This window comes from Amblyomma maculatum, chromosome 2, assembly GCF_055883805.1.
Source record: "Amblyomma maculatum isolate TAMU_Amacu chromosome 2, ASM5588380v1, whole genome shotgun sequence".
Lineage (NCBI taxonomy): Eukaryota > Metazoa > Arthropoda > Arachnida > Ixodida > Ixodidae > Amblyomma > Amblyomma maculatum.
Window position 1 is genome coordinate 135,769,987 of NC_139345.1, and position 144,179 is coordinate 135,914,165.

At 45.8% G+C, this 144,179-nt stretch overlaps 1 protein-coding gene across 1 annotated transcript; it reads right to left on the bottom strand.

Moving 5' to 3' along the window:
- Nucleotides 1-5,952: 5,952 nt before the first annotated feature.
- On the bottom strand, nucleotides 5,953-99,848 carry LOC146199951 (arylsulfatase B-like). Its single transcript, XM_084592833.1, has 10 exons — nucleotides 99,673-99,848; nucleotides 77,774-77,933; nucleotides 70,098-70,210; nucleotides 69,105-69,222; nucleotides 68,059-68,183; nucleotides 48,159-48,285; nucleotides 29,450-29,749; nucleotides 27,721-27,995; nucleotides 17,575-17,757; nucleotides 5,953-6,756 (listed from the first exon to the last, which is right to left on the bottom strand). Exons 1-10 carry the CDS (start codon nucleotides 99,787-99,789, stop codon nucleotides 6,616-6,618), a joined length of 1,659 nt encoding a protein of 552 aa, XP_084448959.1. The 5' UTR covers nucleotides 99,790-99,848; the 3' UTR covers nucleotides 5,953-6,615.
- Nucleotides 99,849-144,179: the final 44,331 nt, after the last annotated feature.

Here is a 144,179-nt window from a genome sequence, read left to right on the forward strand (position 1 = left end):
TGATTGGACTTTGACAAAATAGAAAATTCCCCAACTAGGTACTTGGGGACAAAAAAGTTGTTAAAAACGAGAGCACGAGTGCTCTCCGGTGTGTACCTTCTCAGATTCACCATGTAAATAAACCTTCGTTAAGTTCTCTCTAACTCTCGGCCAATCTCTGCTTGGGTGACCACCGCCCAATATTCAAGTGCCTGCAGCCCGACGTCTGACTCGGCTTTTCGCTACCCGTTGGTCCGCTACTGGAGCAGTACCAACGCAACACGGCAAAGCCATAAACACAGACAACCTCCGCCCCATCTCCCTCACGTCTTGTGCGGGAAAGCTGACGGAGACTATGGTGCGGGACAGGCTGTCTGGGCTTCTGGAAAATCAACATACATTCGCAGACACCATGTTCGGTTTCCGCCCGCAAAGGTCCGCTCAGGATGTTCTGCTTCAACTCGACTGAGAAATTATCAACCCTGCCGAATATCCCTTCAACGATAAGGGATCTTTCGACAATGTCACACATGGAATCATCCTGCAAAATCTCTCCCTGACGAACTGTGGACATAACACATTTCAGTACATCAAGCAATTTCTCCCGGATCGACAATCTTTCATCCCAATACAAGGCGAAGAACACGGCCCGTATAAACTGGGAACGGGAGGAACCCCACAGGGCGCGGTCCTCTCGCCATTAGTTTTCAATATGGCCATGATGAAACTCCCAGCTCAGCTGGCGAAGGTCGAAGGCATCCAGCACGCGCTGTACGCCAACAACATAACCATCTGGGCCAAACACGTATAGGTCGGAGACATTAAGGCCAACCTGCAGCAAGCGGCGCAGATCGTAGACGCTTACGCCCGCCGCTGCGATCTTCAATGCTCCCCATCCAAATCCGAATTTGTGCACACGCGCCCGTCGCCTAAGTGCACCACCAAAATGGAATTATCCCTGGCCAGCGGTTCGATACCCGAACACGATGAGATTATTTATTTATTTATTTATTTATTTATTTATTTATTTATTTGAAAATACTGCAGCCCCTCAAGGGGCTATAGCAGGAGTGGGTATAAAAATGTGGAACAATTCCACGCATACAAAAGTACATACAAGCATTACAAATATAAACGCTAGAAAAACAACATACAATGCTACGACTCAATTGCCGACGCAAAATCAGAGATTGATAGTGCACGAATGTTGCCATCCAAAGAATTCCAACACTCCACAGTGCGCGGAAAAAAACTGTATTTGAAAACGTTAGTGCGGGCAAAAAAATGTTGGATATTAAGATCGTGATGGCTCCTGGTCCACCGAGATTAGAGTACTTGGTATCCTTATTCATAAACATCGATGGGCTGATGCGACACTAGCAAAAATGCGCAAGGTGGGGGACCAGGTGGGCCGGATGGTGCGCCGGGTTTCCAACAAACGCGGGGGGTTACGGTGCACAGACGCCTTGCGGCTGACGCATGCATTCGTGACCAGTCGAGTACTCTGCTCGACTCCTTACCTCCACCTGCGCAGGTTTAATGAGAACGCCCTCGAAGTGATTCTCAGAAAGATGTACAAGCGTGCCCTCGATCTCCTGATCAACACATCCAACCAGCGTTTCGAGTACTCTGCTCGACTCCTTACCTCCACCTGCGCAGGTTTAATGAGAACGCTCTCGAAGTGATTCTCAGAACGATGTACAAGCGTGCCCTCGATCTCCTGATCAACACATCCAACCAGAGTTTTATGGGCCTGAAAATGATAAACACATTCGCGGAGCTCCGGGAGGCGCACTTGACCAATCAATACACAAGGCTTTCAAAAACGCCGTCAGGGCGCCGCCTATTAGCCCGACTACACATCCACCACCCAACACATACGAAAGAGCGCGTACGCATTCCTGAAATCTGGAGAGACGCCCTGCACGTACGCCCTCTTCTGGCCAACATGACACGTGACGACCACAGTGGCAGGCGCCTTGCGCACGTGGAGGCACTGGCCCATCACTATGGGAACAAACACGGAATGTTCTTCGTGGACGCCCCCGGCCCTCACCATGGGAGGTGGTACACAGCCGCAATCATCCATCAAAGAATCACGGTGAATGGCCTAACATTCGGAGCTCAAGACGTAACACATGCGGAAGAAGTTGCCATCACGTTAGCCGCCGCAGACAAGGACTCTCGAGTCATCATCACCGACTCGAGAGGGGCCTGCAGAAATACTGAACAGGGGTACATTGCTCTCTTTACGCACCGTATCCTTCAAAACAGTGAATACGTCGGGCCCCTGCGTCTGGAGCGATTGCATGGGCTCCAGCTCACATGGGCCTCGAAGGCAATGAAACGGCAGATGCCGCCGCCCGCGCGCTCACTCTCCGGGCAACGCCTTCAAACCCTTATGATACGGATCCCGAACCCAATCCGGCTCTCACTTTTCGAGAAATTACTGAATTATTTCAATTCGGCCATGCAATTTATCCTAAGCCTTGTAAGGGCCTTACAAAGGTGGAGGAATGCACACTTCTCTGCATTTACAACATAACGCTGCTGTGCCCAGCGGTGTTAAAACACTGCGATCCTGCCTGTACAGGAAAATGCCCGCACTGTGCGGAGAAGTCTTCGGCCATCTTCCACATGGTGTGGGCATCCCAGTCAATCCAGAAACTCGCCTCCAAACCCAACCCCACCCGGGAAGACTGGGAGGTAGCCCAGCTCGGCTGCACCGACCTGGCAAGCCAGACGGCCCTGGTCCACCGAGCCCGAGCCGCGGCGGTCGCAAATGGGCTCCTGTAATGAGGAGCCCACCTAGTGTTTGCGTGAGGGTGCCCCTGATACCTCAAGCTTCCTCCAAATGTTTTTCACACACACACACACACACACACACACACACACACACACACACACACACACACACACACACACACACACACACACACACACACACACACACACACACACACACACACACACACACACACACACACACACACACACACACACACACACACACACACACACACACACACACACACACACACACACACACACACACACACACACACACACACACACACACACACACACACACACACACACACACACACACACACACACGCACGCACACACACACACACACACACACACACACACACACACACACACACACACACACACAATAGTATACCTTTGATTTTATATTTTGGGGTGGAAAAATTAGTGATTTTTCAATGATTTGCACTATGAAGGAACTGTAATCACTACCTTCCACGTAAGAACTACCTTGAAGCTATGGTGCTAAAACGTACTTGATAGGCCCATTTGACAGGCCTTTCGGCAATTTCGGAGATATATATAAGGAGTGTTTACTGTAAGCTAAACAAAGCCTCGTGATTGGGGGGGGGGGGGATGACAAAGTGAATTTGCATGAGTGCATATGTGGGCTCTCGCACATTTAACAGATGATTAAACTCATTAAAAAGATTTTTTCCTAGTTAAATAACCCGCCTTTGCATTGACATTAGCTAATCTAATTTATTAAACAAATTTCTTTAATTTATTTTGTACCAGTTGCAATTTGTTGAAATGGTTTATTATTTTCTATAAAATATATATTGTTATTTTTTGTATACTTAAATAATATATATTATATTATATTTCATCTGCATAGTAATTCATAATAACAAATACGTTCAACTTTTAACAATATTTCAATTGCTTAGTCATAATAAAGGCTACTGAATGCTTATAATGGAGTTTTAATTTTCTGAAAAAGGTTGGTATGAATATGAGTTTTAAAGCAGTTACCATTATTGCTGCGTTGTAAGGAAGAAAGGCATTATTGTACTATTCTGTTACAATACCTAATGTGTTTTGCATTTATTTATGAATAAAGCGCTTGATGGCACCGTTCGACCGATAATGTTGCTGGTAAAGGAATCAAATAATATTAACCCAAGTAGCACACATTACGTGGCCCACCTGGGGCCCGTATGGGCAAGTTGGGCTTGGGTAACCACAATAGCACCCATGAGGGCCCCCTTTAGGGATCAAGCGGGCAAGCCCAAGTTGGGCTGGCCCCTGCTTTTTCTATCTGGGCATCATATAGGCGCGGAAAGAGCTAACTGATTACATATTACCACATCTGGCCCTCAAGGGTCCCGCTTGGGAAATTTTAGGGCCGATGCAAATAAAATTTGGGCTCTGTGTAGGAAAAGCCTGGGCTAATTCAATTGGGGCTTCCCACTCAAAAGTCGAATAGGTCCCGCATGGGCCGAGGCGGGGCTAAATACGGGTATGCCCGCACATTGCCTACCTGGGACCTTTGAGGGGTACTTGAGGGAAGGTCAGACGAAAATGTGGAATTCATGCAGAAAATTCCTGGGCTGCCCCAAATAGGGCTGCCCACCAAAAATATAGATAATTTCCCGTTAGTGGGGCAGGCAAGTATTCCTTCCCGCTTCTGCCCGCATCGGTCTCTTGTGGGGACATTTAGGGCAGATGCGATGCAAATGTGGGCCTAAAGCGAATAGATGACGGGCTAGTCCGATTGGGGCTGCCCACGCAAAACCCGAATAGGTCCCACATGGTTTGCGGCCGGGCTGAAAAGCGAGCACATCACCATGCTGCCCTCACCGGGTATTCCTTGGGGTACTTGCGGGAAAATGCAACATATATTCGTAGTCCATGTGGTAAAAATAAGGTCAGCCAATTTGGGGCGGCCCATGAAAGGCCGCAGTGGGCCCCAAATTGGCCGTAGGCGGGCATACTGCTCTGAAACGTCTCCACTCTATCTATAAGGCACCATTTTATTTATGTAAATCATGTTATACCGGCCACTAATTACCTCTTCTGGAGGTTTCACATAACTGTCCTATGCAGTGAATAAAGACTATCTATGTTTACTCTACAAACTACGTTAATTATGCAGTATCGACAGAAAATATGCAACAGTAAGTGTTCCGCTTTACGAGTATGTACTGAACGACCTCCAAATGTTTCCTACGGCATTACTATTCTGCACGCAGCACCGAAACAAATATTCAGACCAACATGTTGGGGTGATGTGGGCCAGCCCAGATTATTGTAGTGTTGGGAATAAATTTTTCTCATGCTACTGAGTGTAGCATACAAGAAAAAAATAGTGCTTAATGTTTCACACTTCATTATTGGAACTTGGGCAGCCCTGAAAATTCCCGATTCAACCCATGAGGGCAGCACGTGGGTCAGCCCGAAACGGGCTGGCATTCGCAAATCCCGCGCCTGTACAATTCAGGTATTGAAGGGATTAATCGACTTTAATATTAAAACCTTGATCAATGGGATGTCACTGCCTGCACAAACGTGGGACCCATTAATGGTTCTGGTGTGCTGCCCACATTCGTCTACCTGGGCTGAATACGGGCAGCCCTATTGGGGCTGAATGCGGGCAGCCCCATTTGGGCTGCCAACACGGATACAGTTTGGGACCGATCACGGCGAAATTGGGCAGCCCACGCGGGACCCTTCTGGGTACGTGTTGCAAATCCCGCATTGGGGCCCGCATGAGCTGCCCTCACGGGCCCAACGCGGGCCCCCCCGTCATAGCCCACTTTGTGCTACTTGGGAATTAGCCGGCAGAGGTTCTTCAAGGTTTTCATCAAAGCAGTTTAGAACTAAACGTGCAGAGTTTCCGTCATTGTAGGAAAGAATCTCTTTCAGATATATAAAACCAATGTACTAAAGGCTAGCGGTGGCCACTGCCTCGAAAATTTATTTGCAGCAGGCACAAGCGTTTGAGTACTTTGTACTCTATTCGAAGTAGCGTGTATCTTCTATTTTTGTTTAATCGAAATCAACATAAAGGTGCGTGTACTGGCGCCTAGAAACCGCGTCTCGCCGTCAGTTTATGTCCAGACAAATACTTAGGATACACACAAAGAGAAGTTTATTGACTTCCATACAATGTACATATATACATATGGTCTACTCTCATGAGACAACAAATGTGGCTGAAGGCTGGCTCAATAACAACTTTTGACTCCAATCTAGAAATATCATTTTTTTTACCATATCATCAAAAGAGTGATATTACTATCGAAAAGTCCAGTAAATGAACAAAGAAATCTTGGCTGTTTTTATTCGCTAGCACTGTCGAAAGCGCTTCAGTTCGCTACAGAGTGAACATAAGCGCGTCGCACACAAGACAGACCTCAAATATATTACGTTTTGGCCCTCTAACTTCCGATCCGAGAATCACGTGCTACTTTTTTGCCAAACTGCTAAGATTTTTACGAGTCAAAGCAGAAAATTGTAACCCCAAGAGTCTGTAATATTACAATGTTCGAGACGCTTCTTTTACGGCAAGCCCGTGATTTTAAAACAAACACTGAGTTTTTCATTGCAGGGTTTTTATTTTTCATCTCGGCAAGCGTGATTGTACTTACTAAAGACAAGCATACTTGCATGCATGATTCGTAGCGTTACCTGCAGGAACCCCAGGGTTCATGAAAAAGGCGGCAGCGGCTTCGGAATCAGCATTAGCAATTACATGTGGCACGATTAGAATCCAACTTCAACCTATAGTGACGTCGCAGGTCATGGAGCGCTGTTTTATTCCAAACGTCGGTTGAGTTGCCCAATTTTACACTGCTCTCTTCATGAGGGAACAGCGTCCTTCCAGGAGACCCATACACCTCCATGACGAGAGGGGTATGCCTCTGGGTCTGGCGGGAGGTTTCTGGGCTCGGTAGATTTCTTCTTAAGTGCTTCAATACGATCCTGCAGCCGCTTTACCACCTGCGCAAGAGGCGAATTTCAAAGGGTAAGAACGATATTACGTGGCATGTATTTAGGCTTCGGACAAGTCACGTGATAACCCTCCGATGGTAGGCAAAATATTAGCTTCGAAGTTCCTTCGAATACACGGAAGGAACAATCTAGACGATGGGCATAAATGAGGTCCTCAACTGGCTTAGACGAAGACGAGTCAAGGCTGTTTCACAAAGTGTGATTCTCACTGTACCAGAGTGCGGTTTCAGCTGCACAGCAACAGATGGGCAGGACGCTCTAGTTGCAGAGCGGCAGCGGCAGACTTCCAACGAGTTGGTCGCACGCCGCACTGTCTCAGTGACGGTTGCCACCTAAGCGGCCGCCAGCCAATAGAATTCCGAGATTTGATATAGCAGGAAACGCGTTAGCGGAACCCGTTGAAGCTGCACCACAGGTGCGGTTTGGAGGCGTTGCTGCCATTTTCGGTACGCTCGTCACCGGCTAAAACTCTGATTCTTGTTTTCGGTTGAGCTGAATCGGCCTCATCACACAGTGCCTCGAAGTGGACGAATTCATACGGCATTTCCGTTCTTTAGTAGGTAACATTGCTCCAAGAACAGAAGGCGCCGCCGCTCATAACCAACTAGCGTTTGAAGACAAGCGTCCGCTTCACTGTTCTCCTCATCGAATCCGCGAATTCTTGTTTCCAGCAACTGCTTCTCTTTGTTTTCTCAAGAAGTTCAAGGAGCAAGCGTCTATTTGTGTATATTCTACTGCGAGCGAGCTGAAGCACTGTCGAATAGCGCGCTAAAACGACGCTGAACCACAACAAAACTTTGTGTGTAGTTGCGTAAAAAGGAAAAACTTGCACTTTTGTTTTCATACAGTGCTTCATGTTTTATAAAAAAAGACATAAATAATAAGCGTGTTTTGAATTTGTCATTGGTAAATTATGCTAAAGCCGCTCCAGTCGCACCGACGGAAATTGCAAGCGCGGCAATTATCTGAAAGGGCTGCTGCGATTGGCACCGCAACAAGACTCCGACTGGACCGAAATTTTTTGTGCGCATCGCATCATGTCAAACGGCCTTCAGGCATACATACGCACTTTCGTAGGTCTTTGAGACCTTTGTATTAATTGTCCCACATCTTGCAACGATGTGGTACAAGGCGCGGCGCAGAAAGTCTTAAATCTCCCTTGTTCGAGGAAGTGAACTTACGAATCATTTGTGCACAGAGAATCTATTGTAGTCTGATCTACCACCATACCAAGTAAAGAAACCACTCCTTGCAAGCAAATGAAGATAAAAATCCTTAACATAAGACTCACAGCTAATCCTCCACTCCCTCTAATAATTTTCATCACCGCGGCGTTGAGTTGAGACTATAATGTGTGTGTGTGTGTGTGTGTGTGTGTGTGTGTGTGTGTGTGTGTGTGTGTGTGTGTGTGTGTGTGTGTGTGTGTGTGTGTGTGTGTGTGTGTGTGTGTGTGTGTGTGTGTGTGTGTGTGTGTGTGTGTGTGTGTGTGTGTGTGTGTGTGTGTGTGTGTGTGTGTGTGTTTGTGTGTGTGTGTGCTACGAAGACGACGAACCGGGCAGTGGCGCGGAGGGGAGTGCTCACGCTAGGACTCCTGGCCTTTAAAAGGACACTAAAGACACCCAAATATGCTATCAAAATCTAATAAACGGCATTTGGTGACACTCTCGCCGCAAATCCGGTAGCAAAAAATAGAATTATTGTTCAGATTATAAGGTAAGAAGTTTAGTTTTTTTTTTGGTCCCGCTGGTCGATTTCAAACTGTTTTCTCCTACTACGCAGAAGGGTAGAATGACATACACTATGACGCTGAAGGAAACTCCTTGATTGCTGGCGCGCGGGGAGCGGAGTATACTTCGCAGGTGCTTGCGGAGTCATAATCTTCATTCGATACGCACTTACGGTAGGTGCATCTGCTGCTTCAAGCTCGTATTTCAGGCGCCGCAGGCCGAAACCAAACTATCCGAGCACGCATGAAGTGCCTGAGCCGGAACATAGCTAGCTGAGAGACTAGCGGCATCTACCTGCAACTGGACGAAATTAGCATATTTTTATGTTGGCCTTGCAAAATTTACGTTGTCTTTTCGTCTTTTCGTCGTTGTTTACGTGTAATAAAAGCATGTTACCATATTCGACACAAAACCAACTACCGCATTCAAACGGTCAATGTATTTTACATTTGTCAGCTTCCGGGATCCCTAGCGCGTCACGTGATTTGTAGTTGCGCGCCTCGAACGTTTCGGCTGTGGCGGCGATACCTGTATTCATGTTCTTCCTATTTACTACCTTATAACAGCTCTGTTTTCAGTAAGGGTGGCTTTTTTGTAACCAGGAACTGCCATTCTATCGATGCAAGCCCACTTTATTTTTCTCTTTAGTGTCCCTTTAAAAACTTATTTCATCGTCATGTCATCACGTCGTTCTGTTTCTGTTGTGTCGCCATGTTCCATCGCTTCTCATGCCGCCACGTAACTTTTGGTTGGAGGTGCCGATAATCCCCATCATCGCATTGGAGCATCGACACCATCTGCAAGACGGGACCGTCAGCCGAAAACCCGTGGAGATCACCGCACAGCTCCGCCCCAGCACTTTCTGTTCAGACCAGACCATCCGCTATCTCTAGTCCCGCCCCCAGCCCTGACCACCACACACGATGACCAGGAAGAGCCCACAGCCGACCCCACCGACTCCACAACGAAGCGACCTCCCTACCACTCGAGCGAAAGCACTCCCTCCCGCCCAAGCCGTCCGGCGTGTCCAGGGGATTTGGCCTTCGGCAAACGGTGAACATTGGACCTGATTCTCCGAGGGAAGCATTCATCCTATCTCGTATTCATTGTGGCGGCAAGCCTTTCATCTCCAAGTCCTCCGTCTGCGTTCATTTGTCACATTATGCATTGCATTACACGTAATCAATCGGGATGATCGCTCGGTGGCCCCGGGTCATGCTACAATGACCACTAAGAGGGCAGTGGCGTGGAGAGGAGTGCTCGCGCTAGGCCCGCTGGCCATTAAAAGCATATTTCATCGTCATGTCATCATGTCGTACTGTTTTTGTTGGGTAGCAGTGTTCAATCGCTCCGCATGCCACCACGTAACAATATTTTATATATATATATATATATATATATATATATATATATATATATATATATATATATATATATATATATATATATATATATATATATATATATATATATATATATAATAGAGATAGAGAGAGAGAGATTTGAGAATAAATTAATCCCTTAAGAAGGACGATCAACCATCCGGAAGTGTCGGTAAAATAATGAAGTGATCAGTAATGTTGTGATACATCCCTCATACAGCTTTGAGTTTCTATGGCCTATTATTCAAAACAAAACTTTATATACATATTGTAAGGAAGAAGATGATACAGCGCCGAAGCTAACGACGATGAAGAAGCCGATCAGCTGGCGCGCGCACTGAGAGCTCGGACCGTTTTGTTCGGACGACATTGTGCCTCGCTCTACGATCGCCTTGTGTCACCGGTCGCCGTCTCCAGTCCTCCGAATAACTCCAAATAAACCCCTCTTCATTTGGTGGAGGTGCTGGGTGGACCCTTAAACTATCACCGTGGAGCTCCGCAGCCATACGATACCTATGGCGACAAACGAGGTAGGCCAACAGCCAGTGGCAGCCCCTTCGCAGTCCATCTCATGCTTCGGTACCATTCGGCAGCGAGATCCCGCAGTTTTCAGCGGGCAGGGCGACCAGGACGTTGAAGATTGGTTGGCCTCGTACGAGCGGGTGAGTCGTCATAACAACTGGGATGACCCGCATGAAGCTCAACAACGTTATCTTCTACCTGAGTGATGTTGCTAACCTCTGGTATCGAAACCATGAGACAGACATGCCAACTTGGGCCAACTTCAAGGCAAAGTTCACTGACGTTTTCGGTCGACCCGCAGTGCGGAAACTACGCGCTGAAGAAGCCTTGCGGGTACGAGTTCAGCATGAAGGGGAAACATTCACGAGGTACATTGAAGAGTGGTGGATTTATGTAAGCGTGTCGACCCGTCTATGGATGAGGCTACCAAGATAAAGTACATAATGAAGGGCGTTGATGTAGATGCATTTCACATGCTGTGGGAAAAGAGCCCAACCACCGTGGCTTCAGTTTACAACCTTTGCCAGAGTTTCGATGAAATGCTCAAGCAACGCCTGCACTCGTCGCTCTCCCGCACCTGCTGCGTCCATCTCTGGCCTGGCTGTGAGCAGTGACCTTTTGGCTCACATCAAAGATTTTGTTCGAGATGAGGTCTCCCGACAGCTTGGGCTTTTGTCTGGTCCACGCCCGTCGTCTACAGCCCAGCTACTTACCCCTGCGATCCGACACACCATCACGCAGTAGGTTGCCGATGCACTTCTCAGTTTTGGCCAGCCAGTGCCTGTCACACCACATGTCGACCCTGTTCCACTGCAGCCCACACCTCTTGCTGCACCATTAAATTACAACCCCCTGTGGTTATGCCGGCTCTACCTGTATTAGTACAAATGCCTCCCAAATATGCAGAAGTGACCGCCCGCCCTCCGCTGCCACATTCTTTTGCGTACGTGCCGACTATGGCGCCACCGACTGTCGCTCTACGGTACCTATCAACGATGCCTCCCTACAATCCTTGGCGCACGAATGACAACCGACCTATCTGCTATGACTCCGGTATTCCAGGCCACGTCGCCCGCCTGTGCCGTCGTACTCTGCGTTCTGCCCCTGCACGCACCATGGCTGACAGCAATTACCAGTACGACACTTTACGCCCACCTTCGGAGGCATCTCCAGGGCAGCCGCACAGCTCACCGGGCCGCCATAACATTCCATCGCACCGCTCGCCGTCCCCTCGCCGTCGGTCCTTGTCGCCAATGCGGCGTCGCGGCGTGACACAAGACTCGGAAAACTAGCAGCCGCAGTTCCTGGGGCACGAACTGCGCACATTTCGCCTACCACAAGTCCTCGTCTGTCTCCGCCGAGCATTCTCGAATTTTTTTTCGGCGGTATTCGTGCCCTTGCACTCGTCGATACCGGGGCCACTCTGTCAGTCATTAGCGAAAGTTTTTGCCGCTCGTTTCCTAAAGTCACCACCCCGCCTTTTGGACTTTCTCTTCGCACCGCCAGCGCCGATTCCGTTCGTCCGTCTGCTGCTTGCACAGGGCGTGTAGTTATCGCGGACGTCTTATACGTCGTCCAGTTTTTAGTGCTTGCGACATGCTCGCATAACTTAATTCTTGGCTGGGATTTCCTTTCCCGCCACAATGCTGTTATTGACTTAGCCCGCGCCCACGTCGCCTTCTCTTCGCTGCGGTTCTTGACCATTCGCCATCTTTTTCTTGCGCCAAACTAGTTGTCGCCGACGACACCGACATTCCGCTCAACTGTGCTGTGATTGTTCCCGTGTGTGTACCGTTTTCTTTCGATGCGACTGTTCTTTTTGCGCCTTCTCCCATGTTCGCCTCTCGCCGTCACCTCCTTCTTCCCTTTGCTATCAATGATATTAACTACGGTGCCGCTGACATAGTAGTTGTGAATGCCTTCCCGCTGTGGTCCAGCTACTTTGTGGAGGATGTCTTGGTCATGTTGAAGTTGCTGACCTCACCTCGCCGTTTGAGGTTGATGGGCATCTACCACAGAGTGCCCACGTAGCCTCCGTAACGCCGATTACTGAGTCGTCCGATATACCAAGTTGGGACCTTTTTCAATCGTCTGTGGCCAGTGACCTCAACCCGACTCACCGTGAACAACTGTTTGCTTTCCTCAACCAGTTCCGTTCTTCGTTTGATGCTCAGACGACTTCCTTGGGCCGTGCGACTGAGGTTGTTCACCACATCGACACCGGCAGTCATGCCCCTCTTCTGCAGCACCCTTACCGTGTTTCGCCTACGGAGCGCCGTGTTATTGCTGACCAAGTCAACGACATGCTACAACGCGGTGTAATTCAGCTTTCATCTAATCCGTGGTCGTCTCCAGTGGTACTTGTGAAAAAAAAGGATGGCTCCATAAGATTTTGCTTTGACTACCGCCGTCTTAACAAAATTACTCGTAAAGACGCATACCCACTACCCCGCATTGACGACGCCATCGATTGTTTACAAGGAGCCCAGTTCTTTTCGTCCCTGGACCTGCGTTCTGGCTATTGACAAGTTCCTATGGCTGAGTCTGACCGACCCAAGACCGCCTTTGTTACCCCTGATGGACTATATGAGTTCACTGTGATGCCGTTTGGTCTTTGCAACGGTCCTGCTATGTTTGAGCGAATGATTGACAACATATTACGCGGCCTCAAGTGGAACATTTGTCTTTTTTATTTGGATGACATCGTCGTTTTCTCTCCCGATTTTCCGACGCACCTCGTGCGCTTGCACCAAATCCTGAGCTGTCTCACTGGTGCCGGTCTCCGACATAACCTGAAGAAATGTCGTTTTAGCGCCCGCAAGCTGACAATACTGGGTCATGTCGTGTTCAAAGATGGCGTCCTGCCCGATCCTGACAAACTAAGTGCGGTCACTGAATTCCCGAAACCGACGTCTGTTAAAAAGCTGCGCAGCTTCGTCGGCCTATGCTCATATTTTCGCCGTTTTGTCCGCAAGTTCGCTACCATCATTGCACTGCTTACAAAATTGCTGAATGGTCCCGCCGACTTGTCTACATGGACCCCCCTCTGTGACGATGCTTTCACTACGCTCCGACGTCTACTAACTTCACCGCCCATTCTCCGCCATTACGACCGATCCTCTTCTACAGAGGCGCACACTGACGCCAGCGGCATCGGCCTCGGTGCTGTCCTCGCTCAACGCAAGCAAGGCTTTTCCGGATATGTGGTTGCTCACGCTAGCCGAGCGCTAACGAAAGCTGAATCTAACTACACCGTCACAGAAAAGGAGTGTCTTGCAATTGTGTGGGCCTTAGCGAAGTTTCGCTCTTACTTATATGGCCGCCGCTTCAACGTCATCACCGACCACCATGCCCTCTGCTGGTTGGTTTCCCTGAAAGACCCTTCTGGGCGCCTTGGCCGCTGGGCTGTTCGCCTTCAAGACTTTGACTTTAAAGTGATATATCGATCGGGACGCAATCACTCCGACGCTGACGCCTTGTCGCGCTCGCCGCTGCCTTCTCCTGCACCCTCGCAATCGATATCCGAACCCTCCGTTGCAGTCTCACCTCGACGACCTGCCTTTTCAACATCGCCAGGATCCCTCGATATCTTCGCTTCTAGACGTCCTCACCGCGTCCTCAACGTCTTCATTCCCGTGAGCCCTTCGTCGCCAAGCTTCCCATTTTACGATCCGGGGTGGTCTTCTGTATCGCAAAAGCTATCGCCCGGATGGTCGCAAATGGCTCTTGGTCATTCCCCGCCATCTTCGCACAGAAATTTGTGCCCATCACCATGCCGACCCGCAAAGCGCACATGCTGGCCTGTTGAAGACATACGAGCGTATTCGCCAGCGGTACTACTGGCGGGGGATGTACGACTTTGTCCGCCGCTATACTCGGTCCTGTACTGCTTGTCAGCAGCGGAAGTCGACTCCGCGCCCCTCCGCGGGCCCATTGCAGCCTTTGCCTTGTCCAGCGCGACCTTTTGATCGTGTCAGCATCGACCTCTATGGTCCCCTTCCATCTTCGACATCAGGCAACCGCTGGATAATAGTCGCCATGGATCACCTCACTCGCTATGCGGAGACAGCAGCCCTGCCTACGGCTAGTGCTCGTGACATCGCCTCCTTCATCCTGCGTCACTTCGTTCTACGTCACGAGGCTCCTCGTGAACGTTTTAGTGACCGCGGCCGCGTCTTCCTATCTCAAGTGGTCAGCGAGCTGTCGGAAGCTTGCCAAACAATACATCGAACCACCACAGCTTACCATCCTCAAACCAACGACCTTACAGAAAGGTTTAACCGAACGCTTGATGACATGCTCGCCATGTACCTTTCTTGTGACGCGTCTAATTGGGATCAGGTGCTTCCATGCATCACCTATGCCTATAACAGAGCGTCTCAGGCAACGACTGGATTTTGCCCATTCTTTCTCCTCTATGGTCGTGAGCCTTCCGTCTACCGGACACCATACTTCCTTACCACCCCTGGCAGTTCAGAGTACACTTCTCTTTCTGCTGTTGCCCGTAATGCTGAGCAGTGCCGTCAGCTGGCGCACTCATTCACGTCGGACATTCAAGGTCTTCGCCGACATGAGAGCGATCACGGCAAGCCCGCTGCTGACTTTCCTACCAACACCCTCGTTTGGCTCTGTGTTCCGGCTGATTCAAAATTATCTGCAAAGTATAATGGCCCTTATCGTGTATTAGAGCGTACATCACCAGTTAGCTATGTCGTGGCGCCGGCAACGCCTTCTTCAGACCACCGTCGCCGCGGGCGAGAAGTTGTTCACGTCAGTCGACTTAAGCCATACTATGAACCCCTTGTCATACCCTCGCCCTAAGTCGCCAGGATGGCTCCCTCTTTCCGCCGGGGCAATTGTAAGGAAGAAGATGATACAGCGCCGAAACTAACGACGATGAAGAAGCCGATCAGCTGGCGCGCACTGAGAGCTCGGACCGTTTTGTTCGGATGATATTGTGCCTCGCTCTACGATCGCCTTGTGTCACCGGTCGCCGTCTCCAGTCCTCCGAATAACTCCCAATAAACCCCTCTTCAATATATATATATATATATATATATATATATATATATATATATATATATATATATATATATATATATATATATATATATATATATATATATATATATATATATACTAGGTTCTTGCCTATCACTCTCATGCGAGACGCAACTCTTATATTGCATTTATTTATTGAATGTAATATTAGAAAACAGTTCTCAAGCTGACTGTATTTTTCTTGCTTGGCATTGCTAAACCACGAACCCTAAACTCCTCATGCTTGAACTTTCTGCACTAAAACGGGATTCGGACACAGTAGCATGGATTGAATGTTTTTCTGACTAGTCGTTATCAGTACATTAATTGTATCACCCACGACTGCCACAGAAACAAATTGATGTAGCGCCAGAACTGCGTCACAGCTCTATTCTGGGTTATTTGCTCTGCTTAATACGTATTGGTATATATATATATATATATATATATATATATATATATATATATATATATATATATATATATATATGTATGTATGTATATATACATACACGAGCTGCCTAGTTGGGTCTCATCAAGCCTATAATTATACGCCGACGACTTTGATGTATATTGTTAAAATAACAGTGATGGTGACAGACCGTCCTATGCAACTAGATCTGAATAGTATCCTTCTCTGCTGCACAAGTCGTGAATAAAATTACACCCTGGGAATACAAACTGATGAGTATTTAAGAAGTGCGGGTTGTACTTCCAACTACACATTAAACAGCTTCAAACTTGAGTCTGTTCCATTTTATTGATATATTGGATATCATTCACTTTGAATTAGAATCGCAATATTGACCACATAATTGCTAATGCTTATCCCACTTTAGGCTACATGCTACGTAACTTCAGTAAAACTATGATTACAATGAAGTAGCTGGTTTACAATCTGTCGTACGCTCAAGACTAGAATACTGGGTATCAATCTTGAATGCTAACAATGACAACTTGAATAACGGTCTTGAAATGGTTCAGAATAACGGTTTGCTTCAATCGTTCAAACTGTAACTGTCATGCAAGCATTACTAATATAAATGCAGCCTGTCCCTGTCCTGTCTTTAACTTCGACGGAAATCGTTTCGCCTTTGTCTCTTTCACAAGGTTTATCATCAGCTCTACTTTCACCGCCATTTCACATGAGCGCAAATTGACGTATCCTTCTTCACGAGTTGATCCCCAGCGCAAATGGCATGCCAGTTACTGCCCCAGGAATATATTTTATTACCCCTTCATTTCACGTCCATGAAGTGATTAGAACCGCCATCATGCAGATAATATGCTGATAGGAGATTGTAATCTTTATCTCCAGTCACTGTCTAGATTTTTGTTTCGTGATCTGAGTTAGTTTTCTTTGCAGGTAACCCGATTACTTGTCTTTTTTGACCGGTTTTTCTTAATTTTTTTTAAGCTTTCCTCAATCTTTATGGTGTCCATGTTTAGTGCTCATATGGAAATATATGTATGTTTCAACAAAAATCCCATCATTATCAGGGCATTACTGTTTGTAGTGTGTAGCAGAAAAGATGTTAATAATGTTGGGTCCAGAACTGAAATTCAGTCATCTGGTATTTAATAGCATTTCGTATTCCTGATGTCAATATGCTTTCACTAAAAGCTCGCAATACGAGAAAGCTGCCATTTCGCATTCCCAACTTATTATACCATATAGCACTGGTATTTACACATCAGACAAATAAAAACTGGCTGCATATTGCACGATATGCGGAATTGCTTCTGTTGCACCTACATGCCAGCATAATAAGAGTTTGAACTCTATATTATGTGGCATTTGTTGTTGGTGACATTGGTGGATGTTTCTTGCTTCGAAATTATACTCGAGACAAAGACAGAACATGAAAATGCAATTTACCCGTTACCAGACCCTTCACGTTATTCAATCTACAAGTTTCAAAAATCTCGCAATCGTGTCCTTTGGAATATATGTGCTTATTTATTATAAATTTGTAGAATTCACCCTTAGGCGTTTTTTTATGACAGCTGCTATAATTACCTTATTACGCGCCTATTCTATTGCCTACACAAGACAAACGAGCTTTATTCCTGTCATCAAGTCGCCATTCCGCTTTTTAATGAATATGCAATCGATATCTGGGTTTTCTCCTCACCTCAGGATGTTCGCTTGCAATGTCATTGTACTCGCACGGGTCCAAAATTATGTCATAAAGGCAGGGCCCTGTCACAGCATCACAGGGCTTCTTGGTCGAGTCTTTCTTTCCGCAGTTTACCGGCACCGAGTAGACATCATCTCCTACGCCACATCTGGGATGCGCACCACGGCTGAGTAGAACCTATTTTTGAAAAAAAAAAGAGAATGTCCAACACGAGTTTCTTTTTTTTCATTTAGCAAGACATATTCACAAGCATCTACCTTCGCCTTGAAGTAGACGCCGTGCAATGCAAATTTTGTTTATTTTACCGTTCATCCCCAGAGCTATGCAATACGTAAACAAACGATAGTTAATTCCCAAAGCGACATCTTATTTATCATCGCAGTGCCTAAGTGCTATTTATGCCGACAGCACTTACAACCGCATATTATGACACCTTGTTCACCTATGCAGCAATGAAAAGTTAGAGAACCTTTTTTCACAGCATTACCTTTATGACGTGAAATCAGATGTGTCCAAATTTTACCCCTTTTATTGCACCTTGGAGACCTATTTCTACCAATAAATAATAACGAAGAGAGACCACAAGGATTAAGTTGCATATGAAGATAGGAATCTTCTGTAGGATGTTTTTTTTCTACCTTTTACTAACTTGTATTTTTCAAGCTGGGAGATACACATCTCTGTGGTCCTGAAAAGTAAGTTTGCTATACAAGGACGACATCCGCGACAATAGACAGTAATGAACTTTTAATTTTAAGTACATTATTCCATTCGAGAATTGGAATACCTCGAACAGCAAACACGAGTTCCTTTTGTTTAATTTGTATCATTATTGTAAGGTCGTCAACAGTGTATGTTTTCTCGAGTTTTCTTTTTGTGTGTGTTTGTGTTTCCTGCCGTTTCGGGCAGCCGGCCCGCGAGGCGCGCGGGCGGAGCGGCGCCGTACCCAAGGAGGAGGGACCTTTTTCTTGTTTTTGGGTTACAGTGTGAAGTGTCCCTGCTTGTGTGCGGTGTCTGTTTTGTGTCTTTCTTGACGGGCGAGGGGTCTCGCGCATTGAAGGGCACTCCGCCGTTCTGTGTTCGGCCTGGTGGTTAGCGCGCGAGGCTCCGAACGCCGTCGGCGGACCCCGTCGGGCGTCCGTTTGGTGTTGTTTTTCTTATTTTGTATGTGTAAAGCGCGGTCGTAAATCTCGTGTGCGTCCTCGAGAGTGGAATGCCAGTGGTGGAGGGGCCGGGGTTGGGACGCTTCGGCGAACTGGACCTCGGCTACGATTTTCCACGAATCTGTGTGAACGGGGGGGCACCAAGGGCGTTTCGCGGAAATGGAAAGCGCGCGGAAACCCAGGAGGTGCGATGGGCGGCCCAGGGAGTTGCGGCCCGAGCGAGGGAGAAGACGGACGTTCTCCTGTACGCTCGCTTGGGACGACGGACTGTCCTAAGCCGGAGGGCGACCCAACTCAGTGTCTTATTTGTTCTTTCTTTCTACGGTGCTGTGTTTGTTCATTCATCCAACCTAGTATTTTAATTAAATGAGTTTGTTAATTTAATTCGGCCCATTGAAATTCTTTCGGCGAAGCAAGGAGACGGGACCACCAACAACAACAAGAAGAAAAAAAAAAGGAACTTCAAGAAACATCAAAAAGAAGTTTACTGGCGCAGCCGAATACAGGATCACCGTCTCCCGTCAGGCTTCGGCGATCACAAAAAAAAAAAAAAAAACTTGCTCAGCAGGAAGACTTCCGGGCCGATGGACAGCGCCTGAGGAGGAGGAGGAGCACGAGAAGACAGCAACATTGTGGCCGACGGACCGAGCCATCACTTCAGCTCGACGGACCAACACTGAAGCTAAGGAGTTAGCGGCGCAGCATCGAAAGACGCCCAGCTGGTGGCCAACGGATTGAGCCTTCACTGCGCGTAAAGTGCGAGCCGCGCGCGGGCCAGCGAAAGACGCCACGCATCACGGCCAACGGACCGAGCCAACGGTGCTCAGCGTATCAAGGAACTGATTCCAGTTCACCAGCCAAGGGATCAGGCAGCGAAAGTGGTATCAGCCGCTAATGGACTAGCGGTGAACTGTTGTGTATTTTCCAAGTATTACTTCGCGCATTGGCAGCAGAGAGGAGCAAAGCCCGGGCGCAGGAACGGCAGACAACGCGGTGGTCGGGGAAGGCAGGGTGGCTACTCCAGCGGAAAGGTGGGTGGCCCTTATGCTGGTCCTCGGAACCCACTGGTGCCGTGCGTTTTGTAGCGAGTGACAGGAACTGTGCATGTTACTGCGTAGCGGTGCAGTGGTCACGAAAATGAGTGCGGAGGAGAGCGGAAGTGATAGCGGAGTTGCGGCCCGAGCGAGGAAGAAGACGGACGTTCTCCCGTACGCTCGCTTGGGACGACGGACTGTCCTAAGCCGGAGGGCGACCCAACTCTGTGTTTTATTTGTTCTTCCTCTCAACTGTGCTGTGTTTGTTCATCCATTCAACCTATTAGTTTAATTAAATCAGTTAATTTAATTCGGCCCATTGAAATTTTTTCGACGAAGCAAGGAGACGGGACCATTACCAAGAAGAAGAAGAAGAAGAAAAATCGGGCAGCCGGCCCGCGAGGCGCGCGGGCGGAGCGGCGCCGTACCCAAGGAGGAGGGACCTTTTTCTTGTTTTTGGGTTACAGTGTGAAGTGTCCCTGCTTGTGTGCGGTGTCTGTTTTGTGTCTTTCTTGACGGGCGAGGGGTCTCGCGCATTGAAGGGCACTCCGCCGTTCTGTGTTCGGCCTGGTGGTTAGCGCGCGAGGCTCCGAACGCCGTCGGCGGACCCCGTCGGGCGTCCGTTTGGTGTTGTTTTTCTTATTTTGTATGTGTAAAGCGCGGTCGTAAATCTCGTGTGCGTCCTCGAGAGTGGAATGCCAGTGGTGGAGGGGCCGGGGTTGGGACGCTTCGGCGAACTGGACCTCGGCTACGATTTTCCACGAATCTGTGTGAACGGGGGGGGCACCAAGGGCGTTTCGCGGAAATGGAAAGCGCGCGGAAACCAGGAGGTGCGATGGGTGGCCCAGGGAGTTGCGGCCCGAGCGAGGGAGAAGACGGACGTTCTCCTGTACGCTCGTTTGGGACGACGGACTGTCCTAAGCCGGAGGGCGACCCAACTCAGTGTCTTATTTGTTCTTTCTTTCTACGGTGCTGTGTTTGTTCATTCATCCAACCTAGTATTTTAATTAAATGAGTTTGTTAATTTAATTCGGCCCATTGAAATTCTTTCCGCGAAGCAAGGAGACGGGACCACCAACAACAACAAGAATGAAAAAAAAGGAACTTCAAGAAACATCAAAAAGAAGTTTACTGGCGCAGCCGAATACAGGATCACCGTCTCCCGTCAGGCTTCGGCGATCACAAAAAAAAAAAAAAAAAACTTGCTCAGCAGGAAGACTTCCGGGCCGATGGACAGCGCCTGAGGAGGAGGAGGAGCACGAGAAGACAGCAACATTGTGGCCGACGGACCGAGCCATCACTTCAGATCGACGGACCAACACTGAAGCTAAGGAGTTAGCGGCGCAGCATCGAAAGACGCCCAGCTGGTGGCCAACGGATTGAGCCTTCACTGCGCGTAAAGTGCGAGCCGCGCGCGGGCCAGCGAAAGACGCCACGCATCACGGCCAACGGACCGAGCCAACGGTGCTCAGCGTATCAAGGAACTGATTCCAGTTCACCAGCCAAGGGATCAGGCAGCGAAAGTGGTATCAGCCGCTAATGGACTAGCGGTGAACTGTTGTGTATTTTCCAAGTATTACTTCGCGCATTGGCAGCAGAGAGGAGCAAAGCCCGGGCGCAGGAACGGCAGACAACGCGGTGGTCGGGGAAGGCAGGGTGGCTACTCCAGCGGAAAGGTGAGTGGCCCTTATGCTGGTCCTCGGAACCCACTGGTGCCGTGCGTTTTGTAGCGAGTGACAGGAACTGTGCATGTTACTGCGTAGCGGTGCAGTGGTCACGAAAATGAGTGCGGAGGAGAGCGGAAGTGATAGCGGAGTTGCGGCCCGAGCGAGGAAGAAGACGGACGTTCTCCCGTACGCTCGCTTGGGACGACGGACTGTCCTAAGCCGAAGGGCGACCCAACTCTGTGTTTTATTTGTTCTTCCTCTCAACTGTGCTGTGTTTGTTCATCCATTCAACCTATTAGTTTAATTAAATCAGTTAATTTAATTCGGCCCATTGAAATTTTTTCGACGAAGCAAGGAGACGGGACCATTACCAAGAAGAAGAAGAAGAAGAAAAATCGGGCAGCCGGCCCGCGAGGCGCGCGGGTGGAGCGGCGCCGTAACCAGGGAGGGGGGACCTTTTTCTTGTTTTTGGGTTACAGTGTGAAGTGTCCCTGCTTGTGCGCGGTGTCTGTTTTGTGTCTCTTGACGGGCGAGGGGTCTCGCGCAATGAAGGGCACTCTGCCGTTCTGTGTTCGGCCTGGTGGTTAGCGCGCGAGGCTCCGAACGCCGTCGGCGGACCCCGTCGGGCGTCCGTTTGGTGTTTTTCTTATTTTGTATGTGTAAAGCGCGGTCGTAAATCTCGTGTGCGTCCTCGAGAGTGGAATGCCAGTGGTGGAGGGGCCGGGGTTGGGACGCTTCGGCGAACTGGACCTCGGCTACGATTTTCCACGAATCTGTGTGAACAGGGGGGCACCAAGGACGTTTCGCGGAAATGGAAAGCGCGCGGAAACCAGGAGGTGCGATGGGTGGCCCAGGGAGTTGCGGCCCGAGCGAGGGAGAAGACGGACGTTCTCCTGTACGCTCGCTTGGGACGACGGACTGTCCTAAGCCGGAGGGCGACCCAACTCAGTGTCTTATTTGTTCTTTCTTTCTACGGTGCTGTGTTTGTTCATTCATCCAACCTAGTATTTTAATTTAATGAGTTTGTTAATTTAATTCGGCCCATTGAAATTCTTTCGGCGAAGCAAGGAGACGGGACCACCAACAACAACAAGAAGAAAAAAAAAAGGAACTTCAAGAAACATCAAAAAGAAGTTTACTATTATCTTCCAAATGGCCCAAATTATCGGGCGGTGATCAAGTCATCCGAAGATGTCAATCATGACGCGCTACAGGTGATTGCGCAATACCCTGCAAGCAAGGCAAACATAAGAGGTGAAGAAGGCAGAGATATACAGCGGCGGCACCGGTTCCCAGCGCCCGGACTACTCCAGCAAAAAGGCGTCGTTCATCGCGCACCCCAGCGGTAACCAGAACAATCACAGTTGGTCAAATATTGTCGCCTCCCATTAATGCGCTTCCTCGCTCCCCTCTAGCACCTTCATTAAGGTGAACTTAAACGTGAGCTTGCTCTGCTCTAGAAATGGAATGAGAAACTCGAAGCCAGACTTCACGCTCTGTTCACTGAAAACGCATCGTATAAACCATCGCTTACGGACGAGGATGATAACATAACTTGACGGGACCCCTCCCCTTGGGTTGATGTGCACCCTCCCCTCATGACCTGCCGGCCCGAGTGGCTCTTATCGAATATATTGCCTCAAACCTTGCTCAAATTATAAACGCTGTCATTGCTGCCCAGATGGAAAGCATAACTGCACGCGTCACGCTTTAGGTAACAAGTGTACCCCAAAGTGGATTATCGAACAACCACATCTCTCTAAACGCGCGTGAACCCGTAAGGTTCTCGCATGCCTGCAATTCTCTCGTCACATCGTGAATTGTGATAACGAGAAACGTGTCATCGGTGGGGTTTTGGGCGCCAGCGGATCGAGCCTATTTTAACCAAGTAGCATCGTTCATCCCCTCAACCTCTGATCATAGCCCGCAATCCTAGATCGCGAACATCCATAAAATTACACCCCTTCACACCAATTCAGTGGAACTACATAGGTTTCAAAGACTGGCAGAAGCGAGCGCACCTTCACCTTTACCTTGAATCTTTTGAGTACCTAGTTTTTCTGGTCACCGATCAGCAGCGCGGAGTAAACGCCAAATTCACTATCAGACTTTCCAGAGGGACATTGTAACCTGCCGCCCGGTCCAGTAAGGCTACACAGCACTAGAGCTCACCCTTTCATCGATCTCCGAATACTCCTATATCATGGTATCGGCATTACCTTTACGGTACGAAAACCTCCCGCTTAAATTAGAGTCGTGAAAACTCAATGATTTCACTCTTACAAGGAATATTCAGAACGCCGACTAGCTTTATACCCAAAACATCTTGGGCAGTGGCAGCTGTATTATTAACACCACTATTTACCCACGGCTCCTTAAACTCCTTGAGCTACAAGCGCATATTCCCAATTTGAAGAAGTTTCGCTCGAAACTTCCCTCTGTGGACATTTTTCGCTCGGGATATCACGAGTGGGTGATATCTCTAATGACAACGCTCCGTACGATAACAATAAGTCCAGATTATCGACTCCACCCCAGAAATAGACAATCAACTTCTTCATCTTTGGAAGGTCAACTGCGGTTTACCAAACTACACAAAAACAAACACAACATAAAACTCAGACAACGCATTCTGAAACTCATATAAAACGCTGGGTATGACGCCCAGTTAGCCCAAACTAAATGAGTGCATCGACGTAAAATATTGTGTGCGTCTGCTCGTAATACCTGGCGTCTGTTTCATGCACTTTAGACCTCTTTCAAACACGTGCTTGAATGACGCAGCACCTCTAATGTGCTTTCCTGGTAGGTACTATAACACCGTTGGCCCGAACACTGCGTGACTGATATTTCTGTACCCAGTAGACCCTCTCCTTTCCAAATGCTCACAAGCAGGTGAAAATATCCCGAGTTGGACGTCCCATTCCACCTGTATGATTTGAAGCAAACCCTGTCCACTGCGCCGCAGTGGCGCAGTGAATAAGACGCCCGACTACTGTGCCGGACTACCCTGGTTTGAACCCGAATGACGGCAGCCTCGTTTCAACGAAGGCGAAACGGACAGTCATGTCTGAAAAGTGCGATGTCAGCGCACGTTATGAATGCCAGGTGGTCGAGATTTCCAGAGTCCCCCATTACGACGCCTCCCCTAGACTGCGTCGCATCGTGAAGTTCAACCCAATAATCAAATCGTACCACAACGAGCCAATCGGTCATATTGTGGCTATATATATTGACCACGGTACCACTTATGGTACACTACCACTTAAGTTTTGATGGTACATGTAGCATCACGTGTTCCCTCGTATGTGCATGTCGTCCTCGACTCCCCTGTTCGGCCAATTTAATTACTGCAAAATCATGTTTGGCCGTGTCTAAATCTGCGCCTAACCAAAGCAAAGTCGAGCAGAACGACGATTTCGCTTCGCCTAACCAGGCTAATTAGGTTAAACCTCAGTGAAGCTTTTCCTTCACAAGGCAGACAGCACATTTTCTGGAGAACAGAGTACTTAACGCTGTTGCGTAAAATTGAAGCCGGAGATTAAGGTCCGAGCGACGGAATATGTCAAGCTCTCGGTACGGCGGTCACACGCGCGCTGCGTGCCGACGCCGAGGCCGAGCGCCACTTTCGTTGAGCCCTCCGTGTTCCGTTTGCTGCAGCATTCATATCGAATGTATAAACATCTGTGCTGAAAATTGGCATTAGGGTCATCGCCGTACGCCAACTGATCCAATCATATTGCTCGAATAGATTCTACTGCTTTAAAAAGAAAAATCACAGTTTAGTGAGCTCCTGTCAACTTCGCCATGCTTGCTAATGGCCAAAAAGTGTCCTTCCTTGCCGCGAACGATTCTCAAATTTGCAAATGCTAGCAAAACATCGCAAAGCATAAACTTTTTTGTTCATCGCTATGAGACGTTTTCGTGCAAATAAAACACATTGAGCTTTCTTGGTCAGTAAAATGAACCGAATTGATATGCGTTCGGTTTAAATGCAAACCACGGCAGAGGATAGAAAAAGATGAAACTTTCAAAGCTGTGTCATCTAAAATGGAGCAATCGCAATCACTACAACTATTTTTCGTGTCGTCTAGGAGCCAAACGAAGCGATTAGACTAGAAAAAGGGGGTAAAAAAAAAGTCTAAATTTGCAAATGTGCGTTTTATCCGTCCATGGGGTGTTCCTAATAAAAGTATCCAAATATCTTATAAGGAAAAAAACTTATTGTCATTTCTTTCTGATAGTCTAATTAGGATCACTTCTGTTTTAAGCAAGAAAATATTTCTGCATGTGGAGACCTTCCGTTCATTCCCAGCGTTGTCTGTTCTCGCTCTTCACTGGCATGCTAATGCCGAAATGATGGAGACACGTAAGCAATGCTGCAGGGTGATCCATATGGATACTGCATTTATTTAACTGCTGAAAGTTGATTGGCGCGTTTACACGCATGTTATCATAATAAATGCCGAGCATGACGTAAGTCCCGCATGCATCGTTCAGGCAGAAAAACGCGTTAATGAGGCGCAACTCGGATATTCCTTTCAACGGTAGCGCGCGCGCAAGCAGCCCATCGATGTGAAGCTCATTTTCTTGAACCGTGCCTTGGAACACTCAAAGGACAACGACATGCTTGACAGCTCTCTTCACCCATGTAAAGAGCTAATAATGGGTTTGTATTTGATCTTTATTACGGCCACTGAATACATGCTCTTGATTTATTTTATTAATTTATTTACGATTATCTCAAAGGTCCCATTGAAGGGTTTTTCCATGAGGACTTTGTTGAGGCGTTGCCGGAGCGAGGAACTGAGGACGGAAATGTGGGCGCCAGTGTCAATAAGGGCAGAAACTGAGCACTTCACTGTTTTAACCTGAGCGTTTCAAGCCCCTTTCGTAATAGTTGGAGAAACATCTCAATAACGCTAAAACTTTAAATTGCTTTCATTATAGCAGAGGTTCATGACGTTGTTTTTAATCTTTGACTCAAACAAGCGCCGTCGGAATTTATCAATCTGTTGTTGACCTTTTGCCGACCATTTTTACCTACTTTAGTCCTTCCTTCTATAATGACCAGGTGTAAGGCTTTTATGCTCTAGGCACTGTATTTACAGGAAATGCTATCAGTTAAACGTCTACACTGCGCCATGGAAGGAAAAACCTGGAAATTCGATTCAATAATGCCTGCGTACAATGGGATAGAACTTCTTTTTTTTTTTGAAGTTAATGAGTACGAGTTCTTTGTCTCTTTAATATTGGCTATAAATTTCGAAACTGATTTGCTTGTTCCTTGCTTTTGAAATGATAAATGTTTACACGCTCGAGCATCTCCGCGCAGTTTGTACAAAGCTTCTTGTTTTAAAATACTTGTATCCCTTGGACAGAGTAAACCAAAGATCCGCTGTTCTGCATTCTTAATTCGTTCTTCATGGCTTCACGATGCATTGCAGTGTGACTGCTCAGACCACAGATATGCTTCACTGTCAAAGGGCAGCTTTGTACTGTTTGCGTTGAGTAAACTCATTATGCTCGAGTTTGGATCAAAAGCGCCACTTGCATTTGAGAGCCCTCCTTGAGGCACGAGATGAGGACCACAACTCAACTTATGGAATAGTCTTCCTTGAAAAGCAAAATCATGCAAGGTTGGTTTATTTATATGAGTTTATATTAGGTTGTCTAAAAAAAGTACATAGCTCCTTTGTTTTCTAAAAAGATTTAAATATGGTTAAAATGGCTACTATGAGGAGGCAAACAGCTAAACAAATTTCAGATTCTGTCTTTCTGTACGTTCTGTGGTTTATATTCAAACAAGGATTGAAGAAACTTAGTTTAATTGCTGCATATGGAAGGGCAATGTGGTTTATTTCTACTTGCAAATTTTGATAGTCGCGTGTAAAGAAGCCTATATTTTACAATTTTGATAACTAAGTTTTGACACCAATTGTAGAGTAAAAATGCACGCAATGGCACCATGATTTGGCCAAAAAATCTTTTCGCCGAAAAACAAGCAGTGAAAATGCTTGTTACTGTAACAAAAACCAGTTTTTTAAAACAAAAATGGTTGAAAAAATTCTGGATCAGGAGGCATGGAATGACCGATTATCGAGTATCGACGATTGCCGACTGCCGACTATACCTCACATACAGTTTTATGTATTGTCTGCGAATGTCTGAAATACTAAACGTCGCTCACTGAGCAAAAAGAACGAACCTACAGGGGTCTTTCTAGGCTCTGGTACTTATTTCCCGCAAATAAATTTCCTACTTTGTGATAATTACCTTATAAGCCGGTGATTTCAAGCAGCTTTGGAGAGAAATTTCGTTTTCCTTTTTGGAGGGCTCTCCTGTTCCGGGCACCTTGATCCAGTCCGACGAACCGTACGGAAATTTGCCTAATATAAGCTTATGCCGGCCGTCGATTATGGCTGCGTTGTTGTCGGTTGGATCGATGTTCACAACAACCTCGTTTCTAGGTGGTGCGTTGTCAGAGGGTTTGTGGAGAAAGCTAAAGTGACTGACTCCGTCCATGCTAGGCAGCTTTGACAGATCCCCACCTAAGAGAATAAAAATATATGGTTACTGGCACAAAGGATCTGATCACGGATTTCGGTGGTCACGAACGAAGGAAGGCACTGATATATATTGCTTCGGAACAGCAGTATGAAAACTTGTTTTGCATTGAATGGAGAGCTTTACAGCCTGTTCTTCATCTGCTTTTTTTTGTGTGTTCCATGCGTAGAAGAAAAACTTAAATTTAGCTCCCAGATGGCACAAAGCAAGTAAGCCCAAAACCATGCATAACAGTGGCAAAACTCTTTATTGTTGAGTTGTTCGGTAATCAACAACAAGGAAAGCACACCAAATACTGCTTTGCAATCACACATATAGTAACGCACCTGCATGCTTGTTCGTTCAGGTTATAATGACATACACTGGTTGTAACAAGCGATTATAATTTCCTTTCCCTCTTGCTCAAACCTCTCCGAGCATGGTGACTCACCATCATAACGTTTGATGATATATTCATCATCTCCTGAGTTCATCAGCAGCACTATCTTGGAAGCGCTGCTTATAGAGGCTGTGATTTCGCTCCAACAGGTTTGGGCACCTATGGCTACGTCAAATTCTCATTTGTACAGGTTATGTTCTTTCGACTGGCTAGGCGTCTGCCCCCTGGTTTAATGTTTTTCGCTTTTACTTTCTTTATTCAGCTACGCTCACTGCTAGGACATTTTCCATTTAAGGCGAATTTTCACTCTACAATACACTATAATCTCATCCTAGACCAGGTTGTTGAGAGATATTACTAAGCTTGTATAAAATCTTGATGGAAAGCATAAGATTCAGTGAAAATATCAGCCATGTTGCCGGTAGCAGTGCGTCGTAGATTAATTATATCAGCGGTTGGAAATGTTTAGAGACAGCCCGGAGCCAACACAATCCTACCAGTGAATATTGGTGTAAACCAGTGAGAAAGATCGCCGGGTGAGGTGCGAATGTCTTCGGTGCTACAGTCAACGTACACTTTACTGAACTGTTCTTAAGAGTTATCCCCCTCGGCACAGGCCTTCATATAGTATACTGTTTGAAGTTTAATCCAAAAATTCATCAAAACTATTCACGCAAGAGCCGTACCAGAATATTTACGGGGCAATCAAACTTCGTCCTGGAACTTTACACGATGGCGCCTCTCACAATGCTTGTTTATTTCGAGCTTTTTTGGTATTTATTGGCCTGATCGCTTTTGATAAAACGAAGACGCATTTGTCTACGGACAACAATGGCGTGCAATCGGAGGCATATGTGTCATCAGCTCGAAACCTTATCGCTAATTAGGTCTAAGATGCCCATCATATTGGATGCGAAATTTCATTAGGCCACACTGAAGGCTGCAGAAGGAACAAATGCGCCAGAGTACTCGTACAAACTCATGTGCGTATTTTCACGACACTAGTTCCTTTCACTATCGGGTACAACAGGTCAAGAGTGTTACACCTACTAAACTTACCAGCCAACTCAAAGAGCGTAGGCAGCCAGTCCGTAGCATGAAAGTAATTGTCGTAGTCGGAACCGGCGCCCTTCCAGAGGGGTTTGGAGGTCCATAAGAAACCAGGAACGCGCACACCACCTTCCCATAGTGTAATTTTTTCTCCCCTGAGCGGCCAGTTAGAGGCAGCGTATAGTTGGTAAGCTGTAGAGGATGCGCCGTTATCCGAGGAGAAAATGAAAACCGTGTCGTCGAGCATGCCTCTGTCTTGCAAGGCGGCGAAAATGATCCCCACGGACTCGTCAAGCGAGGACATCAGAGCTGCAATACATTGCCAACATTAACTTTTCTGTAGGACGTATGCGCAGAATCTTCCACCTGAAAAAGGATTCCAGATTGACACTACTGGCGCACTTTCCAGAGGCAAGGGTATAAACCGAACTTTTTGCTTGCATATTTGCATACAAAGAGTGATTGTATCACTGCCTCAGATTCATTGGCATAACCTTCAACGTCGCGTCTTCATCAACAGCAGTTGAGAACTCTTCCGCCGGTGGGAGATGTGGCAGCCGTCCGCTGTGTAGGACCCCGGTGCCAGGTCTCGAGAGAAATTTGAGGCCTCACAACCTGGGATAAATCTATATCATTCATCAACACCACAGTTTTTTGTGATTAACATTCGGGCAGCGTTATATTTGTAAAACCGATTATAGTGCAAGCCGTGGGAAGCTACAGTTTCAGCTGTACATTCGGCTCCACTGCGGAGTTAGCGTAAAGTAGCGGATTGTTAATCGTAGCTTCCGCGATTACCCAATGGGGAGTGAGGTGGTTGATCGACGAGGCCACGGGTTTTTCGCTCCATATATGGCAATCGGCCAGTAAAGTATAGCTTATATTTTGCCATCCTTAAACCTGATTATAGCGAGCTAACGCCCGAGCAGTGGTGTTCCAGTGTTTAAGACACTCGGCTTCGAACCCAAGTAGCCTGCTGGTAACCCGAACGGTTGTAATCCGCTTCCATGGGTTTCTAATGCGGGAGCAATGAACAGCTCATGAGAAGTGTCGGAAGATAGTGTGCACAGCGACTGTGTGCAGAAAGCGTCCGCTCCAGTTGTGAATGAAACAAAAAATCTTGGGTCCATTTTGGCAATTGAATCTGGGCCTCCGGCCTTCGAAACGGGGACGCTTCAACCACGGTACGCCAGCGTAGGAAAAAACATGCATATCTATAATATAGTACGACTACATCCGAAAAAGAAAAAAATTAGGACCGAAAACGAAAAATTGCGCTGATAAGCTGGAAATTGAACTTCAACTTCGCCTCTGCACAGACAGATACTTAACCGCCACTCCACGACTTTTTTCTTTATTACCGGTCAACAAAGTACACATGGGCATAACAATTGCTGCATACCTTTGGCTAAAACAATATATATAAAGTTTCCTGTGTTGACCAATCCGTCGACCGCATCCATCCACTGAGACTGCTCAGGCTGACTACGGAGAACATCTCTGAGAAATGCTCCACTTTCAATGAAGTTAAACCTTACAAAATTTAACTTTTCTGCGTGCATAAAAGCCATCCGTGTTTTTAAATTCAGTAGAGGGCCAGCACCATAATAATGTCGTAGTCCCTTTTTACGGGCAGAAACCGGATATTGAAAGGATTAATGGGTAGTTCATTCTTTAAGGTTCTTTGTAATATATTACAGTAAAAAACAGAATTCCAAGGGAAGGAAAGCGTAGCAGGGGGCGGCAGAATGTTAGGTGGGCGGATGAGGTAAAGACGTTCGCAGGGGTAAAGTGGATGCAGCTAGCACAGAACCGGGTTAAGTGGAGAAATATGGGAGAGGCCTTCGCCCTGCAGTGGGTATAGTCAGGCTGATGATGATGTGCAGATTTGATGGAGTTTTCTTTTTGCAAGCTTTGTTTATTATGCCACCTACGGACATTAAGTGAATGAATGATTATTATGATGATGAAGCAGTCAAAATCTGAGCGCAGTTGTGCATGGTTACGAAACCAAGTATAGAAGAGTAGTAATCAAACATACTGAAGCACACCTCCGGTAAGAGTGAGTGCCGCGATGGGGGATGTGACCTTGTCAGTACTAATCACGTGAGTTCACATGAGTTATTGTGAAGCTGTGATTCGGAATGTTACGGCTAAGAGTTACCAGCGAAAGAAAGACGTACTGTTCAGCGAATCGCTGACTAGGTGCTATTTAAATGTAGGACAGGGTAAGAACTGCAAATTATAATCGGTATTATCGACAGAAAAATCAGGGCAGTGGGTTTGAAATTTTTGGAAATAAATTCAATTTGAAGGTTGCTGTTACCTATAGTTTCGAGCTAGCCGACGTAATTTGCAGTGGATATAGTCAGGCTGATGATGATAATGATGATGATGATGATGATGATGATGCTGATGATGATGATGATGAAAAAACAGAATCCCAGCAGTCTATAAACATGTGATCAATCTTTCCTGTATGTTTTGCAGGGTATTTAGTTGAGGTGCGAGGCACAAATATACCTTTATCATTAAGCCACGTTTTTATGGAAAGGGTATCAGAGCGAAGCTTGAAGAAAAACGATTTGACGGTTGGCCTAACCGGCATATTCCTAACTCCCTTTAGGACGTCTTGTCCTGGGCCTCTAAAACATATACATCGGTATAAGTGTACGGGTACAAGGAGGATGAGCAAGTTCTTGCATATTTTGTTTCTCGGTACAGTACTATCACACTCCACTGAAAATTGTACACGCAAACATTGTAAGGGAAAACAATTTATCATAAAAAATCAGTGAGAGCGTAATTTCGGGCCGGATAAATAAAAAAAAAGCAAAGTCTGGTATCACACTACCTAAGCTCATCTGTATCATTGTGAGTAAGAAAGGGCATGTTTAATCGCGCAAAAAAAATTCGTGAAGAAACTTGTCTTAGAAACCAGTTCAAAAGACCAAGGTCACGCTTTTTGTTGGAAGAAACAAATTAGTGCGGTATAATTCGCTCACTGTTTGAGCTCTAAATAAAAACTCTAAATACTCTGTGTAGTTTCTACACATTCGGGCGGGGGATGTATGAAAATTGCAACAAATACCAAATTTTAGCTATCAAAACCATATTGAACACACTTGCACGTGCGATCAGTCAAGGTCAGGCCCTTACCACCCATGCGATTTTTGCTTACTTTCGTTGTGTTGTGTTGTAACACAACTCTCAGCTGCTCTTATAATACTCTAAGATTACAGTCAAGTCAGCAACTCGAACGACTTTAACACTTTCCTGGTCTTCGAAAAAAACGTTATATCGTGCGCGTAACCCAGCACTTTTATCTGCGTAGACTGGAGAGTAAAACCGTAGACAAGTTCATTATGTTGCAATGATAACAGAAACGGCTCAAGATAAATAGCAAAAAGCAAAGGTGAAACCCAATGATACGGGTTTTATGCGCCATCTGTGCACCTTGTGATATTACTCAACCAAAGCTTGCATGTCCTGGTATTGCGAAACGTATTTCGTGCGACACCTTATAGAAAGCCTTCACAAGATCAAGCGGCATCACAGCAATTCATCTTCAAAGGCACCACAGCATTCACGAAGAGTTCTTGCAATTTGCACATTTGTTTGGATGGTGCGGCCTTTAATACCGCAGGTTTGATGTGACAGAAGAAGGTTTTTATAACATTTTCCCCTCTTATGAAAAGAATCTTCATTAATACATTATTATTACCATTGCTGAGGTTTATCGGATGATAAGTTTCAACCGACCGAAAAATTAGTCTCGTCCCCCCATTGAGGTATTCAGACCATATGGGCTATTCTAAATGACACTGACATTTACTTTCTGTCATACATTTTCGTAGACTCAATTATGAACCTTATTGGCTTCTCCTTTGAAAAGCTTAAAGAGTTCAATACCTAAGCTGTCAGGACCAGGAGATTTTTCAGCGCTCAACTTTTCCATAGCTATTTCAGTTTCTGTCATACTGATTGGCATCCTTAGTTTCGTCTTCTAGCTTCGGCATGCGAGACCCCTTCTATACTACTCTTCTTCGGTCTTGCGTCGGCCGAACGATTCCCGGTACTGCTCTACAAAATCTAACTGAATTATTTCCGTATAACTCGTTACTCATTTGAATGCTTTATTCGTTTGAGTTTATTCTGAGTCGCGTAATTCTTTTCGTCACTCAGCGATTGCTTAGTAAGCATTTTATCGAATCCGACACGCTCTGCACGCGCCCTTATCATGGCTGCTTTGTACTTGTTTATCGATAATTTCAAGCTCAATTTTTGTTTCACTTACTTCTTTCTTGTACATTCTAAAGCTGAGAACTTTCATGGCACACAAGCAGGTCTAGTCAGTAATGCGGTATTTTTCTCTTCATCCGTTTGTCACGAGAGAATCTTCTTCTTTGTTGAATGGAAGTACTTACAGTCCGATTTAACACAGCGCGCATCCCTCAACCTCTCATACCCAGTCGAACTAGCACCGAGCTCTCTGTTGCCCACACATCAAAATTGCGGAAGACATATACACGCATCAAGTAAAAATAGCCAGGCAGGAGGTTGATCTTGCACAGCATATAACCCCCCCCCCCCCCCCACACACACACACATACACAGAGAGAACACTGTTCTTGGCACAGACTTCAATGAACGTGGTTGTTCTGCGTGGTGATCTGTCATGCCGATCTTCCTCAGGCTAAACACTCTCACAAGCTCAAAAAAATCCCATGGAACCTCAGAAGTTTCCATTGTAGGACAACAATCTTATAGTATAGGGTGTAATATCAACGTCCGCTTTGGGAGTCAGCTGAAGAATGTCCCAAAGAAACACTGCATAACTGCAGTACACAAAGAAACGATCTATAGTTATTGGCTGCTGACACAGGCGAATGACCATGGCGCGAAAGTCCTTTTTACACAGAACGATGTTTTAACCAGTAAAGTTGACGTGTGAGGTTTAAAAATTAAAATCTTTGCGCTTAATTGTGTATACACCCGTGGCACCTGCTTTAATATGCAATATTGCCCAGAAAAGAGAGGTAAGGCTGCCAATACATCGGTACAGGAAAAGATCTTAAAATCAAACTTTTGTCAACTGTCTACTGCATAGACCCGTATAGGTTTCTAAAGAAATCTGAACGTTGAGGGAATGGAGTGTGTCGCCAATCTCTGTAAAACCCCAAAACGAACCCTCACTTCTATGACCAGTGGGGGGCAACAATTTAGGTTAATGAGAACTCAATCGTTGCTCAAAATGCTCAGTTGCGGGCGAAACCTCGATCACACTCTTTTTATCAGAATGGAAAAGGGCAATGTCATCACGACTAGCCAAAATCTTAATTTCACAATGCGATAGTGAGAAGCCGCGTTCTACTTTGTTCTTGATGATAATACGTCACAGGAGCTCAATATATAATGCGAATAGCAAAGGCGATAGCGGACCGCCCTGTCCAACAAATGATTTAGGCGGGATTGATTTTGTAAAACTCGGATCAACGATCAGCCTTATAATGACCGCTTTATAACATAGTTCGATGCCTTTACGCAAGACATCACGAATGTTTGCACTCTCCAGTACAGCAAACCAAAAATTGTGACACAAATTATCAAAAGCTTTCACCAGATCAATCTGAATTAGGGCTACTTGATTGACCTCATCTGACACTGTATCTATCACGGAACTTGTGATATGGATATGGTTTCGCTACTACTGTTTTTGATCCCACACACTTTGTGTGACCTTAATAAATCTAACGTAACAAGCTTCAGAGGAGAAGAAAGAACTTTCGCAAATATCTTGTAATCTACGTTGCATAAGGATATCGGATGGTACTCTTCAACAGTTTTCAACCGACATGAGCCCATGGTTTTCGGGATAAGTATGGTGTGACCAGTATAGAACGTGGAGGGCAAAAAACCTATTTCACATGGTGCACTGAAAACTCCCACTAGGGCATGTGCTAGGTAGCCATAATGTTTTATAGAACTCAATACACAAACAATCCGGGCAAGGAGACTTCTGACTCTGTACTAAACAAATGTAACAAATGACCGAATTGACATCTTAAGCAATATATCCCTTAATGGTTGCCCGCTACTCATCTTCAAGATGAAGAAAATCTATAAATGACTGCAATCAGAACCACTGATCGTGTTACTACTAACTTTAAAGAGCCACGCCTTATAGCTAAAGAAAGCACCAAGATTATCTGGCGTGTCAGTGTACATATCACTTCCGCAACGAATTTCTAAACCGCCATGAAAAGAGTAGCTACCGTTTGATGAATAAATCGCGGAAAGATCGTTGTTCATTAACGAACTTCTGTGTTTGCGACCTAATTAATACCGGTTTTCATTGGGCGAGCAGGAGCAAGAGCAACGAGCAGCCAGGGCAGCGCACGAGAACACTAGGGACGCGCTTTCTCGTCTCCCCAACGGAACATTCACGCTGCTCGGAGAGCAGCGTAGCGAGCGGGAGCGCGTGACGTAGCGAGGGGGAGCGCGTGAATTCAGGCGTCATGTGATCAAACTTTTCCCACGCTCGCGTTCACGCTGCTCAGCGTAGCGAGGGGGAGCGGGTTACGTCAGGTGTGGCCTTCCTGCATGGGCCCGGGCTACGGGTGAATAACCAGAAGTGACGTCAAAAAGGTCACGTGACTTACTCCGTTCTCCCTGTACTCCGCCGCTGGCGACGGAGCACCGAGGACTGCTCTCAGCTGCTCTCGGGACCCCCAAAGTGCAACTCCTCTGCCAATAGAACACAACGCTACTGCTCCTGTTCGACCACTGGTGGGCGCCGAAACTCGCGAGAGCACTTTAAGTGCAGCTAAAAGTGCTCCTGTTCGCCCAATGGAAACCGGTATAAGGCACCCTTATTTTTTCTGTACATAAAGTTTGTAAGCTCGATTTAATGATGTTTAAGAATAAATGTCTAAATGTTTTTCAGTCAAAAGTTAGGTCTACCTGATTTTATATTTTGTCTTTTTTTACCACGTATTGCTGCATTGCTGTTTTGGTACTGGTATTCTGAGCTACATTTTTTATCATCTGCCTTATTTTTCTTGAATTTTACATTTTATTGTTTACTTTGTTTGTGTTTCTTTACAGATTTTTATAACCCAGTCCCGCAATAGCCCCATACAGGGGCTGCGGTATGTACAAATTCATAAATAAATACATTATAAATATTGATACGACCACACAGAAATTCTTTCCAACTAATGGCATGTACAAATAAATAAATAAATTATTAAATAATTATATTGACATTATCAAGACACGACCGCAGAGAAATTCTTTCAAGCTAATACAGTTTGTTTAAGGTGCACTGCAATTCACGAATTTGAAGGCGCTTCAAGAATGTGATCTCTGATGATGCTTCAGCTGCAAGACTTAAAATCCCTCTTAAAAATGTCCCACTTTTGGAAGACAGAGATTGGTACATGCTCACGTGCTTTTGAGGTATGCAGCTACGTGCGCTAAAAAATTTAATCTGATAGAAGAAAATGATTGAGCTTTCATAGCTCCCACTGCGACTGGAGAAGACGTCTAGTAGGCTTTCTTATCTGAACATACAGCGTGGAGTGGTCGCTAAATATATTTGTCTCACCCAGTATCCATGCACAGTAGGCAACTTGCCAGCAGAAATGTATATCCTGTCTAGTCGGGCAGTCGAAGACGATTGGAAGTGCGTAAAATTTGTACATTATCGCTGTTTAATTAGCCAATGTCAATAAGGTATGTGCTAAAATAATTCAGAGAGAACAACACCACTAGGGTGGTACCGTTCAGGATATACTATCGCTTCTCATTGTTACATACACAATTGAAATCTTCCAGCAGTAAACGTATCCTGTCTGAGCGCAGGAGATTTTGCGATGAGGAGAAAAACAGTTTTCTTCATTGCAACGTAGGCACAAACAATTAGCCAATGCTGACTAGAAATAGCGAGGCCCCAGCACATGAGCCGCTCCTAACCATCAGTGCAATACGACAAGTAAGCCATTTCTAATATTTTGCTCAGAAAAAGCATCCACCATCCGGTCAAGCCGTTGGAATGGCTGGCTATAACAAATCGCTATACCAATAGGAGTTTCTGCATCCTCGTCCGTAGCCTGTTTACTTTCCTAAATTTCAGATACATTCAAACTACTGCTTTCAAACAGTTGCTTTAACTTCCATTGGCACCGTCGATTCCGCAAGCCTTTAACGTTAAGGTAGCGATCTCTAAAGCAATGACCGCCGCTATATTTTCCTGCGTACATTATTCAGCACCTTCCGCAAAAGAAGCCAACCTTCCTCTGCCCTTTGCCCCTTATATGTCTAGCAGGCGAGTCGAGAAACTCAGACAGGTGTACATCTCAAAAACTAATGTTTACTGCAACAATAGGCGACAAAAGACTAAAGTAAGGATGTTAGAATGAAACAATAATCATGCATACGCACGGTAATTCCACACGCAGGTGCTTTTTATGTACATGAAATATGGTCCTAATTTACAGACTTTTGAGAGCTTATTATCATTAAAGAATGAAAATAGAGACTATTCCAATCGGTGCTTGCTTGAACGTTGCCAATGAAAGATACCACTTGAAGTTGCCACGCTAGGGCCTCTGATGTGTAGTCGAAGGTGCGACTCAGCAATCTGAAGCACATGTTGCGGTGCGTCGGTCCAGGAGGACAACCTCTTGCATGTTTCCTGCACCAGCTGGAAAGCTCAAGTCCTGGCGTCTACCAACGTGGAAGCAGCCAGGAGCAGACGTCGTCACGTATAACGTCCTCCTCGTCTCGGGGTGCACTGCTCCCTTATATCATCACTGCCTCGGGCCCCGTGATTTGCCTTGAACTGGTACCCCTTGAAACCGTGATGTCACGACGTTTGGCCTTCTACTGTTTTCGCTGTCTCTGTGATTCTTGCTTCAGAGCAGACGCGCGCACTTTATGCTCTCTGCCGCGCTCCGTTCCCACGAATGGTTGCGTCTACTTCGTACGCTACGTGCCGACAGTTCCATGGTCCTGTTCGAGATGGATCCTAGTTTGTCGTCTTTAAACGACGGCTTTTATTCACACGTGCCTAGTACCACCACACTAAAGAGTTGTTCTCATTGAAATCTGCTCACTGGCGTAACAAGTCCGAACACGAACGTACAAAAGTCACTAAAGAACGTACAAAATTCACATAAAACCCCACTGTGGACACAAGACAAACAAAGAACACCAATGGGCATGCATGCACATTTGGATATATGGTTTAAGTGAACATTGTCGCGCGCTGTGCAGCGACTCGTGTGAACGAAGTGAAAGTCCCTGTAATAAGAAGAGGAGGCTGAGTGTTTGAAGGACACCTGTTCTGCCTCGAATGTACCGCCATCATCTGTGAATAAAACCATCCAACTTGTAACAATGTGATGCAAAATGTATCCAGTAATGTATTTCGCTTGAGTTCAACCTGGTAAAGAATTCGGCTCCCATGTTTTCTGTCCTTTTTATGAAATCAATGTGGAACTCCTACTCCTGGAGAGTCAGACTCCACCTCATCAATCTACCTTTTGGATATTTAGATTTTTTCGAACACTGCAGGGGCTGGCTGTCTGTTTGCACCTAAAACTAAGTTCCGTATAAATACAACTTTAGCTTCTTTACTGCCAACTCGAGCGCTAAACACTCCTTTTCCATCTTAGAGTAGTTCTTTTCGCATGGCTTCAGCGGCATACGCCACAGGGTGAAGGAAGCCGCCTTCTTCCTGCATTAGTTCGCGCCTAGAACTGTGTCTGATGCATCTGTGCGTAAAACGAGTTTTCTGCTTACGTTAGGGGTTAACAAAACTGGCCGCCTCGCCAAGATTTCTGTCTATTTACTGAATGCTTCCTCGTGTCAGTCATCCAGTTTACAACCTTTGGCGCCCCCTTCCCTTTCTCATCTCTATCAGTTACAGAGCTTTATCAGCATATTATGGAAGCAGTACCCTGCAGTACCTTGCCTTATCCATCCACGTGGGACACTCTTCTTCACTACAAAAAAGAAAACAATATTCACTATGGCAACATAAGGAAACCTTTTTGTACACTTCCTCTTCCTGATGAATCCCTCACTATACATGTAAATACGCATTCTTACTTTCTTCTGCCCGGTTGTTTCTATACCAAATCATACATTCCCCTGCATGCCCAAATTGTTCAGACCACTGTGGAAGCTTAGAACATTGCACGCTTTCATGCCCTGTCGCAATTAAATCACTCACTTTCACACGCTCTTCTCCCAACGTGGCGGGCTTGGTTAGCCTCTGACCAGCTGAAAGATCAATTGGCCTTCGTGACCTTGACTCAAAACATTCTCGACGATGAGTAATGCATTGATTAAAGCTGTTCCTTCCTCCCTCCTCCTCCGAATTCACCTCAAGGTCTTGACCGCCTACCTACATTGCGATGTCAGTGCCTGTATAAGCGCCGGCAACATCATACCGTCAACCGGCTCCATGAGTAAGCAACCCATGGCCCACAAATGTCAACAGGACGATTTGCTATTTTTGCGGACTGCCTGACCATATTGCCTGCCATTCCCGTCGCTTTTACTCGGTGCCATCACCATCTGCCCGAGCATCCAGGTACTCTCCTCCATCGCGTGAGTACCGCGCATGTGACAAGCAAGCATCAAGTCATCCTTTTTCTCCAGAATGTTCCGCCCTCTCGGGCTGCCGTTCTCCTTCGCCGTGATGACGCACCATCTCTCCAATGCGACGTCGCCAAAATAATCAGGAGTAAAACTAGTTTCCGCGGTTCCTGAGGTAATAACTGCGTCGCCATCGAAATTTCAAACACCACGTCGTTCACCTGCCAATATTATAGAAGTTTCGGTCGAGAGCATTTCTGTCTTGGCTCTTATCGACACCGTTGCCGCGATGCCAGTAATGGACGCTAATCTTTGTCGCTTGGTAAAGAAAGTAAAGACGCCAGTTTCAGGACTCTCTGTGCGCACGACCACTGCTGGACGCATTACGCCGTTAGCAGCATGCACCACTCGAGGCACGATCGAAGACTCATTGTATAAAATCGAGTTGGTCGTACTCCCTTCTCGATTACATGCGCTCATCTTAGGCTAGAAATTTTTTCGCGTCAAACTGCTATCGTCGATTGTGCTCACCCTGAAGTGAGGTTTTCGACTTTGCACCTTACCTTGCCAGACGCTGCTCCGTTGAATTCCTGCACTAAAGCCTTCGACGCCAAAGATATTGACCTTCCTCCCTGATCTCCTGTGCTTGTTCATGTCGCTTGTGACTCTCTTAGCCACGAAACTGTTCTCTTCACACTAGCCCATACTTTCCTGCGCCGCAAGTGCGTTCCACGCCCAATGCTGTGCTCGCTATTTCCGCTGGCCTTTCCATGTTATGGGTCTCTAACCATATTCCTTCCCTTCTGTTTTGCGCCATGGGGAATGCCTCGGCTGTATCCAGGTAATCGTATCATTTTTGATCTCTGACGAGCCTGGCCACGCGCTGCAATATGCCGTGACTACGCTCAGCTCCCTTCGACTGCGCCCGTTCCCTCCTCTACAGACCTATTCCTTCATTCTATCGACGTATATCTTCCTCCGGCGCAGCGCACACAGCTTTTGTACCTACTACAAAACTTTCGCTGATCCTTCGACTGTCATCAAAGTTATTTGGGTCAAACTTCTACAGCCTCTCATTGCATTGACACCGGCACCCCTAAACCATTACGACAGAACCTCTATCGTTTGTCTGCGACCTAACGCCAGGCTATTGAAGAGCAAGTCGACCTAATGCTTCAGAACATGATTCAGCCCTCAAGCATCCCTTGGGCGTCATCTGTCGTCCTTGTAAAACAGAAAGATGGCTCTATCGTCTTCTCTGTCCATTATCGCCGCCTAATAAGAATAATCGGAAGAACGTCTACCCTCTCCTGCGTATTGACGACGCTCTCCACTGTTTGCAAGGCGAAGAGCTCTTTTCTTCCCTAGATTTACGTTCAGGGCACTGGCAGGTTCCCATTGAAACGGCTGATCGCCCTAAGCTGCCTTGGTAACTCCCGATGCCTTGTACGAATTTTTATTTATGGCGTCTGGCCTTAGCAAATGCTTCCGCAACATTTCAGCCGATGATGGACACCTTTTGCGTGGGCGGAAGACATGCCTATGCTACCTCCACGACATCGTCTTTTCTCCGGGCTTAGGCACCCACCTTTACTGTCTGAAGCACGTTTCGACCTGCCTCTCATATGCCCGACTGCAGCTTAATTTGAAAAACGTATCATTGTTCCGCCCGCCATAGCAGTGCTATGCTCGCTGAGCGGAAATCAGGCTATGCTTAATACGTGGTGTGCCATACACTCACGAAGGCTAAATCCAATTACTCTGCCACTTAAAAATAGTGATAAGCCATTATTTGTAGTCTTATTAAATTCCTCCCATACCTCAATGGCTGCCCTTTTGAGGTAGTGATGAACCAGCATGCGCTTTTCTTGCTTAATTCATGGAAACACCCGTCCTTCAGACTGGCAAAATAGGCTCTTCGCCTTCAGGATTGTGTAGTCAGCGTTCTTTACCACTCCCGCCGTAAGCAGCATGACGCTGATGTCCTTTCTTGCGGCCCTCTTACAGCTGAGGTCACAAACTTTTTTTCTTCCGACGATTACTCTCCATCACTTCACATCAGTGAAATGCTATCAGCGCGGCGGAATGATCATTGGATAACGTCTCTCCTCTATTTCCTCTCCAATCATACGGCAGCTTCTTTATCGCGTGCTCTCCGCCGCCATGCTTTGTACTTCGCCATTCCTGGTAACCTCTCCGCCGCTACTACTGCGCAGATGGCCGCAAGTGGTTAGTAGTTATTCCCAGGCAGCTACGCTCGCAAATCCTACTATTTCCACGTTGAACCACAATCCCGGTCACGCGGGCGTCGCCATACACTCGTATCCGGCTGCGTTTCTACTGACAGGGACATGTACACCCTCTTACTCAAGTACGTCCACTCATGCCTCACCTTTCAACGTCGCATTAAAGTTCTTCTGGAGAGTTGTTGCCGTTACCTTGCCCACCACGCCCTTTCGACCGTGTCGGCATCTATTTGTACTGGCTGCTTCTCTACACTGCAGCCGGCAATCGCTGGGCTATTGTAGCCGTTGATCATCTGACGAGGTATGCAGAGCCCACATCCCTTCCATCTGTCACAGCGTTAGAAGTATCTTCCTTCATTTTGCAGCATTTGTTCTTCCAATAGCGCACCATTATCGACTACGGGCTTCTCTCTTTTTTTTTCGCCTCTACGGCTGTAATCTCTCTGCTACAGTCGACACCATACTACCGTGTTAACCTGACATACCCCAGTATACTCCTGCTTCTCAAGCCGCCCAGCATGTTGCATAGTGGCGACAAATTACGCGCGCATGCACGGCAAACATTCAGTACCGCCATACATCTCGCCATGACAACCAACACTCGACACCGGGCTTCCCGTCTAGCGCTCTTTTGTGGCTGTGGACACCCCCCAAAACTTCTCTGCTACGTAATTTATTTGGGCATCACTCTTTGGTTACTTCACAATGTCTAACGTATAGCTTCACGTCAGTGCGGAGGCCAGGCCAGTAGACGTTCCCTACAATTCTATTCACTGTGTTCTTGGAACCTTGATGCCCTACCGTAACCGAATCTTGGCCAACACGCAGCACCAACCCTCTCAATTCCTTTACTGCTACTAAATGTAGGGTTTCTCTTACTGTGCGGAAAGCACAGCCTTTGTCAAATGTGTAGAGCCTGGAGTTTTGTTTCTGATCCGTGCAGCGATGCTGATTTAGCATTAGTGGAGGTATTTCCTATTGAAGAAAGTAGGACGAAAATTATTTTTACTAATAAGAGATTCAGAACCCTGGAAATGCATTGCAAGAAGCACGAAGTGTCTCAGAAGCAGACCCCCTGGTGTTCTACACTTTTGACAAAGAGTGTACATCGGCCGTACAACAGCCCATCTTGTATCAGTAACGGGAATATTGTACGGCATTTCTTTCGTTGTAGAGCTTCCCCAATCTTCCGAAAACAATCGGCTAGAGACGCATCCTTTCTTTGCTCCTGCGCTTGTTACTCTGGAGTCACCGTCCGCAGCTCCGCCACAGGAACCTGACGTTTAGCCTTTCTTTGTGCTGCTTTTATCGCTGTCGTCTGTGCAGCGGACGCCGTAATGGATGGTTCGATTTTTTCTTTAGCTTGTTCTGTGTTTCCTCTGCGTTCGCCTGACACTCTAAAAGGTGTCTTCTTAACTGCTTCTACTTCTTCTTTTTCTTCCTATTCTGAGCGACGTTCTCCACCAGGGGCCCATTCGGCGTCGAGATCGTCATCCTTTTCTTATGCTCATGATATTCCCAGTACCAAGTCACACAGCGGTACATTTAAGCACTTTACCAACAATGGTCCCGAAAAGAACGGTGTAGAAATGCTAATCATGGCTTCAAGAAGGTAGCAAATCGGGCCGTTAACCAACAGAACTAACGCGAGTTTATCCGTAAGCTCCTAATTTTTGATGAGGCTCCTTCTTACTAGAACAGTGTTTCGCTTGCTATCTCTTAATACGCTGACGCGCTGTCCGTGTATTTCACCCTCAACTATAGGCATCGACGGCTCTCTAGCAGTTGCGTGTATGGCTATTTCACCTTCTCCCGATCTCTCACGTTCGGTCATCTGTTGGTCTTCCCGTGCAAACATATCCGTTTGCTTGATATATACTGCACAGGCGATCTTCTCTTGCGGTTAAAATTTACATTTTTCAATTCTCTGGCGTAACTTGTTGCAGTGCTGACAGATGTCTTAGGTGTGGCGTCTATTTCCGCTAAGCCTACAGTCCGCGGCACGATGTCCACTACGATTGCAAAACAAAAATACTACCGTGGGTGCCTAAATCTGCCTCTTTTCACTCCTTGCTTTCCCGAGTTAACATCTGACGTTCTCAATACATCTTCCTTGGTCTTCCCCATTTTGTTATGGCATTGTACTACCACGAACTGATCGGCATATTCTGAAAGTTTTTCTGCTCTCTTCAGCTTCTACTCTTTCAGAAATACAGCCAACATTGTGTGACAGCAAGACAAAAACTGCTGTGCTAGAATCAGATTTCACATCTTCGTAGTGTTTTCAACCTCTGCTATTTCCAGCCATCGCTTAAAGAAGTTCAACAATCGCGGTGCGAACTTGCGGTTTCCTCGTCATTGGGCTTACTATCCCGGAACCATTCTCGGAATCTTGCTGCGCTTAAGCAGAACTTCTGCAGTAATGTTTTCTTTACCTTACCATAATCCACACACTCTGCATGACGCGGGAAATCTCCCAAAATAGTTAATGCGTCGCCCACCATAGAAAGGCTCAAGGCTGTTGTTTGTTCTTGCTTATACCATCCTTGCCCTATTGCGATTCTTTCTAGGGATGCAAATACGCATCCAAATCATCTCACTTATTGTAAAAATAAGCCATCAGCTATCTCGGATAGACCGCTGCAAGGTGTGCGCTCTAATACCTAAGTAAATCCTGTCGCCTTTGGCACAGCTTGAAAGTTGCTATTGGCAAAGGGGTTATTTGAGTTTGAGCATTTCTTTCTCCAGTGCCAATCTCTTTTCTTCTAACTCTGCCATCAAATTAGCACTCTCTTCTACTTACGCGTGCTTGCTGTGAACCCTTTCTCTATTTTCAGGCCCCTGCTTGTGCGCAAACCCCTTTGCTATTCTCTGCCTCATTTCTTCTTCCCCATAAAGAGCCATTGTCCCCTCTTTCGCGAACTAGAAATTTTCGGCCCTCAACATGAGCTATTGAAGGTCCATATCTCCGTTTTCAGCACGGACACAAGCGTGTTGACCTTAACGTTCAGACGAGTTGACTAAAGAGCATCCTGGCAGGCTTGCCGATAAATATTTCCTACTTGTCCAGAATGCGAGTCGAGAAACCCAGAGAGGCGTACAACTAAAAAAAAACAGCATTTAATGCAAGCATAAGCAACAAAACAATAAATATAAGAATATTACAGTGAAGCGATAATTAAGCACACGCACGGTAATTAAAAACAAAGGTGGACTTTACGTAAATGAAAAAGATCATAATTTAGAGCCTTTAGAGTAATTAATTATAACGAACAAGTGAAAATTGAGACAGTGCCAATTGGTAGTTGTCTTAACGGTGCTGATGAAGGAAGTCGCTCGGGCTGGTCTCGCTGGACATCCGATGAATAGTCGAATGGGCTGCTCGACGATCCGAAGCAGAGGTCGCGATGCGTCGGGCAAGCAGGGCAACCTCTTGCTTGTTTCCCGATCCAGCTCCAAAGCTCAATTCCCCGTGTCTACCACCGCGAAAGCCGCCCAGAGAAGGTGTCGTCGCCTGTAACGTCCTCCTCGTCTCGAAGTGCATTACACCCTGATATCTTCACGGCCGCGGGCCCCTTGAGTTGTCGTGAACTCATGGTCCCTGAAACCAATTAGCCACGACGTCTGGCTTTCTTCTGTTTCCGCCGACTTAGTGCTGATGGCTTCTGAGAAGACGCGCGCCTATTATGCCGTCTGCCTCACTCCGTTCCCACAGATGGTTGCGTCTGCTTCGTACGCTACGTGCCGATAGGTTCTTGGTTATGTTGGGGATGTATCCTGATTTGCCTCCTTTCAGCGGGGGCTTTCATTCACACGTGACAACCTTCCGCCTCTGATACCTTGTTTGGATCTTCGCGGACACCAAGCGCCTCATCCGCGGGACGTTTCTAAGCCATGCTTCTGTCCATGGATACGCCTGAGGTTGCTGAGGCTTCCGCACATGATGTGCGGAGCATTACGAGCACTGACGTAATATATCCGCTTACGTCAAAAAAAAAAATGACGATACTGCGCGCATCGAGGCAGCATACGGCACTATCGTCGGATGTGTCCAACTATGAAGCACCGAAGACACTGTGAAGAACTGCGCAAAATGATGAACAAAGCTGAAACCCCTAACACACCCAGGGCGTCAAGAATGGTGGAAGATGAAACGTAATCTTTCAGCGTCATAAACACATCCCAGTTTGAGGTCTCCATCTGCTCTATCACAAGGTAGCGCCACTTTTTACACTCCATGAACTGAACAGTGCCAACTTCTACAATTAGGCGAGGTTTCATGTGGCGCGGCAGCCAAAGCAGCTTCAACTTAATATTTCTTGTTTCTAGATCAAATTTCATTCATTGCAACCCTTATGCGCATAGCTCCGCCAAGTTTACGATCTTCTGTTTTTAAACGCGATTCTCACACAGTCACCATCCAAACATGGCTTATTTGATATTCTCTAATGCCGACAATAACTCGGTCAAGGGCATCTTTGAAGTCAGGCGCTCGGTGCAAACTACTATTTAGGAAACCATGCAAGCATAATATTGAGCACTACATCACCGGTAGTCGACGAGGCAGCGAAAGTTTGTAGGTGTCAACGATGTCCACATAACATGCAAAACCTCGACCGAACGACCGTGTGCTGTTTCCAGCAAAGAGCCTATTAAAACATGGCCGTTTAGAATAACCTCTTCCTCCCACTCCACGATATTTTTCCAACCCTCATTTATTATTATTAAATTAAGGAAAGCACCACACTGCTTCAATAAACGCTGACACATAAAATTAGCATCTTTTCCACAATTTTCTAGCTCGACATTTTGCTATCGAAATAGGATCGCAGCCTTGATGCCTTACCAAAACAACCTTACTTTAATAAACCAGAGCAAACTGCCAAAACAGGCATTTGAGACAAATAGTGGAGGATTGGTTATCTGTGGTTGTCTGTACCATTCCACGACCGCTTTTGGTATTTCTTGCTTTATTTTACAACCAAAACAGGCTGGTTGATTTTTAAAAATATAGGCCATTTGACAAGAATGCTGCTAATTATAAAACTCTTCATCCTTCACTTTTAATATACATCGATAACTTGAATACGCGAGACGGAGTTATCAAAACAAAAATTACCTTCCGAATAAAATCCCTAAGTACTCTTGCATTTCTCTGACATTCACATGGCAAACAGCAATGCGGCGTTTCCATACTCTAGGCAAGCCTAATAACTTAATCATATCATACGGAAGACTGCAATCATTGCCAAAAACTAAGAACTGAAAGACATGAGGGAAAATAATTAAAAAAGAATGTTTTCAGAGCAGGCTGTACGGGCATTCCACCACTCCACGAAAACGGTTTTGTCTTTATTGGCTTTATTTTACAAAACCTACAAGCGGGCCGCTTTTACAAAGTGAGCCTGTTTAGAAGCAGTACATCTAATAAAAGAGTTCAAATTAATCATTTTATCAATTACTATAATATACTTGAGTACACACGACTGAGTTTTCAAAACAATAATTATTTGTAGGAGGTAATTCCCGACATACTGTCGGAGAAGTGTGATGTGAAAATTAGTATGGCGAAGAGCCATTCGGGCGTTTCCATGCGCTGTACAACCCGAATATCATACGAAACACCGCCATCATTTGCAACAGCTAGGATTTGACTTCATGGAGATAAAAGCAGAAACACTTGTGCAAACCCTTCTGACCAGAGTGAAGAGCAACGGCAAGCTCTGGCTTTTCACTTTACTCTGTATACCTGCAAGAGCTTGATGAGTGCCATTCGTGAAAGAATTCGAGACTCTTTTCTCAGTGTATCTAAGTAAATAGCTTACTATGTTAACTCTAGAATTTGCTCTTGAGTAGTTACTCACCTGCATAACGTGAGCGGTTTTTATGAATCATATAAGCGTATGGTTCATAGTGCCGGTCGGGTACCTGAAGGGGGTCGTGAGGGACGCTGTAGTGTGGAGACTCGTGTGCCACGTACAGGAACAGCGGCTGCGGTGAAAATAAATGCATAAATGCGCTGCGTTAGTCAGAAATTGTTAAAAAGTGACAAAGTCGGTGAACAAAAGCCAATAAAAAATGGCAAGCGGAAGGAAACGTTAGGGAAGAATAGTTCCGGCGTGATTCATTGAAAGTGAGAGCAAATATTGCAAAGCTGAAATGCAGACTAATATTTGTCGTCATCCTATGCACAAACCTATGGCAATATATGCGGTCACCAGCGAATAAGTTAGGTGCCTTGAGGTATTACACAATAATATATAGGTCTTGCTCGGTCGAAAAACCATAGCGTGCCATGGTTTGTGAAGCCAGTTTCAAAGATGAGTCGAAAACATGTCGCAAATATTCCGTGACACCGTTATGCGGCGGCCATCTAAGCTTCATCGAAACCTGAAACATTCTTGACAGTACAGATGTAACCTCCAGCTTCTTAGTTTGAAAGCGGATTTAGCAGTGCAAGCTGCATGCCTATCTTGATTTCGTGATACAGAGGTACCCCATAAGACCAGGGCTGCTATTGCCTTACTTTCATTTCCAACGAATGAGAATGAAATATCTTTCCTAGCTGGCTTTGTTGGGCTCATATGACCCTTCTGCAGCCACGCATACGGATAGGAAGAATATGCGCCGATACTCTTGCGTAGCCGACCGCCACGCTGTAATAGTGAACTAGACCAGACCCTGAAAAACCGCCTCGTGAAATGACTGTGAAAACTTAGCGAGCACAGTGCTGTTGAGGGACCAAAATAATCACGTCCGGAGAGACCGGCGGTTCAAAGCTGAGCATTTATTTTCCCCGAAAGAACTGTGAACGCCTGTGGAGAATGCTAAAGCAGAGCACCATTGCAAGAGTTGCTACGGCGTCCGTTGATGCTGGCCTCGCCGAGCCCACCCTTCAGTCACTCTGCGGAGCGCAATTGTCCTTCGAGCAACAAACGCGGAGCACGGAGTTGTGAACACATCTCCCGCGGCTTCGAGTGGCCGAAAAACCGGCGTCGCTACGTCGGCTCTTGTTCCACAGCCTCCGAAGGCTGTGCAATTTTTTCCGTGCATCCTCTACAAATGAAACTATTGTATATTTAGCCACCATGGAAAGCGAACATCCGACTATCGAGTATCAATTTCCTTTCACCCTGTCACCGACACGTGAACCATTCGGGTGCTGAACGAGATTTGACGAGACGAGTTCTCCGCTCTCTGAGGCTTTTGATAAGTCCGCAACTTGAACACATGGCAAATGCAGTCAGAAGCGAACCCATTTCAAGCCTAACCGTTAACGAACTAAGCGAGGGAAGTGCGCGGCCATGCCTTTTCCCGATATGGGCAATGATGTCAGAGATCAGGCGACGAGAGGACAGACGGATGTTCGTGACACTACATTACGAAATCGGAAGCATTCAGATGACATACAGACCCTGGGAAATGTGAATATTGTAACATGGATCAAGTATTCTGATATTTGTTAAACTAACGTGAAAGATTGCATGGGCAGCATTCCACAGAATATAAAATATAGCACATGCAATAAAGTCAATAAAGAATTCCACTAATTTCATTAATTGTATAGAACTCTGCAAGAGGTTGCCCTCAGTTAGCCCTGCACTTCGCTTTAAAGAAACGTAGATGGGCTGCTTAATGTAACTCACACTTAGTCCCCGTTTCACCGTTAAATATTCGGTAAAACCTTTATTGACAACTTCTTTCTACGAAAAACAGGGTTTTCTCATTCAAGTGATTTTTCTTAGTGGTAAAACTGCCTCTTCGCCCCTGCCTGCCCTAGGCAAACCTTGCCGCCTTATTGAGACTTTCCATAGCCATCACGCAACTGATGTCAGTTCAAGGCAAGCAGTCAAGTCGGTCCTGAGCGAGTGATAAGAGAATCGAGGTAGCCATGGTGTGAGAAAAAGAGGAGGAAATAGAGGGACCCTCTCACTGTCAATCAGGAAAAGTAGAAAAGCAAATAAAAATGGGCGCAACATTTTTCCACTCATTGCTCTTTGCTTTCCGTCGAGCTCACAAGAGATGTTATTGAAATAGTTGCCTCGGGGTCATTTTTATCACCCTGGTACCTTTGCTGCTCGCCTCGCCAGTTTTTTTGTTTTAATAAATTCATAATCTATGCCTGCAGCTTCATCTCGAACCGAAAGCGCGCAACAACATGAAGCTCCTCCAAGATTCTCTCTATGTGCAGCCAGGGAAAAAATACTTGAAGAAAGGAAGCACCCGTAGATTTCGGAGCAGCTTTCGTCTCGCTGTACCACGGCAGTTATGCTGAGTAATCCTGGCCTTCATCATTTTGGGGTCGATGCCAAAGTAGACAAGATCAAGTTGCTTTTGTACCAGATGAAAGATAGGGGGCTTGCAAGTTTTGATGAGGGCAGGGAGACCAGAGTGACGCTAGTCACAAATCGCAGAAGGCAAACGAAATTTCATAATTGCTATCTGACACAGTTTATTATAGTTAAATCACTAATGGACTATGTTGGTGCCGCAAATTGTAGACGCAAAATATGGACGCAAAATCTGGATGACAAACGTGAAGCCACTGTGAATATGATCCTTAGTGTGCTTTATTGGTAATACTGTGACATTGTTACACAAAAGGCAACGTGGAACCGAGGAACATGAAGCAGCCAGTCAGGTCCCCACTATACGGAGCAGTTTCACTTCTTCACCTGCTTCCTGACCTGCTCACGTCAGCCTCCGTGGACTTCTATATATAGTATTTTTCCTTGCCCCTTACTTTGCAGCATTTCCTCTCTGCAACTGACTGGGGAAAGACTGGTGAGGTCACATACTAAGTGCTAGGATGAGACGCCAGTACCACTACGCAGAACGGGGTACCATCAGTCTCAAGATCAGTCGGCGGGGTTTCATCCGGACAACAGGTACAACATCATTGAGCTAGCGTCTGTGGCTTGAAGGGTTTCGGGTGCTGGGTTCAACCTTGTAAGTTGCGGCGGAGGACACGGTAAGGGCCGAAGTACCAGCGCAGCAAATTTTCAGAGTCCGTGGTGATGAACGGGTGCCGAAATCCAGACCTATATAGTCGCCAGACTTGTAGGTCAGGAAGCATCATCCATGGTTGTAGCGTTAAACAACTAGTTGATGTTTTAGGTTCATGCGCTGTCTTACCAGTTGTCCTATTTCTTCTGCGCGCTAAGCAAAAGTACTGACGTCCCGGTCAAGCTCACGTTCGAAATTGGGATATACGGACAGCATAGTATTCAGGTATCTAGTCACTCATCTGCTGAAGACAGGATCGAAGGAGTGAGCCGCATGGTCTCTTGAAGTGCCGTATTGTATTAGAACGTAGCATACGAGAGAAGTTCATCCCAAGTTTTATGCTCAAGTCCATGATGGAGATTATGTCGGCCATAGTTCTGTTTAACCGTTCCACCAAGCATTATTCGGCGGGTGATATGCCATGGCTGGGCAATGGGCAGTGTGTGTAATTTCAGCAAAGCCTGAGTCAAGCAGAGCGTAAAAGCTACTTCAGGGTTGGTAATAATAATAACCGGAACGCCAGGATGCAAACCGATCCTACCTAATACCTAATAAAAGCCCACAATAGGTCGCAAAATGGCTGGAATGGAGCAAAGACTAAACGAGAGCACCTTAAAATATATTGGCCATGTGGACTCCCGAAAACAGTCTTACCTTTGTCTCTCGGATCCACTTAAATTTGTCAGTATCTGCTTTTGATGCCTAGTGAGAAGTGCCTGCTTTCGGATAGCCGGTCGGAAGCGGATAACCGTCCTTTTTGCTCGCCTTATTCAGTTTTCGGTAATCGACAGAGAATCGCAAGCTGCCATCTTTTTGACGTGGATCACTGGCGACGTCCATGGGCTCGCCGAAGCATGGACTACATCGTCCGCAAGGACTCCATTCACTTGCGTTTTAAACGCTCAACGTTCCCTTTGCGTATGGGTGTTGGCATACAGACAGTCTGGCCTAGTAAGTGATGGTGCGATGCTTGAAGACAAGAGTACGAACGCCATTGGTGCCAGTGGCGAAGCAATCTAGGAAATCTCTCCGAAGATCCGAGAGAAGACTCCTCTGAAATAATCTAAATTCTGGACTAAGTTAAATGGTTATAGGAGCAGGACAAGGTGTGCCATATTCGTTAGGGCTGGCCCTAAAGGCGCGTAAATGAGGCAAAACAGTGAAATTTGAAAGAAGACAGCAGGCGCTCAGTTAGCGAAATACCCCGCCTAGTACAACTGTTACGGAGTTTGATGAGTCCTCCAGCAAGGGCTGTAAGGTTCAAGGCACAGGTTGTTGGGCCCTGCGCCACATATCTATAGGGCCCTTGGCGTGCCGCGCATTCAAAGGCCGCGCCACTTCCCAATGCTCCCTGCGCTCTGCCTGTTTCCCTCTCCCCACTCGTTCGGGATAACCGGTCCCGCGCGAGGGGGCTATAAACGAAGGCACGCGCCGCCGTCTCGCCCTCTTCGTTCCTGCTTCTTCGCTCCTGGCGCTTCTCTACGAAGACGACCCGCAGCCCCCCGGAAGACAACCCCGCAAAGCCTTAGACGACCCCCGCCCTGACGTGAGATTAAAGATGTTTGTTACGCGGCCCGCTGTGTATTTGTCGTGCGCATCCCTCGGGCAGAGGAATCGCGCACAAGGTATCTAGCGCTAAAGACAAGGACAGAGGAGGGACGGAGGGACCACTAGTTACCATGTGCCTTGAATCTAAAAATCCCCAACTAGACCAGTTGCCCTTTTTAGATCAACGGCTATCTCCTTTTTGAGCAGCACAAGAGGTGCCCTTCTGCAATGCCCCCGTGGTCGTGAAATACAGCATTCCTTAAAAGAACTGGCACACTCTAGCCATCGTCTAAAGACGCAATACGTTGGGTCCCGGATCCTTTTAATTGCATGACACGGCCCTTTTCATCGAAAATGTCAACCGCGTTTCTTTCAGGTCCGCGGCATTGTTGGTGTGGATGATATCAAGACTCAGAATCAAGCCATTCGAACACTGTGAAGTATCACGTATTCAACGACATACACAAAATTTAAAAATCCGCGCAGAGCACTTCCCATCAGGGGTGATCAAATGACCCCTCGCCATGCGAATGCTCGGGTAAGATCAATGCTTCGAATCCCAAACTCAGTCGAGGGCATGGCGCATTACTGAATAATCGGCACAAATGTCGAGTAAGGCGGTGACATCCACTGCATCAATCATTACATACAAATCGGAGGTAGCTCGTCACTGCTGTCGCTACATGTCTCAAGTGAAAAGTCGTATTGGTATGAGGTAGCGCGTCGAATCCTTTCACTACCTGACCCCAGGGAAATTTTGTTGAATCGGCGTGGCTATAAAAAGGATTTTCACATTCCCGACATTAGCGGCGCTGCCTGCGAAGGCCGCTGGTACTAGTTTTCCTGGCGAGGGCTGGGAGAGGGTCTCCAGGGAGCCAGCACCTGGAGAACAGTAGGACATGTTGTAGCAGTACCGCTTCCCTGACGACTTCAGGCCGTGGAAGAAAAAACGTGTTGCAGGTATCCGTGGGGCTTGCAGTTTCTTTCTTGCGACTTAACGGATGAGGTTGCGCAAAGCATCCGGCTCGTTACCGACTGTGTCGGCTCCAGTGATGCTGATGTTATGGTTTTTTTACAGTGGGCTCGATGCTGCAGCATTGTTTCTACGGCACCAGCCTCACTGTGAAGCTCGGCCACAGTGCTCGGTGGGCTGCACACTAGTCCCTCGAAGATTCTCCTTCGTCATGTGTTGGTATGCGTGCTGGAAAAGACGCGTCATGACCTCAACGAACATGTGCATGCCCTTGTTCTGACGCTGGCTGCACTAGTGTAGCGCAGCTTCTCCTCATTCCCAACACGGGCATTCGGGATTGTGGCCTTCAAGGCATAACAAAATGCTTCCCAGGATTGAAAACACTGGTTTTCCAGCTATGTCCGTGTCCTCTTCAAGAGCTAAGTACACATTGTGAAGCCTACGCTCATCGTCCATCCGTCGTAACGAGTAACATGCTCGAAGGTCTCAACCCCATCCTCAGCGTCCTCGAACTTGTCCACCATGGAAAACAGTGATGTCAGTGACAGAATGTAGGATGCGCGTCATTGTGGTTATACAGCTGGTTATACGGCTGTTCGAGGCTGCCTCGTTGGTGACTTAGCGTTACACAGAAGGCAATCTAGAACTGAGCGACGTCAGCAGCCAGTCAGGTCAGCTTGAGACGGAGCGCAACTTCACTTCGCTGCTTTACGAATCGCCCTTGTCAGTTACCGCTGTCTTCGATATATGGCGTGTGTAAAATATTATAGGAGGCACTTTTCGTCATTACCACGCAATGAGGCGAAAGCATCTGTTGCGCGGTGGTCCGAAGCCTCCCAGTACGGCACTTCTTTCGTTTTCGCTCCCACCTTCCTCCTTTTTTTTATATCTCGGTTAAGGTGTCCACGAAGAATTGTGACAAATACTGCGTCTTTTCTTTACTGTAAAACACTTGCATGTTGCCTGTTGTACTGCGTCTCCTTCTAGACCCTGTGCGATGCAGCATTCGAGGAAGCGTCAAACGAATGGCGCAGCACGGATGCCTGGATCGAATGCCCGGGAGGGGTCAGCTTCGTATAAGCATGGAGGGATAGCTAACAACTTTTATTGTGCACCGGAAACCAAGGCCCACTACTCCCCATCCCCGTCACGCAAGCCTAGAGTACGGGGGTCCCGTACTCTAGGCCGTACTCCCGTGCTCCGTGACTAAGGGCTAACAAAGATACTTTGTCTCTTCGCGGCCTCGACCCGCAGGAGGCGGACGGCTTGTTGCTACCGAGCGGAATCTTCGCTCAGCAGCAAGGCGTCCCAGCTTTCTCAGCTTTAATATCTTTCTCGACTCTAGGGGAGTCGACACATTCCCATATAATGGTCGAGGGTACCCTTCTGCCCGATTGCATTACAAAGATAACTTTCATGTCCCCTAGTAGGACGTGAAAGGCTCATACTGGGTAAACAAAATTTCCTGCTTGCAGTCGGCGCCACACGGCGGCCTCTCTATTATTTAGTATCTTATCCAGTGGTGGCAGTAGGTTTCTGTTAATTCTATAATTCTCAGCGATTTCAGAATAGGCTTGCGCGCGTTTACAGAGGTTCTGGTAATCCGGTGATTATACCGTTGCCCGGAAGTAAATAGCTCGGTATAACTCGAATGCCGGTTCACTACCGAGAACCGATGCATGCTTGGGGGCTATATTAGGCTGTCTTTGTGTGTCAACTCTTTGTCGGCCAGGAATCTCGCCGCTTCCGGCGAGATTTGCCCTCGCATGAAATTCCAGACAGCAGTTTTACTATCGCTGACTACGAATTTTGCTGCCGATCTAACGTAAGCAAGCGTGATTGCAACTTCCTCGGCCGTATCTATGTCGCGACTACGAATGGTGGCTGCCTACTTGGGGGATCCTCACGCGTCCTCCTCACGGAAGTCACGCGCAAACGCCGCGCATGTCTGCCCACGAGCTGCGTCCCCTTAGGCAACCTCTCCGGGATCCATTTTTCCGAAGCATTTTGTAAACGCTGCGGCTCTCTTATTCCTCCTCTCGGTATTACGTTCTGGATGCATATTTCTCGTGATCCAGATATGGCTATTTTCTCCCTACAGTTAGGTGGGATGCTAGTTTACGGTGCCGCAGGCGATCAATGTGCAAGCCTACCATCTGATATATGGCTCTTCCCTTGGTGGTATTGCTACGTCTCTCTAATTGAGACGGGCGAACTGCATCTGCGTATTCTTCCCAGTTATTTGCAACCCTTGGAGAGAAGTTTTTTTGTAAAGGTGCTCTCTAGGGCTCTCTTGGTACATCTCCGGATGAGAGTGTAACTTTCTTTTCTCATCCGCTCTAAGATTTTGGAAGGGTGTGGAGTAGCACATTCGGCTAAAGACGTAAGCCTGTACCAATTTCAGTAAGCTTCTCTCTTTAAGGCCCCTTCCCCTAACGAAGATCCTTCTATAAATACCCCCAAAATTGAAACTCTCAGGCCAATCACCCTATGCGTTGGAAAATTGATAGAACGAGTCTTGCAGGCTCTACTCACAAAGTGCATGGAATAAAATGACATGTTGCTTCATGGATTATTCGGCTTCCGACTAAGTATGGGCACACAGGATGTGATTTTCAGATTAAAACATGATATCATGGACGCAAAATCAAAACGTTTAAAGGGATCTTGAGGCTAGATTGGAGAAAGACGTTCGACAAAGGAAAGCACGAGGCGACACTCAAGGGTTTAATAGACATAGATGTAAGCAAGAAAACCTACAATTACATAGAAGACTCTGTCAGGCAGAAGCGTTACGTAAAGTTTCAAGACATCACGTCCTCTTCATTGGAGCTAGGGAGCAAGGGCACGCCATAAGACTCTGTCCTATCGACTTTCCTCTTCAACATGTCCATGAGAGGACTCCTCACGGCCCTCAACAAATTTAAATGTCTGAATTTAAGCTTATACGTGGAGGACGTTAACATCTGGATTAAACAGGGAAAAGACGAGAGCACAGAAGAGCGCTTGCAGGAGGCAGCGGACAGTCTTGTTGCATACGCCGCCTCCTTCTCACTGCAAAAAACGCAACTGTTCGTCTACAATACTAAATCGTATAAGCGTGAATCACCTGGTGACAGCATCTCCAGCTGTGACGTCATGACCGACCGTGAAGTCATTATGAAGTCATCAGGTGATGACGTCACACTCAATTTCAGGCACGATATACTGCTACACGGATGACTTTCATCATTTATTTCAATTTAGTATATAGTTAGAGATAGGTCGGTAGCTATAATATAAACGTCATGGCTGTGCTAATGCTTTTGCACTCTCTGGATGCACTTTCTGCAGTGACCACAAGTTTCTAAGGAGGGCCAGAATGGAGCGAGAGCATAGGAAATGTGACCGTCAAGTGTCCAGCTATTACCACCGCACAGGCAAAAGCTAGCGTCGAAAGTTTAGCAAAGCCTAATTTAGCCTTTCATTTTTTCTTTCAATTCCTTCATTGTCACCTAGCTGTGTACTTATCCTCAGAAACTATAACTATTTGAGGACATCTAGAAACGTTTTGGCGATGCAATACGTTTTTACATTTACAGCTCATGCTAGAATGGTCTTGCGATTTGAAGTGTGTTGCTGTATGAATCTGCTTCTCAATAAATTTCTTGTCTCGCAAGTACGTACGACTCGAACGAAAGCATCAGCAAATATTTTTTGCGTGCGCAAATATTGTACCTTGTTAAGCCGAAAGCCTTTTGGCTCATTAGTGACGTAAGAAGTGACTGTGCGCGGAATACGCGACCAAAGGACTATCCAAAAACAATCCAACACAATCCACATATTAAGAAAAAAGGAACAAAATACAGAATTCACGCATCAGTGCATGGATATGACGCCATAATAACATTGCATAATGACTAGCCACATTAATAATATCACAAATCCAAGTCATAACCAAGAATCCAATCCATATTCTATTTACCAAGCCAATATCAAATTCCGTCATGATAAATTGGCTATATATAGTTAATGACAATGCATATTGGCGACATTTTTCAAAGCCCTAATATATGTCTGCCAAAAATACAAACCCCAATCCACATAACAAGCTAACCAAAGCCGCTGCAGGATTCCCCTATGTAATCTCGAATTACCGCTCGTAAGCATATTCTCCGCCGGATTCATAAACGCTTCTCGAGTCAGAACTCTACCTCGACTCCGCGGAATGGACTAAACGAACCCTTCCCACTCAAGGAGCCATTACGTTTCACGAAGCGCACTCCGCGTTTCCTGCACGGAGGCGCTCCTCGACAAATTTTTCCTCACTCGAAATTGCTCGCGACTGGCAAATCGACGTCTGTGCACGAGAGTATGACATAATTTATGCCACATAAACACCATGCAGCGCCGAATTAATAATATATGTGATCGGTTTGCATCAATGTTAGTAGTGTTTGAGCATATTGACACACACAAATGGATTCTTGCTGACGTTTTTTCACGAGGGTAACCGCGAGTCCACTGGAGCCAAGGGGGAGATAGCATCTTAGGCTGGAATTAGATCAAACGGTAAGCAGCTGCATGCTTTTGGCTATGTTGAAGTAGTTAGAAGGCTTATAGTCAGCGAGTCGACTAGAGTTCCTCAGATAGGTTGGCTGCAGTTTAGTCCGACACTTTTTGATCGCAGCTGGTTGGTTTTGTGCAAATCAGTGTGCTGGAGTAGGAAGGCGAAATTCTTTTTCCTGCTTTGAAGCGCCTGCTAAATAAAACGAGCAGCATGCAGGACAGCGCAAATGAGTTGTCCGCGGACGACAGCTCAAGTTTTGTATACAACGTTGAAGAGAGGGAGGTAGGTATAGGGCTTATTCAGAAATATGGGCACATCATAGAGTGCTGAAAGTTTTATAATGCCTTACTGGATGCGAAAACTGATGCCTCGGAGAAACTCACGCTGAATATGACAGTGAGGCGAACCTTATACCTCTCAGAGTCAAATAAATAATAAAGAAGTGGGACAAAGGATAGGCCCGCTGAAAGAAGTCTGAGAACACAAGTGACATCTACTAACAAGTATTTTTTAAATAATGCTTTTATTGCTTCAGGGCGTACTGGTATATGTAAAAGAATAAAAATGTATAATAAATGAAAGAAACAAGGTTGGCTGTTATAATAAAGCTTAAGGGGGAACGATGATGAGGCCCATGCGCCCAAGGAATGTAGAAGATGGGTTTTTTGGTGAAAGTCCCACTGCTGTCAGGTGCCAAATTCCCGTCGGCCTTAATGCCAGACAAAGCCACAAGCGGTAAATATCTGCCTCATTATCTTATTTTTTTTTTTCAGACAGGACACCATAGACGTAGATATAAATATTGGTATTTTGGTCATGTGTGCTGCGATGTTACAGTACAGCTACAAGCAAATGTTTACTTTTCTTAAGCTTGTGTGAATATGTGTTAGCACTGTAAATGTTCTTAAAATGTGTATGTGCTTGCCTGCTGAACCCAAATACGTGGATTCAAATCTAGGCCGCGGCGACCGCTTTTCGTTACAGGCGAAAAGAAAGGCGCCCGTTTGATTTGAGTGCACGTTAAACAAACCCCGGTGGTTGAAATATCCAGAGACCTCCACTACGGTGTATCTCGGAGCCCATGTCGCCTGGTGATTTTAAATACCCTTAACAAACATTTTTTTAGAGGCGCAGCACGTTTAGGCGCTTATGCTTTCAGCTGCCAAAAGTGAATGATTATGAAGTACTGATACCGATAATCAGTAAAACACAATTTTCAAGGCACTGTATTCTAGATATCCTCTGAGTGACGTCGGTTCGCATTTGACACAGTAATGTGAATGAATAGCATAGTGCGAGAAAAACAGTGTGGGAATGAAATGAGGAACTTGAATTTTCGTGCGGCAGCCTTATAGAAAAGTGGTGTTTCATATCAAGCTGACAGTTTGCTCACCAGAAAACTTTTATTCACTTCTCTCGCATTTAAACTTGCTGTTGCACAAGTACTCACAGTGATAGTCATTCTATTGTTTTGATTATAAGCTTGTTGCGTGCTGAACTCACAGCGCTTAAGGAAACCAACTCTTCATTTGCGCAATGCTTCTTCATTGAAAATAAATATTTTTATGCCGCTTTTGCTTTGTTATGGTCATGTGTTTGTTTATAAAATTCTGCAGACTCATGAGAAAATATTAATTGTTGACTCCTGGAATAGCCATTGTTAGCTTTTTTCTTCAAGCATATTTTAATTATTTCATCAAGTGAAAGCTGTGGATATGTGATGCGAAAGTGGGAGGGCCCCGAAGATGACCACCCATGAGCCCGTCACTCGCTCAAGTAGGGGCCATTGCATCGCACATGGAGGCACGGGTGCGAAACCCCTACCAAATAGATGCAGTGCCGCAGCCGGTGCTGTCTCTGCAACCAGGTGCTATTCTTGAAGCCACGGCAGAAACTGGCCATGACTAGTGGACTGATTGGCCCGCCTAATTAACGTTTTAGTTCTTGGCCAATATGTCTTTCCTTAGGCAGGTTGGTAAGGCATATGGCTTGCAATTATGTAAAGCTACATGCTTTAAAACACTGGCCTCGAAAATCACATGCCAAGAGGATGGGCACTTCAATATATGCGATAAACCTAAAACTCAGTTACTCTCGTGTGTATCATAATTAAGCTATCTTTTCAGTTGCTTACAACATTTGCGGTGAAATTTACTTTTGTGCTACTCGTATAATTCTGTCAAGTTGCTGTTGTCAAGCGTAGAGCAAGTGCTTGCACCTTGCTTCTCCAGCCATACAAAGTGCAGCTGTCTCTAAGGGCCAGCTTGTGTTTGTCGCTAAGAAGTTATTATAGCTATTTACTTTTCGCCTTCTTTTCAGTGTCAGTGTGTTTAAAATAGAAGCAGTATTCTCATGCAGTTGCCTAGTACTCATAGTATACTGTCCCACACCTGTCATCAGCTTTCACCATTCCAGGAATAAGCCGGTACAGAAGCGACTTAAGTTCCTGCTGTCCTACCGGCAAGCCTGTCATCAGCACAGTCAGGCAGGGATGCCTCACTAAGAACGTCACCGTCATGCAGTTCGCTATTCTTCATCCTTCAGGCCGACACATCACAGCAAAGCGCAGCAGCAGCACAAAGAGAAGGGCGCATAGTTGCTTTGCAGCGCATGTTTTCACCCGAAGCGGAGCAGACTCAGCGCTTTCAATGTAGGCGAAGAAAGAAAAAAACAAACATCGGCTCGAGATCCGCATCCAGCAGCATACACAGATGGCTAACTAGAAAAGGTACCAAAAATGGAGCTCAACATTCTCGTCTTAAAGTTAGAAACATAGAGACGCAAGTTATAAGCGTTGAATTCTCAGCCGCAGAAATAAGCTGTAAGCGTGTAGTATTGCATCTCTGCCTTATTCCTAAACATCAAAGTCTAACAACACAAAGCACTGAGGCTCAGTATCCTGTGCCAATGTTTCTGGAATAAACAAAGATGAAGTACCATGCAAAATACCAGAATTAGGTGTAATAACTGCAAAGAACCAGAAGGATACCACACACATGGATACCGTGCAAACAGCTTGCTTGAAATGCTGCCATAATAACATATGTAGTTCATGAAATTCCGTAATATATGCATCATTGTTCTTTGGTTTTGACATGAAAGTTCAAGTTTTATTTCTGTCACGCACCAGAATAGCGGAAATCATTTCAAAATTACCTATCAGCTTTTCAGGCGCATAACAGTGCAGGGGTAGATATCTACTTTCCTGTTGTAATTTTCACATATTTAATCACAAATTTTTAGCTTATCGTAATTTGTTGTTTAAACGACAGAGCTGCACTCGGGCTATGAAAGACTGCAGTGCAGGATTTGCAATGATTTCTCAGTGTTCTTCACCCAGCATCGACATCACAAAGCATATAAGAGCATGCAAAAAATTTACCAAGGTTTTCATCTAACTGTACATTTCACCCGAGGTCTATTGTTAATTCTGTTTTGCCATAAGTTTCTGACTAGTCCATGTTATATATCAAATATCAGTGCTTCATTATCATGAGTATTATTGCGCCTTTAGAACTTCTTAACGGAAGATCGTGCAGTTGTGCACTCATTGCTTACTCGCGCTTAGTGCAAGTGAAAGTATTGTTTCTTAGTCTTCTCGCGGTTTTTTACATGTGCATGTGATGACATTTGCAGGCGTTATTCCTAGCAAATGTACTGCAGTAATGAGCGCTTTGATGTGTTGTAGATCTTGTTCTGTATACCTCCTTAGCAGCCTTGCTTCACAATCAACATTGATTTGTGCATTATGTTCCTATTGATAAAGTTTCTCTGATAAGAGCTTTGATAGAGTCATTGCTCAGATGTATCCAACACATGTTGATATGCATAGTTGATATGCATATTTGGCCAGTCTGTTCTCACGTGAGCGTTTAGTGCTCCTTCATCATTAGGTTTTATATTTTCAGATATGTCTGCAATAGTCTCATCGAGTGTACACTTACAAATTTCTTACTGTCAGGCGTTAGGCATGCGTGAAGACAGTCTTGTGCGCCTCGTCCAGTTGTTCGTGATGAGTCACAACGCACACGCTGCAGCCTACCTCACCTGGCAGGTCACTGAGAGCACAAAGATAAACAAATTGATCAGACGGGTTTACAAGACGGCGCTGAGATTAATGAAAACTACGAGTACAGCTCGGCTCCTGCAGCTCGGCGTCCTTAACACCTTGGAAGAAATAGCAGAAGCACACCTCACTGCGCAAATCGAGCGCCTCTCTACCTCCAAGGCAGGCCGCAGTATACTGCCATCCCTGGGCTGCAACCTCCGAGCTTCCAGCTCGCAATCATGCGAGATCAGCGAGGAGGCGTGGACCCACAACCACGTGGAGCTCATCCGGTGAACGTGCACCTCGAGTACAACTAAGAACGGCGGCAGGCACAGGCCAAGGTCCTCGTCGAGCAACACTCCAAAGACCCGCACGCCTGGTTGGTGGACGCAGCAGAATACAAGCGAGTAGGATTCGTGGCAGTGGCCGTTGCGGCAGCTACAGGCATCTCTTGCGCGCGGACGCAAGAGACGCCTAGGAGGTTGCCATCGCTCTGACAATCTCCGAGGCCGTGTGTCGCACCGTGTTCAGCGATTCGAGGAACGCCGTGTGCAGCTTTGCCAAAGGATGAGCGTGCGCACCGGCGGCCGCCACCAATGGTTCAGCAAGATCGAGCTCCACGACCGCAGCAGCATCCGCATCAAGTGGTTCCCGGCGCACGCGCGCAAGTGTGACTACTCACCGAATCATGAAACGGCCCATTTGGCGGCGCGAGCGCTTACCTTCTGCGTTGCAGAGAGTGCCCGTTCCGAGTGGTGGTTCGAAAGCAAGAATCGAGTGAGAAGTTATGAGGAAGTTACTAAGTGTTACCGCCTAGCTCGCCGGACCATGCCGCCTCCTCACCCGGCACTTAGGCGAGAGGAGGCCGTCGTACTAAGGCAAATAGAGACCAGGTCACTCCTCGCCCCGGCCGTGCTACACGTCATTAAGCCGTATATCTACACGATTAGTGTATGTAGTGTATATGAATTAGGCCAGGCGGCCCAATGGCACATCATGTGAGACTGCACCAGGTTTCCTATCGAACCTAATTCCAGGACATACATGCCCGAACTTCAAAGTGCTGTGCAAAGTTCAGACAAGGACAGTTAACAATGGCCCACCCAGTAGGCTCGTGGTGCATTCGCAAAACATTAGCTTGATGACCCACGAAAAACGGGCCGAAATGTGGTACTGCAGAGCAGGGCATAACTCCGGGTCGACGCTTGGCCAGCGTCACGACACATTAAAGCGGCGCTTATCGGCATGTCATTAAAGTTATACATACCTTCCTTTAGATTGTTTTATTATGCTTTCGTCATGTGCATATGTATGGAATGTTATTCACAGAAGTGAAATCACGGAATGTGCTTTTCATGAGACTGTTTTGTTGGCATTTTGTAAAGCCAGTTTAAATGAGCATCTTGATAGCCTTTCCCAAAGCGAAATATGTATCCATCCATCTGTGTCTTTTAGTAGAATTCCTGAGCTCCAACTTATACAGCTATTGCTCACATGTATGCGACCATTGTTCATCTACAGAGACTTGATTTTACCTTTAAATACTTGGCCAGTTTATGTTCACCTCACCTATTAGAATTCCTTCGACATTAGCAGTTGTGCGTTTTGACACTTATCTTGTTGCCTTGTTATAAACCTTCCTTCGACCATTTTCTTTGTAGCCTTTCCCAAAATAGCAGAATTCATTACTGCATTGTGACACTGTGACGCTGATCGATGTCTTGAGTAGGTAGAATAGTATTCAGGAGTTTGCATACTCAAACACTGGGAACATTAAAGAGAGCATAGATTTGGCAGTATTGAACGGATCAGACATCACACATTTCTGGGATGCTCCCTTATTTACGTGGCATGCCTTTTGCGTCTGGTAATAGCTCTTTAAACCATTGATGTCCTGTTTTTCGACATAAAGAGATGCACAAAGCTTTTAAAGAAGTACCTAAAAAATTTTCAGCTGTTGGCTCATCATCATTTATTAACCCTTAAAGGTCCCGTTTGGGACATTACATAAGGGGGGGGGGAGTGCAGAGTTGTTCAGCAGTCATACATGATCATAAATATAAAAGTAATATAGAAGTATAGAATAAATATATATATATATATATATATATATATATATATATATATATATATATATATATATATATAGAAAATAACAAATCAGATAAGATAAAAACGCAAAATAGAAACAGCAGGTAAAACAAGGTAAAAATTACAAGAGTAACAAATTCAGATAAGTCATGGCAGAGTGGCAAAAATATAAAACAAATTCAAATAACAGCTATGGAAGTAAAACCGGCTGGTCAGTTTGCAGGGCTTGGTAGCTGACATAAGGTACAGGGAGAATATTTTTTACTGAGATAGTCGATAAGGAGCTGTCTGAATCTAGAAGAATTAGCCTCAATGACAATGTATTCGGGGAAGTTATTCCAGCTTTCTATCGCACTGGGAAGGAGGGATTTATTGAAGGAATTGGTGGAGCCGTGCAAACGCTGTATGCTTAAAGAGTTAAATAAACAGCGAGATCATCGTACCGGAGCTCGTAGAAGGTTTTCTCTAAGTGCTGGAAAGTTAAAGTACAGTTTGTGAAAAAGACAAAGAATAGAAACTTTCCAGCGGAAAGCTAATGATTTGAGACCAAGAGATGATTTCAAGACTGTGATGCTGAACTGCGATTTGTACTGTGGGGTATTGAAGTGTGCTGCCTGATTCTGAATGGCTTCGAGTGAATCTATCAGGTAGCTCTGGTGAGAACTCCATATTGTTGAGGCGTATTCTAGTTTAGTCCGTAAGTACGTTTCATATGCTAGTTGTCTGGTGGCTGCGGTGGACATGGAAAGTGATCTCCTCATGAATCCGAGTGATTTGGAAGCACTAGCACATAGTTTGGTGATGTGGTCAGCCCAAGTTAGGTTGGTTGTTATTTCGATGCCGCGGTACCTGTATGAATTTGTTTGAGAGAGCGCTATGGAGATCAGGGAGCACGAGAACTGAAGAATGGAACGTTTACGTGATGTGTGCATGAATTTACATTTCGAGACATTGAGCTGCATTAGCCAGTCGGAACACCACTTCTGAATTCGGGTTAGGTCATCCTGTAATATTTCTTGATATCTGCTATTGAGGATGCGGCGATAAGTGACGCAGTCGTCCGCAAAGAGACGGACAGATGATAAAATACCAGATGGTAAATCGTTAATGAAAATTAGGAAGAGTAACGGAGCAAGAACCGATCCTTCAGGGACCCCGGAGATTATTCTAGTAGTTTCGGATGCGTGATTGGCGATGACGGTGATTGGCGATGACAGCAATCATGGAGAAATTTTACTACAGAAATGTTAAAACACATTTAAATGGTTTTTTGCAGGTGGTATATAGAACAGTTTAATGCACAGAAGAGGCATCAATATTGTACAAAAGGGAGGTGAGGTCAGATGCAGTACTGTCACACAGCAGCTGTAGCACATTGGGCCGAGCGGCTACTGTACTGCTGGGGGCATCTGTCAATCAGACGACTGCATGCCTGCTTCCCACGGAGAGAATCAACTGGCTGTAAGGGGGGAACATGAATTAACCGTCGACACTGTGGCCAATGTGGAGTACACGGAAGGGTAGATGGGTACGGAATATTTTACATTCTTTCTAGATTGTACAGAGCCGAGAAAGCTGGAATGATGACTGCAGAATGCGCTGGGAGATGTAGGCACATTACAGGCATGCGAAATGCCTTTTCCAAACTCCAAAGGCGCGTTCCGATTTCTAACGTGTCAGTATGTGGGCCCAGCTTGATGCCTGCATGAATAAGAAAACTGCATTTACGTACGGAAACATAGTATAAGCAAAGCAAAATCATGATCAATAAAGTTTTTTTGCAGTACATCTGGTGCTATTATTCAATAACATGGTGACACATACCTTGCCTCTGGACTCCCAGGGGCTCCTGGTTTGACTAGGGGGGACATCAGGAGGTGGAAGTATACGTATCCTGAGTGACCAAGCAATATCCCAGACAGTCTCTGATGCTCGTACAGCACGCGCGCACGACTCTTGTTAAATATGCGGCTGTCGTGTACTGATCCCGGCCAGCTTGCTAACAGGTCGAAGAACTGTAGCCTGCCTCCTGTGGAAGCCAGGAAGGTATGCATAATAAGTGATCCGTAACCATGATGCTCAACTGCTGAAGAGACTCTGCACATAGTGGATATTAGGAGTCACAGATTGGTAAGAGTGTTGACTAGAGTTTTGTGCGAACTGACCCAAAACCTCCCATTATTGAAATATGCGTATTGTTCTGAAAACTGTATTCTGGCAACTTTCAGTTTGAGTATTTTAACTGCCTCCAGCCCGTCTGCGCTAGAAGTATAAAATGTATAAGCATAAAATAAAGTTTTAGGCTGATACAGTGCACCTTTAGAAGCTGGTCAACTTTTCCATTTCACGAGTATGAAAAACGTATTTCCACACAGGACATCACAAAGTTTATTTATTGGTGGTAAGTAGCCTATCAGTTTTGAATAACCTCTGAAATGATTTCTCATTGTGCATATTCTTTAGCTAATGTGACGTACTATGGCAGCAACCAGAACACTATACAAGCCTAATCAGTGAGTTCAGGAAAAAGTTCGTGATAAAAAGCTGTCATAAATTTCAAGTACGTACTCTATCGCATATTTATTCGCCTTCGCTGAATAAACCACGACGGCAGAAGTTTTTTTGTTCAATTTCAATCGCGCTCACAGGACGAAATGAAACTTACCAGTACAATAATAGAGAAGTGCCCCTTTCGGTTCCTGTGCATTTCTCCTTTTCGTCCACTCGGTCACATGATCCGAATGTGGGTGCAATCAATGCACCCTGTTTCATCAAGGGAAGCAGGCGATCGCGTGAAATTCACGCATGGCACAGTCAAATGTCTATAGAAATTTTATCACGCGCGCGAAGAAAGACCTCATGATTAGCAGCGAAATGTGGTCTACGACTCGGCAGACCATTGGCTGAGAGCCATTCTTTAGGTCGCCCGCTGCCGCCTCGAATGTTTTCCGAGCCGTAGAAGCAAAGTGGAACTAAAAGCAGCAACATCGGCGATAACGGCAAAGCTGAGTTTGTCTCGGTTCCGGCCAAGTGGAAGTCACTGGAGAATCTGCTTGACCGACTCCTTAGTGAAGCAGTAACGGAGCAAACATTCGTGGTCTGCGAAGTGCTCGAGAGGGTTCAGGCGGTCACGTAATAGCCGCCATGCACTTGGCCATCTGGCATTCTTGCTGGATGCAGAATTTCATCAAATTCTAAAACGGACTTGATGAACTCCGCGAACGAGCAACCAGCAATCATGTTAGGAAACTGGAAGAGCTCTCGTGGAAGCGCTACCACTATCTCGAACGTTTGAGTGCAAGCTCAAACCCGCTACTCAAATCGAGCGCTGCTCCAGCCGAGGTTGGTCTATGAAATGCAAAACTGACTTCGAGAAGCACTTGGAGTGGAGTTTTGGGTCGAGGGGTGTTTTTTAATTCCACGGTAGCGCACCCCTTAAATTGTTTATCGCGTCTGGTGGCGCAAAGTGTTGGAGAGCTCCTAAAGAGCTCATGATACTAATATAGTCTGCAACGTCTCTCGTGAACAATGCACTGCATTGCATCTTACCTTGTCCACTGGGTGATTCTTGATGACCGACACGGACTCCGCCGTTACTATTTCCGTGTAATATTTGCCAGTATCGCTGTTTGCGACAGTTAGGTTTCTTCTGAAGTCCAACCCGTAATCAGTGAGTTTATGGAACTAAAGGAAAAAAATGAAATGGTCTTAGGACAGCAATACCTGCGCCCTCCTGCACACAATTCAAGGACAATGTCCTTAGAAAATATAAGTGAGAAACGGCTACATTTTGAAGACGTGCTTTAATTGTAACATTCTCGAGCAATTGCGAAATGACTATGTTGTTCGAATTGCGCAATCTTTTCATGCGTTGCAAAATGTTGTTCAAGAGCAAGGTTAGCCTTTAAAAGCAAATCGTTTTCTCTGCTACCAAAGAGCAGTCAAGATTGCCTGTGAAAATTAATGGGGTGCATTTTTTTCACCATATATATGAAGAAACTGCGAGCTTCCCTAAATGGGATGTAGTTGATATATTTTCATTTAACTTTATTATTTAATATTAACACGTGTGAAATTGCACTCATACACACCTTGACTTGTAGAAAAGTGTAAAGAATTTTCTTTCTGGTTGTCTTAAGCTACATGAATAATTTTGTATCACTTGTATACAGGATATTTGTTCAGGTCTAGCAGGAGAGTGTAAAATTATTTTTAAATGCTTAAGACAGTATTTTTTTTTATAGGGGCATCAACAAGTGGATCGAGTTCCCTGGAAATCGTTTACCCATCCTGAGCTACAAATTTGTAATGTAAAAGGCGCCCATTTTGCGTTCATTTATAAATTTAGAACTTCGATGGGAACAACTTCATGACTGCTCCCAGACATGCCGATGTGCAAAAAAGCAGCTATTTGTCTCGTTCTTCTTTTATCAGAACTTTTCTAGAGTATGTTCGCATAGAGGACTGCAAACACAGAATTTTATTAAAAAAAAACGTTTTCGACTATTTTACTGGATTACGACTACGCATATTTCTTTTCAACCAAACGAGCTTAGCGCAAGGCAGCCTCAGATCACCTAGGGCAGCAATAGGATGACTCACCGCAGGAACCCGGTGGCTATAGTAATCCACACCTCCTCCCCAGTTGCCCACATGGCTCACAAAACCTCTTTTGGTGGGTGTGTACTCTGATTTGTAAAACCCCAGGTGCCACTAAAAGAGGCAATGAAACGTATGAGTTCGCAGACAGCGCAAATATACAACAATGTTATCAACGCTTTTCCATTAACGCAGAACTTCACCGAAGCAAGGACTACAACTACAAGTTCCAAAGCCTTCAAAGCAGAGGCGGAAAGTGTATAATAATGTACTCTTGTTATTGCAGGAATATTGGTAAGCGCGTCGTTCTTGATTTCGTAAGTTTGTCGTCATGTTTCCTTTTGACAGTATTTTATCGATAAATTGCTTTTTTCGACACAGAATTGTATGTTAAATCACGAACATACCACAATATTACGCGAACGATTCAGCGAAGAGAAGAAACAGCACTGGACTGCTGGCGGCAGCGAAATTTCAAAGCCTGAATTCTATGTGCTGATTTTGCGACTATAGATGCCCCGTTATATTTAAACATATTTTGTAATTTTCATTCATTTTTATTTTAATCCTTTGTATGCTTTATTTTTTGCCGCGGCGTTCTTCAGTATCCTTGTGCTGAACAGGGGGAATTAGGGCTCGTTCGCAGGGTATCATGTAGGGTAATGCTAAGAGCTCTCGGCTACTACGCAGAGAAGGGTGGATCGAGCCTTCAGGTGGACAGGATTTTTTTTTGTGATTGAAAGTCCTTGATGGCACGCTCTGTTTATACGTTCTCTCCACAGTTCCTGCGCATGGCACTCACGACGAGCGAAACCCTTTCACCTTAATAGCACGCATATATAGCGCTCCCCCTAATTTCCTATTAAAATCAAGCTCTCAAACTACGTTTCTCAAAGCAGTGAATGCGTTGGTGGCCCGTACAAGTTAAAAGTTCAGATTCCATGCTGCAAATACAGGATGGAACGCAAGTGTTCTCAACAATTACGCACCTTTCCAAAGATGTACGACGTATAACCTAGGTCGTTGAGCCACTGGGGAAGGATCTTCAGGTCCAGTGGTAGCCCTCTGGGCTCCGCATTTAAGATTACAAAGTGCTGCAGGCCTAGGAAGATATTTAGTACCAGATTGTCAAATGTTTTCAGTGGCTAAGGTGGTCAAGTGGTTGTGAATGAACAGACAGGTGAAAATTTTCAATCTTTTTAGATTTTTCATTGAGATGTCAGCGAATATATACGTTTTAGGCATATCCTACAGAAAAGGAAAATTATTGCAGAAAAAAATATGGTAGTTTCTTCGAATATAGCCTGCTGGTGCGGTGAAGAACGCGTGAGAAATGACGAAAATTGAACTCAAGCACAATAAGGGTCCTACCCTTTTAGAGCCAGTAACAAGCCTTTCATTTTCTGCAGACGCAAGTGAAGAGAAAACAATATATACCACAAATTACTGTAGAGGAATGTTACAAATGTTAGCCAAAATGAAAGGTGCCAAACTTTCCCATCGATGCTTTACGCAAAAGCTTGCATTTGTTTCTTGTCATCCCGCGCGCATTTATATTTATTAAGGCAATAATTACTCAGTGACATCCACCCAAGCGCAGCCATATGACTATACACCTATGCAGAAAAGCTATGCACCCTTCTGAGAAAATTCGTGGAAAAATTCGTCCTAATTCGGGGAGTGAACCCGGCACCACCGCCTTTTCGGGGCAGTCACTCTACCGACTGAGCTAACTAGGACGGCCAGCAGATCAGATGATATGGCGATACCAAATTGATCTATAACTCGAAGTGGGAATGTTGTTGGTCAAATATTTAAGGGAACCCCCAAGATGGAGTACATTTCTAATAAGGGAGTAATTACTTAGTGACACCCGACCAAGCGCAGCCAACCTTCCGATCTGCTAGCCGTCAATTGTATTTCAAGGATCACTTGTATTTGAATATTATTTTCTTGCATGAGATCTGCATTTGGCCCTCCAGTCCGCGTAGGCCATTTGTACGTGAAAAGCGAATTATCCAAACTTTTATTCTTATAATACCAGGCAGTGCTGGTAGAATTTCTTTATGATAACCCAGCTAATGAAAATGTTGTCATTTCTGATAGCTACATTATTATAATTAGTAATGATGTTGAATTTTCTGGCGCACCCTACTGTAAAGAAAGAGCATTAAATGAGGAATCTAGTATATTATTATTGCTTAAGCAATACTCTTTATGAACGATCCCGATGCTCTTTCTCGCTGCCACTTTCCCGATTGAAATCGCCAACCTTTTAACATTCACACTCCCCGGCATCGCTTCAGTTAAGAGGTAGGCCTTCAGCTCAGAGAACGGACGCCTGGGTTGCGTCTATGCTTGATTTCTACTCCGACCCTACGGTGGATTCTCCATCACGTGGTCTCCACGACGAGGCTTCTCACTTCGTTATTTATGCCAATCTCCTTGATCGCCGCAACTTCAGCGTATATCGGCTCAAGTGTTTTGTGGCTAGTCTCGTCTTTTACGTTCGGAAGTATGTGATTACTTCCACGCTAACCCACAATGGCAGGCACGCAGAAGCCTTCCAGACAAACAACCAAATCATGGCCGGGCTGCCTACCCACCGGCATCCGGCATCGCATGTATATATATTCATATACGCAGATGACAATGCTCTGTATAAGCATTTCTGCAAGGCGATTTGACGGGGATGAGCATCTTTGTGCGGCCCAGGTCTCTCGCTCAGCGCGGACACATCCGTCGTAACAGCCTGTGTTCCGAGCTCGCGCAAGTGACCACCGCCTCTCAAAGTGGACGGTACCCTTTTGCCGTGGCGACATTCGGTGCGGTATCTAGAGCTGGACATGACCAGAGCCTTTCCTTCCGACCCGCGGCGACTAAAGCCTGTCTAGAGATGAAGAAAACCACCGCCGGCGTAAACAGGCTCACTTCTCGCGTCCAGGGCATCTATCAGCAATGTCGCGATGCTGCTGTACAACTTCGCGGCTGTGGGGGTCATTCTCTACGTGTGACCGCTCGCCACCAGGCGCAAACCATGGTGGGGGAAGCTCGAGGTTGAGCATCGCAAGGCGCTCTGCATTTTCCTCGGCCTTCTTTAGAACTCTCAATGTGCAGCTACTTTGAGCGAGGCAGGCTCATGAGCGCAGCGGACGACGGTCCGCTTTTGCAGTGGTTGTGGCCAGATCGCCACTCGCGCATGGGAGCGGCGCTGCTCGAATATGAGCAGCTCAAAAGTATAACAGTGCCCTGGCCTGCAGCCACCATGGTTCATCGAGAGATTGTCGGCATCGCTGAGAAACACACCACACCGCTCACTGCAGTTCATCTCTGTGCATCTACGAGGAACTTCAAAACTCCTTGTTTGCACCGACGGCTCCGTGGCCAGAGATAGTTACTCGCTAGCGGCGGTAGTTACTATTCCCGCCCTGCAACTGCACGCGCCAATACTTGGTTCTTCAACCACGGAGAAGCTGCTGGGTCTACGCCTATGTCTGGATCAACTTCTTGAACTCACTCCCCAGCCACCCAGGTGTGCAGTGCTATGCATCTCCCCACCCTCAGCTGCCTTCGAACCACCGGCCGGGGAATGCTGCTGCTGTGAGAGATAAGTGCGCTCCTCGAGCGCTTGGCGGAGTGCGGCGGCGCTATACGGGCAGAGTGGAACCCCGGTCACGGCATCGAGGGCAATAACGCGCCGACAAACTCGTGACCGCAGCGCATGAACTCCCTCCGAGCGACGAGCTCCTCTCTTTGCAGGACGTGCATGCAGTAATAGACGACCACCTCCGGGCGCATCACCCTAATCCACGCATCGCATAAATGAGTGCATTCACACTGTCAGAGGCCGATCGCTGACTCTGCTGCAGCGCGCAATGGTCCTCCGTGCGCGTATTGGAGCTGTGGCCTCGGGAATGATGGATGCAATACGAACTCGCCACCAGGAACGTGTGCAACGGCTGCGGCGCGGTAAAAAACCTAGAACATCTACTGCATTGCGCTGCGCTAGCTGAACCATGCCACGAGTTGCTCGCGGTTACAGAGCGCAGGCGGTAATCCCTGACAGCGTGGCTGTGCTCCTGGGGCCGCCAGGTAGTGCGCGCGTCCGCGAGCGAACACACATGTGCCTGTGTGTAACATCGAACAGGTGGGCTTGATGTCCCACCTCTTTCACCTTGCAAGATAGTGTGCGCTCTGACCGAATGCTCTGCGTTTCTTATCTTGGACGATAACGGCCGATCGCCCCTCGTTGGCCGTCAATTTTTCAGTGTGTTGTGTGCGTGCGTTGTAACACTGACATGGACACAGCACGCACGCAGTTCGTGCCTCTGTATCTGGACATTTGTACCTCTGCACTAGGAGCTATTGGGGGGCCCGCCCGATATATCGTGTGCTCACTGACCTAAGAGATTTGCGTTGGCAGGTCTCTAGCCAGCTACTGTACATTGTGCTATAGTGTATATACTTAATTTATTTTTACCTATCCTGTCCTTTTTCCCTATCGATCACCTCTGACTTCGTCGACCGCTTCCTCACTAACCCTTTATTTCCGCCGCCCAAGTTCGGGTGCTTCACGTATCAGATAGCAGATACAAGGGCTGGTAGAAACCTTCTTTTGGATACATAATAAAATAACGTATTACTGCAACGTTTCTTCAAGTACATCAACTCGTGTTTTGCCTGCGAACGTCGCAACCTCCTGCCTACCTTTCTGCTGAGGCAGCCGATACTTTCTTTACCGGACCACTTGGACCGCGTAGTCAATAATATATATGGAATCCTTCCTTACAATGCCGATAGTAACCGTTATGCCATCGTGGCATTTGGCTACTTGAAGAGGTGTGCAAAAACCATCGTCCTTTCATCCTCCTCAGCGTCCGACGTAGCCTTCTTAAAGTTGCTGCAGCAATTCGTCTTTCCCCAGGACGCACTCGCGAACATCTAATTGAAGAGGACACGTTTCTTTTTCGGAAGTTTGACAAAGCTCTGTTCAGCAAGTGCAACATCATTTATCGAACCAGCGTCACCTTTCCATCAACAGATTAACAGCCTCACAGAAAGATTTAACAGTAATCGTGGTGATATGGGCTCCCTATCTACATCTCGTTCGACCACTCAAATTCGGATCTCATCCTTCTTTATATAACGTACGCCTACAATACCACAACACAGTCCACTACCGGCATCTCTCCGTCTTATCGTCTTCACCGCCACCGTCGCTCTACTTCTGCACTCGATACCAATCTCCCTTACCAGCTTGATGCATTTACGTCCAGTTTAGCAAGCTGCCCGACAAGCAGAGGAATGGCGCCAAATCGCTTGTTCCATCGCCCCTGACACCCAGTACCGCCAGAAATACCCCCGAGACAGCCATCAAACGACCCTGCACTTTACCTCTGGGAACCTCGTGTAGCTCTGAATTCTATCCTGTACTTCGGGTCTCTCGTCAAAACTTCCTGCCATGTTCCTTGGAGTTTACCGAGTCGCGGAGCCTCGCTTGTTACATAATGAAACCTCTGAAGCCCTCTTCCAATTATCACCACCGATGCCTCGAGACCGATGCCTAAAGCCTTCAACGGCCCTGGCATCTCAGCTCTGCCGTAACTCACAAGGATGACTCCTCTTGTCCCCGGAACCAATTGTAACATTGAATATGAACATCCTCTCGAAGACAAAGAACTTCTAAATATTCCAGTGAGCAGCGTTGTTATCCCTACGTATGTGATGTCGCGTCTGGACGTGTCTGCCTTCGAACCGCTATAGTCATTGCCTCTTCGGTACCAGTGCCTTCCAATAAACCCTCCTCTTACAAAGGCAATTTCTGAAAGCTGCAGGTTTACCTAGGCTCTTTGTTTCGATTAACGCTTTATAAATCCAAGACATTGGTCTGTCATCCATGGCTTACGACGTTTTTTTATATTTCTCTGCCACTTTAGCTTTAAAACAGAAGTAACAGAGTCTAAAAACTGCCATAAGGTTTTCGTAGGCTTGTCCTGCATATGTGCACTTAAACAATGTGCATCAGCATATGTTTCAAAATTTGTTTTGGAAAGATTCTCGAGTTTTGAACTTATTTCTCGCTGCGTTTTCTCCAGTTTTCAATTTTCTCTACTTGAGAAACTAGGTTGCTTGTAAAACATAGGAAAACGATCATTACAGTTGTTCCGGACATTACACAGTCAAATCCTACCTTTCACTAGCCAGTATAAAAGGTTCTCAGAATGATGATTGATATTTATGTAGCTACAGTAATAATGTTGTGACAAAAAAAAAAAGAAGCATGTGAAATTTGGGAGTCGGCACTGTGTTTAATAGTACATCAATGTTGAAGTCGCCGCATTCTTTTCTTTTCTAAAAAGCTGACAAAACTGCTCATATTTCCATGAGGGAACGGTAAAGGACGATAAATTCCTTGGATTGATACAATATCGTTCAATCTCCATAAACCTAATATATATATGAAAATGATTGCTCAAAACGTAGGAATATTTCTCCGATAATAACTTATTTAGTAGAAACTTCTGTATCCAGGCAAGCTGGACACATCGTCTTCACACGTTCCACCGTGGTGGTGCACTGGCTAGAATTCTGGGCAGCTGTGCCCTAGGATGCGGAATCTAATCCCGGCCGCGCGCACGCTTTTCAATGGAGGCGAAAAACAAGGCGCCCGTGTGCTGTGCAATGCTTCCCCTGCGGCATCTCTCATAGCCTGGAATTACTTTGAGACGTTAAACTCCACAAACCAACAAACCGTCCTCACAAGGATCCCTTATTTCAATGGTCATTTAAATCTACCGAGTTCGCTGAGGAACAAAACGAGTTCATCTGCTCTCTTCCGCACGCTTCGGTAATTACAGTGCAGGATGGTGATACAGTTAATGCTAAGAGCGAAACGATATGTTTAGGTGCAGCCATTAAAAAAAAAGGTAGGAACACACAAAGAAGTTTCTCTGTGTTTACTTTATAGGGCCCGCACTGTGAATCCTTTCCAGATTAGCTTCAAAGTCAGTTCGTACAGCTTAAGAAAGTTCTGATTTACTTGCGCACACTTTGCCGTTTGTGATCCATGCAAAACGCCAGCTCATGACGTCTCCGCTGGCCAGTCACGCCTAGCAACTTTTTTTTTAATCTTTGATCGCAGATTCTCGTTTAGAACGGCCGATTCTTTCTCGGGAGATCACTTTCGTCTCATAAATAATTCCTTTCTAGATTTCCCAAGAGCGGCATTGTGCTTCGCACGACTACTAAAAACCTTCAGAATGGTTAGGCCAAGTGCACATCTCTTCTGCTGCTTATCAATGTCGCTATCAATGGTTGGTTTCTATTGGTGGTATTGTACTGTATTGTACCGGTATTGTACCGGATAGCAGACGGCCAGCATCGTCCACGGTTATTAACTCTCTGATTATGTCGCCAACCTTGGCGAGGACAGCAAATTGTTTTTATCTTCTTTTCGTAGAATCCCCTTGATTTCCGTGTTGTTAGAACATGCTGGAGCGAACCAACATGGCCAGGCACTAATTCATAGCAGGGTTGTGCGATGTCACATCCCCCAAGTGACATGGCCTCCTTGGTAGAAACTGTCACCTCATAATTCTCAATTCGGATGGAGGAGGATGAGGGCAATTCAGCTCTCCATGGTGCTTGCGTTCCATATAAGACAAGGAAACGCTTGGCCACACTGGCACATTCGTACAGCTTTGTTAAAGCGGGGCTTCAGACCTATTGCATGTAAAGTTTCACATAAATAGTACGTAGCTATTGAGTGCAAGGCACAAAATATGTGAGATAAACAATACCGTGAGATAACAAACATTTGCGAGATAAGAGATTAAAGGGTTACAGAAGGAGCGAGTTAAAAGTGAATATGAGGAAACGAGGTTTTACAGAGAAACCGGGGGCTGCGACCGTTAACTATATCGCTCCGTACCCTTCAAGGCGACAGCTTAGATCCCCTATTTGGCTTTGGGGTTTAACGTCCCAAAGCGACTCAGGCGTCTCTCATAGGCTCAGTCGCTTTGTGACGTTAAACCCCAAAACCAAAATCAAACCAACCACCCCAACATTTTCTGCATATCCGTTAAGAATACAGTCGCCACTACGCTTCGGGCTTGAAAGATAGTTAGGCGAATAATCTCCTCAACGTTGTAAAGTATCGCAAAACGTGGTGACGCTATTAGTGAATAACGCTTCAGCAGCATTCCTGAATTCTACATGTCATATCGTGCCAGGAAACATTTACTGCGTCTGATTCGCGCGCTCACAACCACCAAGTGCACTAATGGCAATTAATTCTTTGCAACATAGAAAGAGTAGTAAGATAACTTGTCACATAATCGTCTGAATTTTACCTGCAAAAATGCGAAGCATTTGTGACAACGAACGCATGGAACCTGCGACAAATGGCTGAAGCGTGACGTCGGGGTAATGCTGAATTTTTTTCTGACTCTGGCTACGCGTCGCTACATAGTTCACCACACCTAATTTACCAGAACATATGTGCTAAAGGCTTTTCTTTAGCAATAATTGCTCACGACTACAGCAATAAAGAGCATATTTGGGGAATACTCAAAATAGCATCAAAAACACACAACGCAGTAATTAAGAGCTGATTCAGAGTTTTGTCATGAAAGCGGCCGAATTCTGAGAAGCAATCTTACCTCACCTGTGTTTATAGGGTAACGGCCAGTCATGATGGCTGACCTGGTGGGGCTGCACAAAGGCTGGTAGTAGAGCCTACTGAAACGGACTCCATTCCATGCAAGCACGTCCATATTTGGTGTCCGAACTTCTGGGTTACCATGATAGCCGACGTCGCCCCAGCCCTTGGGTAGAAACAGGGCTACTGTTAGACATTATAGAAGTGAAAATGTTATACTGTGAACTCACGTTTATTCGGCCTCGTGAAAGAAAATGTCAGAATTAACACACAATAGTTCGAAATATCAAATGGGTCTGAAAGAACATTCGAAGACCGTTTGTATCACAGCAATTAATTTTATCTGACAAACCCCTACATGAAAGCGAGCTTCATTTCTGATAAATCACGAGTGCGAAACACTCTTCTTCCCAATTCCTTCCAGTTCATAGCTTGCACACGCTGTCAGAAACATTAATATATTGGTACTCTTCTTCCCAATTCCTTCCAGTTCATAGCTTGCACACGCTGTCAGAAACATTAATATATTGAAAACCAGTATTGCTGGAGCAACAAATTATTATATCAAAAGGGCCTGGCATGCTCATCTGCAGGTCGTTCCTGACGGCGTCGGTTTCAATCCAGTCGGCCAGCCTTGTCTGTGAGCCCGGTTTTAAGCTTGTTACAGCGATCTTCCAAACCTTGTGGTAATTGAGAGCCCATTCGGCTGGTGGTTGAAGCGCTCGAAAAGCTTGTTAAAACGCTTGCTGGCAAGGGAAAATTTGGGTTGACGACTAGTCAAGGGAGATAAGTGACAGCAGAGCTTCGAGGAAAGGGTGCGGGCTGAAAGGTTTCTCCATGTTATATATTGTGATTTTGTTAGGGATGGGTGCGGTACAGTTTAGTGAAGTGTACAGCGCTGTACTGTACTGTATCTTCTCTGTACATGGTCAGCCGATCGCAGTGCGACACCGCAACAGAAAACGGTCCCGTAATATTTGAAGATGGTTTACCGTACAAGTGACGTGGGAAAGCATTTCAGTGAAGTGTGACGTCCTGTCAAATTTCGCATTTTCCAACGCAGGCCTTAAGCGTTCCGGAAACAGCACGTAGGTACACGCAAGCGCTTTATTAGTAAGTGTTAGAACAGCGTAACGTCAACCTTATTTAAAAGTCTAAAGATGGAAGGGCCCAGCAGCATCCAAAACGGCGCGATGGCGGGATGTGTATCGTCATAGCGAGAATATAACAAAGCCTGTACATCACGTTCTTTCCCAGCAGTAAACGTCACAACTCCGGATGAGTGATAAAGGGCCACCTAATGAAACTTCTCGAACGGACATGAGTAAAATGGGGAGGGGACACCACGTAACTAGACTCATATTTGCGCTTGCAGATTTCTTTGCTGGCACTTTATCGTCCACCTAGAGTCGTGACGTAGGCTGCCGAAGTGATTTGGCCTTCTCAAAATCTCGGTGGTGACGTGGGCATGCCGGATCGCAGCTGTTGAATGGCATCAAGTTCATAAAATCGAAATTGTAACTACGCGACCCATCTTAAATTCAAAAATGGGGAAATCCTGATCGAACCCGTCTGTCATAAGGCGAACTAAGAGCGGGTAAATTGCTGTCTCATGCAATTCACATTCAGGGCGGTCTATATTGATGTTAGCTGGCTAGGCAGTTGGTACCTCAACGAACCTCCCTTTAAAATTACCTGTAGTGTTGCCTTCCGTGCCCGAATTTACTAGCATCTCATTTACATAGGCGGCGGCCGGGACGTGCTCTCATAGTTCGAATTGTCCGAATTAGCGATGGCTTACATAACGAAGTTGTACTGTATTTACTGAATTTTCTCTCCAGTCTCTTTCAAACACAATATATTAAGCAGCCATACAATCCAAAATTTATACAGGTCATAGAGGAGCAATGTAAGAAATCAGTTTTATGTTGGATACATGTAATGCAGGGATGTAAACCTTAACGGCAGCGAACGAGTTATTTAGCAAGTAACCACCACTAAATCTCATCCAGATCATATAAAGAAAATATATATAGCTATGCAGAATCATTGTATTAGAAAAAAATTCCCGGTTTTGTGGCTCGAACTCCGGACCACAACCGAACCAACGCCGTCACTGTACAGGCTAGCCGTGCCGTCATACGCACGTGCTTAAATTTGTGTGAGCAGTGTCTCCAAGTATATTTTTTACACCAGTGTTGCAGCGCTGAGGTGGTCCTTTTTCATCTCTTTAGGCACGGCCACCGTTGAAAGCGGCGCATGTGACGCCATCGATGGGCATCCGCAACGAAGCGCGGGAGATACGCAATCTCGGACGCGGCAATACACGTCCTCACCCACGCAGCAAAGGACACCAAGCCACCACGAGACCGGTTCCTTAACAGCGTGAACATACAATTGCCCACGCATGCTTCCCACCTCTAAGACTCGATCCTCCTCACATCATGTCTATGTGAAGGTCACACGTGCTGATCACGGCTTCCAGAAGCTTCTAGGTCTCTCTAGCAGGACGGATGTGAGGAGCATCACTCGAGAGATGTGCGGTGTTTATGCTCTCTCCCAACAACCCTTATCTATTCAGCTAGGTTCGGCCGCGATAACTTCAGAGGGCGCCGAGCGACGATCGCTCGTTCTTAACAAAGCTCCGAAGGCGGCGACAGGCAAGCCCCGGTTTAGCGAAGTTGTGATAAGAGACAAGATAAGAGAGACAAGCTCATGTGTGATGTAGCTTGCTAGCACGCGGAGCTCCCCTTAGTTTTCAGGCAGCCTCTCTTGTGTGTATAGTCGCTTCACTTTATTTTGTATATAGCTTCTATATTTCGTGGTTTTATAATTTTAAAGTTATTTCGTCTGTTCCTTCAAGTCTGTCGTCCTTCGTTTGTCTGTGAGTCAACTGCACGTCACCTGCCAAATAGCCGAGTATTTCGAAGAGGTGCAAAAAAAAGAGCACAACGAACCTGATTTTACTATGGCGCATACACGATTTAATTTCAGTTGGAAATTCCACTGCTTTCCCATTCAAGTAAATTTGTAGCGGGATATTGTGCGGCTTACAGTAGCAGTGATGTGTTTATAACTGCAGGCCATTAATACTTCCGCAAGAAAAGGCATTGTCGTGATCCAGCAAGCAACGTGGTATCTTAGCTCTATTCTGAATGCTAACGCAGACAACTTCAGAAAAACAGTTCGGAAATCAAATACACTCATCTAATCACTTAGGTGAATCTGTGGATATGGCGTCCAACTGCTGATCCCGAGGAAGAGGTGTCTGCCCTGTCCATGGCGGTCGTGTTTCCATGAAAGGAAAAGCCGATGTCAGTACAAATTAAAGAACACCAAATTGTGAAAATTTCCGAAGCAAGCTTCTACGGCATCCTTCATAGCCTGAGTCGCTTTCACAAACATTAGGCACTACCAACCAAACCAAACAGAAATCTCCTGATTTCCAGAGAAAGGAAAGTTTCGAACAATCCTGGCATACTTTCTTGTCCCGCCTTAAAGGCAAACAGATTCTAAGGATTTTTTTCTTATTTGGACATAAATTTGGGCACTTCGAAGGTGAAATACAATATCAAAATTATTATTCCTCCACCGCTATGGATCGTCCTCCAATGCGAGCAAGCAGGGGGCGGAAAGTTTCGAGAGTAGACAGTGTCAGAAACGAATTTAGGCACTGTCTAGTTAATACGTTGCAGGCACACTATCCTCTAGTGCAGGCTGCGCCACCGCCTCGCCCACAACGATTTTTAACCAACTCAACACGCACTCCACCCATTTTCTCCCGCAGTTCTGTGCTGTGTGCTCTTGGCCTCTGGTTCTGTAATTATATTGTTCTGTAATTATAGTTGCAAAAACAAGCCTACTGTCACCCTTGAAAAAGGAGCAGCCTCGGAAACGTGGTCTTTTTTTAAAAAAACATTTGGTTGAATGTTATTCAAGATTCATCTGGACCCATTCGATGACACTGCCCACGAAAACAGTAGATTTTCGAAATATCCGAAATCTTGAGTGGTAGACGGATCCAACTATAGACACCGTGCGCCGCCTAGCCGTCATTTTGGGAAGTGTGGTCAGGAGGCTGTCTGCCGCGGCTTATGTGTCGCTGCGAAGGCAACTGTGTTCAGGGCTGCTACATTTTTGTTTTGTTTTTGCTTCCTACCTCTTGCCTATGGCTTTCGCAATAAATTGTAGCAGAAATAGTATTCAGTGGTGCACAAGCGAGAAAGTTCATGACACTGCCGGCCTCTCTCCCATTAGGGATAAACTAATTCATATTCACACCTGCTTCCCATACAGCGCTAAGTAGCTAGTGGCAACGCGGAGTTTACATTCACTGGAATTTTGTCACCGACCGACAAGTTACCTTAACACAGAAATTATCTGTCTTTTTTTCATTTTCACTATATTTATGAAATTTAGTCACACTTTTGTATTGCAAGAACCTATAATGCACATAAGCTGTGGCGACTCGACTAGACTATAACTGCCAACCATCATATTGGGTAGGAGCGCTTTCTGATATAAAGCTTCATTGGCCTAATTCATTCGAATTTGTTTTCGTGATGCGCAGATCTAGCAGAAAGCCATCACGACATCAGGCACGGGACATATGCGGTAAATCACTGCCGCTGACGTATTTCACGGCAAGTGAAGATGCAGTAAAATGTCTTCGGGACGCGAATTTACGTAAAGCAGTTATTAATACCGAAAACATTGGATTTACCATTGGGGCGAATATCCGGCATATCCTGAAACGTTGTGTCGTCAGAAGAAAAAAGGCTATGTGAGAAATCCACCGAGCACAAAAGACGTCAAGTAAGACATAACTGATAACATCAAAATGTGTCGACACACAGTTGTGATATCAATATCATTGCTAATTAGCCACTAATAATAATCCCAAGCCGTAAGCAACAATGGTTGCAACTAGCTCAAGGCACCGGCCAAACAACGGGAACATCTTGGCAAATCCCAGCCCAACATAGGACCTGAGTCCCCCTGTTTCCTCAATATTGGTGATGTCATTTCTGAGAGTACCAATGATGGCCCTGCCACTCATATCAACTACCAAGTTCATGACCCTTCCAATGATGGCACTCGTTATCGTTCTGCGTCCCCTTATGGCAGTGCCACTCCATTACACTGCCTTTGAGGGCACTAGTTTTTCACTGTTGCCCCCAAATTGGAACTGCCGCTTCATTACACTTCCAACAAAGGGTCTGACTGTGCACTGTTGCCCATATTGGCAATGCCATGCCATGACAGCCCCCTTGATGGCCGCCGCTAATGAACGTACCGTTAGTACCTGCTACGCCATTTCTACAATGTGGCAGTATTGGACCGTGCCTTGCTACTGATCCTTCAACATTCTTTTCAGTTACGGGGCAACGAGTGCATAATCCATAATAAGACTGATATGATGTTTAGTACGGTCGAAGCATATCTAATTGATGAGCCATAAGAGTTTTTTGATGTCTGTAATTGCATGCGACTGAAGCATAAATTACGTAACGCTAAAACATTAAGACTAATTCTAATCATTAAATGGCTTTTGAAAATATTCCAAGAATTCAAAGGTAAACCTCACACGCATTCGCGACCCCGTGAGAAATTAATTAAGCATGGCTCAGCCAAGCGGCTAATCAAGACATGCATGCTTTGTCGGAGCGGCGACAGGTATCAAATTAGTTGCCTTTGAATGATATCTACTCACAAACAAGCGAGTACTAGGAGAGCGTAACGTCTTCCAGTAAAGTTGGTATGCTTTCCTGGTGCCGGCATCTCGAGAATATCCCGAAAGTCTATCAATATAATGAATTGTTTCGACACCGCTCAAGCGACGTCTGTGTAATGAACCCAAACTTACGAGACTTAATATATTATGCAAGGCGATTGACTTAACGGCATATTGCGCAGTTTTATTGAGTAGAGGAAAGCGAAACAATGACATCGGAATCACATGTGGTGTCCATGCGAAATATGCGGTCCGTTTCATGAACGCAGGCAGCCATGTGTCAACTTCCACTCTCGGCTTACCTTGCTTCTAGTGGTAGCGCATACTATATCCTTGCATTTTGTGATGAACTGTTCTTACTCCTCCAGCCATTTACAATCTTGTAAATTCTTCTTTCCCGTGTTTAATATCTTTTTGCGGTATCTTGTGTATTTGCTGGTGCATTTACGTTTGCTTTCTTTACCTGTACTGGCCATAATATGGTGAAGTTTATTAAAAATGCATGGGATGGTTTCCAGTTGTATTTTAACTGTTTTTTGGCTCATTTTGTTATTTTGTAATGCAGTTGCAATGCAAACATGAATCGCTAACTTGATTGTACAGAGCTTCGCCCCACTCAGCTAGCCTATCCACGCATACCCGATGAGAGAAATGTTTCTGTGAAATAGTACAGAGGTATTTCATCTACAAAAAAAAAATAAATAGATTGACGATAGATGCTGGTTAGACTTTTGGTATCCTAGTTTGTGAAAAGCATGCATTCTATGTAAATAATGTTAATTATAGTTTTAGGTCTTTTGTTATTTTCGCTTAGCATTTTTACTCATACATGACAATGGGCCGCCGTTTTGAACAAGTAGATGACTGCTCTGAGCGTTTTTCAATAGGAAGTAGTGTTTATGGTACAAACCTGAGCTTGGATAATGAAAGGTGCAGTGAACGGACAGCAATAAGAAATAGGGTAGGGAGATAGAAATAAATAATGGTAAAGCCTGTACATTACAATGGCTTCTGACCACGCTCGTCACTGAGGTTGCGGCCGTACTTGTTGTCCAAAGTGAGGCGCTTGGGCGCGAGAACTTCCGGGAAGGTTTTCCTCCCAGTCGGGTTGAAGACACTTGCCAGCACGGGCGAAACCAGAAAAAAATAAGACACGCACGCAGTGCCCTTATTGCTACTGACAGCCTCCTCTCCCCTTCCCCCTAAGTCGCTTCTCCCTTCATGTTATTCCTGCCGGAACCCTTATTCTTGCCGGAATCCTTTCACAGAAGAGTGTTAGCGTCCCCCCTGCAAGGCGCTATTTCTTTGTCATTTACTTGCTGAGCTTTTTCAATCTGTGTACACGCCAAAGGTGAACTCCCCCTCGCCCTCTCGAACTTCTGTAAGTCTCATTGAGCACTGAGTCCCACTTTAGGATACATATCTTTTCTTTCTACAATATACGCTCTCGTCGTCCCCGCGCGATTTCTCATACGCTCCCGTAACGAGGCGAGGACGCTGTCCTCAAGACACACAACCACCTCAGAAAGAAAGCTAGCTTGCACGATGAAATAGGCAGCGGGCACTAGCTAGGAGCCGCCTCCTTCGCCTAACAAGACAGCCCCACCCTGCGAGCAGAGGGGAGAGTATTGCAGGTTCGCTCCAGCGCAGGCGGCATAGGTGACTGGGTAACGTAGGGAGAAATCGAAGACTTTGCAAAAGAAATCGGGTGGCGAAATGATTATTCCGGCGCGGCGATTTATGCCTTAGATGTTTAATTATTAGTTCTTGTATTTTACAAAGGACAGAGGAAATTTAAATGTGAGGCACGCTGTTTGAAGCATGACGCGTATAAAACGCGAGTGATGTGATGTTTGGCCCCTCTGGAAATTAATACTGCAAATTGAGCGCCTCCGACGATCAGCGCGCAGCCGCACTTCCCCTTAAAAAGAACACCTATAATAAATGGGCTCACAGTTCTGGGTGCTTTTAAAGGGTATTCGTTTGGCTATCGGCCAGCGCCATAACGATTACGTCATTTATCTTTTGACGGCGCGGCATAATCTCGATGCCTGAACGGCGCGGTACCCGAACTCCTTATGCGTGGTCGCCTGTAAACAATTTAAACAGTGATTTCGGCTAAAACTTCCCTGAATGAAACCTAAACTGTGTCTCTATTCAGTCAGAAACCCTGGGATGGTATCATTGAAAAAATGAAAATCATGCTGTGCCGCATACTTTACCGCAAAAGGCGTCGTGCCATAGTTTTCAGCATATTTATAGCCCGAGAATTCTAGAACTTTGTGAAGCCACCACAGTACTCCCGACCTTCTGAGGCTGTGTGCAGGACAGCAAGAACAACAAAAATGGCACGATTTTAAAGTTGACAAACTGATTCGGTGGCACGAGCGAAAGCGTTCTGCACAGGTGGAAGTTGATGCAGACGACGACGTGCAATGAACAGCGCGACAGTATGTTTCACTCTTCACACGGGGTGATCTGCTGAGGTGATATCTACAGGACAATCTATCCGCTTCCCACGAGAAATTACCGGACTCAAATTCCCTCATTTACGACAGCTTTTCCCATATGTGCTCGACAGAGCTTCGCACAAGATTTGTGGTAGGATTTGACCATGTTACGTCCAGTATAGCGCACTGAAATATGTAAACATGGTGCAGCTTTTGCGCAACTCATTCAACACAGGAAATTTTGATGACGAACTAGCCAAGTCTGGCATATTTACGCAGGTAAAAAAAATGTTCATCGGAGGAATTATTGGACATATAAGGAGAATAGCATGTATATGAAAAAAAGAAGAAATATCTACTAATCAACATCTGGCTAAGGTGAAATAAAACATTCCAAGTTGGCGCACAGCTAATTCCAGCTGAACTAAGACCGTCATAACATTCTTCAGACATTTCCACCACTGAAGATGTTTTCACCTTGGAGGAGACGAATGATAATACTTTGGGACAACCTAAACAAGAAGCAAGCATGCATGTTTCGAACAACTCCGTAAACTATTTCTTTTTTCCCACTCTCTCGACCTACCCCAGAAGTTTTCCAGCTGCTAATTTTGATCACGTACGATGGGCTCAGCAGCATGCTTCAGATAAAATCTGGCTCTGCCGCAGTCTTCCCCGCGTACCGTTGCTTCTGAAATCGGCAAATATTTGCTGAATAAGAACTAACTACGGCAGGTGCAACAAACGTATTTTTTATGGTAGACGCAGAGTGAGGCAGAAATTCTGAACAATTTTTTTCTAGAAAGTTTTTCATAATATAGCGATCTCCTGGAAATTGGTCTGAGTGTGGTTTCACAACACGGATGGGCCTCTTCCTTTGCCTTCGAAACAAGAACAACATGGTTGTAACCTTATATTTACTGATGTTTGGGGAGTAAAAATAGATCGATTTTGCGTAAGTTACATTCACAGCATCTATTCTCGTGGTTACCGAAAAGCGATGTACAAGCCGGAGGTAACGAACATTTACCGCAAGATGAGCCGCAGTCAAACGAATAGTGTAAGCTGTCAAACAAGATTCATAGAGAAATCTTGTGTTCATGCCTGCGGAATCGACAATACAACGATTTGTGTTTAAATTCGGCAGTCTTTGCTAACTGAGAATGTAGCAGCCTCCTCGCAGCAAACGGATTGCAGCCGTCTCGCACGCGCGGCCGGCAAGCGTATCCAGCAACACGTGGGCTGCTCGCCGTGAGTGGCGCTCCCATCCGCACCGGAGTTACGTTCTCCCGCTACCTACGGAGCCGTTCGCGACCTGCAGAAGTTGCAACCACATCATACACGCGGTAAAAAAATTAGTCTGGCATGCACGAAATCCTATGTGTTAGCACTAACCTTATTTTACCATTCTCTACGTTGAATGTGAGTATGTGGACTACACGCCGTTTATTTTTCATTTTTCTCGGCAGAAACAGACGCGGACGAAGGCACTATATTTCAAGAATTCTCATTGTAAAATGTTAAGCTTGATGTTGTGGGCAGAGCAATGCCAATCGAAAGATAAGAATTTTATTTTATGTTGTTCATTCAGAAGAGAAATTATAGGAGCGAGCGCATGCTCCTATAATAAACAGCTGCATGCCTCTACGTTAGGTATAGCAAACGACGTAGCAAATCCTGTGCGAAGAGGCCCAATGCGGCGAAATGTTTTTTATCTTTTTAAGGAATATCTTCGCTTAAGCGCTTGATCTGCCACAAGCGCTAGAAAAAGGTTCTTTTTTTTTTCTCTTGCTCAAACAGCGGCCACAATCGCTAGGCTTTTGTTTGCTTTTGAAACATTTTAAAATCAGTCCTTAAGTACAAGACAAAACGTTCATTTTGTTCTCATATAGTCGGTGTAGCGTTTAATTACAATTTTATCAAGATTCACTCATTTGAATTTATAGCGGATCAAATTTTCTCCAATTCTTCTTTTTTTCATTTTTTATCGTCCTATACCATCGCTTTCCGTAAGTGATGACCAATATGAGGCTGCTTAAAATATTTGATACATAGTTATCTGCAACCTTGTGGTTGAATATAGCTGAGCAACAAAACAGAAGCTTCCCATGGTTCATAACAAAGGCTGTCAAGCTGTTAAGGTCTAATTGTTTTCAAGGCGTTACAGTTAGTTGTCTGGCTAGTGCTAGTCCGCCGTTTCACCGCGATGTCGTGATTATCGCTCATCACAGCGGCTAAAGAGTGCTTAGTCTACAGATAAATATGTTCAAGAAATCTATTTTGGGTAATTAACTGCGGTTTTACTACTAGACTGATCAGCTCTATTACCAAGTATGAATCTTCATGCTTCATCTGCTTGTCTGTTTGAATTATAAACGTTGTTTCAGTATCCTACAGTTGTACTTTTGTTTTACTCTCGTTTTTACACTTGACATACTTTAAAAGCAGGGTGTATACCTTTTGCAATCCTAGGAATTATTCGCAAAACTACCGGGTTCGCTAGAGGAAGCTGTTTGTAGGAAAAACATGTAACCTGGTGCCGTGCTCCCACAAACCTATTGGATAAATAAACGTTTTTGCTAGAATTATTCTGCTTGCTTTTCTCACTGCACGTCTGATGACTGCCAGAGCACAAATAAGTCCAATTTTAGTATGAATTGCTGCTGGCAAGCGAAAACGCATGGCATAAAAATACTGCAGTCTTCATTAAAAGTTGATTTCTAGTGATAACAACAAATTACGCTAAACAGCCAAACCCCCTAATTTTAAAACAAGATGGGGCCTCAAACTGCATGCAGTAATTTCCTCCTGGTGTTTTAAAGAAAAAAACCAATGGTGTGCCATATTGGTAATGCCGGAGGATAGCCAGAATATTCTAATAAGCATAAAATACTGTCAGAACATCATAGGTCAATCACTGGCGATGACCATAAGGCGCCATTTTGGCAGATCATCAACGCTTTATTGGTCTGAATCTTGGGCGACGCCAGGAACAGGTAGTGTTTTCCCAAATGCCAAGTTAGGACCCACATTTTCACCAATTTGTTCCACTGTGTCACCACAATATGTTCCTTATTGGCGTGCTGTTTTGGATAGTTCGGAGCACAAAATAATACTATCGAATTACATTTCTGTTAGCTAAAGCGCAATAAAGCGATTTCTCAGTACTTACAAACAATTAAAGGATATCGTTTAAAACCAGATTTACCAGGAATTGACGTGAATCGCCGACATCAATAACATCAATGGAGTTAGGCATAAATTCCAGCGCTTTGGAAAACAGAACAAAAAGTTTGCAAAAACTGCAGAGAGCTTATAGCGAAATAAACAAGCATGTCTACATATCTGTGTTTCATTGAGCTCTTCCCCTTATCGCGAATATTTTTTTTCACCGGCAATTACCTTCCCCACAAACTTTTGTTCTGTAATGTACAGTCAGAAATAGAATAAGGCAGTAAAACGAGCACTCCTTACAATGTACACTTATAAAGCCCAAAAGATTTGTTTCACACCAAAAATATTTAGTGAAACTTATTTCTCTTAACATGGCCCGTAGACTGCGTTAAAACCATGTCAACGCGTCATTTGAAACTTCATTGAACTTCACCCTCAAGCATTTTCCTCGCACCAATACCTATGAATGTGACATAAGTGTATGTATAAATAAATGTTGAGCACTGTGCTATAAAAGCGAACGGTTAGCATCCTAACTCTACAACAGGTTGCTTTATCCAGTAATAGATACTTCTTTGTCTATACCTAAAAGGGAACAATAGCGAGCGCCTGACAATTCATTCATATGCTGCGAATCCTTAAGACACTTTTCGTATAAAAATGCAGCATACGAATAAAGTGACTCGTTAACAAAAAGCGTGATCCATCTGGATCATATCTTGTTTTACAGGAAGCGAAGTGGTGCTACTTTACAAAATGACAGTGTGAGAGAGCATATGCCCTGAAAGATCGCAGGGATATTGGTATATTTGTTAATGGTGCACTATACAGAACGTCAACGACACTGCATCAGACACAAAGGATTGGGAACGGAACTTCATTAACGGTTACGCTCTGCAACGATGGCTCGCTTTCTATAAGCTACACAAAGTGAAGCAGCTGGTTCCCTGAGAGAGCGTACGCAAACCAAGAGGTGCATTGTAGAAACCTCTTTCAAAGTGTATTATTTACATCGCAGTTTCTGCACCAAGAATGGCGAGAGGGATGCCTTGTTGAAGCGCATTTGTTTACGTGAACTATTTTATTCTTTTGCAATTCCGCACTTAAATAAAAGGAAAATAACGGTAAAGCACTGGTCTTGTATATTCACTATGTTAAAATAACATGAGGCTTGCTGTATCATCAATTTCATCCCTCTGTGGCGAGTATTTGCACTTTGCGTTTGCTGGATGATATCACCGATGCAACCTCTCCTGTGCCGCCCATTTGATAAAACCTTGCTAATTATCTGGCACCAAAAATCAGTTTAACGAGAACATAGTACATTACTTTTTGGGGGGTTGACACACACTGGTCAGAAGTACAGTTGCAAACATGCAAAAAATCTCTTACGACTGGTATTCTAGTCGAAATAACTTCATATCCAATCTCTACCTGTCTGCTCAGAGGAACCACGGCAGATATAAAGCTAATACATTTGTAAAGATAAATTACAGGTACATTAACATCAACAATAAAATAGCTAAAAAGTAAGATATATGGCCGTAAATTTCCGCACATTGTCAAGTGTCCGCACGCATGCAAAAGCAAAGCATTCGTACTTATGCACAACTGAATAAAGGTGTATCCCTTACAAGCCAGTAAGATATTTCATTTATGTTGTGGGTAGCTTTTGCAAATTTCCACCTGCAAAATAGACGCGGCGTATTGCTGCGCGTGCATTGTAGTGTTAACACGTGCTTTCACATCGCGCACCGTTCCCACGCTTGCGTCATTCTTCGCTTGTTTTGCGGCTATGCAACCAAAGTGCGAAATCAGTGAACCATCGCATCCCGCACTAAAGGGTCTTCTTTGAGAGCACTTATTTTTTTCCCGATCAATTCTGTGATTCTGTGATAATGAGCGTCGTTGCCGGTTTTTGCAATTTTATCTACTGGAAAAGAGAAAACGCCTTTCATAACTCATTCCTGTTGCCACACCCAAAGGCACATTAGTCATGCATGCTGCCTTTGTCTGTGCTGTGCTCAAATGTGCAGCGACTTCGATGAACAACCACAGAAAGAGGCACTCCCGTCCAGGACATGTATCCCGCGCGCATGCTTGGAGCTTGGAGGAAATCTGGTGACGTGAACTCACGTGATACGCTTAAGCCAATAGGCGGGCCGGCGGCGTGCGGAAAAAGAATGTGGTACTCTAAAAATTTCCAGTGAGGTTAGCGAACGCTAGTGTCTAGCGGACGCAGTGGACAGCGCCCTATACGGGCGGCTGCACACAACTGACCAGGAAGGTCGACTGTCGACCTATGTGCGTCTGCTCCAAAGACGTAACTTTCTATCAAAACTCGCAGCGAAAATACCCTAGCCCCTGCAGAAGGTTGGGTAATGCGAATTATCAGCTACTCCGGCACCTCTTCACCAACCCGATGCTGTGCCCGGTAGTACAACATTGTGACTCCCAATTCACTGACCAGTGCCAGTACTGTGGGGAGGTGGCTGACAATTATTACATGGTATGGGCCTACAAGAGTACCGATTCCTTAAGCCATCTCTAACCCTTCCCCCGAGGACTGGGAGGTGACCCTGCTCAGCTGCTGCGACCTACAGGCCCAAAGGGCTAGACGCGGCATGTCCGGGCGGCGGCAACTGCAAATGGGGTCCCTTACTAGGTACTCCACCTAGTAATTTTAAGGCCGAGGCCTTTAAGGCTCCGTGCCAAACATACTTCCTTGTAAACATCAAATAAATGTTTTTACCACCACCATCGTCTGCACGCGAGAATTGATTTACTTGGGCGAGCACTTTTTGCACTCACGCTCTAACACTTTTAAAGAAAAACTTTTATGGGCCGCGCACCGACCTTTGGCGAATGGGTATTTCGTACGGTTTCTTATCACAGTTTTTTGAGAGTTTGCAATCGCTTTGTATACGAAGTGAAAATGAAGATTCTACATTCGAAAGTATCAGGAGCACTAATGCACTTCGCTTTTTCAGGTGTTGATACTGTACTTAGTCAGTTCGTTGTGCTTGTTCCCTCCCTGTCAGTGTTGTGATAGCATATACATTTTACTTATTTTGCCTTTTCGTTCCCGCTCTCTTTTATTCATTTCTGTGCAAAGCTGCTAACGCCAAACTTGCTGATCGAATCTCAAAGGGTTTTCATTTGGACGGTATACAAAAACGCCTCTCGTGATGCCACTGCACGTGACTGCACATCGGTGGTTGAGCTTGAAAAGGATTGCGTTTTGACATTTTTCTGGACATGGAGAAAGCGGAGAACGTGTCCGATGTACTCACAGCATTTGATGCGACTCCCGATAAATTCGCGCCGTTTGAACCACCCACGACGCAGCCACAGAAAGTTCATCTAGGAAAGACTGAACTAGATTGACCAACTACTTCAGCTCTCTCTGCAATCTTGTTGCATGAACCACACAGGATTCGAATCCACGGTGCTGCCGCGGGTTGATGACATCAGCATCAGAGTCCTATTTCGTTCATGAAGGCGGAGTGCGATGAAACATTGACAGAAGATTGCGCGCAGCTGTGTCCCTTAAACCGTGCTCAGCTGCACGAGCGTGTTCGCATTTTGAAATGTACCCTCCTCTCCGCTTCTGTACCTCAGCGCAAAAATTATGCAGCATGGTGTATGCGTGGTGTACGACCATTAAAAACAATAAAACTTCTTTTTTAGCTTGCCGGCGTTCCAGAATGATTATGTACCATCTTTGTCAAAAGTAACCAGGCTGCGTGTTCCATTTCTACGTCGGGTGGCAGAGAATTCAGACAACTTCTGAAGCTGTAAATATTGTAAAAGAAGACTAGGTCGAGACGGCGAGGTCGTGACGGCAAGGACAGCGAAGCCTTGTCTAGCGTTTTAATCCGATCACGAACCCAGGCGCGCGCCGGAGCCGGCGCCGCGGGACGATGATGATGGTATGTACAAATGAAAGAAGATCATGCCATGTACAAATGAAAGAAGGTCCACAGAAGGCTCACACAATCTGCCCGGGGGGTCGGAAGCGGCCTACCTGGCCGCTCCTAATTAACCGATGCACCGCGGCGCACAAACGCTTTCAAGCGAGAAACATGAACAATTTCAGTTCCACGGTGGCGTCGATCGGCTGGGGGATCAACAGGCGTGACTTTGTAGTTAACTGGAGAAGTTTGGCTGATGACCTCATAGGGACCAAGGTAGCGGTGGTGGAATTTGTCACTAAGGCCAGGGGTGCGCAGTGGTGTATAAAGCAGTACTTCGTCACCGGGACGATAAGAGACCACGCGATGCGTAGAATCGTAGCGACACTTGCGGTCTTCCTGGCACGCTGCTGTGTTTAGGCGGGCAAGATGACGGCATCTGGCCACACGAGATAAGAACTGGGTAGGTACTGATGTGGAGTAGTTGGGCGTAGAGAAGAAGGAAGCGTCGAGAATTGTAGTGGGAGGACGGCCATAAACGAGGAAAAATGGAGAATAACCGGTAGTCCGCTGTACTGCTGTGTTATAGGCGAAAGTGACGAATGGTAGAATAGTGTCCCAATTTCGATGGTCCGGTGTGATGTACATGGAGATCATATCCGATGGTGCGGTGAAATCGCTCAGTCAGCCCGTTAGTCTGGGGATGGTAGCTTGAGGTTGTCTTATGAAGGGTGGATGACGCGTGAAGAACTTCGGCAACGGCTGCCGATAAGAAGGCCGTCCCGCGGTCACTTAGGAGCACCGCACTTGAGGAGCGCCATGACGCAATACAATTGATTGCAAAAAGAAATTTGCTACTTCTTCAGCGGAACCGGTCGGTACAGGTGCTGTCTCAGCGTAGCGTGTAAGGTGGTCGACAGCTGTTATGATCGAATGGTTACCCCTATCGCAGAGATGTAGGGGACCATATAAGTCGATGCCGACTACGTCGAATGGCGTGGCGGGACAGGGAACAGGTTGTAGAAGGCCAGCGGGCGAAGACGTCGGCCATTTGCGACGTTGGCACAGAGGGCAGGATGCGACGTATTTGGCAACGCAGGAAGATAGGCCAGGCCAAAAGAATCGTTTTTTCACGCGGTCGTAGGTTTTGTCAACACCAAGGTGACCTGCAGTGTCATCGTGGAGAGCCGCCAGTATACGTGGGCGAAGCACACGCGGCACGACTGGGATCCAGCGAGTTCCATCAGGGCAATATACGAAGCGGAGTAGGATGCCATCTTCGAGCTTAAAATTGCGAAGTTGTCGGCGAAGCCGAGCATTGGGTGGGTCCGAAGCGCCAATAAGGCGGTCGATGATGGGTCGGCAGTAGGCATCGGCTAATTGCTGTGAGCGGAGAGCGTGTTTGTTCTCAGAGTCGTCAAATGAAACTGTTGTGATATACGTCGGGGAAAGAGATGGACGGCTGTGGTCATAGGTGGAAATGCATTGGGAAGAAAAACAGCAAGCCGATTCCGAAAGTGGACAGCGAGAAAGAGCGTCGGCGTCTTGGTGCTGGCGACCCGATTTATAAGTGACGTCGAAATTGTATTCTTGCAGGCGTAGAATCCAACGACCAAGTCGGCCTGTCAAATTTTTGAGCGAAGACAACCAGCAAAGAGCATGGTGATCGGTCACAACTGTGAAATGCCGACCATATAGGTAAGGGCGAAATTTTTGGACAGCCCAGACGACAGCAAGGCACTCCTGCTAGGTAATGGTGTAGTTTTTCTCAGCTGGAGTCATAGTCCGACTGGCGAAGGCAATCACTTTCTCACGCGAAGTTGCATCGCGCTGCAGAAGTACAGCTCCAAGACCGAGACCACTGGCATCAGTGTGCAGGATGGTTGGAGCGCTATCACTGAAGTGGCCAAGAACAGGGTCTGATGTGAGGGCGTGCTTCAGATTAATAAAAGCGGCATCGCACTGTTCAGTCCACACGAAAGGGCTGCGTGTTTTAAGTAGTTCATGAAGTGGAGCAGCAATGCTTGCAAAATGCCTTATAAAACGCCGGAAATAAGACGCCAGGCCGAGAAAACTGCGTAATTCTGTAATCCGTTGTGGACGAGCAAAGTTCAACACCGCGATGATTTTTTCAGGGTCTGGACGAATGCCGTCATGGCTCACTAGATGTCCCAATATTTTAATTTCCTTCTGTGCGAAGTGGCACTTCTTGGTGTTGAGCTGAAGGCCCGCTGAAGCGAGACACGTGAGGACCTCATTCAGGCGCGTGAGATGGTCGTTAAAAGTTGACGAGAAGATGACAATGTCATCCAAGTAACATAAACAGGTTCTCCATTTTAGGCCACGAAGCACAGTATCGATCATTCTTTCAAATGTCGCTGGTGCGTTACAAAGTCCGAAAGGCATAACATTAAATTCGTAAAGGCCATCAGGAGTTGAGAAAGCGGTTTTTTTTTATCGTCCTCGTGCATAGGTATTTGCCAATAACCTGAGCGGAGGTCCAAAGTCGAGAAATATTCGGCGCCTTGGAGAGAGTCAAGGGCGTCATCAATTCTTGGCATTGGGTATACATCTTTGCGGGTAATTTTGTTGAGTGTCCGGTAATCAACACAAAAGCGTACCGAGCTGTCCTTTTTTTAACTAACACTACTGGGGAGGATCATGGGCTTGTCGAGGGACAAATAATAATGCGATGGAGCCTGTCATTTACATTTTCTTCAATTACTTTTCGTTCAGAGAGGGAAACCCGATAAGGCCGTCGGCAAACGATAGAGTTACCTTCAGTAATGATGCGATGGTGCGCAACAATAGTCCGTCCCAGTGGTGGGGAAGTGGCATCAAAAATGGCTTGGTGGTGTCGAAGCAATGTCAGCAGTTCTTGGCGTTGGTGTGGCGTGAGGTTAGGATTAATAGTCTTTGTTAGAACAGATAGAGAGACGTCTGGCGAAACACGGCGCTGAGGCAGAGGGGCGGTGAGCACCATCAAGGACAAAGGTTGAACATCCACCATGCAGGGGAGAGAAGTTCCTTTTGGGAGCACGAGGGATTCACGTGAAGTGTTAGTGGCCGCTACTGTCGCTGAGCCGTTGCAGAACCTCACAAGACTAGACGGGAAGGCGATACCGCGTGCAAGATGACGATGAGATGGTGCGATGAGTACGTCGCCGTCAGTGATGTGGTCAGAAACAACGGTAAGCAGTTTTTCGCACTGAGGAGGCAAAACAGTATCAGCGGCGGCAACGAGGGGATGATGTCGTTCAGAAACTTCAGATGAAAAATCGCTGTCTGTCATATGGATAACACGGTCGCCACAAGAAATTAACGCCGAAGCGGTTGACAAAAAATCCCATCCTAAAATCATCAGATGCGCACATGGTGAGAGCACAGCAAACTGCACATGATGGCGGACGCCGTCAATAACAATTCGTATGGTGCACTTTGCTAAAGGGCGCAAAGGGACGTCATTGGCTCCATGGAGTTCAGGCCCATCATATGGTGCTGTCACTTTTCGCAAACGGTAGCACAAGTCAGCGTGAATGACAGAAATTGCAGCTCACGTATCAATCAATGCTTCGACCGGTAATCCTTCAGCGAAAACAGAAATCACATTATACGGGCGATCCGGAGGACTTTTGGTAAGTTCGCAGAATGCAGTTTGACCTCCGAAAACTGCAACGCTTAGTTTTCCGGATAGCGGACAGGGATAATTGTTGCGGGTCGGAGAGGGGAAACTGAGCGGCGGTATGGGGATAGGGACCGACGTCGGGATGCATGGGTTCCACGAGGCTCAGACGAGGATTCTGGAGGTGGGGATGATCTTCGAGGTGGGCTTGGAGTAAACCGGCGTTGATAATATGACGTTGGAGGGATGTCACTTTCAAAGGTATCGTAACCACGGCGCTCGTTCTGAAGGCGGCGACGACGGACGCGGGATATATGTCCTCTAATGCCACTGTAATAGCAAATTGGTCGGGAGGGGCGCCAAGGTGCGTAATAGGGTGGTGCAGGTTGAGCCGTCGCTATTGCATTGACGTGATTGTAGGTTGGTGCCGGTCGAGGCGGGGGAACGAAAGGAGGGGGGGATGCTGCGACGTGCGCGTAAGTCGGTACTGAGCGGGGTGCCGGAGGGCCAGATGTCATAGGTTCGATGATTGTTGCCAGCTCTTCTTTGATGATGCTGCGGAGACCTGCGTCATTAGATGTTGCGGAAGAGTGATTGCACCCGTGTCGACAGACAGGCTTGAGGGCCTGGAGCTCCTCGCGGATGATGGCTCGAATAAGTGCCCGCAGGTCGAGATCAGCATAGGTCGGGCCAGTAGCGTTTGCGGGCTGCAATCGGAAGGACTGCAGCTGGTCGATGCGTTGGCAGGTCGTAATAATGGAATTAATAGTTGAAGGATTCTGAGCAACTAGGATGTTATACGCCGTAGGATTGATTCCTTTCAAGACGTGGTGTACTGGTTCATGTTCCGCCATGGTGGGACTAATACGCCGGCAGAGTGCAAGTATGGCCTCTATGTAAGACGCATATGACTCATCAGGACCTTGACGGCGTGAAGCGAGCTTGGTCTTCGCGATCTCAGTCCGAACTGCCGGGTCGGCGAAGTACTGTCGAAACTGCTGTTTGAAGGTGGTCCAGTTAGTTGTGTGGGGCTCGCGGTTGATGAGCCAAGTCCTGGCGACCTCAATAAGGTAGAAAGAGATGTTGAGAAATTTCAGAGCATCGTCCCACCGGTTGTAGGCACTGCAGCGTTCGTAGGTGTCAAGCCAGTCATCGACGTCTTCATCGCGACGACCAGCGAACAGCGGCGGGTCGCGCTGTCGTGTGGGCACAGTTGGAGGGGGTGGTGCAGCCGAGGTAGAGGGTGCGGCTTGTTCGTGGGTACTGTCGGTAGATATAGCGATGGTGGCAGTTGCCAAACGGCGACCGGAACGTAGCTCCAGCGAGAGGCAGGGCCCAAGGCAGCAAGGGGATCAAATTTCACCTCCACCACTTGTAAAAGAAGGCTAGGTCGAGACGGCGAGGTCGTGACGGCAAGGACAGCGAAGCCTTGTCTAGCGTTTTAATCTGATCACGAACCCAGGCGCGCGCCGGAGCCGGCGCCGCGGGACGATGATGATGGTATGTACAAATGAAAGAAGATCATGGTATGTACAAATGAAAGAAGATCATGGCATGTACAAATGAAAGAAGGTCGACAGAAGGCTCACAATACGTGCAAAGTAAAGGTGGGCTGCTGCCGTCACTCCATACAAATTGTGATTATTTGGGGATCAATGATGGCTTCAGAATACAAGCGAGAATCAAAACATGCAGCCTGGTTACTTTTCACAAAGACGGTACGTCACTAAACCGAAGTTATTTTTCATTAGGAAGTACCTAAATGCCCTATCTCTGGACATGGTCACAAAGGACACTTTTAAATAGAGGGCCGAAGCTCCTGGTTTCAGTGCTTTTTCTCTACCATGTACGGAAATCAATTAGTCCTTTATATCTTGGCTGGTTTCTGCTTCGGCTACTGCCACCTTAAGTCTATAGTGCATGCAGCAAGCGCCCGGCTTCGTCACTAGCTATCCCTAGATCACATCATGTAATGGAATGACGCGTTACCATTCCCACTGTTTCTGTGCTTGCCGAGCTGTTGCCACCTTAATGCCTAGTCAGCGTATTTAACATTCGGAGTGCTCTATCAAACGTCTGCTTAGCCAGTGCCCTCTAGGACAGTATTACGTGATATCTGAAATCAGCTATAAAGGGTCAACCCTAAAAATTACTACAATGCCGCAGTTTTGAAACCCATATGTGGTACACTGGTTTTACACAGTTGCGCCAGGGTCTACTAATTGCAACGGTCACCCTGCTTCCCCGTGTGTACGACAGAACTTTGTATATCAGATGGGCTCTGGCTATCACCTTCATATCTCAGGTTAAATCGATGCCCGTTTTCACGCGTCCAGACAATCAAAATTGTATTGCGAAGGCCCGTCGGCGTGCTCTGTCTTGATGACGCCAGCAATGCACCATTCTTATTGCATGCTGATCCCCGAACTAAAGCTTTGCCCTACTCCGCTGATGTCTTATGCCAGTATGCAATTTCTTACAACCAGCAAATAGTTTCAATTGGTAACACACACGCAAGTAGGCGAAAGCGCCACCTCAGGCAACCAAGACGTAAGGGTATAATTAAGGAATAGCGCATTGGACGGGACACGGAGACACAAGAAAGCACAAACACAGCGCCTTGTGTTCGTGCTTTCTTGTGTCTCCGTGTCTCGTCCTATGCGCTGTTCCTTAATTATGCAAAACCAACTAGCCCGCCAACTCGCTCTTATTAATTTCGCACGTAATGGAAGCCGGCACGACAAGCAAGACGTATCTATTTGGGGTAGCAGCAACGCCTCATAATCTTCGCACAGCGCTCCTGTCAGGTATCTCGTCGCACCTGCCGCGCCTGAGATCCCAGAGAGTAGAAAGAGAGAGAAAACGCACGTTTCCCTTGTTCCGTGGGCATTCAAGGTGTTGCGGAGGCATCGCGGCAGATCAGCGTCGAAGAATTTCGCCACTATAGGGGAGACGTGCACGCCGCCATCGCGCTGCCAAACTGTAGGTAGAATGGAATAAAAGCCACTCACCATGTCGTCGGCCAAGATGAATATGATGTGAGGGCGCTTCTTCTTGGGCTCTTCGAGAAGGTGGCGATTGTTCAGTATTAGGATAAGCATAAATATGAATATCAGCACACCCAGCATCGCGAAGGCAATGCTCGAGATAATGAAACGGTTCGTGCAACTGCGAATCGCCGTTTCGGCCTTAGGTTCCGCTGGCAGGGCCAAGCTCTTTTGCTCGGCTTGAGCGTCAGGAGCTTTTCCAGACTCTGCTGGCGCTTCGGCACTTGATATGTCGCGCTGGTCGGATGACGCAGTGACTGCAGATACGTTATCTGCCGGGATTGCCATTGCAGCCGAGTCCCTGAAACCAATACAAATCCACATCTTTCTTAAATACCGTTACATTAGCGAGACAGGTCTGAGTGGGAAAAAAATTTAAAAATTAAGCGCTTGCTGTCGTTCGGTGTAGCGTGTAAACAGACTCTTACAATCGTGATAGCTTACTACAGGTAGCACATGTTTTCAAAACTTAGCTTAACGCTCGTCACCTCAGACAGCAGTGGGTGAACGCGGTTATTGCGATTGGTAAATATAACAAATTAGAAACCTCCACCTTCCAATTAGGAACGGAATGATATTGTTAATCAGTATTATATTATCTCTGCACTCTTTGGGAGTGAAAGAAGCACAGGGTGTCTTTACTATTTGTTTATTGATCTCAAAAATCATATATTCAATAGCTAACCCATGAGCCATTTTACCAACTTACACAAAAAGCTGTACATTTGAAAAGAACCCGACGAAAGTGGCCTATCTGAATGTATATTTAAAATATATATATTGTAACGAGGTTTACTGCAGGCTGAGCTTATTTGCTAAAATTAGGTCGAGGCTTGCAGGTAGGCGCTGGAAAGTAGGCGCTGGCTCGAACGACTGGTGCCACCCCCCACCCCCCGAAGAAGAGCGAGTCAAACTGGAGACTTAAGAGGACAACACGTCTGGGTCGTGGTACGGTTTGAGCCGAGAAACATGGACGGTCTCACGCCCACGTCGTCGAAGGTCTGGCGAAGACGTGACAGGCTCGACAATGAAATTGACGGGTGAGGTGCGCTCAAGGACGCGGTAGGATCCTTGGCATCTCGATAGTAGGTTGGAGGAGAGGCCAAGTGACGCACAAGACACACATAGCCAAACATGGGCTTGCAGAAGAAAGCCATCGGTGGCGTGAGCTGAGTCGAAACAATTTTTCTGTCGGCCCTGATCGGAAGATGTGAGTCAACGGGTGAGCTTCCTGCACTTCTCACCTTATCTCGAAGCTTCAGACACTGTGGTAGCTTCAGAAAAATCGGGGCGGTAAGGAAGTATGGTGTTGAGTGGCGAAGATGACTCACGTCCATGTAATAAAAAATGGTGAGAATCCCGTAGTGGTTCTGTGTAGCGGTGTTATATGCATACGTGACGAAGGGTAGCAATGTATCCCAGTTGGAATGGTCGGCAGCTACGTACATCGACAACATGTCACCTAGAGTTCGGTTGAATCTTTCCGTCAGACCGTTAGTCTGCGGGTGGTAGGCCGTAGTAGTGCGATGGGGGATGTTAGGTTGCTGCAGAAGGGAGGAAATCACTTCAGATATGAATACACGACCACAGTCGCTCAACAGTTCCCGTGGCGCTCCGTGAAGATGGATGAAGTGGTGCAAGGTGAACGTGTCAACATCGCATGCCGTAGCAGCGCCACCGGAACTGTTGAGCGACTGTGGTCGTGTATTCTTATCTCAAGTGATTTCCTCCCTCCTGCAGCAATGTAACATCCCCCATCGTACTCGGCGGTTTCGGCATAAAGAGTGAAATGATCTACCGCTGCAATGACCCAGCGTTTTTAGGTCGCAGTGTAGGGAAGCGGGCCGAAGAGGTCAATGCCTATTTGATCGAAAGGTCTTGATGGGCAAGTAAGAGGCTGCATGGGGCCGGTGGAATGGCGATGGCCGACCTTCCGGCGTTGGCAATCAAAGCAGGTGCGAATGAACTTGCAGACGTAAGCGCAAACTCCACGCCAGTAGAAACGCAAGCGAAGCCGAGTATAAGTCTTGAATGCGCCAGCGTGAGCGGCTTGCGGGTCAGTGTGAAATGAAGCGCAGATTTCGGAACGCAAGTGTCGATGAATGACTAGCCACTATTTGAGGCCGGAAGATAGATAATTTGGGTGATATAACACGCCATCGCGAAATGTAAAATGAGTAGCTTGGCGGCGAATTGCAAACGGCGTCGAAGTGGGTGAAGGGGTCGAAAGGAAAGCGAGAAGGGAGGCGATTCATGGATCTCTGTGCTGCTCGACTGCCATGTTGGTCAAAGACGAGGATCTGCAGTCAATGTGGAAATCGCAAACACTTGCAGTGGGTAGCGGAGAGCAAGACAGTGCGTCGGCGTCGTTATGCTTCCTTCCAGATCGATACACAATACGAATATCATATTCTCGAAGCCGTAATTCCTAGCTAGCGAGGCTGCCAGTTGGATCCTTAAGGGAGGACAGCCAACACAGAGAATGGTGGTCCGTAACGACTTCGAAGGGTCGGCCGTACACATAAGGGCGGAATTTCCCTATCAGTCAAACTATGGCTAGCCACTCCTTCTCCGTAACTGAGTAGTTTATATCCGGCTTCGTCAAGGTGCGGCTCGCGTAGGTTACAACATAGTCAGCACACCCGAGTCTGCGTTGCGCTAGAATAGCACCGATACTTGTGCCGCTGCATTAGTGTGGATCTCAGTAGGAGCATCAGGATCACAATGCCGCAATATGGGCGGCAAGGTAAGCAATCGGCGCAGTATATTTTACGCCTCGCCACCGGCAGAACAGCAGCCGGAGAGGTCGTTGCTTTCACGAGGCAGGGTTGTCAAAGGCGCCATGATGGAAGCAAAATTGCGGATGAACCGTCGGAAATAAGAGCAGAGGCCTATGAAACTTCGGAGTTCCTTCATCGTGGATGGTTTTGGGAACGCACTGACAGCACGAGGTTTAGCTGGATTTGGGAGCGCACCAGCCTTAGAAACACCATGGCCCGAAATTGTCAATTGGCATGCGGCAAAGTGGCAGTTCTTTATATTTAGTTGGAGGCTAGCTGCAGTAATACATTACAAAACATGTTTCAATCGAACGAGATCCGTCGGGAAATCCGGCTAGAAAACAACAAGGTCGTCCAAGTATCACAAGCAGGTCTTCAACTTGAGGCAGTGCAATATGCTGTCCATCATGCGCTCGAACGTGGCAGGCGCATTGCACAGTCCGAATGGCATGACGTTGAATTCGTATAGTCCGTCTGGCGTCACGAAAGCTGTCTTGGCACGGCCTGCATCGGCAAGCGGGACTTGCCAGTATCTAGAGCGAAGGTCCAAAGATGAGAAAAATTCTCCGCCTTGTAAACAGTCTAGAGCCTCACCGATACGCGGCAAAGGATAGACGTCCTTACGGGTGATTTTGTTCAAGCGCCGATAGTCAACGCAAAATCGGATGGAGCCGTCTTTTTGGGGGCAAGAACGACGGGAAAGGCCCAGGGACTGTGCTAAGCTTGAGTGACGCCACTCTTAAGCATGTCCGCCACTTCTTCGTCGATGATGTAACGTTCGGTCGTAGAAACGCAGTAAGGTCGTTGGCGCAGGGGCAAATGGGTACCGGTGTCGATCCGATGTGTAACAAGCGGAGTGCGGCCTAAATTATGATGTGACTAATCAAAGGAGGCACCGAACTGGTCAAGCAGGGCAAGAAGCTGGGTCTGTTGAGTCGGCGTGAGCTTATTGTCAATAGAGCTGCGAAGATTTCTACTGGAGATGAATCAGCAGAAGTAGCAGTATATATATATATATATATATATATATATATATATATATATATATATATATATATATATATATATATGTGAAGGAGAGAAGCCAACAGTCGGCAAGGCCAAGGAAAGCATTGGGGATTATGTTTTATGTCTTTTTTTTAATTTTTACTTGGATAATCACAGAAATGAGTAATGCAATCTGCTTAGGCGAAAGATAATTAAACACTAAGTAGAAGAAAAAACAACGTGCCGATGGTGGGGACCGAACCCACGACCTGCGAATATCGCGTCCGGTGCTCTTCCAACTGAGCTACATCGGCCGCTGTCCCCCCTGCTACTTGTTTGGGTATTTATGTTGTCTGTATACGAAACTTTGAGAGTGTTCACCAGCGCCGCCCTCAACTATAGCGGCGGACGTGGAACGTCCTGTGTTACCGCTAGCGTCACGTAGAACGTGATCAAGAGCGAGGGCGAAAGCTGTGCTAGAACCCTCTTACGCTACCTATGGCTTCAAGACTGCCAGAACCGAGACCCCCGTAAGCTACAAGCAGATAAATGAAGGGGAAATGAGGGTGCTCGTTATAATACATGAAGGAAAGAAGCCAACAGTCGGCGAGGCCAAGGAAAGCATTGGGGATTATGTTTTATGTCTTTTTTTTTTAATTTTTACTTGGATAATCACAGAAATGAATAATGCAATCTGCTTAGGGGAAAGATAATTAAACACTAAGTAGAAGAAAAAACAACGTGCCGATGGTGGCGACCGAACCCACGACCTCCGAATATCGCGTCCGGTGCTCTTCCAACTGAGCTACATCGGCCGCTGTCCCCCCTGCTACTTGTTTGGGTATTTATGTTGTCTGTATACGAAACTTTGAGAGTGTTCACCAGCGCCGCCCTCAACTATAGCGGCGGACGTGGAACGACCTGTGTTACCGCTAGCGTCACGTAGAACGTGATCAAGAGCGAGGGCGAAAGCTGTGCTAGAACCCTCTTACGCTACCTATGGCTTCAAGACTGCCAGAACCGAGACCCCCGTAAGCTGCAAGCAGATAAATGAAGGGGAAATGAGGGTGCTCGTTATAATACATGAAGGAAAGAAGCCAACAGTCGGTGAGGCCAAGGAAAGCATTGGGGATTATGTTTTGTCTTTTTTTTTTAATTTTTACTTGGATAATCACAGAAATGAGTAATGCAATCTGCTTAGGGGAAAGATAATTAAACACTAAGTAGAAGACAAAACAACGCGCCGATGGTGGGAACCGAACCCACGACCTCCGAATATCGCGTCCGGTGCTCTTCCAACTGAGCTACATCGGCCGCTGTCCCCCCCTGCTACTTGCTTGGGTATTTATGTTGTCTGTATACGAACCTTGAGAGTGTTCACCAGCGCCACCCTCAGCCATAGCGGCGGACGTAGAACGTCCTTTGTTACCGCCAGCGTAACAAAGGCGGTAACAAAGGACGTTCTACGTCCGCCGCTATGGCTGAGGGTGGCGCTGGTGAACACTCTCAAGGTTCGTATACAGACAACATAAATACAAAAGCAAGTAGCAGGGGGGACAGCGGCCGATGTAGCTCAGTTGGAAGAGCACCGGACGCGATATTCGGAAGTCGTGGGTTCGGTTCCCACCATCGGCACGTTGTTTTTTCTTCTACTTCGTGTTTATTATATTTCCCCTAAACAGATTACATTACTAATTTCTGTGATTATCCAAGCAAACATTAAAAAAAAAAAAGACATAAAGTACCATCCCCAACGCTTTCCTTGGCCTCGCCGACTGTTGGCTTCTTTCCCTCATATAGTATATATATATATATATATATATATATATATATATATATACTGCTACTTCTGCTGATTCATATATATATTTTTGCATGCTAGCACTTCTAGCAGTAAATGATAAACGTACACGACAAGTTCTTTCTGAAGCGTAAACGTCCCGAGCAATGCAAAAGAACCACTGGGGAAATGTTTGACTGGAGCACTTCAGCGACCCATTTTTATCCTTAACCGGAACTGATTAGCCTTGAGGTAACGCCCCCTTTCTTCTTTCCGGCGACAGGGCTTGGCTCAGACATCAGTTCCCTCCTAAACATAAGACTATTTTTGACACCACAATTTGCGCCAAACTGAACTTATGTTTTCCCGTTGAAAGACAACAACAGAAGTGGAGCAATTCAAATGAACGAGTTCTATTGTTTGCACTGAGGAAAAATACGCAGTGCTCGCATTCTACAGCCTCCTGCTGCGTAATTATATTCACCACCAGATGCATTGTTGCGAAAATTTGCTTGGTTAAAAGTGAGAAACCTTGTAGACCAGACTGATCGATTTGTATATATGTTACTTTGACCGCATTGTGCAGCAAACAATAAGGACCACGCTGGTCTGCGCTATATTTAGGTAACGGAATTATCTTGATTAGCAGTGCAAGTTTGTGTAGTCTTCTTGAATGCCTTCATAAATGGATAAATTAGCCTATAACCTATGCGGGTAAGTGTGTAATTCCCCTTTTCTGCGATTGTGTATGTACTGTGCTGTTTAATTATAATCTGCTCATGTAATTTCGTGGCGAGATTGGGTCGGTAACTAGTGGGGTAGACTTATACCGAACTTACTGCGTACCGTCGTGGCTACGTAACTTAAATATAAGAAATTATCAGTGTATCCACGTCTCAGTGCTCGTATACATGTTCTGGAAAGCTTTTACTGGTATACATATCCGCTTAATAACAGTGTAAATGTTCAGGTCACATTATGATTGCCTTCAAAGAACGAGATACAATTCCTGCCTCGCCTGAACCATCGTTCATCATGCAATGTGACGTCCTCTTGGAATGCCCCCAGGAAACAACCCGGCAGAAGCACGTCACCTCAATCCTGGCGTATAAAAAGTCTCTGCTTAGACCTGTTCTCAGTGGTAGTGGTAGCACAGCATTGACTATGTCGTTTAGACACGCTTGTGTTATCTTGCAGGTTGAATATTACACTTCTGTATCGCACTGCCACGCAAATGATATTTTTGGCCTGGTACTGTCACTCCCAGTGATGGGTTTTGAAATGCTCAGTATGATATTGCGACATCTTTCGCATCTTTCTCTTATTCTATCCGGAGACGGTAAACATAATCTGGGACCAACAACCGAGGAGCTAATACAGCGAACCCTGGTTAAGCAGACGCAGAAGTTAGAATGACTATAGCATTGAAACAAAACTGGAATATTTCTCTTAGTTATGCGTTAAGCTAACTACCATTAAAAGCCCTGATTAACATATACACTGCACAGTCGACTGACAACAAAGGCTAATTGAATTGTAAGAAAGAGCGAGAAGAAATAACCTGATTGTTTTCGGTGTTCCGGATGGCATTAACTAAACAGACCGGATACTGAAGATAAAGAGTTGAAAGGATTATTCTTTGGTATTCTTGGCGTCACTTTTACATCGGTGGACCGCGTTCACAGCTTTTAATAAAAAAAGAAGCGCACATGGCCGTAATTACAAGGTTATAGGACTATAATGAAAACGCAAATATAATCAAACAATGCAGAAAATTGAAAGGGCCCAACTACAGTGTTTCTAAGAACTACTAGCGCAAGAATACAAGCGCAACGGCGCAAATCTTAAGCTGCTCCGGGATAACATGTTCGTCGATTGTACCGCCTACATGTGGGATTCGCGGTCTGACACGCGTTGCAGACTGACGAACGTCTTACATGGTGAATCGGCCCACCGAGACTGACGTGAGAAGTGTGAGACCTTGTTGCTGCACGCAAATGTCCTAAGTGAAGCACCTTTCCTGACGCATTTAAATTTGAATTCTCGTAGTTTACCGAAAAATAACTTTAACAGGGTTATAGAAACACACCACCCTTCTATGACTCGGCGACTCTATCTTAGATGAAGAATTTGTGCCACCTGGTTAATGCGTCTTGAGAAAGCACAGATCGTCCAGTCACCTGGGGGTGTGGCCTTATGTCTTGAAAAATAAAATCAATTTCTTTTTAAGCCATCTGAGCTTCCAGAAACTAAGTCAGTTTGGTGCAAACTTATTATTTCGTCCTCAACATTAGATATAGGTGCTATATATCGTCCTCCATATGAAGATTGTAATTTTCTTCCTGCTGTGAATGCCTACATCGCCACCCAAATATTACATAAATGCAAAATGATTTTGTGTGGACTTCAATTAGGCTTGCCTAAATTGAGCCACACTTGTACTACTGGTCGCAACAGACCACAGTGTGACTCGCACTTCGACATAACAGTTTCTCATGATTTCTATCAAAGAGTCCATTCTCCTACGCGTGGTGACAGTTTGCTGGATCTTGTGCCTTTGAATGTGTAGTTGGTACAATGGGTTCGAATGCGTTGTCGCTGATAGTCCGTCTAACCAGAAAAAAACAGAATGCAAGGTAATTACCGACTTACCTGGTGCTGATCATAACGTGGTACTTGGTGCTTTGAGGTTAACTTTTAATGACTTTTTATTTTGTTGCAATCACTGGAATGTTTACATGTTAGTCGAACGTTTTCGCAAAGTTGTGTAAGACTGTCTATGTAACTTCGTACCCAGGAAATCTGTTAAAACCTTCCTACGTATATCTGGTACAACAGGGAAATTAACCAACCTATCAACCAAGCGACCTTGCAACCTATCTAAAGCCAAGTATAAAAGTGACGGTGCTCTTATTGTTTCATTGGCAACGGCTCTGCGAACCAAAAAGCATACCGCCAAGAAATTTTGTAATGAGAACACGCTGGCAACATTTATGAAAACCAACCTATGCAAATTCTGTAATACAACCATTGCGTCCGGTCCCGGTTCTTCATCGGTTATTGGTAATGACTATGTAGAAAACGTTTTGCTATCTCTAAACTATTTCATTAATATTTTAGATCTATATTTGACAGTGACAATGACACTATACCGACGTTTATTTGAATGATAGAATTGCCATCTTCCTCGAACTTGGATAAAATTATAACAGAGTTTTTAATTTTTGTCCCAATTGACACGGCCAGATGTACTGGAGGCGATGTTACACCTAATATATTTCTAGAACAGTATTCTGGGCAGTGCGCTCACTGCGTGACTGTTATTTTCCGAAAAGCCCTTCGATCTGAAACCATTTCACAAACGTAGAAAATAGGTAATGTAGTGCCAGCATTTAGGTGCGGTAAGAAGCAAAGCCTCTCCATCTGTACACCAACTGTATTAATATATATACTTGCTGCAAGATATAGACCATCTCGGCTGCGGGAGGTGGTCACTTCGAAGCCCTCTCGAAAGCTTTGGAGCATGAATGAATCGCGTCAGACCTAATCGCAGAACAAATGTTATTTATGAAACTCGTCACTTTACATACGCAATAAAGTTAGTGAAAAACTCTATGTCCATTGACGGCGGTTTTCGGTGAATACGGCACCAAATTCGAACTGTCTGTATTAATTTTCCTTTATGAACTGTTTCCTCCACCACTTCGTGCTATTAAAATGACAATCAGAGCCAACTGCCCTCTCATTATCTTTAACAGCCACAGAGCAAAACAAGGTGCGCAACGGGGTGCAAGATGACAGCTGGATGTTCAAATCTGGCGCCGGCGTCTCTTTTAATAGAAGTCGGTTGTCTCCGAGCTTTGTCGGCCTCTAAAACGCTGTTTTATTTTTTGTGAAAAAAAAATGAATTTTCCCGCTGGGCGTGATTTGCAGAGTACGTTTTTTTGCAGTTACAAGGCTGATATTGAGTCATATAGTGCAAAGTTTGGAAATGTCCCATTGGTGCTACCTATCGAACTTCACCATAACGCCGTGAATACCCTTGCTAGAGGCTACTACGTAGGAGATGCGACACTTAACAAGTTATGAGAGGGCTATGTAGGGAAAAGTATCATTGCATTTTAGTTTGTTTTCATTATAATAATGCATCAAAGCAGCCGCGGTGGGGAGTATATTTCTCGGAGGTTTTTAATCCGAACGCACTATTTTTATAACTTCTTGACAATGCTCGCTGCAAGACTGGGCGTCTGTTTTACTAGAGCTTCGTTTACTTTACTGGAGGAATTTTTAACATCGAGTGTCAACATTTCCATAATTCTCGCGTCGCCAAAGCAGTAGACTTATACAATAATAAGCATCCGAAAAATTGAATGGTTCCGCCAGACATGCGAAGCTTGAACATCACCGCAACAAATGATATGCCGCAGCTCATATGAGTCTGGATAGATAATTGAAGTCCTACTGCTGTGTATGCATGCTGGGGCCTTATGTAAACAGATTTATGAAAACAACGAAAACTACACAAAAATAAAGAACAAAGCAGCCCTTTGCAAATTTGATATTTTTGAGGTACATTCAAATGTTTTTTTCATGATGTCAGTTTCACAACGGTAGAAGCTGTGTAAGTGCCCATGCACAATTTACTTGACGATTGTTGCGTTAGTGGCCGGTCAATTTCACTTTTTCCAGTAGTGCATTAGGCGAACCTGCTGGCAAGCGCCTATGTTACGTGCCGCAAGAAACCCGTTGTGAAGAAATTTAAGGCCGCCTTGATAGTATAGGTGGAAAATGTTTCCCTACACTCTAAACGCATTGTCTTCGTGAAGAAGAACGGTGACGGGGTTCCCTTCGTCGCTCACTGGGAACCGCCAACCGAAGGCTATGTTGGCAATAACGTAGACAGTAGCCCATAAGGCCAGCAGGGCTGCCATAGCCACGAACAGAGTAAGACAGGCTGTGCGGGTCGCTGTTGTGGAATTCCTTTCCTGCTGGGGCGTTTTACTGCTGCCGCTGCTCTCAGTGGCGCTGGTTCCAGTCCCTTCTGCAGTTGTGAGCGAAAGACTGTCCCATGTGGGGCCTCCATCGTTAGCTCGCGAAATGTAATGCCGAAGGATTCCGGTCGGCCTCCAGCCGCCTTTACTAGCACCAGAGCTTTGTAATGGCCAAGTATTCTTGACTTTCCGGAATGGACATGAACTGCTTTGACAGCCGAATCCAGTCTGTTCTTGCTGAGGCGTTGGTTGATGTTGGATAGTTGAGTAGGTATGGCCTGTTGGCGCTGGTTGAGAATCATAAATCAGTCTGGTGTCTGTACTCTGTGGCAGCGCCTGAAACGTTGGGAAGACAACACTGGTAGTAGGAGGTGGTTTGGAAGCAGAAATATTGGGCATCGTTGTGGGAACTGGTAAGGGCAGAGGATACGCCATCGGTTTACAGAACCCACTTCCTAAATACGTCGTTTGGAATGGCTTCCTGTAGAGGGGTGGGTAAATCACATTGGACGCTGTGTAGTTCGCAGGGCTACGCAGAACGGGAGGTTGTTGGGTTGATGCCCAGTTGGGCGTACTCTTGAAAGCAGCTGGGTTTGCCTCCACTCTGTCCTTGAGGGGCAAAGCGGCGTCAGATTCTGGTCTCTTGTGGCCAAAACCTTTGAATAACTTCGGCGATGATGAACCCCTCGCACAGTCTTGAGACCCTTGTGCTGAAGGTGACTTTGGTGATTTGCTTTCACAGGCGAAACATTTCACTCCTTTTTCCGATGGATCGTCTTGTCTCGTTGACGGTGAGTCGCGTTTAGGACGACGGAAATGCCGCGTACGGCTAGCCTTTGAGCGATGCCGTCTTTCCATCGGAATGTCTTGCATGGCAACTAAGCTTTCAGGAGAACGTGTACTCGGAGGAAAGTTCTGCTCACCTGCCCGAGGCATCTCATATTGGAGTGGTTCACCCCGACGAGTGTCTGTCTTCGCCGTTGCTGGCCACGCTGGTTGGACGTACTGGGTCGACACAGGGTTCCACGCAGACACAGGCCTAATTCCATCGGCTGCATAATACCAATTCTGCGATGTGTCCGGCGCTGATCTGAAGCGCCTTCTGTCTTCATGCGTCGGCGGCCATGTGCCGAGCAGCGGTGTCGGTAACACGGGCAAAATCAGCTGCTCGGCAGCCATGACACCGAGTAACCTCCTCTTTCTCGTCTTTATGAAACAGCGACCGACGAACTTGTCTTTTCCCCCCATTTTGAATTTAACAATGAAATGAGGAATGATAATGTACTCTTTCTAGATATGAGAACCAGGTTACCTCAGCGTCTTACAAAATTAGAAGAATAGCCAATATAGACGGGGAATCTAGCGTTTGTTCTACTAGCTCCTTTAGCCGCATCGTAGAGATTTCTTGATTGTATTTTGCGCACGTACAGGGACGTTTAGGGAAGAGTAAGGGTGAAAGGAGAAAAAAAAATAGACGGCATTCCACTGTAAAAGCCGCATTCAATACCTGGTAAATAGCACACTGTTATGAGGGCACTTTAAAATCACTCAAACTGCGCCTACTTTGAGCTGGAGGTCTGCACGGAAGCACGGCTCAGGTTTAATCAATGTGTTGGGAGTGCCTTGTGAGGTTTGATGGGAACGAATGAAGATTAGCATATTAAACAACTTTTGAGGGGGAGCTTTTTGGAGTCCTCTTTACAGTAACTCGTGCTGAAGTTGGAATAACTACAAGGTGTTTCTTCTGTGCATCTCTAATGTTGTTCTACGGAGCCATTATACCAATACATGCACCGACTTAGCCAGTATCGCATTTCCTCCTTTTCATCTGCTATTTTGCTTGTGTTGTGCACTGTTTCTGCCACTATGGCCAGTAAATGCTGACATATTCTATATAAATCAGCTATTTTAGGCGGTGACAAATAGTGTGATGATCATTGCAAAGGTTTAAATTTTTTCATCAAGACTTACGAACACATGTTTGCGTCACTCTCATAATATTTTTCCCTGAGTTAAGGTAGCTTTGGAATTGCTCAAACGCGCGGCGTTTTTATTGTTTGCAGTATACTGACTTGGGAGATATGCTCTAAGAATAACGCATCTACCGCGCTGTCAATGATGCTTCCACCTATTGCTGATGGGCCAACGGACACAAGTAAAAGGCATTGACGGAGGCGCTACATTATGATGGAAGCAGAGTGCAACCTTTATTCTCCCTTCGGTCCCCACTTGGGGTGCTTTGCGATGTCAGCGCACGTTAAATATCCCCAGTTGGTCGAAATTACTCCACAGCCCACCACTACGGCTCACCTTTCTCTCTTTCCACTTTCCCTCCCACCTTTCTCCCTTTCCTTACGGCGTGGTTCAGGTGTCCACAGAGAAAGTGTAATAGATACTGCGCCTTTCCCTTCGTGTGAACCAATTATTATTATTATTATTATTATTATTATTATTATTATTATTATTATTATTATTATTATTATTATTATTATTATTATTATCCCCACTTGGTGTCCGAGGTCAGTTCATGTAAAATAAATTAGAAATCAATACCTCCACTATACTGCTCCACCTTCTTTCTTTTTACATCCACTCCCACCTTCCTCCCTCCATCTATGGCTCGGGTCAGGTGTCCACACAACAGATGTGACAGATACTGCGCCTTGCCTTCTTGTGAACGAATTATTATTATATATTAATCAGAAATGCCTATTACAGCGTTGCTCAAAGCCGATGTGCGGCAACGGAACATTAATACCAGCTCATATTTCCAGACTAAGGAATACTGCGCTAATGCAAAGCATTTTGGCTAGTTAACATGTATAAACATGTATAAACGAGGGAGGCGCACCTCGAAGAAGGTATGGAATTTTTACTACTTGATTTCATTTCTGACTCAGTCCGTGGTTGAAATCGAAAGCTCCAAAAAGCTGATGCAGTTATTACGGCTCGCACAGCCGGCCAAGCATAAGCATGTGGCCTAGCATGCGCTTCCTCTGCTTCATGCAGGTTTTTCTAGTTGGCTTTTCCGGAATGGCATCGCAGCAAACTTGAAAAAAGATTGATGCATCTTTGATGGCTTCGTCCGTATCAGAGACGCCCTGTAGCTCTTTCCTGTAAAACAGCGATTCTAAACTTTTCCTGTAGCAGAGTTATTTTATTTATTTATTTCAAAATACTGCGGGCAAATATTTTGGCCCAGGCAGGAGTGGATATACAAGGCATTAAAACAACAAATAAAAATAAAAATAAAAACACGGGATTAGAGTAAATTAACCAAGTCAACAAAATACAACACTGTATCATTCAAAAAAATGTCCCTACCTTCATGTCCCCATATGTCCCTACCTTCAGCATAAGGGGCTCGCCCGATGCATCCCCGCAACGCTATGTGGAGATGATATGGTTGCCTGCGCACTCCACAAATCCGGGAAATGAGTCTGCCAATCCTGTATCTCGAGCTTCTTTAAACATGGCTCAGGTGGTCCCTAATCAGGATTTACTAAGAAGCGCATGAACTCGCTCAGCGAGCTGGCACAGGACTATAGGGCCTCGCACCAGCTTGAGAGCCTCGCACCAGCTATAATCTCCACCCCACCCCTCCCTAGACAATAAACGAGCAACACTGTGGCGCAGACTGCAGGAGCACACTCTTCCTTTACCCCTTATATTATCCCACTGCCATTCCTCCTTTCCCGTTCCTGCCTGTACTCTGTGCACAGCACCATTTGCCCCTTACCTCCACACTCTTTTTCTCTGCCCGGCGGACCCTTCCCCGCGGGGTCTAGAGCACTTGAAGACCTGGGAGGAATTGAGACTCTCCTGTGCTCGGAGGACCCGGCCGTGCAGGCCATTGCCTCCGGCCGGGTTTTGCCAGTGTAACGAGCATGACGCGCATAAACAGTTGAGTTTAAGTGGAGTCGTGCAGGGACCCGGAGGCCAGAGCGCCTTGAATTATAAATTGTTTTTGTCTGCCTGGCGTCTACTAGCGGCGTGAAGTCCTCAAGCTCCTCTATAAAAGATCTGCCAGCCTTCGTGTTCAGTGGGCACGTCGGACCAAGCATAAGCATGTGGCCTAACATGCGCTACCTCTACTTCATGCAGGTAAATGCATATTATAGTTCTGTTAAGAGTGACTGCCGCTGTCTCTTGGTTCTGCCGTGTCCACGCCAGTGCATTTCTTTTGTTTGTGAAGTGTTTTGCGTATGCAATCTCATTATGTTTGGAGATGTTAACTTAAAGTCCAAATACGAATCCCAATACCAAAGAGCTACGATTTTTCTGTGGGCTGGCGAGAATAAGCTTACAGATGATGTTGCAACTGTTCTAGCACAGCAGGAAAATCTGAAATTCTTATGCCTGACTTCACCTCCAGGACTTCTGCCTTAGAAACCCGTGTAGCACGAATCGAGAGCGTTGAAGAAACACTAAATAAATTTTAAGCAGAAGTCACTGACTTGGAGGATCGACGTAGGCGCTTCAGTTTGATAGATTTTGATTTCTCTGATGACCCGGATGAACCTGTGTCGGCACTGAAAGAAAACGTTGTAGATAATTTTACTGATACGCTCAGCATCACCTGCCAGTTCATCAGGTCAATTAAACTTCAAGCAAAAGTCACTGACTTGGAGGATCGGCGTCGGCGCTCCGATTTGGTACTTTTTCCTTTCTCTGAAGACCCAGATGAAACTGTGTCGGCACTGGAACAAGAAGTTGTAGATAATTTTACTGAAATGCTTAGCATGACCTGCCAGCTCATCAGGTAAATTAAACTTCAAGCAAAAGTCACTAACTTGGAAGATCGGCGTCGGCGCTCCGATTTGATACTTTTTCCTTCCTCTGAAGACCCGGATGATCCTGTGTCGGCACTGAAACAAAAAGATGTAGATAATTTTACTGAAAAGCTTAACATCACCTGCCAGTCAATCAGATAATTCCAGATCTGCCCTGAAAAACAGCAAATTATACAAAATGCATTAATACCTAAAGGAACGGACAACTCGGTTCAGAATGATTATTCCCGCGCGACGCTCCTCAAAAGAAAGCTTTTTTGGTCTAATGCCAAAGACGAAAAGTTAGAACGAAAGAAGGTCGCCCTGATAAACGATAAATACATAGTGAGTAATGGAATTTACGCGTGGGACAATGCCACATATGCGAGAGTTTAAGTGTTCAGTCACCAATCCAGCCGCCAGTTTATTCGCCAGTCCAGTCGCCAGCCTAGTCGTCAGTCCAGCTTTGTCACAGAGTGACCGCAGTTGCATAGCGATAACAATTTACGCCTGCTGAACCTTAATGCCCATATTATAGTAAATAAAGGCAATCAGCTAAGAAACCCTAATCTTAGAATATAATCCGCAAAATTGTGGTCATCAAAGAAACTTGGCTCATAGAAGAAATCGACGTTGCTGATGTTTCCCCCTTTAGTATAGCGTATACTCCTGCGATAGACAATCAAGGGGCGGTGGTGTTGCCGTCTTTCTGAAGCACAGCATTCAAGCTTTTGTATTACCTCATCTTCATGACCACCAGAGCGCCGTTTTAAACTGTGCTGCTGGGGCCTGCCCGTATTGTTATTTGCTGTTTACCGGCCAATCTGATTTATCCCAGGTTTTTTTTTTTCTTATTTTGCTGATGAAATGACCAAGTTCATCATGATACCATTATTCTTGGCGGTTTGAAACTACCGCGAGTTGATTAGAACTGTTGTGTTTCTGGTTCCGGCCAATGCACGCATGGCATTTTTGATATTATGTCGCAGCAAATCCTTCAACAGGTGGTTTATAAGACCTACGCACTTGTGCCTCTATACTTGATCTTGAGTTTGGTAGCCGATAGTTTTTCTTTCTCTGTTGAAAACGGATTTTCTGGCAACAGTACGGCGTATTTTCATGAAGCGTTGAAAATCCACACAACTCTCACCATGCTAAGCGTGATTTGTTTGATGACATGTGTTCAAGAGATGAAAGAATACGTGATTATATTGACCTATGCCTGAGTGAGTGATTTTCCAGATGACGTGCTTGTACTCTGGAATAAATTTAAAGAAATCTGCACGTACTGCCTAGAAAATTTTATTCCCCACAAAATAAAGAAAACACGCAAAACTAATCTCTAGATTACGCGTTAAATCTGGCATCTAAAACGAAATTTAAAGCGATTAAAACGAACACTTGCCTTCCGAAACGCCACTGAAGCTGCGCAAAGGGCTCTACGACAGGCTGTGTATCAATCAAATCATCATTACTTTGACGACACGCCGCCAAGCTTCGTTCCGAATGCTCCGCAGAAGTTTTGGAAACACTTGTGCTGGGATAACAAACCTGCCAACCAAATTCTCAACAATGGTGTTCCTATTACCAATGAAACAAGCATTCCTGAGCATTTCAATAGGCATTTTCATAGCGTCTCTACGAGACCCCCGTTTACGCCAACCTGCTGAATCATGTCTACCTGAACCAAGCATTGTATCTTCTGCAGGTGTGTTCTCAATGTGATATGAAAACGACAGTGTCTCCTGGTCTGGACGGAATCCTAATACGTTTTTGCGCCGTTATCAATAAATGTTGTCCCAATGTATTGCCACAGTTTTCCGTGTCAGCCTGTCAACTGGCAGTGTACCCTCGGATTGGACAGTTGCGCGGATTGTATCAATACTGCAAAAATCTGCAGACTCATCTGTTACACCTTTGCGTTCCATATCGCATACGTCTTCTCACTGTATACTTATCGAAAACATTGCAGCCACTTATATAACTTCCTTTCTAAATGACAGAGACATCCTATCGTCACACCAACAGGGATTTAGAAAGAGCTTTTCAACCATCACTCAATTATTATCTGTACTTCATATTTTGTTGATATTGTAAACAAGTCAAGGCAGATGGACATCATGTTTCTTGATTTTAAGAAAGTATTTGACTCAAATGCTTGCCTCAAATATCAGTTCAGTTCAGTCAGTCGTTCAATCGTGTCCGACTCTTCGTGACCCTATGGACCATGTCAAGCCACGCTTTCTGGTCTCTCCCTATCTTCCTAATATCACATAACTTCATCTGCAGTGCCTCGAGGATGCCACCTAACCATCGCGTTCGCTGCCTACCCCTTCTCCGACAACCCTCAACCTTTCCCAACATCAAATCTTTCTCCAGCGACTCCTGTCTTCTCATCAGGTGACCAAAGTAGCTGAGCTTTACCTTAAGAATTTGACCCTCCAATGAGCAGTCAGGGTTTATGGTCGACTATATCGACTGACTTGATCTGGCAGTCCAAGGAACTCTCAAGAGTTTTCGCCAGCATCACAATTCAAACGCGTCATTTCTTCGGCGGTCAGCCTTTATCACAGTCCAACTCTCGCATCCTTACATCACAACTGGAAATACCATAGCACGAGTTATGCGGATCTTGGTTGGCAGACTAATGTCTCTGCTCTTTACTAGGCGGTCAAGGCTAACCATTGCTCTCTTTCCCAGAAGCAGGCGTCTCCTAATTTCATGGCTGCAGTCTCCTTCCGAGGTAATCTTGGAGCCCAAGAACAGAAACACTCCTTGTTGATTGATGCTCCAGGATTTGATAGGGCAAGATGCCATGATCTTTGTCTTTTTGATGTTCAGTTTAAGCCCAAACTTCTCACTCTCTTCTTGTACGTGCATCAGAAGTCTCTTGAGTTCCACTTCACTTTCTGCCATTAAAGTGGTATCATCCGCATATCTAAGGTTGTTGATACGTTTTCCAGCAATCTTCACTCCAGCTGAAGACTCGTCCAGACCGGCCTTCTTCATGATGCACTCTGCATATAGGTTAAATAGGCAGGGCGACAGTATGCAGCCTTGCCTCACTCCTTTCTCGATCGGAAACCAATCAGTAAGACCATTCCCAGTTCTGACTGTGGCCTCTTGCCCTTCATACAGGTTCCTGAGGATACATATGAGGTGAATTGGAACTCCCATCTCTTGGAGACCTTGCAACAATCTGCTGTGATCTACGCAGTCAAACGCTTTCGCATAATCAATAAAGCAGAAGTAGATAGGTTTCTGGAACTCTCTTGCTTTTTCCATGATCCAGTGAAGGTTGGCAATTTGGTCTCTAGTTCCTCTGCCCTTGCGAAACCCAGCTTGTACGTCTGGAAGCTCCCGATCCAGATACTGCTGCAGCCTACCTTGGAGGATTTTCAACATCACCTTGCTAGCATGCGAAATAACCGCGATCGTGCGGTAGTTGGAACAATCTTTGGCACTGCCTTTCTTTGGAATGGGGATGTAAACTGACCTCCTCCAATCCTGTGGCCACTACAGGGTTGTTCAAATCTTCCGACATAATGAATGCAGAATGTTAACAGCGTCATGGTTGATGTTTTGAAGCAACTCAGCTGGAATGGTATCAATTCCGCTAGCTTTGTTCTTAGCAAGGCTGGTTAAGGCCCATTCAACTTCACTCTTCAGGATGCCCGGCTCGAGATCAGTAATCACAACCGTCTTATGTTGGGTTTGTAAATTCGGGTCCTTCTTGTACAGTTCTTCTGTGTATTCCTGCCACCTCCTGTTTTTCTCTGAGGCTTCAGTGAGGTCCTTGCCTCGTTTGTCCTTTATCATGCCCAGCTTAGCACAGAAGCTTCCTTTGATATCTTTGATTGTCTTATACAGAGCTCTTGTGTTCCTCTATTGGCTGTTCTCAACTGCTTGGCACTGTATGTTCAGGAAGGCATTCTTATCTCTCCTTGCTATTTTCTGAAAATCTGCATTGAGAACCTTGTATCTTTCTCTTTCCCCATAACTTTTGCCATCCTCCTTTGCTCAGCTATTTGCAAAGCCTCTTCAGATAACCAGTTTGCTTTCTTGCATTTCTTTTGCTTTGCAACTACCTTAGTAGCAACTTCTTGTATTATATCCCTAACATCAGTCCACATCTTTTCGGGCTCTCTGTCTTCTAGATCTAATTCTTGAAATGGATTCCTCACTTCCACAGCATATTCTAATGAAATTTGATCCAGATCATACCTGAAAGGTCTTCTAGTTTTCTGCGTTTTCCACAATCGAAGCTTAATTTTTGCAACAAGAAGCTTATTATCGGTGCCGCAATCGGCCCCAGGCCTTGTTTTTACTGCTTGTATAGCGCTTCTCCACCTCTTCCGGCAAAGAATATAATCGATCTGATTCCTGTACAGACCGTCCGGTGAAGTCCATGTTTACAGGCACCTCTTGTGCTGTTGAAAATGAGTATTCGCTATGGTCAGGTTGTTTTCTTGACAAAACTCTACTAGCCTCTGCCCAGCTTCATTTGGCTCGCCAAGTCCGAACTTGCCTATAATTCCGGATATTTCTTCTCTCCGGACCTTAGCATTCCAGTCTCCTATGAGAAAAACGACGTCTGATGATGGGATGCGGTCTAAAAGGTATTGTAGGTCCGCATAAAATCTCCCAACATCAGCTTCTTCATCAGTAGCGGTCGGTGCATAGACTTGGATAACTGTTATGTTGAAAGAGTGACCTTGGATCCGAAGTGAAATCATTCGGTCGTTTTTGGGGTTGTACCCTAGCACTGCTTTGCCCATTCTTCTGTTTACTATGTGAGCGACCCCATTCCTTCTCTTGGATTCGTGCCCACAATAAAAGACATAATGGTCGCCGGAGTTAAATTCTCCCATTCCGGTCCACTTGAGCTCGCTGATAAGCAAGATATCAATGTTCAATCTGTCCATTTCTCGCTTGACGACATCCAGTTTACCTTGCGTCATAGATCTTATATTCCATGTTGCTATGTGATATATCTCCTTGCAACACCGGACTTTCCGGTCGCTTCCCGACACATCCACAACTGAGCGTCCTTTTGGCTTTAGCCCAGCCGCTTCATTCGTCCTGGAGCTACTAGGAATCGCCCTTTGTTCATCCCCAGTAGCATGTGGGACGCCTTCCAACCTGGGGGGCTCGTCTTCCGGCGCCATATCATTAATGGTATTGCGACTGGCCATAGGTTTTTCTTGGCAGGAAGTACTGGAGTGGGTTGTCATTACCTTCTCTAGTGAATCCCATTTTATCAGAACTCTCTGCCGTGACCTGTCTATCTTGGGTGGCCCTACACAGCAGAGCTCACGACTTCATCGAGTTTCGCAAGCCCCTCCGCCACGACAAGGCAGTGATCCATGAAGGGGCCTCAAATATACAAGCTTGAAAATATCGGGCTTCCTTCTTTCATATTTACCTGGGATTCCGCTTACATTTTTACCCGCAAATTCGTTACTATTGATGCCCACTTTTGAAGCTGCCTTTAGGTCCCTTCTGGTGTACCGTAAGGAAGTGTACTGGGACCGTTATTGTTTTTAGTCTACATCAAAGATAGTGTGGGTCTAATTAGTTAACCATTGCAAATTAGGCATTTTGCCGAATATTCCTAACTATAACCTTTAGAACAATCGCTCATGGTGCAGTTTATTTATTTATTTTAGCTTGAGGGCTTACAAAATCATTGTAGAGGGGAGGGAAAAAAAAGACAAATGGTACAGTAGAATTGGAATGAAAGAAAGAAAATGGGGAAACAACAAAAACAAATAACAAAACTGCACCTTTTTTAAACACACTGGTAAGTTGCAAAATATCAGATAAAATGACCGGAACAGGTAGTTGCATGTACTATCGGCGTCAAATGAAACGCGAACGGCGGAACGCGTGGCGATAGGCCCAACTGACGCCTCTTACCTGTCGATTTCAGAGACAGGCGCGAATTTCCTGTTCACGATCGTTGGCTTCTATTTTCTTTGGCGCTCGTTTTCTTGTTTTGCCACTGGAGCGCCACATTCATACTGACTACCGATCGCAAATGCCGCAGCGTGGTTTGTTTGGCGAAAGGGGCTTATCAGAAGAAAGAGCAATTAAAAACGTCACGTAGCGCGCCCACCTTTCCCGATCGGCCACCTGCGCTGTTAGCATCGCAACCAGATGCTGAAAACAAGGCATCGGTGGTGCTGTGCAAGGTGCAATTGGTGCTAAGTATGAATGTTGCGCTTCAGTGGCAAAGCAGAAAACGAACGCCAAAGAAAATAGAAGTAAACTATCACGAACCGGAAATTTGCGCCTGTCTCTGATATCGACAGGCAAGCGGCCTCAGTTGGGCCTATCGTCACGCGTTCCGCTGTTCGCGTTTCATTTGAAGCCGATAGTACGTTCACTTTCTTCTGTACCAATGTATCTAAGAATGAAGTGCACAAAAAATGAACGGGATGTGCGAGCAATAAAAGTTTCACAGTAAGTTATTAAGCGAAATGCGAAAGCGATGGTTGTCGGCGATAGCGTCCAGGTCAGCAGGTAAGTTGTTCCAGTTAAGGCATGTTCTTGTTAAAAATGAGTGTCCATACGTCATTGTGTTTTGGTAAGGTATAGCAACTTTGTAGCGATGATGGACACATGCAGAAACATAAGGGGCGTGTATTACTCGTTCTGAGTAGCTCGTTGTGGTGATAACCCGTATGAAAGAGGCAGATACGGGAAATATTTCGACGGACAGTGAAGAGTGACAAGTTTAGACTTAGTTTCCTGTTAGTGGTGCTTGCAGTACGGTGATTCTCGCCAATAAAACAAGCTGAGCGATTTTGCACACTCTCTAGAGTGCTTTGGAGATTAAACCTGGAGATGAAATTGTAGATGAAACTTAACAATGACAAAACACTCTTTGTGAAAGTGACCAATAATCAGAATAAGCTATCACTTACGTGTGCACTTCCAAATCATCCACATGAGAACATTAGCGAATATAAATACCTAGGTATTACCATAAGCTATAATCTTAAATGGAATAAGCATATAACTAACTTATGTGCGCCATCCTTTCGGAAACTTTGCCTCCTCAATTACAGATTATAATTTGCTGTTTCTAGTACAAAACTTTGAGCTTAAACATGCATCATCAGACCCAAACTTAAATATGTATGCACCGTCTGGGCCTTACACAATACCTAACATCGAGGCAATCTAAATAATCTAGCAGAATCCTGTACGATTCATCTTTAATAAATATCGTTCTGACTCTCCAACCACTCTTATGGCACAACACAATATACGGACATTGCAAACACGAAGCAAAGTTCAAAGATTGAAATTTGCTTGCTCAAAATAACAATTTCTCTATGAGCCCTGATTCATTTTTTAAGCCACTCACAGCGTACTAACACGAAATCGTCGCACGAAATCACTTAACACCATACAAGGCTAGAATCAATGCATTTAAATACTCATTGTTCCCCACACAATAACTCAATGGAATGAACTCCTGCCTGAAATCGTAAACAGTACTGATGCCGCTGAAAAATTGTTTATTTATAGTTAGTGAGCTGCGTTTAATTGTTTTTTGCTATGTCCTATTAGTCGTAAGTTTTCTGCGATGCAATTTGCCGCCTTTCATTTGTTGTTTTTTTGTCCCGCCTGCATGGACAATGTGATGGTCTTCTGTATTGTGTAAATAAACAAATTTACGCCAAAAATGTGATAGGTGATACCTTTCTCAGTAGAGCAATTTTCGTGGGCTGCCGGTTAATGAGTACAGGTGGACCTTCGGTACGAATATAGAATCGGTTTCGAGACACTTCCTCAAACTGGTGAGACATGTATACTTTAAAAGCATTTTGGCGTAACACCAGTAAAAATTTCCCTTTGTCCAACAATTAAAGCGCGACTAAATTACACACACTTCGCAGCTCACGCCCGCGGCTTTTTATGTACGCGAAATAAAAACCAGGAATAAGAAAAATCACGTTCACATGTTGAGACACGCGTTTTGCTTTCCTGCAGAAAACACCTTTAGAATGCGACACTGTACCATCATCGCGACTCTAGTCCCGAGAGACTAGTGCACTCGAGCCCTGAGTCTTATCTCATGGAACCCTTGGACTTGACCTTATCGCCATTATTTTTGTCCTTTGAGAAGAACCTTTTCTCTTGGCAAGCTATTAAGGTCTCTTGAACAGCTCGCCCTGTATATTTTCCCAGGGATGGTTTCACACATTCACAAATGTAGGTTTTCAGCCTTCAATGTCCCCACTGCTTATAGTGCAGTCTGCCTAAGCTTTATTGCTCTGATTGCTCGCACAGACAACCTTACCTAAATGCTATTACAACTTACAAAATTTTCTATGTAGCTAATCAGTGAATCAAAATTGCAAACATCTCTGACGGCTGATTTTTAAAACCTGCCCATAATTTCAGCCCAACCTAAGCAGAAACGCTACCCGGTGAGAAACCATCCAAGCAGTGAATATCAAAGCGCATTTATCTAAACGCCCTTGCGGAGTGGGACTTGACGATCATCAAAACTTACGCCTTAGATGGTGTTTCGATGGTAGCCATGGTGCTGTAGCTCGGTTATTTTCTATCCGCTGACAAGAAAGGCTTTCTGTATGCGCAGATTAAGGCACAGAAAAGCAACAAGAAAGAAGCAATGGCGCGAACACTTCAACACATGCTTCGTTTTCTTTCAAGTGGTTCCTAAAGAAGATAATTCTATTTTTTCAACGTCGCCGTTTTCACTGCTTCCACTGGGTAAAATCTAAAGGTTTATTTACTGATGAATTTTGAAACTGGAAGTCTAAGAGCAAGAGTGGTTTCGCTCTGAGGCGTCTATCTACGGCTGTTTTAAAAAATAGTTGTTTTAAATGAAAAAAAGAACAACAACTATTGCGAGACAAAATTACAGGATTGCACTTAGCTTCCCTTGAGAGCTTATGGCGAAGTCCTTTCCTCGTCCTTTTCTTCTACCTCTTCTCTGGTACCTCTATATTGGGCATTTGCGTAATTACTTTAATTTCTTTTATTTCTCTTTTTCTTGGTCTCTTTGTAGGCGACAACGGCATCCCAGGACTACTTTTCTCGACATGTAACTGCCTTACAAATTTTCCTCCGAGTTTTGTAAAGGCCCTAGGCGTAGATACTAGCAGAATGGGGAAGTTATGTTCGCGGCAGGAGGGGATTAACTTTGGTAATAACAGAATAAAAGCATTTTAGGCGGCATGAGAAACCCTACTCTAAACTACAAGAACGGGATAACCGCGGTACTCAACTTTGGCAAACACCTCGAGCATACTAACTATATTGCCAGAAGCTGCGCAATATTCTCTCATCACTTCTAAACAACCGAAATGTTTCATAGCCACAATATTGTTTTTGTAAATGTCTCGTAGATGCAATATTTGCACATTTTATATTTTTGTGGATTGCACCATGTACTGTGTATTTCATTAAACACTGTTTATTTTGTAATTTTTTATGCTTACCTCTTGATTTTGTACCACATCCTTCCATGCCTGTTACGTTGTGTTTTTATCCTCGTTTGTTGCAAAAGCTAGATTAGGGGAAGGGAACCCCGTCAAACCCAGATAAAGGCTTCTTGTTCACGATCGTCAGCTTCTCTAATGTTAAACTTGAAATGAAAAATGATAATTGTGGTCCTGATTCAAAACACATATTAAGGGCGACAAGATGACAGTCGCGAAAGGATGACAATAGCGATGAAAATGTCGCTGCAGATACTTACAGTGATTATCATGATAGTAGCGATGACAATGACGTTGTCTTTAGTTATGCTTTTAATGATGACAACAGAGATACTGATGATAATAGTAGCAATGACAATAACGATGCATTTAATGATAATGATGATAGTGCTGGTGGCAATGACTATGCCGTTAATGAGAAGAGTGCCGTAAAGCGGCTTTCGCCATTTCCGCTCTTAAGAAGACTAAAGCACAGTCGCTGTCATTCATGTAATGTGCGTGCTGTTTTTATTCTACGTTTAAGCAAGGCAATAAAGGTATTTCCGTTTCTAACGTTTTCGATCCTTTTGCGACGAATGTTTCTGGATAAGATCTTCAACGTTGACCCACCTGAGAATTTGCGTCTCCACTAACAGTAGCGTTGAAATACCGAGGCGCTTGACAGCTGTTAGCTGTCAAAATCTCTGAATAATAATTTATTCCAATTGTGTCAGCTTTCACTTCTTACGCTAAGGTTAATAAAACAAAAACTGACCTCAAAAACACTAATGACAACTGGCAGTTGGTTTACCAGCTGGTACGAGCTAAGTACCGACAGAAAGGCAGCTAAAACCCGTTGATTCCACTTGAACACTAGCTGGAACCAGCCAACTTCTAACTGATAAACACCTGCAACCAGTTAATGTGAGTAGAGTACCAGCTAGTACAAGCTAAAATCGGCCGAAAGTATTCATACCTAGCTAAAACTATTTTATAATTTTATTTCAACTGTTTGAGTGAGCACAAAGTTTTCCACTTTGACTGGCGAATTATTAGGTTCGTTTTGTGATGAAGCGCACAATGTGATGAGCAGGTTTGACAGCATTAAACATTGCAATACACAGCTCCAGTTTTAATCACAGGAATTCAGGGAGATGATTTTCCTATTTTCCGGCCCAAAGCTCAAAATCTATCATATTTTCTATTGGAACCCAAGATAATTCGGTCCTGAATGATTCGACGTCCTGACCGGGAAATTGTTTCGACGTCAGAAACTGTTGAGATGTCTCGCAGACACATCGCCTCCCAATCTCGTGGAATCTTGCGAACAAATCTCGAGAAATCAGCTGATGAATCTCCCGGACGCCGCATTTTTGCCGTAATCATAGAAAGCTTTTGCATTAAAAAAAATATCGACTTTCCCGTAAAACTGCTTGCCTGCTGTTAAGTAAAAAATATGCGCTTTTGTAACGTGCTTTTTGTTCTCTTTACAATCAATAATTTTCTGACATTTATTTTTATATCGCATTGCGTTTACTATTAATTCTTTGATAATTGGCTTTGTTACCGTTATGCCATTAGTTCCCTTATGAGGTTCTTTGACTAAACGAGACAAGAGCACATTCAATTATTTAGTAGGCAGCGATATTGCTTTGCAAACCAAGAGTCACGGCTTGGAATTGTGATTATTAAGGTCACTGTCGAAATAAAAAGGTCACGCATTATATTGCATGACCTATGACCGGAGATGTCCCATTTCCAAGCAGCTAGATCTTGCAAGTTTCGTTTAACATTTATCAAAACTATCATTAGTGCCATCATGATGTGACGCCTTGCCATCAATGTTGTATTCCACCTCTTCACCACACTTCAGCGAGATATCTCTGATTTGTAGAGATACAAAGTTTTCCCTTCAGTGGCATTTGCTTTGTTTTCCCTTAACCTGCTAAAATGGTTATTGAACGCTTGCGCTTGCTCTCTCACCTCATTTCTGTGTGTGGTCCCAAAGTAAGAGCACTCATTAGTTACCGTGCCTCAATACGTCAAAAAAAGATACAGTACTGCTCATAAATATGCTTAAGAGCGCAAAAGAGAAAACCACTTTGCAGTAGTGTTTGCACTTGCATTTTTATTTTCATTCCAACTATCATGATCATCATCAGCACTAACATGCTCCACCGCTCTATCATCCTCACGCTAGATGTGAAGAATCAGATCGGATTCTCAGGAACCCGGGATGGCGTAAAGTGAAAAAACCGACTGTATGTTGTGCTGAACGTCGATGTATGCATTAAAATAAACCAAAAACCCGGCTTGGCATAGAGGTCTGCTGGAGGTCAAATGGAGATGGGAGACAGGGCTTTGTTTAATTTAAAGCTGTGGAGACATCCAGAAAACAAAAACTTTTACCATGAACATATAAAGCTCGGGGCCTTATATTGAGGCCCGAGCTTTTCAAATCATCGAACGCTGATAAGACATGTGTAGTTATTTATTAGTGCAGATCCAAATAGAACAAAATACTCCTAAGCAGAGGAACACGCATACTGAACTAAATCACTGTTGATGCAGAAATGCGGAATAAACATTTATAGCAGGTGACAGTAAGCTGGTTGGATGTACTCTGCGCATAAGAAATTGTTTTCGTTTTATCGGGACACCCATACGCTTGCTTGTTATTGCATAGCATGAAGGTATAGGAGTACTAAACAAGGCCAAAGAAGAGCACATTTTTGAGGAAGACATCAGACCTGCAACAACTTGCTAGCAGATACTCCATTCAAAGAAATCAATATGTCCAGTAGTGATCACGACTGTTGTCACAGTTTTCCTGAAAGATCAGAACTAGCAACTAGTAATAAGTCAACAATATCGACTCTTCCTGGCCGTCAAGTGGGTTGTAACGTTTTGTTTGTGTGCTCAGCAAGCTGCATGGTTCCTCTCTATAAGGTGCTCCGCCGTAATGATGCAATGGTTAGGCCGCTGGACTGCTGGGCCCAAGGATGGAGACCTAAAGAAGGCTAAAGATGCTTTCGTAAATATACAATAAGTCTATAGACTATTTCGAAGCGGGAATCACCGTGCGTGCAGGCATAGGAAGTACGAAGTCGGTACGCAAGGCCGCACAGTTGTCACTTTCAGTCCCGCGATCGTTCAACAATATCGAAGTAGCAACGTAAACGGGACCTTAAGCTACATTAGTATTATCGATCCACGCACTTTCGCGAGAAAACTGTTCAAACAGTGGTTATGCCTATTCATCTTCACAACGCAGCTGACAATCTTCTAGGGTGTATGGTCTGGGGCCACATTGCCTGCTATTTTAGCAATAAATACTTTGCGCATTAGCCTTATTAACAGACCATTTTTGTTTTGCTTTCTGTACAGATCCTACCATACTTTTGCAAACGTGTAGCCTGCGTTTGATTCAAAAGACCTATAGCTGAAATGAACGTTCACCCTCCCAAAAACAATGTCTTATTCTGTGTATTCATATTGGTCCTTCAAAAAAAATCAAGCTTGTCTGCTACCACATTTCTGCCAAACTCGGTGCGTGTAATCGCCCCAAATGAATTAAAATGCTGCAGCCAAATTTGAGGCAGTTGATTCTGCCCGTTTTTATTTTCGTGGAGGAGGGGGCGAGAAGATTACGAAAACCAAGTACATAATGCATTGCACCAAGCATGTCCGCCTTCTGCTGCATGAGAAAAACCAAAAATACGCGGCGACAGAACGTCACGAGATAAGCCGAGCGTTCTTGATATGATCCCATCGGAGGAGCTGGAAACAAGATTTGGTCTATTGCGGCCTTGCCATATTTAAAGGGTCAGAAGACCGAACAAAATATGTACTAGCATTATGGTAGAAATGAAAAGATATTGTCTTTTATCGAATAGATAGATCGCTGCAACATCCAAAAAACAAGGGTTTATAATGTTGATTTTTACACTGAAAGTTGCATGAAAATCATTGGTGTTGCAACTTGCAGCGAAACGCTGTAGTTACCACTGCAGTAACTCCACTTTACCACTTCTTGGAAAACGTTTGTTGGTTTTGCACGAGTGCTGTATAGTTTGCAGAGATCTCGCGTTGTTTTATTATATTTTGTACTCTACCAGTTGCATCCGTCAGCAAAAGCCAGCCTCATTTCGCCTCGCCTATGATGGGCTTAAAGGGGTCGTGAAACGAAAATATAGCTGCCCAGTTGCAATTTTTCTTCCTTCAGTAAACATTAGGCATGCCGATTCCAAAATATATCGTCGAAATATTGCTTCTGCATTTAATAATACCATTCTAAAATCACCACATTTTTGCGTTCCTGAAGCGACCATGCGACCCTGTAGGCCGGAATTAGAAGTACTCGCCTACGTCATGTTTAGCCGTTTGGAAACGTAGATATAATCATTATTTCCCATAAAATAATAGGTTCCTGTTAAAGTTAGCAAATAAAAATATATTATATCAATTATTCGCTCACGCAAACGCATTTCTTCAACAATCTGTACCAGGGCAATCCCTCGTTACTGTCACGTGACGCGCGGTCGGCGGCGGCGGAGGACGGGTGGTGTCTGCTTCTCGCTGCGGAGCGAGAGATGACACTCAAGTTCAGGTTTTCGGTAACGACGACTGTACCTCGCTCCGTCGGGTACTCCAAATGACAATGGTTCCGATCTTATTTGTTGGTGTTTTTTTTTGTGAACATTCGTGATGGAGCACAACGTTTTGAGCAGTCTTATACCACCGGTACAACTTGGTTGTGGTGCGGCCACTGCTGTAATTTTTTTTTATTCTTGGCGTCATTAAAGATACGATGTAAATACGGTTTCAGGTCAAAGAAATCGACAAGTGTTTTCAATCCGAGTGGTGGGTGGAGTGTTTCAGGAGCGGGCGCCGCGGCGCGCACTCGTATTTTAATTGCTTGCCTCCGCGCTGTATCATTGAGAATAGCGTGTCGAGCTTCGCTTCCTTTATTTCGGCTGGGTGACCTGAACTATGGCAATACACGGAAAGCCGGAAACAGAAAAAAAAAGATGGGTACCATGTACTTTGGTGGCCCTTTTACCCAACGCGTTGTCGCAGCTTTGCTCCCCCACCTTCCCGACGCCTCTTTCGTAACCTTTCTCAAAAAAAAAAGAAGGAAGGAAGCATACTTCCTACAACGTCTACAGTGCTGAGACTTCGCCTATTTTTCCTGACAACGTTAGGTTCTGGGTTTAGGCGTGTTTTGCGGGTTTGAGTGCTCGCTATGCCAACCGTGCGCGTCGCGAGATGGCAGCACGGCTTCTCCGAGTGGAAGTAACGTTCGCTTTCACAAGTTTTGGCACTCCGATTGGGTTCATGTGTTCGTACTACTTTCTACTGGAAGTCCTAAATGAACCTGATCGGCGTCGTTCGAAGCCTCGGCATGGACCGGAAACGAAGAAAGCTTACCTCAAACGATGCGTCGTACCGACGCAGAACCGCTGGCCCAGTGCATTGGCAAAAAAAGTATGTCGCGTGATAAACGCAGTAAAATAGTTGCGATTTGTAGCCTTACAGATATGCCTATTTGAGAACTACTCGACTCGCAGAAGCCACCAGTTCTATTTGATTGTTTCCTGCCAGACTGCCCTCATAGCAGTAATATGCGCATTTTGGGTTTTTTTTTTAATTTTATTTCGAACGATACCGTGAGGACAGCACAACAGCTGCCCCTACCAGCATATCGTACCACCCAGAACAGGCCCCTTGGTTCCACTTCGATCACGTTCTTTCCACAGCAATAGTAACTTGCACTACAGTCACGAGTCAAGTCATGTGTCATGCAAGAAGCAGCAGAAAGCCTGCACTGCCTGTAGAGCTTTCCATTTCTGGCCAACCGGCCAATAAGTCCTCTAAGAGAGGCCTGTTGCCAAAACACTTCAAAGAAGTAACTCGAGTTATTGTTTTGCACGCATATACTGGGACACACCACTAGTACACACTCCACAGTCTCCGTAATATCACATGTGGAACATTCTGGGCAGTCCGCCTGTCCAGTTAAGTATAAAGATTTGTGTGTGAAACCACATTTAGATGCAGTCTATAGAGAAAGCATGCATAATGGCATATAATTGGCAAGTGGGTATGGATCCACTAAAGCACTACCTTATGGCCTTGACCACAAGTAGGTATAAGGCTGGTAAGGGTGTGGTGTTGAAAACTTCCAAAAATTTGTAATGCAGGCTTTGAAACTGTGAATGCACACCACTTCTGGAGTGGTTTCCCACAGATGTAGAAAGCCTCTTACCAAGGGGCCACAAGTTCAGCAGTGGTTTGGGGAGAATTATGCCCTAAAAAAAATTGGTCATGTTCTGAGTGGCATCACCACAATTGTAGGCGACGCTTGTGGTGACACAGATCTGTGTATACATGGATAGAGTTGTAAGATTCTCACCAGATTTATGTCAGATTAAGTTGCTTGAATCTACTAACTGGTACCATAGATTTCTTCAGTACCCCGAGAACATGCAAATGCACCAAAGGTTGAGTCATTGCACACAGTTGTTGGGTGGGGTGGTATGGGAAGTCGTAGCGTGATACCATTTGTAATTAATGGCAGCGGAGTGTACGTGAAAAACTGCTGTTCAGCTGCTCGTCATCAGTGGGTGGCAACGGTGTTGTTCAAGTAGTCGTAAATACACACAAAGTGTGTGTGACATGTATGTGATATTGGGCAGGCATGTGACATTCTGTAGTCGAGGGTTCGACGGCATACCGTCTGGTTAGGAATCATGGTTTGTTGATCGATTCACTGGTCACTGACCATGGTCAATTTTAAAACAAAAGACGTTTCGGGAGCGATACGGCTCCCTTGTTCACAATGAACAACCGGTCGGACGTCCCGGGCTTTTTGTAGCAGTTAGTACTGTTCTTAGAGATTTCGCGTAGATAGGATGCAGTGTGCCATCATTCTTGTTTATTGTGTTAGATGTTAATATTGTGTTAATGTTGTGTTGTGTTAAGATGTTAATGTTGTGTTATATGTTAAGCAGAAATAATGACAACGAAAAAGAACGTATCAGCCCGCCGAAATCTCGAGTCACTAATCATCCAGACAACATCTAACACAATAAACAAGAATGATGGCACACTGCATCCTATCTACGCGAAATCTCTAAGAACAGTAAAAACTGCTACAAAAAGCCCGGGACGTCCGGCCAGTTGTTCATTGTGAACAAGGGAGCCGTAGCGCTCCCGAAACGTCATTTGTTTTAAAATTGACCATGGTCAGTGACCAGTGAATCGATCAACAAATGTGACATTCTGAAGTAACAGCGCAAAACGTGGATGGGAGCACAAGACGAGAAGACGACACAATGTCTCATCGTCTTCTCGTCTTGTGCTCCCGTCCACATTTTGCGCTGTTACCTCAGGATGGAAAACCAACAAGCCCAACCTGCTATTCTGCCTAACATGCCATTGTTTGAGGTGCATTGCGGCAGCCAAGGTTTATCCCAAGCACCTGCACATCTATGTGCATGTGAAAGAGTACTGGGAGTGGTGCTCATATGGGTGTGTACCATTTTCCTTGCTCGGGCGATCAGATTGCAAGCGGGCTAGCACACACAGCCCAAAGCACATATAGCAGAAGTTTGGACTGTCGAACCGTGAAGTCTTCAGTTCACTTCCTTCCCTTATATTTTTTCAATTTGTATGAGTATCATACAGTCTGTGCTTGTATGGTTAAATTGCGAAGGTGTACATTTCACCTGCTCTCCTGACCAACCTCACTCTGCACAAGTATTCACAAAACAGTTTTCGTTCCATCAAACGGCTTTCACAATATTCAGCGACGCAAGCAGCTACTCAGACAGCATCAGGTAGCATTCTTGGAGCTTCGCCAATCTGTGGTTACATTGTTTACTAGAAAAACATGCACGGTATGTAGATATGTGCACTAGGACGCATAAGATGCCGTGAAAATGTGAGTTGCCCTTACGTCTACAGCTGCCCTTTAATCCTGCTACATTCTAGCCTGCAATGAATTCAGCAGCAAAAGATTTCACAATTAAATCATCCCAACTTTATATTTCCAGACTTGACCCCAGCACCGACGAAGTTCATTGTATTACCAGCATTTTGGTGGCATATTCAGCCAGCAGGCCAATTAACTCAACGTCATGCAGGTTCTAGTGCAGATGTTTCCATGCAAACTATGGGTATCATCAACGAAGGAGGCTTTACTATACATACCTTTTCAGCACGCTGTTTTACGACTGGTTAAATTCTGGTACATTTCAAAGTATAAGGCACATATTATTGTACGCATGTCTACAGATTGCAGATTATGTTGGCTTGCTTCTGAATGAGACTGCAAAATGCTGCGAACAGTGGCCACCTTTCAAAGCAGCTTCTGCAGAAAACCGTTTGATTTTTCTATTCCCCATGAGCCACTATTTTTCGAGGCCGTGTAAAGGTGAACATGGCAACTAGAAAATCTAGGTTTGTCAGTGCCACAAGGACCATCACTTTGTAGTACATTTGGGCATTATCTAATGTTACCAAATGAGTGTTAAAGAGATACATGTTGCTTTCAAAATAATTTATTGGTCGGCCGCAGGTTCATCAGTGCATACAAAATTTTTAGGCTGGAAGGAAGTTGACCTAGAGCAAGACGTCTTTTATTCATGCTTTTTCGCTGTCTTCCTCTCTCCTAAATATACAAATGTGTATATACAGCTTCACAATCATGATGTGTTGAGGTCAGTTCTAAATAAAAAAAAATGCATCCGACAAAGGTATAGTTAGAGATTGAGTACACAAAATTCATTCTAAGTGAGCCGATATATGTCTTGTAGATTTCAAGGGAAGGCAAGTATAGCAGGGGGCAGCAGAAACTCAGGCAGGCAGGTGAGATTAAAACGTTTGCGGGGATCAGATGGATGCAGCTGACAGAGGATCGGGTTATTTGGATAGATATGGGATAGGCATCTATACAAGCAGGTATATACACAACTGCACAATTATGATGCAATTGCGGTCAGTGCTAAAAAACATTCCACCCATCAAAGGTATAGGTGGGGGTTGAGTACACAAAATTCATTCTAAGTGAGCCTATATATGTCTTATAGATTCCAAGGGAAGGCAAGCGTAGCAGGGGGCGGCAGAAATTCGGGCAGACAGATGAGATTAGGAAGTCTGCGGGGATCATATGGATGCAGCTGACAGAAGATCGGGTTATTTGAATGGATATGGGAGAGGCATCTATTATGATGCCTCCCCCATTATGATGTATCTGCGGTCAGTTCCAAAAAAAGAAACATTCTACCCGTCAAAGGTAAGGGAAGGGAGTGAGTACACAAAACTCATTCTAAGTGAGCCTATATATGTCTTTTAGATTCCAAGGGAAGGAAAGTGTAGCAGGGGGCGGCAGAAACTCGGGCAAGCAGATGAAATTAGGAAGTTTGCAAGAATCATGCACCTGGCACAGGATCGGGTTATTCGGATGGATATGGGAGAGGCATTTTCCCAGCAGTGGGTGCAGTCAGGCTAGTGATATCAACAAGACTAACAACTAGATGAGTTGGTACTGGTTCATCTTAAAACCAGCCAGAAGGCGAAACACGTGAGAGGAGCACAAGACAAAGTTTGACTAACAACTGAAATGTTACGAAGGAAAGAGGCAAAAGAAGATTCGCACAGAAATGCACGTGCACGAAAAACCCCCAAAGCAGTGAAAGCTTGGAAAGCAGAAAGGGTCTAAAAAATCATCTAAAAAAGCAAATTCCTTATGGTCAAGAACCATTCGTTACAAAAGGGAAGCCACAGATCCAAATTCAAAGGCACACTATACTGCAAAGGCTAAGGACGTGTGTGTGGCTAAGAAATCAGTCAACAGTCTTTTGGGGCCTTTTATACATGTGCATCCCTGTGCAAGTCTTCTTTTGCCTCTATCGTTTAGTAAAATTCCAGTTATTAGTCCAGCTGTCCTGCAATTCTCTCTTCTCATGTTTTCCGGCTTGTTTCAGAATGAATAAGGTGATGACTCTACAAACCTTGTGCAAACTGAAAACCGGTGTAACTGTCAGATGGAAACCTTTCCCTTATTTGGCTTGCATCACAAATAGGGAGGACTTTACTGTGATGTCTGCCGAGGCATCCCCAAAGCCAGTGCGCAAGCTGGCTGTAGCAGATGTAGCGGTGCCTCCTGTTGACAAGAGAAAAAGCAATATTCACTTTTCAGCATAGCAAAATGAAAATATGGTTTAGGTCTTTTACAAATTTGAAAGTTATTCATGCATCTGTACAATTAATTCCCGTCTAACAGAAGCTGTACAGTGTAACTTTCACTGTCAATTTATTCTCCCTGGAAGTATGGCAAACTTTGAATTCTGCAGCAGGTGATTGAGAGAGAATGTGACCCACCCAATATTAGAACTCCAGTGCAATCACAATTTGCTACTGCAGCAAAATAATGCCTGAAGGCAATGCAGCTTTTGACTGACAAAACCTGGTAGTCGTCTTACACCCTCTATACTAGTGTTGTGACCAATGTCAATGTCCACGCTGATATCATCTGCATAGCACGAAGATGTTAAGTATGCGACTTATGCATTAAGCAGCTCTGTGCATGGCGTCATTCTATTCGAAGGAGCCATAAACTGCAAGTGCACTTCTGTCAACGGCTCTCAGTTGTTTTCCCACAACACGCCACGTGCCAAACTTTCTGCAAGTGCCGGAAAACTACTCTCTAACTTCATTTGCTAACTGTAAAATTTCCAACACTTACTCAAGCTGTGGAAGTTTCGGTGTACTGGCCTTTGGAAGAACGTCATTCTTTTTTTTTTGGTTGTCACATTTCAGCACATGTAAAATGTCGGTGTCAAAAGCATTTTGGAGAGGTTTACTGTGTGGACGTGTTGATGATGGTATCAGTGAAGTCAGACAATTTTTTTAATTATATTTGCACATTATACCACACTCACCTAATGCAAGTGGGTAAAAAAAAACTAGCAAATAAAAATTTGAGTGCTGGTATGGTGATTGTTCTGGCAGCAAGTGGGGACAGGCCAAGAGTTGTCGGGCTGCAGTGTTCGTCTGCAAAAGCCAGTCCTGCTCTGTGTGTTTTTCTCTTCTGTGTCGTTTTTTAGTGCATTTTCCCATGGCTTCTGCAGGAGACAGGCTACTTCACTGCACGCCGTTTTTCTTAGCACAGAGTCCTCCGGAATGAGATTGCTTTTGTACTTATTTACTGCATTTCTTGTGGCATTCCTTATGTATTCATGTTTTGAAGTGCTGCACGTGATGAAGGTCATACCTGGCTAATAAAACAAGCAAATCTGTCCGGACAGCGTTTTTTTTGCCGTTACTTTACATCAATGTGCATGCCCTTTCCATTTAGCAAGTTCACGCTATCAGATGATGCGTGTTTTCTCATTTACTCGTGCATGGAATTAAGCAAACCAGTAATTTGCATGGTGAAACGTCATGCTCATGCGCACCTTCTACGAAAACATGAAAAATATGAAAACCAGCGATGTTGTGCTCGCGCTAACGTGGCGCAATACCGACACTGTAGACAGTGTAGATGATCGCAAGTAAGTAACATTAAAGGGGAAGCTTTCTTTTATTAACACTGCCTTCCGCAATAGATTTCATTACAGCATTTCTTGCTCGAGAAAATGAAAAACATGTGGCCGCTTGTTCAAGTTATGTCGCCTTTCGCTCAAGGTTCTTACCTTGTGTTCTCGACTAGCAGTCCATGATCAAGAAGCATTTGGAGTAATAGCGGATGATCTGTAACACCCAGACGGCTGCTTCAACTACGTAGTCGCCGCCGCGATCTCGCCAGATGCTCTCAAGAGCAGTCGGCATCGGCACGCACCGCCCGCAGCTGCACCTGTTCGAAAGCTTCGGTTAGCGATTGCGCACTCTCGCAACGGTCAAACGTAGGCTAGGCTGCAAGACTCGGACATACATACCAATGTGTAGTTCCGAAACGGCTGGGATCGAGAGGCTGACGGTCGGGGCTTCTGCAAGCCGGAGTTGTGCCGCGGCTACCGCGACCTCTCGACACAAGTGTTACTGTACCGGTAGCTCGCAGGCTCCATCTTCGCCGACCTGGCACCCGAAAAGTTGCGTCGGCGTAAGGCTCATAGCCCAAGATGTAACCAGAATTCTAGGCACTATAGTATATATCTTTTGCCGACGCGCAACCGTCATCGCATTGGCTACTCATGGTTTCCAGCATCGGGCTACATAAAACGGCCGCACGCCCTGATCTAAAAACTCTCAGTAAAATTTGTGTACCCCGTTTTTCGCGAAACCGTTACGGAATATACTACTCGAGGCTGAATGAAGCTTTACGTTACCTCGAAAACGATTCGGTGCTTATTTTGCAATGTTCTGTCCATTTAATCTTGACAGCATTAATTGCAAATAATATTTTAAATACCGTAATTTTTCACCAATGCATTTGACGCTGGCGGTCGTAATTGCAATAGCCTAGGTGCGTATCACCAATTACTTAACATTTGATGCTCTGAGGAAACATTTCCGACACATCTCCCGGGTTCCCTCACATCATTTCTCCAGTCTTCCATCACCAGGCCGCGCACATCGTTTCCAGAGACCGTTAATGCGCATCGCGCTATTGTTTCCCAGTTTACACCCGCCCCTAGACCGTCCTCCCCACTATGGAGCCTGCAACCCCAGGTGCTTCTTTCAATACCCGGCATTACGAAGAAGGTCGAGTTACCGCCGACAAAACTAAAACAAGTAACTCTTGAATACTTCCATAGGCACCATGCAAACCGTTTGCACGTCTACACCGACGGCGCATTGAATGCCGTGAGTTCTTCGGGCTCCGCGGTCACCTCCGCAAGAACTGCAGAAATAAATGTTAGGAAAATTTCTCGGACTTATTCGACAACCGCACAGCTAGCCGCTCTTCGTGTTGAAATTATGCATATCAATAAGCAGAGCCCACAGCAGTGGTCAGTTTTCAGGATATAAAAGCAGCCCTGAAAGCCTTACAAGCACCTGTTCGCCGTGGAGTCCATGAGCAGATCGCCACGGAAATACGAGAACTTCAATACGCCATCAATAAAGGGCACGACATTATCTACCAATGGCTTCCAACACAACGCGGCGCAGCACGCAATCTTCTTGCGGAAGAGGTCGCGCGATGCGCCCCCACAGACGGCGATATTTATATATTGATCGCCTTTTCCATAGCAGACGCAGCGGGCAGGCTTCACACACTTGCGCGGGAGCTCACGCTCGCCTTGTGAAATTATGGCCAGTTTGCGAACTCCCGCTTAAAATCCCTGGGCACTGACTGGACCTCGGGCTTCCACCCGGCCTACCTTGAGATGAAACAACTTTGCTGTGCCGCCTGTGGGTTGGTGTAGCATTCACAAACTCTTATTTGTTTGTGACAGGTAAGGCGAATAACGTGCACCCTGCAGACGCAACGAAACCATAGGCCACATTCTTTGTGAGTGGCCCATATAGAGAGCGGAAAGACAGTGTTTCTGCCGTGAGCTGGAGAGTCAAGATTGACATCCACTGACTGAAATCAAGATTCTAGCCCACTGCCCGTGGCGATTGTCGGCGGTGAGGGCATCCCAGACACTGCTCCGCTTCATGAAAACGACGGGCCTCGTCGATAGGTTGTAAATGTGCTGTAATATGACGTGGTATGTCTACGACATGATGTGATCTGACATGATGTGGCTATGATGCGACTATACTGACTTCTCTCACCCATCACTTTTATGTCTAGTAATTCCTATCCCCAAGTGCAGTGTATGAAACCGATTTCTTTTACTGGTCAACCTCCCTGTCTTTCCTCCTCCTCCTTATCTTCCAGAGTTTACAGAGCACTAATTACGCGGCCTTCAGAGTTGACAATGGGATATAAGGAAAGAACAGCGCTGCCCCGATCACAGGTATAGAGGTCTTTACGCGGGAAGTATTTGCTCCAAGTTTCAGTGGTTCTGCTCCACGCCAACTATTTTTTGTGTGTGGGGGGGGGGGAGGGAGGGGGTAGAAGGAAGGCGTCAGGCGCATTTGGGGTTCTATCACTACCCTGCCAATAATAATTCAGGTTATCTTAGTTGATCGCTCGACGATCGAAACAGGTGGCGACCATCAGGAAACTGAAGGCTGAAAGCATGGTTCCCGGGAAAGCTTTTATGCTCTGTGCCAATAGAGCCGAATACTCCAGAGGTGTCGCATCGTAACTGCACTAGAATATTCAGAAGTACGTGCTAGTTCATACAGATCCCCAGTACTTATAAGGATGCATATCGAAGAGATTGTTGAAGTCATTGACATTACAAACAACGTTCGAAAATTTATATTAGTCCTTTTGCGCTAGGTTTCACAAGAGGATCGATTAAGAGAACACGACCTTCGATGGCTGCTAATAGAGAAACCCAGACAAGCTAACAGATGCATCAAGCCCTAAACTGCGGTTGCATCCGACTCCCGAAAGTTGACTCTCCTGAGAATAATGGTGAGCCAAATATATGCTAAGGGGTCGGCTCATGCCGTCAAATCTGAAGGCGGTAAATCTTTGTGGAATTGCTCCGACGACAGAGGTTGTAATGTCAACAGACGGCATCATCCGGGATATTGTGAGCGCACCGCGTGAACTTTCACCTCTTTCATCTGTATAGATTCATCAACATCATCATCATCATCACCGCTGAATGCTGCTTGGAGAGTCGCGCGCTGTGTGCCAGCTGGTTCTGAGAAAGCACAGACGTTTGTGCAAGTGCTGTCCCACAAGTGGCGGAGGTGCGATTCGTATTACCCACCTCTCGCTTTAGACCCACCTACCGTTCTCTCTGGAGCTCCGTTCAGGCCTTCGCTTGCGTCAACGGTCCTGTGCTATGGATAAGGGCAAGTGTGCTCGCTCACCCCCGGCGTCTCCTGCTCCTACTGCGGCTGCCCCTGCCTGGACAGTCACCTGCCGCCAGCGCGATCCCCGAATCTTTGCTGGCCTTCGCGGTGAAGATGTCGACGACTGGCTCGACCACTACAACATGGTCAGTACATTTAACCACTGAGATGACGTTTATAAAGTACTCAACGTTGTCTTCTACTTGGCTGACGTCGCCAAAACATGGTTCCTCAATCATGAGGACGACATCACTGACTGGCCTACATTCACGGACCAGCTAAAGAAAATTTTCGGCACTCCGACTGGTCGCTCAGAGCAGGCAAAGAAAAAACTTGAAGCTCGTCTCCAGCAGGCCGGCGTGTCCTATACGACGTATATCTAGGACGTTCTGGCCCCTTGTCGCCGTGTCGACGCTACTATGCCTGAATCTGAGTGTTCACCACTTAATTAAGGGCATCAACACTGCTGTTTTAATGCCTTCGTGGTTAAAAATCTGTCGTCCGTGTCTCCTCATGCCGCCTCATGCAAGACCCTAGGGATGGCGGCTCCCTCATCGAAGAAATTTGCGGTCCCTAATACGCACCATGATCCGAGAGAAGCTCTACGGCCTAACCAACCCCTCCGCTAAATCTCCAACTCTTCCGCCAGCAACGGTGAATTTGCGCATCATCATCAAAGGTGAACTGACGAATTTCAACGGCACTGTGGCACCTGCCCCACCTCCCATTGCCTCCCAACCTCCCTCGCCGCCTCCCATCGCCTCCCAACATCCCTTGCCAACCTATGCCGAGATTACTTCACGTCAACCCACCCCGCCTTCCCCGACTTGTTCGACACCCGTGTGCGGTCATGTCGCTGCTACTGCATCATATCCTACAGTGCACCGTCCTGTTACAGCCTGGCGCCCCTCCCGCCCTGTAATCTACTATTGTGGGATACGTGGTCACATTGCCCGTGTTTGTCGCCGCCGCCAGCAAGACGAGCAACGGGGTTATGCTTCCTATGAACGTGCCCGCGTGCGCCAGCCTGGTGATTCTACACTGCCTACTCAGACTTTTACCGGCGTTCTTCCTCTCCTCCGAATTCCTCCGTTGTTTCACGGCCCTCGCGTCTTTCCCGACGCCGATACCCTTTTTCGCCGCACGTCACCGCTTCGTCCTGCCACGCAACCCTTCCAACCTATAACGGAAAACTAACCGAAGCAGTTTTTGGAGGGAAAGCTGCTTCGAGTTCGAAATCTACAATTCCTCTTTGCGGCCGTCGAATATGTTAGTAGTGATTGTTAAAGGATTGTGCGTTGAGGCCCTCATCGACACCGGCGCCGCTTATTTCGTCATGGATTTCTCTCTGTGTTCTCGTCTGTGCAAAGTTCTATTGCCATACATCGGTCCGCCACTTCGTGGAGCTAATGGAACTCTTATAAAATCCACCGGTCAATGTACAGCACGTGTCCTCATCGATAACCAGCGGCATCATATTGAATTTATTGTGCTCCCCAAGTGCGTTCATCTCATGATCTTGGGGTGGGATTTCTTATCGTGGGCGTCCGCCCTCATCTCTTGCCGTGAGCGCCTTATTCACCTTTCGGACCCCGATATATTACCGCCTTTTGATTGTTCACCACCACACGTGTTCGCAGCAGTTGATTTCGTTTTGCCCACAGGACGAGAGCAGCTGATCATCGTGGCATTGGACTACCCTCTCGATGTTGAGGCCTTCGTTATGCCCGCTCCTCGGTGGACCTCCGATGGCCTAGCTCTTGTCTCGTGCCTCACCTCCTTCACCCGTGGTTGCGCGGTGGTTGTGGCCACCAATAAAAGTCTCCAGCCGTTCTTACTGCCCCGAGGAGCCACAGTTGGGTTTATTTTTGACTGCGATCCCGTTCCCCTGAACACACTTTCCAGCGCAACACCGCCTGCTGCCAAGCCTCTATTTCCGACATCCTCTGCTCTCGTAGCCGCCATCAGCCGTGACCTTACATCCGAGCAGTCCACAGGTCTGCTAGACGTCCTCTTGCGGCACCGAGAGTCTTTTGATGTGTGCGCCTCTGCGTTAGGGAAGACCTCCGTCACCTCTCATCGCATAGAGACGGACGGCTCTGCAATTGTTCGACGACGGCCGTATCGCGTTTCAGCAGCAGAACGCAAAGTAATTGAGGAGCAAGTTGCTGACATGCTTGCTCGAAATGTCATCCGGCCATCCACGAGCTCTTGGTCCTCACCTGTTGTTCTCGATCGAAACAAAGATGGCTCAGTCCGCTTCTTCGTGGGTTACCGGGCACATAACAAGATGACGCGCAAGGATGTTTACCCTTTGCCTCGTATTGATGACGCATTAGACTGTCTTCAAGGCGCTGAGTATTTCTCTAGTCTCGATCTCCGCTCGGGATACTGGCAAATTCCTATGCACGATGCAGGCAAGGACAAGACTGCCTTTTCTACCCCCGACGCTCTCTACGAATTTAGCGTGATACACTTCGGACTCTGCCATGCGCCGGCCACCTTTGAGCGCATGATTGATACCGTGCTTCGCGGCATGAAATGGAAAACATGCCTATGTTATCTCGACGACATCATTGTCTTCACGTCAAACGTCGCTCAGCCCTTACAGCGTCTCACTGAAATCCTCACGTCCCTTGCCCAGGCGGGGCTTCAGCTGAATACCAGGAAATGCCACTTTGCCAGTAAGGCCATCAAAGTAGTCGGCCATGTCGTCAGTAAGGCAGGAATCCAGCCTGATTCCGAAAAAATTGCGGCTGTCTTATTTTCCTCGGCCCCAATGTCAGAAAGATTTTCGCAGCTTCCTTGGCTTAGCCTCCTACTTCCGCCGTTTTATTCAGAACTTTGCAACAATTGCGGCCCCGTTACACAAGCTCGTGTCTTCCCAAGTGTTTTACACCTGGTCCACTGAATGTGAAGACGCCTTCAAAGCTCTCAAGCAGGCACTCACTTTCACTCCTGTGCTTCGCCATTTTGATGCTGACGCGCCCACCATATTTCACACAGACGCCAGTGGCCACGGTATTGGCGCGGTTCTCTTGCAACGCAACGCAGTGTCTGAAGAGAAAATCGTCGCATACGCCAGTCGTACGCTTACTGCAGCTGAGCGTAACTACACTATTACCGAGCAAGAGTACCTCGCCGTTGTTTGGTCGGTTCAAAAATTTCGACCTTATTTCTACGACCGCCACTCCATTGTCCCAGACCATCACGCACTCTGTTGGCTGTCATCGCTGAAGAACTTATCGGGTCGACTAGGTCGCTGGGTACTACGTCTTCAAGAATATACCTTCACCATTACTTATATATCTGGCCGAAAACACCTCGACGCTCACGTTCTCTCTCGCTGCCCATAGTTACCTACGGACGTGGCCCCACATACGGTCTCGTCTCCTTCCTGCCATCCGAGTCAGCCTTCTGCTGGCCACCTGAATGTTGCACCCATTGCTATAGCTCCACTCGAGAACAATGCTGATTTCTCGTCCCTGCAGCTGACTGATCCTTACTGCCGCACAATCATCGCTCGCCTCCGTGGAGAATCAGTTGTCCCAAACAGTCGCTTGCGCCGTCAGCTTCGTCGGTTCCGATTTCACCATGGAACACTTTACCGCGACGTTTATCACCCTAGAGGTCAACGCTGGGTACCCGTTGCCCCTCGCTCCCTTCGTTTTAAAATTATGGAAGCTTACCACCACTACCCCACTGCTGGACATTTAGACTACTTTAAAATCTACGACTGTATCAAGAGCCGCTACTTGTGGCCTGGGCTTTTTGCCAGCGTCTCCAAATACATTTCATCATGTCCGTCTTGCCAGCATCGCAAGCGTTCAACATGCCCTCATGCTGGCCTACTGTAACCTCTGCCGTGCCCACCTGTGCCTTTTGACACGGTCGCCGTTGACTTGTTTGGACCTCTCCCTTTGACGTCAGACGGCAACCGTTTTGTTGTCACTGCCATCGACCATCTAATGCGGTACGCTGAAACCGCACCTCTTCGCTCCGGTGCCGTCTCTGAAGTCGCCGATGCTTTCCTGCGTGCGATAGTTTTGCGTCATGGGGCTGCTCGTATTCTCATTAGCGACCGTGGAAAGACATTTCTTTCTCAAGTCCTTGAGGAAGTACTGCGCGCAGCCAACACCGTCCATAAGACTTCTTGCTACCACCCTCAGACCAACGGACTCACCGAGCGGTTCCATCGCACTTTGTCCGACATGATATCCATGTATAACGCTTCTGATCACCGGAACTGGGACGTTTTACCTTTCGTCACTTACGCCTACAATTCCGCTGTTCAGCGCACTACTGGTTATAGCCCTTTCTTTTAGTTCATGGCTGACAACCATCGACAGTATTCGACACTACTTTCTTCTCTGCTCCCTCTACGTCTGAATCTCTGGGCTAAGAGTTTGCCACTCGTATGGCCCAGTGTCGCCAACGTGCCCGTTTGAACACTGAAGATACTCAAAAAGAACGCAAAGCCCTGTATGATCAATTCCGTCGAACTCCATCCTTTTACCCCGGTGATGAAGTTCTCCTATGGACACCAATCTGCATTCTTGGCCTGTGTGAGAAGTTCCTGCATTGTTACATTGGCCCTTATACAGTACTCAAGAAACGTCTACGGTGAACTATCGCGTTATTCCCTCGCACACCGTCGCAGATCGACGTCGTCACTCCGAAGAGATCGCCCACGTCTCACGCATGAAGCCTTATGCCCGTCGTTCCTCATCCCTGTAATCAGCGACCAGGGTGGCCGCTCTCTTGTCGGGGAGATTTTTGCGAGCGTGACCTTGTTCATGTTGTTTTTCGTTGCGGCGCACTCGTCAAAT

Coding starts and splice junctions, on each gene's coding strand:
- LOC146199951 (XM_084592833.1), bottom strand. CDS start 99,789: ATGCTGGGTGTGCTGATATTCATATTTATGCTTATCCTAATACTGAAC. Junction 68,184..69,104: donor CCGGGTTCCTGCGGTGAGTC/ATCCTATTGCTG, acceptor AGTTCCATAAAC/TCACTGATTACGGGTTGGAC. Junction 6,757..17,574: donor TTGCAAGCGAACATCCTGAG/GTGAGGAGAAAA, acceptor CCTCTTGCGCAG/GTGGTAAAGCGGCTGCAGGA.